At 42.1% G+C, this 136,397-nt stretch overlaps 3 protein-coding genes and 1 long non-coding RNA gene across 6 annotated transcripts; 2 read left to right on the plus strand and 2 right to left on the minus strand.

Annotated features, from left to right (window-relative positions):
- Positions 1 to 19,197: 19,197 nt before the first annotated feature.
- On the plus strand, positions 19,198 to 22,749 carry LOC110533834 (adrenodoxin). Its single transcript, XM_036990217.1, has 4 exons — positions 19,198 to 19,377; positions 19,740 to 19,867; positions 20,025 to 20,154; positions 20,395 to 22,749. Exons 1-4 carry the CDS (start codon positions 19,211 to 19,213, stop codon positions 20,498 to 20,500), a joined length of 531 nt encoding a protein of 176 aa, XP_036846112.1. The 5' UTR covers positions 19,198 to 19,210; the 3' UTR covers positions 20,501 to 22,749.
- A 2,492-nt stretch (positions 22,750 to 25,241) lies between these two features.
- Positions 25,242 to 72,252, minus strand: arhgap20b (Rho GTPase activating protein 20b). 2 transcript variants are annotated; one of them, XM_021618373.2, is made up of 15 exons: positions 71,862 to 72,252; positions 65,991 to 66,073; positions 48,894 to 49,058; positions 48,502 to 48,651; positions 48,363 to 48,404; positions 48,139 to 48,223; positions 47,870 to 47,944; positions 47,353 to 47,419; positions 45,862 to 46,047; positions 34,434 to 34,606; positions 34,088 to 34,249; positions 33,789 to 33,898; positions 30,003 to 30,192; positions 27,791 to 27,905; positions 25,242 to 27,685 (listed from the first exon to the last, which is right to left on the minus strand). In XM_021618373.2, exons 1-15 carry the CDS (start codon positions 71,934 to 71,936, stop codon positions 26,067 to 26,069), a joined length of 3,297 nt encoding a protein of 1,098 aa, XP_021474048.2. In that variant the 5' UTR covers positions 71,937 to 72,252; the 3' UTR covers positions 25,242 to 26,066. The 2 variants fall into 2 exon arrangements, with proteins under 2 accessions (XP_021474048.2, XP_021474049.2); XM_021618374.2 differs by lacking the exon at positions 65,991 to 66,073 and having other exon boundaries at positions 71,862 to 72,251.
- Positions 72,253 to 76,589: 4,337 nt separating this feature from the next.
- Positions 76,590 to 77,423, plus strand: LOC110533835. The gene is made up of 2 exons (XR_005053660.1): positions 76,590 to 76,986; positions 77,057 to 77,423. It is a non-coding gene; the product is annotated as an uncharacterized LOC110533835 (long non-coding RNA).
- A 9,438-nt stretch (positions 77,424 to 86,861) lies between these two features.
- Positions 86,862 to 95,167, minus strand: LOC110533836 (tumor necrosis factor receptor superfamily member 27). Of its 2 annotated transcripts, XM_021618377.2 has the most exons (10): positions 95,013 to 95,167; positions 94,357 to 94,453; positions 91,436 to 91,614; positions 91,170 to 91,258; positions 90,647 to 90,811; positions 90,341 to 90,442; positions 89,181 to 89,326; positions 88,731 to 89,018; positions 88,309 to 88,357; positions 86,862 to 87,586 (listed from the first exon to the last, which is right to left on the minus strand). In XM_021618377.2, the coding sequence occupies exons 2-10, from the start codon at positions 94,438 to 94,440 to the stop codon at positions 87,276 to 87,278; spliced, it is 1,413 nt and encodes a 470-aa protein (XP_021474052.2). In that variant the 5' UTR covers positions 94,441 to 94,453; positions 95,013 to 95,167; the 3' UTR covers positions 86,862 to 87,275. The 2 variants fall into 2 exon arrangements, with proteins under 2 accessions (XP_021474052.2, XP_021474051.2); XM_021618376.2 differs by having other exon boundaries at positions 88,731 to 89,326.
- Between the last annotated feature and the right edge of the window lie 41,230 nt (positions 95,168 to 136,397).

Below are 136,397 nucleotides of genomic sequence, written 5' to 3' on the forward strand. Positions count from 1 at the left end.
CCTTTTCTTTCTTTTTTTTTATGATCTCAGAAACAGGAATTTTGGGCAAATGCCGGATGGGCTGGTCCATCTTTAGCCAGGTGGGAATGTCCAAATATGTGTTTTTGTGCAGATGTATCATTATTTGGCTGATAATTGGGGCCTCAATGAAAAGAAAAATGGTTTGTATGTCAAATTTCGAGGTTGCTCCAAATGTCGAATTTCAACGTATTTTTGACACCGTGGGTTGACTCCTGCTCAGTATCATTCCATTTCTCCCCCCAAATTTTTTTTAGTTGCTCCAACCATCAAATTTAAAAGGTTATGGGTTAAGGTTTTGGATAGGGTAAAAAAAATAAAGTGTCAACCTGTGGGATAAAACACACAACCTTCAGATCCAGAGTCAAGCCTACTTGATGGTAATAGAGCTCACAGTTGCCCCTAGTGACCGGTTTTGAAGGTATTTCCCGAAGTCCTCGGGACATGGATAGACGTTCAATTTCAAAGTCACTCTTGCCTCTGCCTGCACTGAAACATTCAGTGAGTAGCAGCCATAGACTGTAAAAAGCAGGGCATATATGAGTACATCTGATGTAGATTAGGGGAGATGGGGGCTATACTGGGGATATAGACTACTGCATGGGCGGATTGGCTATCTGGCAAATCCAAGATGGACCATCTTTTTGTTTGGTGGGCAGGTCAAATAAAATAAAAAATGGACATAAAACAAAAAGGTATTTTTTTTAAATGATATTTGCTTGGTTTTCTCTGTCACAATATATATATATATATATATATATATATATATATTTTTTTTTTTTGAACATTTGCCTGGTCAGATGGGCCGGTTCGGTTTTCCTATTGGCTGAGCTGAGGATGCACAAAAAATTCACCTTCATAGTCAAACGTGCATCAGCTCAGATAATGGATCATGAAACACGGAAATGTGGTGCATTTTCTTGAGGCCGACGCTGCTAAATATGTGACATTTATATTTTCTAAAAGTTCTTATATTTTTTATTTAATCATTATTTAACTAGGCAAGTCAGTTAACAACTTCTTATTTACAACGATGTCCTACCAAAAAGCCCCCTGCGGGGACGGGGGATAAAAAATAAATAAAACTAGGACAAAACACACATCACGATAAGAGAGACACCACAACATTACATAAAGAGAGGCGTAAGACCACCTATGACCAGTTTGTGATGTGTCCTACAAGGAGCATTGGTGGCAAATCTGATGGCAGAATGGTAAAGAACATCTAGCCCTCGAGAGCATCCTTACCTGCCGATCTATAAATTACATCTCCGTAATCTAACATGGGTAGGATGGTCATCTGAATCAGGGTTAGTTTGGCAGCTGGGGTGAAAGAGGAGCGATTAAGATAGAGGAAACCAAGTCTAGATTTAACCTTTAGCCTGCAGCTTTGATATATATGCTGAGAGAATCTAGCCACATTCCCAAGTACTTGTATGAGGTGACTACCTCAATCTCTAAACCCTCAGAGGTTTTAATCACACTGGTTGGGAGAGGGGGATTATTCTTACCAAACCATATGATCTTTGTTTTGGAGGTGTTCAGAACAAGGTTAAGGGCAGAGAAAGCTTGTTGGACACTAAGAAAGATTTGCTGTAGAGCGTTAAACACAAAATCTGGGGAGGGGCCAGCTGAGTATAAGACTGTATCAACTGCATATAAATGGATTAGAGAGCTTCCTATTGCCTGAGCTGTTTTGTTGATGTAAATTGAGAAGAGTGTGGTGCCTAGGATCGAGTCTTCGGGTACTCCCTTGGTGCAGGCAGTGGCTGAGACAGTAGATGTTCTGACTTTATACACTGCACTCTTTGAGAGAGATTGTTAGCAATTCAGGCCAAAGACCCCTCAGAGACACCAATACTCGTTAGCCGGCCCACAAGAATGGAATGGTCTACCGTATCAAAAGATTCTGCTGGTCCAAGTGCTGTGACTGTGTCTGTGCTGAGAAATTATGCTAGGTAGGGAAAAAACAGAAAGACACACACTGACACAGATTAAGCCTACTGCTGCCAGTTGATATTTTTGCTGTATATTGTATGAAATAGTATGCTAATTAACACGTAGGCCTAATTAGGGAACGGGGGATTTGGGAGAACACATATGACAGACACTAACTTGCAATAGCGTAAAAAGTTGTTAGATATACTTTTATAACACATAAGCCAATAGCCATCTTTTATACATTATATACGGTGCTACTGCTTTTTATTAAATACAAGCAGTGGCAACCCATCATTCAGGACAGGGCCTGTTTTTTGTTGTTGCCTGTTTTGCATGTTATTTTGGCATTCATACATTTCACATATCAGTTTGCAAACAATGTTAAAAAAAAATGTTAATAAAGCCGAATACAAACATCGTCTCTTTTTTGCTTTCTTGAGTAAAGCAGCTCCGAAATGCAGGTGTTTCAGCCTAGCTCAGTGCTTTCTGTGGTGGTGGGGCAGTCCGTGGAAAATACGGAGCGTAAGGGTTGGTAATGTTCTCTAGTTGTGCCGTGATTAGGTCAGTGTTCTGTCACTCATGGGGACACTGCATTTACGGGGATAGGTAAAAAATTCTCCTCCCTTGGGTGCTGCCATAGATTTACATTAGAAATTCCCATACAAGAAGGCTCAAGGTCATTGGCCACAGATAAAATGACGTCAAATCACGTTACATCTACCGTAGCTTTGATTGGACTGATCATGTCAACATCATACTTTCAAAATCTTAGCTAGCAAGCTAGCAGTCATTATCATGAATCAAATTGACAATCTACTGTCAAATCCTTTTCAATCCTTGTCATATGACGAGAAATTACAGATAAAATGTATCAGTGCTCATTGGCCATTGGACATAAACATTACACAACAAGTTGGAAATCGCAAATTCAGCAATGAGTGGTTTGGAAGGAATCAGTGGCTAACTGCAAGCGGGGCAAAGCAATCACTAGCCTGCTATTCAGTGGAGTGGGTGTGTGGTCCAAGTCTGAGTTTCCAAGCTTAAAAGGATTAACATTCCCATGCAACGCCTTGGGTCAGAAAAAGTTGAATACATTGGGCATGCTGTCAATCCAGGATGACTTGTGCAGCGTTCAAAACAACTGAAAATTCGGAACTGCGAAATCTCTGACTTCAGTTAGCTCAAGACAACTGGGAAAATATATTTTGAACTGTCATCCAGCTTAGAATTCCAAGTCGTGAACTTGGGCCTCTTTCTAGAGCTCAGACCTGAAGATCACTGACGTCATGATTTGACCTTGTTTTTTCATAGTTCCCAGTTGTCTTGAAAGCACCATAAATCTTGAGAATGTCAGACTTTGAAGAAAAAGTTTGTGCACAAAGGACTGCCGCACCACCTTCCTATTCAAGTGAGCACAGCACAACAAGGTGAGTCCAAAAATATATTGTATTCTGCTGCATAAATTATGTAATATGCCAGGGAGATATGTATACATTAGCTAAGAAAGTAATACTAAGTGTATGTTGTGTAGTAAGCTGTTAGTAGCCCATGTGCTAATCATTTGTTCCCTTTCCCCCTCTTACCTTAGCCTACTGTTCTGACTTGGTGGTGCACATGTAGTCTATAGCCTGTTTCAGAGAAATGTAATCATTGGGAGCTTTTATTGTCTGCTTACATGACTCTTTTATTTATCCTACGGTTCTGACTTGGTGTAGATGGAGAATACTGTAAGAACAGCCCATGTTCTGAATTCTTTCGCTGTACATTTCAAAAGGGCTACACAAATAGTTATATTGCCTACGTCCTTCCTAGCTCGCTGATTAATGTCTTAATTGAAATTGCGGATAGCCTCTTATCCGCTCATAATTCCCTTATGCCATGGAAGTACAGTGCATTCGGAAAGTATTCAGACTCCTTGATTTTTCCACATTTTGTTACGTTACAGCATTATTCTAAAGTGTATTAAACCTTTTTTTTTCTCTCATCAATCTACACACAATGCTCCATAATGACAAAGCAAAATCAGCTTTTTAGGAATTTTAGCAAATGTATTAAAAATAAAAGACTGAAATATCACATTTACATAAGTATCAGACCCTTTTTTCAGTACTTTGTTGAAGCACCTTTGGCAACAATTACAGCCTCGAGTCTTCTTGGGTATGACGCTACAAGCTTGGCACACCTGTATTTAGGGAGTTTCTCCCATTTTTCTCTGCAGATCCTCTCAAGCTCTGTCAGGTTGGATGGGGAGCGTCACTGCACAGTTATTTTCAGGTCTCTCCAGTTGATGTTCGATTGGGTTCAAGTCCGGGCTCTGGCTGGCCACTCAAGTATATTTAGAGACTTGTCCCAAAGCCTCTCCTGTGTTGTCTTGGCTATGTGCTTTGGGTCGTTGTCCTGTTGGAAGGTGAACCCTCGCCCCAGTCTGAGGTCCTGAGCGCTCTGGTGCAGGTTTTCATCAAGGATCTCTCTGTACTTTGCTCCATTCATCTTTCCCTCGATCCTGTCTAGTCTCCCAGTCTCTGCCACTGAAAAACATTCCCACAGCATGATGCTGCCTCCCTCATGCATCACCGTAGGGATGGTGCCAGGTTTCCTCCAGACGTGACGCTTGGCATTCAGGTCAAATAGTTCATTCTTGGTTTCATCAGACCAGAGAATGTTGTTTCTCATGTTTCTCTTTTTTTTTTTTTTTTTTTTTTTTTTTTTTTTTTTTTTTTCCCCCAAGATGGCATAGCAGTTCAGACGTATTTTTGTCCTCGTCCTGTCGTGTATATAAATATATAGATATATTTACAACTTTTTTTTTCACATACATTTTTAAGGAGAACACTCTCCTGCAATCCGCTTCACCAATTTATATTTATATAAAAAAGTATTATTTACCTCAGATCTGTAATCCTCCGAGAGGCTAGCCAGAAATTAGCCAGAAGCTAGCCGGGAGCTAGCCAGAAGCTGGTCCAGAAGCTACTCTGAAGCTGGTTCAGAAGCTAGTTAGCTTATTTACTGGCTAATCGTTAGTACTCAGCTAACCACGGTTTGTGGTCATTGGCTGTCCTTTGGCTCGAGAATCTATCGCCAGTTTTGTACGGCGCGGTGCAGCGCAGCGCGGCTCGGAACGGAACATACCGGATTTCGGCCGCTGGCTCTGGACATCCATACCTGGATCTCACAGCTAGCTATCTGCTATCCGTGTGACTATCGGCTTTCGTCGATTCCGGAGCTAACATCAATTGTTCCGGAGCTAGCCAGCTGAAGAGTTCCATCAATCGCTCCTGGGCTGCAGTCACCTATCCGGACCCGTTTTGCTGCCTACGCGGAGCCCCACCGGGCCTTCACAGTTGCACTGCCGACGTTGTCTACCCGAGGGAATTGTCCGGCTGGCTCCTCCGGCGAAACGTTGCCTGGGCGCCCATCTGCGGCCTGCTAGCCGTTGGCTATCTTATCGGCTGCTATCTGAATAGACAATCGGACAATTTTTATTTTATTTTTTATTTATTTATTTATTTTCCTTCTTGGGCCTCTATAACTGTGTCTATTGTTTTTATTTTTGTTGTTGTGTGATTTGGATTAGTCCCCTCTACCACACGGAAACCCACTAATCTACTGATGGAACGCAAGAGTTGGCTAATAACAGACCTCCATTCTATGCTAGCTTGCTCCTATGCTAGCTTGCTACCGATTTAGCTGTCTAAATCGCCGTGACCCCCAACCAACCTCTCCACTCACTGGACCCTTTTGATCACTCGACTGAGCATGCCTCTCCTTAATGTCAATATGCCTTGTCCATTGCTGTTCTGGTTAGTGTTTATTGGCTTATTTCACTGTAGAGCCTCTAGTCCTGCTCATTATACCTTATCCAACCTATTAGTTCCACCACCCACACATGCAATGACATCTCCTGGTTTCAATGATGTTTCTAGAGACAATATCTCTCTCTTCATCACTCAATACCTAGGTTTACCTCCACTGTATTCACATCCTACCTTACCTTTGTCTGTACATTATACCTTGATGCTATTTTATCGCCCCCAGAAACCTCCTTTTACTCTCTGTTCCAGACGTTCTAAACGACCAATTCTTATTGCTTTTAGCCGCACCCTTATTCTACTCCGACTCTGTTCCTCTGGCGATGTAGAGGTGAATCCAGGCCCTGCAGTGCCTAGCTCCACTCCTATTTCCCAGGCGCTCTCTTTTGACGACTTCTGTAACCGTAATAGCCTTGGTTTCATGCATGTTAACATTAGAAGCCTCCTCCCTAAGTTTGTTCTATTCACTGCTTTAGCACACTCTGCCAATCCGGATGTTCTAGCTGTGTCTGAATCCTGGCTTAGGAAGACCACCAAAAATTCAGACATTTTAATTCCAAACTACAACATTTTCAGACAAGATAGAACTGCCAAAGGGGGCGGTGTTGCAATCTACTGCAAAGATAGCCTGCAGAGTTCTGTCCTACTATCCAGGTCTGTACCCAAACAATTTGAACTTCTACTTTTAAAAATCCACCTCTCTAAAAACAAGTCTCTCACCGTTGCCGCCTGCTATAGACCACCCTCTGCCCCCAGCTGTGCTCTGGACACCATATGTGAACTGATTGCCCCCCATCTATCTTCAGAGCTTGTGCTGCTAGGCGACCTAAACTGGAACATGCTTAACACCCCAGCCATCCTACAATCTAAACTGGATGCCCTCAACCTCACACAAATTATCAATGAACCTACCAGGTACCTCCCCAAAGCCTTAAACACGGGCACCCTCATAGATATCATCCTAACCAACTTGCCCTCTAAATACACCTCTGCTGTTTTCAACCAAGATCTCAGAGATCACTGCCTCATTGCCTGCATCCGTAATGGGTCAGCGGTCAAACGACCTCCACTCATCACTGTAAAACGCTCCCTGAAACACTTCAGCGAGCAGGCCTTTCTAATCGACCTGGCCGGGGTATCCTGGAAGGATATTGATCTCATCCCGTCAGTAGAGGATGCCTGGATATTTTTAAAAAATGCCTTCCTAACCATCTTAAATAAACATGCCCCATTCAAGAAATTTAGAACCAGGAACAGATATAGCCCTTGGTTCTCCCCAGACCTGACTGCCCTTAACCAACACAAAAACATCCTATGGCGTTCTGCATTAGCATCGAACAGCCCCCGTGATATGCAGCTGTTCAGGGAAGCTAGAAACCATTATACACAGGCAGTTAGAAAAGCCAAGGCTAGCTTTTTCAAGCAGAAATTTGCTTCCTGCAACACTAACTCAAAAAAGTTCTGGGACACGGTAAAGTCCATGGAGAATAAGAACACCTCCTCCCAGCTGCCCACTGCACTGAAGATAGGAAACACTGTCACCACTGATAAATCCACCATAATTGAGAATTTCAATAACCATTTTTCTACGGCTGGCCATGCTTTCCACCTGGCTACTCCTACCCCGGTCAACAGCACTGCACCCCCCACAACAACTCGCCCAAGCCTTCCCCATTTCTCCTTCTCCCAAATCTGCTCAGCTGATGTTCTGAATGAGCTGCAAAATCTGGACCTCTACAAATCAGCCGGGCTAGACAATCTGGACCCTTTCTTTCTAAAATTATCTGCCAAAATTGTTGCCACCCCTATTACTAGCCTGTTCAACCTCTCTTTCGTGTCGTCTGAGATTCCCAAAGATTGGAAAGCAGCTGCGGTCATCCCCCTCTTCAAAGGGGGTGACACTCTTGACCCAAACTGCTACAGACCTATATCTATCCTACCATGCCTTTCTAAGGTCTTCGAAAGCCAAGTCAACAAACAGATTACCGACCATTTCGAATCTCACCATACCTTCTCTGCTATGCAATCTGGTTTCAGAGCTGGTCATGGGTGCACCTCAGCCACGCTCAAGGTCCTAAATGATATCTTAACCGCCATCGATAAGAAACATTACTGTGCAGCCGTATTCATTGATCTGGCCAAGGCTTTCGACTCTGTCAATCACCACATCCTCATCGGCAGACTCGACAGCCTTGGTTTCTCAAATGATTGCCTCGCCTGGTTCACCAACTACTTCTCTGATAGAGTTCAGTGTGTCAAATCGGAGGGTCTGCTGTCCGGACCTCTGGCAGTCTCTATGGGGGTGCCACAGGGTTCAATTCTTGGACCGACTCTCTTCTCTGTATACATCAATGAGGTCGCTCTTGCTGCTGGTGAGTCTCTGATCCACCTCTACGCAGACGACACCATTCTGTATACTTCCGGCCCTTCTTTGGACACTGTTAACAACCCTCCAGGCAAGCTTCAATGCCATACAACTCTCCTTCCGTGGCCTCCAATTGCTCTTAAATACAAGTAAAACTAAATGCATGCTCTTCAACCGATCGCTACCTGTACCTACCCGCCTGTCCAACATTACTACTCTGGACGGCTCTGACTTAGAATACGTGGACAACTACAAATACTTAGGTGTCTGGTTAGACTGTAAACTCTCCTTCCAGACCCATATCAAACATCTCCAATCCAAAGTTAAATCTAGAATTGGCTTCCTATTTCGCAACAAAGCATCCTTCACTCATGCTGCCAAACATACCCTTGTAAAACTGACCATCCTACCAATCCTCGACTTTGGCGATGTCATTTACAAAATAGCCTCCAATACCCTACTCAACAAATTGGATGCAGTCTATCACAGTGCAATCCGTTTTGTCACCAAAGCCCCATATACTACCCACCATTGCGACCTGTACGCTCTCGTTGGCTGGCCCTCGCTTCATACTCGTCGCCAAACCCACTGGCTCCATGTCATCTACAAGACCCTGCTAGGTAAAGTCCCCCCTTATCTCAGCTCGCTGGTCACCATTGCATCTCCCACCTGTAGCACACGCTCCAGCAGGTATATCTCTCTAGTCACCCCCAAAACCAATTCTTTCTTTAGCCGCCTCTCCTTCCAGTTCTCTGCTGCCAATGACTGGAACGAACTACAAAAATCTCTGAAATTGGAAACACTTATCTCCCTCACTAGCTTTAAGCACCAACTGTCAGAGCAGCTCACAGATTACTGCACCTGTACATAGCCCACCTATAATTTAGCCCAAACAACTACCTCTTTCCCTACTGTATTTTATTTATTTATTTATTTTGCTCCTTTGCACCCCATTATTTTTTATTTCTACTTTGCACATTCTCCCATTGCAAATCTACCATTCCAGTGTTTTACTTGCTATATTGTATTTACTTTGCCACCATGGCCTTTTTGCCTTTACCTCCCTTATCTCACCTCATTTGCTCACATCGTATATAGACTTGTTTATACTGTATTATTGACTGTATGTTTGTTTTACTCCATGTGTAACTCTGTGTCGTTGTATGTGTCGAACTGCTTTGCTTTATCTTGGCCAGGTCGCAATTGTAAATGAGAACTTGTTCTCAACTTGCCTACCTGGTTAAATAAAGGTGAAATTTTTTTTTTTTTTTTTTAAATGGTCTGAGAGTCCTTTAGGTGCCTTTTGGAAAACTCCAAGTGGGCTGTCATGTGCCTTTTACTGAGGAGTGGCTTCTGTTTGGCCACTCTAGCATAAGGCCTGATAGGTGGAGTGCTGCAGAAATGGGTGTCCTTCTGGAAGGCTCTCCCATCTCCTCAGAAGAACTCCGGAGCTCTGTCAGAGTGACCATTGGGTTACTGGTCACCTCCCTGACTAAGGCCCTTGTCCTCCGATTCCTCAGTTTGGCCGGCGGCCAGCTCTAGGAAGAGTCTTGGTGGTTCCAAACTTCTTCCATTTAAGAATGATGGAGGCCACTGTGTTCTTGCGGACCTTCAATGTTGCAGATATTTTTTTAGGTACTCTTCCCAATCACAATCCTGTCTCGGAGCTCTACAAACAATTCCTTCGACCTCATGACTTGGTTTTTGCTCTGACATGCAGTGTCAACTGTGGGGCCTTATATAGACAGGTGTGTGCCTTTCCAAATCATGTCCAATCAATTGAACTTACCACAGGTGAACTGCAATTAAGTTGTAGAAACACCTCAAGGATGATTAATGGAAACAGGAGGCACCTGATCTCTATTTCGAGTCTCATAGCAAAGGGTCTGAATACTTACGTAAATAAGGTATTTCTGTTTTGTATTTTGAATAAATGTGTCAACATTTCTAAAAACCTGTTTCGCTTTGTCATTATGTTGTACTGTGTGGAGATTCATGATGGAAAACTGTAAGTGGCCGGTGATTTTAATATATTTTTTATTTATTAGGACCCTCATTAGCCGACTCCAATGGCGACAGCTAGTCTTACTGGGGTCCGACATAACGAAAAATACAATACAGACAAAATACTTTACAATTTACATACACTACTTGTTAATGTTTTTAAATGTATGTGTGTGCATCTATCAGTTACACATTCAGTACATACACACAACAAGTAATAATCTATTAGTCATTTATTCAGTGATTTTCTGCTTTCTTCTATGTGTTTATTCATTCACAACTAGGATGGGTAATAGTTTATATTAGGATTGGTAATATTTTATACTAGGATGGGTAATACTTTATTTTAAGGCTACGTTATAAACCATTCATAAGGCATTTATAAATTGTGTGTTCATCATTTATGAATTATTACTCCCACATTAATAAACCATTTACTAATGATTAGTAAAGTATTTTTGCAGTCCCTAATCTAAAGTGAGTGCTTTTTATATTTTATAAATGTTTTGATTGACCAGTGTAATTTCTCACAAAAAGATGGGCATGCCATTGGTAGCCATTCCTGCAGTACCTCGTAAAAGAATAAGCACACAACACATGCTGTTTAAGGAAAATACACACTGAGTATACAAAACATTAAGGACGCCTGCTCATTCCATGACAGACTGACCAGGTGAGTCCAGGTGAACGCTATGATCCCTTATTGATGATTTTTAAGCCTCGAGACAACTGAGACATGGATTGTGCATGTGCACCATTCAGAGGGTGAATGGACAAGACAAAAGATTTGAGTGCCTTTCAACTGGGTATGGTAGTAGGTGCCACCGGTTTGTGTCAAGAACTGCAACGTTGCTGGGTTTTTCACGATCAACAGTTTCCCGTGTGTATCAAGAACGGTCCACCACCAAATAAACATCTGGCCAACTTGACACAACTGGAGACATGGAGTGAAAACGGACCAGCATCCCTGTGGAATGCTTTCGACACCTTGTGGCCCCTGGTCTTCTGGCACCAGTTCTGTGGGAAAATATGTTAGGCTTAGCTCAGAGATGAGTGCAGTGTGGCCACACTCTTAGAAAGCAAGGTACTATCTAGAACCTAAAAGGGTTATTTGGCTGTCCCCATAGGATAACCCTTTGAAGAACCATTTTTGGTTCCAGGTAGAACTCTTTTGGGTTCCATGTAGAATATTTCCATGGAGGGTTCTATCTGGAACCAAAAAACGAGTTATCCTATGGGGACAACTGAATAACCTTTTTTAAACCCTTTTTTTCTAAGAGTGTAGGAAAAAACATAGACACAGATGTACTGCTAGTTCCTTAAAATGTTGGCTCTATATGTAATAGCAATGAACACTTAGGAGTGACAGACAGAGTGAGACAGACAGTATGACACAGTGCCAAAGAGTGACAACAGAAGAGCACAAGGAGAAGCACATAGAGACAGAGTGACTGCAGAGAAGATGCAGAGACAGACTACACTACAGGGAGGCAACAGAGACACAGTTATAGTTGTGAGTTGTATCTCTGTTGTATTTGTCTTAAAACAGGAGCTGGTCAAAAATAAGTGGTTAAAAAAGGAGGAGGACTATGTTTCACCGGTCCCTGGTACAGTAAAAGTTGATAAACGCTGTACTATAGTGTACTGCCTATGTTATGTGTCAGTAGCATTACTACTGTGTGTTTAAGTAGCATGGAATTGGGGTTTTGGTTGAATCAATGGCAATGTGAAACCAATACAATGTAACATATTATCAAACTCTAATTTGAATTATAGCTCTGAACTATGTGTGAAAATGCCCTTAGAAGTGTTTGGACCGATTTCTGGTCCCAGTCCGTTCCTATCTGCTTTCATTTTGGCCTGCATGTAAGAATGCCCTTGGAATAAACTGAACAAAAATATAAACTCAATGCAACAATTTCAAAGATTTTACTGAATTACTGTTCATATGAGGAAATCTGTCAATTTAAGTAAATTAATTAGGCCTTAATCTATGGATTTCACATGACTGGGAATACAGATGTGTATCTGATGGTCACAGATACCTTAAAAAAATGACCTCACAATGGGCCTCAGGATCTCATTGCGGTATTTTTGTGCATTAAAATTGCCATCGATAAAATGCAATTGTGTTCGTTGTCCGTAGCTTATGCCATACCATAACCCCACTGTCACCATGGGGCTCTCTGTTCACAACTTTGACATCAGCAAACCGCTCGTCCACACAACACCATACACGTGGTCTGCAGTTGTGAGGCTGGTTGGATGTATTGTCAAATTCTCGAAAACAAAATTAGAGACAGTTTATGGTAGAGAAATTAAATAATCTGGCAACAGCTCTGGTGGACATTGCTGCAGTCAGCATACCAATTTGCACGCTCCCTCAAAATTTGAGACATCTGTGGCATTGTTTTGTGTGACAAAACTGCACATTTAAGCGTGGCCTTTTATTTCCCCCAGCACAAGGTGCACCTGTGTAATGATCATACGGTTTAATCAGCTTCTTGATATGCCACACATGTCAGGTGGATGGATTATCTTGGCAAAGGAGAAATTTTCACTAACAAGGATGAAAACAAATTTGTACTCAACATTTGAGAGAAATAGCTTTTTGTGCTTATGGAACATTTATGACATCTTTTATTTCAGCTCATGAAACATGGGACCAACACTTTACATGTTCAATTTATATTTTTGTTCAGGGTAGATGCAATATACTTCAAGGAATGCAACATCCTGCAGGGACACTAGAGGTCCTTGGTTGACCAAGAATTGTATTCAAAACTTCAGAAAGTGTTTAATTCTCAGCACGCTGTGGAATCTCAGAAAAATCTTCTCTTGTTTGCATGTAAGCTACCAGAATATGTTAAACCCCTAAATCAAATCCTGTTTTAACACTTGGACAGATGACTTGTTGACTTATGGTTCAGCTCAATATATTGATTTGTATTACTTAAGTACGACCTCCTTTTCTTCCAGGAGTGGCCATATACATCATGCATCTAAAGTATTCTCACATCTAACCAAATAGGGCAACATATATTTAGGACACTATTTTCTGCAGCATAAAGAGATCTCACCAGGCAAAATCTTTACAAAATATAAAATCGGTAACACTTTATATGAAGGGGGAATATAGTACATAACACCTTTATGATACCAGTCATACCACTTTTATGAATGTTGCAGTATCAATCGTAACAACCATCACAACTCATTTATACATCATTCATATTTTTTTATGTTTAAGTTCCCTTGAATATAAATTGTATTAATCCTTTGTACAACACAAATGTGTATATTTCCTGTCACAGTACCCAACCTCCTAACACACTATTAACTCAACAGGCTGGGAGAAGCACAGGGTAGGCCTCATAGCATAACCTTGTAGGTGTGAAATGCCTTGCTCAAGGCCACAAGGGTGTTATGGAATGGCACCAGCCCTGGGTGTAGATCTTTTACACACATTAGCTAGCTGGGCTTGATTGAGCTTGCTTGGCACAATGGATCAATTGATAAGTCCCGAAAGTGCAAACCCCACCCGCCCATCTGGCAATCCAGGCAGGCTCAAGCAAACGCTAAAAGTATTTGAAAGATTTCAAGTACTATTTGAACCAAGGTCTGGGTGGCAACAGAGCAATTATTTGCCATTGTATTGTGGTAGTATACAACCTTAGCTGAGACCTGAAGACATACACTAGCTCCACAAACGAATGCCTAGCCCCTAGGTCAGCCGGCTAACACAGTCTTGTGGTACGCAGAAGACCTGAGCTTGAACCCACCTAGTCAGTAACCTAGCAACCATCTCCTGTACCACCATCAACCAGTTTTTTTGTTGTTGTACTATAATGAAAAGGGACTTTTATTTTAAAGACCGCTTATGAATTATGTTGAATATACAGTGCCTTGCGAAAGTATTCGGCCCCCTTGAACTTTGCGACCATTTGCCACATTTCAGGCTTCAAACATAAAGATATAAAACTGTATTTTTTTGTGAAGAATCAACAACAAGTGGGACACAATCATGAAGTGGAACGACATTTATTGGATATTTCAAACTTTTTTAACAAATCAAAAACTGAAAAATTGGGCGTGCAAAATTATTCAGCCCCCTTAAGTTAATACTTTGTAGCGCCACCTTTTGCTGCGATTACAGCTGTAAGTTGCTTGGGGTATGTCTCTATCAGTTTTGCACATCGAGAGACTGAAATTTTTTCCCATTCCTCCTTGCAAAACAGCTCAAGCTCAGTGAGGTTGGATGGAGAGCATTTGTGAACAGCAGTTTTCAGTTCTTTCCACAGATTCTCGATTGGATTCAGGTCTGGACTTTGACTTGGCCATTCTAACACCTGGATATGTTTATTTCTGAACCATTCCATTGTAGATTTTGCTTTATGTTTTGGATCATTGTCTTGTTGGAAGACAAATCTCCGTCCCAGTCTCAGGTCTTTTGCAGACTCCATCAGGTTTTCTTCCAGAATGGTCCTGTATTTGGCTCCATCCATCTTCCCATCAATTTTAACCATCTTCCCTGTCCCTGCTGAAGAAAAGCAGGCCCAAACCATGATGCTGCCACCACCATGTTTGACAGTGGGGATGGTGTGTTCAAGGTGATGAGCTGTGTTGCTTTTACGCCAAACATAACGTTTTGCATTGTTGCCAAAAAGTTCAATTTTGGTTTCATCTGACCAGAGCACCTTCTTCCACATGTTTGGTGTGTCTCCCAGGTGGCTTGTGGCAAATTTCAAACGACAATTTTTATGGATATCTTTAAGAAATGGCTTTCTTCTTGCCACTCTTCCATAAAGGCCAGATTTGTGCAATATACGACTGATTGTTGTCCTATGGACAGGGTCTCCCACCTCAGCTGTAGATCTCTGCAGTTCATCCAGAGTGATCATGGGCCTCTTGGCTGCATCTCTGATCAGTCTTCTCCTTGTATGAGCTGAAAGTTTAGAGGGACGGCCAGGTCTTGGTAGATTTGCAGTGGTCTGATACTCCTTCCATTTCAATATTATCGCTTGCACAGTGCTCCTTGGGATGTTTAAAGCTTGTATCCAAATCCGTCTTTAAACTTCTTCACAACAGTATCTCGGACCTGCCTGGTGTGTTCCTTGTTCTTCATGATGCTCTCTGCGCTTTTAACGGACCTCTGAGACTATCACAGTGCAGGTGCATTTATACGGAGACTTGATTACACACAGGTGGATTGTATTTATCATCATTAGTCATTTAGGTCAACATTGGATCATTCAGAGATCCTCACTGAACTTCTGGAGAGAGTTTGCTGCACTGAAAGTAAAGGGGCTGAATAATTTTGCACGCCCAATTTTTCAGTTTTTGATTTGTTAAAAAAGTTTGAAATATCCAATAAATGTCGTTCCACTTCATGATTGTGTCCCACTTGTTGTTGATTCTTCACAAAAAATACAGTTTTATATCTTTATGTTTGAAGCCTGAAATGTGGCAAAAGGTCGCAAAGTTCAAGGGGGCCTAATACTTTCGCAAGGCACTGTATGTGTTATGAATGTTGCATGAATGATACTGCAACATTCATAAAGGTATCATGACTGGTTTTATAAAAATGTTGTGAATAACTTATGGATACCCTTCATATAAAGTGTTATCATCAAAGCAACATAACAACACAAACTAACTAACTGTGTTATCTGATGTCTGTCTTTGAAGGTTATTGCATTCAATATCCTGCATCACAGCCTGTTCCCCCCCACAAATGTCATTGAGCATATATAGTAGCATGTGCATATTTCCACACGTCATTGTGCATCACATAGACACAGCTGTAATTTGTAAGTAAATTAGGTTTTGCTTATGCTGCCTCGTGTTGTTAACCTTTAGCAAAACCTGCTGTAATGAGTCTCCTATTTATGAGAGGTGAAAAACATAAACATACTTCTATTAAAGGTTCATGCTATGCCAATGTATTAAAATCACCGCCTACAGTCCCGCAAAGTCAAATATAAAGACTGTACTCAACTATAATTGCCTAATGAAGTGTAAAATCAATGTTTTGTTAGGATGTTGTTATCATTGAGCAAGTTTGTCAGGGATACTGAGAACTACAGAGACCTTGGTCATGAAGGACAGGGTTGCATGGTAACAAGGACACCAGTTGCCATCAATGATTTATGTACAGTACCAGTCAAAAGTTTGGACACACCTACACATTCAAGGGATTTTCCTTATTTTGACTATTTTCTACATTGTAGAATAATAGTGAAGACATCACAACTATGAAATAACACATATGGAATCATGTAGTAACCAAAAAAGTGTTAAACAAATTCAAATATATTACTTTTAGTAGCCACCCTTTGCCTTGATGACAGCTTCGCACACTCTTGACATTCTCTCAACCAGCTTCATGGGATAGATAAAAGACCAAGTCCATATCATGGCAAGAACAGCTCAAATAAGCAAAGAGAAATGACAGTCCATCATTACTTTAAGATATGAATGTCAGTCAATCTGGAACATTTCAAGAACTTTGAAAGTTTCTTCAAGAGCAGTCACAAAAACAAGCGCTATGATGAAACTGGCTCTCATGTGGACCACAACAGGAAAGGAAGACCCAGAGTTACCTCTGCAGCAGAGGATAAGTTCATTAGAGTTACCAGCCTCAGAAATTGCAGCCCAAATAAATGCGTTGAGTTCAAGTAACAGACACATCTCAACATCACCTGCATGATGGAGGAGACTGCATGAATCAGGCCTTCAAGGTCGAATTGATGAAGAGAAACCACGACTAAAGGACACCAATAATTTAAAAAAACTTGCTTGGGCCAAGAAATATAAGCAATGGACATTAGACCAGTGGAAATCTGTTGTTTGGTCTAATGAGTCCAAATTTGAGATTTTTGGTTCCACTGCAGTGTCTTTGTAGGTGAACAGAGGATCTCTACATGTGTGGTTCCCCCCGTGAAGCATGGAGGAGGAGGTGTGATGGTGTGGGGGTGCTTTGCTGGTGACACCCTCTGTGATTTATTTAGAATTCAAGACCCACTTAACCAGCATGACTACCTCAGCATTCTGCAGTGATACGTCATCCCATCTGGTTTGCGCTTAGTGGGAGTATCATTTGTTTTTCAACAGGACAATGACCCAAAACAGGGCTATTTGACCAATAAGGAGACCAAGAAGAAGAGTGATGGAGTGCTGCATCAGATGACCTGGCCTCCACAATCATCTGACCTCAACCCAATTGAGATGGTTTGGGATGAGTTGGACCGTAGAGGGAAGGAAAAGCAGCCAAGAAATGCTCAACATATGTGGGAACTCCTTCAAGACTGTTGGAAAATTATTCCAGGTGAAGCTAGTTGAGAGAATGCCAAGAGTGTGCAAAGCTGTCATCAAGACAAAGAGTGGCTACTTTGAAGAATCTCAAATCTCAAATATATTTTGATTTGTTTAACACATTTTTGGTTACTACATGAATCTATGTGTTATTTCATAGTTTTAATGTCATGACTATTATTCTACAATGTAGAAAATAGTAAAAATAAAGAAAAACCCTTGATTGAATAAATGTGTCCAAACTTTTGACTGGTACTGTATATACTAGATGACTGTTAGGGTTTAAGGTTTTGAAGCCACTGCACCTCCATCTTGGCACTCCCCCACTATTGTAAATAATATTATAGAAATTAATTTATTAATGGCTACATTTGTTTTTGACACGTTTATTCTATTACAGGCACCTTAATGCATACTTTAAAATGATATACTAAACATACCAATAAAAAATGTCATATATTTAAAAATATTTTCCTTAAAGTATGTTTTCAAAGTACTAATGTTACTGTCCCCGTGACAACAAAAAATACTTAAATATATGTAATTTTGTCCTGTAGAACTGTAGAATTCCATTCATTCCTATGGAGGACCGCTCCGGGGAGTACCAATATGGCCGACCGATGGTTTCAAAGCCTCTCCATGGCCAAAACATAACATCAGCAATTCAGGGTTTGTATACATCATTGGTTGCCATGCAAACCTGTCCTTAGACAAAATGTATTGATACAATACTGCTCTCACATTGAGCATGACATGTTCATCCATTCACAAAGCAGTTGGCTTAGTGGAATAACTTTGTTGTTAGATATGCATTTTCTAAAATTATGTGGTCAGATTTGCTGTGAGCTCGTAAAGGTCAGAGACACCCTCAGTATGAGGAACATAATAAAAATGTTCTTGACCTGGTAAGTTAAAGAATAATAAGGTAATTTGTTTAGTTGATTGAGATTCTAGTTGCCTGTCCTGCCACTGTGTCCTTGCTCAAGGCACTTAACCCCTAAACTCCTCCAGGGGTGCTGCACTGTGGTTGACCCTATGGCTGACCCTGCTCCAACCTTTGTGTGGATGTGTGTATATTGTCTAGCCTTAACAAACATTAAGAGCTAAACCTGACCATTGTACAACCTAATGTGCACATAATGTACTTGTATATACATACCTAGAGGATGATATGTGGGCCAGTTTTCTGTGAGCTCCTGTAAAAATGTGTTCCCCCCAGCAACAAGAGTAGATGTTACATTTTTGTAAGACATTCTAAAACTTAAAGCAGGTTTAAATGGCCACACATCATCATTCAGACAGTAGTTGAGACAGATGTTCAACATCTTGTAGGTAATACAGTCTTATAGGTTATCCATAAAGTCACATAACAGGTGGCTGCTCCAAATGCAATTAAATGAGTTTTATAACAAATTTTTCTGGACAGAGATTGCAGTATTTTTTCAATGAAAAACAACACCATATTCTTATGAGGAACAAATAGCTCTCATCAGAGGTCAAAATGGGCTAATTGTGTTTAAACAGTGTAGGAAGCCATTGAGGATGCATACTTGAAGATCTACGATGACCTTAGGGTTGATGAGATGTGTAATTCTTATAGATGTTAGCTAAATCATTCTCTGCCATCTGCAGAGCTGAGGTTAGGTTATCTATGCTAGGCCTTGGCCCTTCTTGTGGGCTGAGTTCTACTCAAGGCTGATGGTATTCACCAGAGGCCCCCTTTACCACTCAGTCCACAATCGACACGCCACAGGCCAACATGGCAAGGTGTTTGTATCTCGGCTCCTTCCTTTTCACTAAGATAGTCAATACACCCCGTATCTCAATGAGAGTCAAAACTTGCCTCATTAAAACCTGGACCCCACACAGCCAAGGCAAAGCCATCACCATCCACTCGGCCATACACTCCGACTCTGAAAATAACAGGTAGGTGATTTGAAATTGCTTGTAGGACCATAACATTATCTGCTAAGGTTAGTTTATAGGTCTCTTGAAACCATATATTTTATAATCTGCTGTACATTTTAATTATGTATTCATACTGTTCTTTCTCTGTTCTTACCCAGAGCCATATTATAGTGAGTACCTCTACAATGGGTGATAATATAATAACTGCTGATAAATGTTAATTCAGTTGGCTTAAGATTAAAATCTTTTAATAGGCTTTGATACAATACATCCAGAAAGACCGCTAAATGTTCGACCTTTTCAAACATATTGATTAAGATAAATGATATGTACTCTTCATCTGGAAAGTCATGGCTTTTAACAAGCTCTGATTTTTACAGCTTGTCGGAGGAAAAAGTCATAATACACTTTATTAACCAAGATGGCATCAGAACCACCACTGCTGTTACTGAAGGACAGACCCTGTTGGATGTTGTTGTAAACAAAAACTTGGACATAAGTGGTTTTGGTACGTAAACAGGAAACATAGACAAGTAAAATATGAATATCTTTAGCAAATATGTATCACTGTATGTTGCATTTACAGTATAAAATCCATCTACTATCCAGGTGTCTTTAAGGATTTTCACATATGCCCCTTTATTGTCTCCTCTGTTGTTCTTCAGGTGCATGTGAGGGGACATTAGCATGCTCCACCTGTCATCTCATTTTTGACAAGACATTTTATGAGAAGATGGAACCAACGGTGGATGAGGAGATGGATATGCTAGATCTAGCTTACGGGCTTACCAAGACGTGAGTTTCATTTTGAAATGATAAAGTGTCCCTCGCTGTCCTTTGCTTGTGGAAATGTTATGATTTACATACGCAATCACAGCTCAATCAAAACAGGCACACACAATAAATGTTGATTTAATCCGGTCAAAACAGAAACAAGTGGTAGGGCCTCACTGCTGAACTGACATAGACACAACAAAGTGCAGGAAATTCGGTAATTCATCATCTGTCTGCCTCTAATCTGCTTCTGATTGACAGGTCCCGTCTTGGTTGCCAGGTGACAGTGCAGAAGTGGATGGATGGTATGACTGTCCAAGTGCCCCAAGAGGTGAGGGATGCTGTGGGATCTAAAGGCAACCAGTGATCCTTCATGCAACCTGCTACACCTCTCACCTACTGTACCAAGTCTAATCATCATCATAATCAAACATCTCCAGAAACATATCACTCAGGACCACTCTGACATGTATTTACCCTTTGCCCTACCAATCAACTAGCTTCTGTTGGAGAATCGGTTGTAGCAATTACATATTACCTGTACTTAGCATACAAAATGACCTAAAGTGGCATGCATTATAAATAGTAAGTTATTAAATGTTACAAACATTGCCTGTAGTTCAATGACATGTCACCTAGCATGCTGGCTTTATAAAAGGAAACCATTGGAAATATGGAAGCACATTAAAGTGGACCATCTTTATTCAGCAGTTCTCTGCAAAGTGCCTTCAGAAAGTATTCACACTCCTTGACTTTTTCCTAAATGTGTTGTGTTACAGCCTGAATTTAAAATGGATTAAATTGAGATGTTATGTCACTGGCTTACACCCAATTCCCCAGAATGTCAAAGTGGCATTATGTTTTTTAAATTTAAATTTATACAAATTAATACATTTTTAAAAAGTGAAATGAGTCAATATGTTCTTCAAATCCTTTGTTATGTCAAGCCTAAATAAGTTCAGGAGTAAACATTTGCTTACCAAGTCACATAATAAGCAGCATGGACTCACTCTGTGTTCAATAATAGTGTTTAACATGATTTTTGAATCACTACCTCATCTTTGTACCCCACACATACAAAAAATCTATAAGGTCCCTCAGTCGAGCAGTGAATTTCAAACACAGATTCAACCAAAAAAAACAGGGAGGTTTTTGAATGCCTAGCATTCTATTAGTAGATGGGTAAAAAAAACAAAAAACAGACATTGAATATCCCTTTGAGTATGGTGAAGTTATTAATTACACTGGTGTATCAATACACCCGGTTGCTACAAAGAAACACACGTCATTCCTAACTCAGTTGCCGGAGAGGAAGGAAACTGCTCAGGGATTTCACCATGGGGTCAATTGTGACTTTAAAACAATTAGAGAGTTTAATGGCTGTGATAGGAGAAAACTGAGGATGGATGAATAACATTCTAGTTACTCAACAAAACTAACCTAATTGACAAACAGAAAGGAAGCTTGTACAGAATAAAAAATATCCAAAATATGCATTCTGTTTGCGACAAATTCTAAAGTAATACTGTAAAACATGTGGCAAAGCAATTAGGTAAATGTGATATTTCTGTACTTCATCGTCAATAAATGTTCAAAAATTAAAACATGCTTTCACTTTGTTATTATGGTGTATTGTGTGTAGATGGGTGAGAATTATTATTATTTTTAATTCCTTTTTAATTTAGGCTGTAACACAACAAAATGTGGACTAAGTCCAGGGGAATGAATACTTTCTGAAGGCACTTTCTAAACCACATAAAATTCCCTTTAAGTAATTAAATCAACTGTGTTTTCATCCAACTACATTGTGTGAAATTTGACCCACTAATCTTTGTGCAAAACAATAAGTTGTTGCAATTAATAACCCTGCATATTTTAAATAGGATGTCTAGAAAGTTGGGACTGAGAAGGCATGGAAAAACACATGCAGAGAGTTTTGAGGGCAAACATGATTTATTATAGGTGGTGCAACAAACATAGGCATATACAGGTTTGTAGCAACGGATAATGTAATAACTGCCAATAATGTAACAGCTGCCCATAATGTAATACATTTTGCATTCATAATGTAAAAAATTACCAATAACCTAATAACGTTATATATCTAAAAAGCTTTTGTTACATTATGCATTGATGAATACATTATGGAGTGGGTAAAAGCTTTTTCATTAATAGTGTAATAACTTTAACCAATAATGTAATAACAACTTTAAAAATAAATACTAAATCTATATTCACTCTTTTTCACGCATATCAAGTGTCATGTAATAGCTGACTACACACCAAACCACATTCCTGAGTCGTTATTTGATATTACTAAGGGAATGTAACCAGTGGGCTAATGTTGGAGAGCTCATATTCATGTTTCTCAACAGACATAAACAAACGGGCAGATTGTGGTATTTAAATCATGACACACTTAGATATTGCAGATAATACAGTCCCAAAATGATGTCATATCTACCAGAACATGTAAAATGAAGCTGTGAGAGTAACTTTGTATTAAAACATTTCTTGTACTGGTTGACCTGAAAAAGAAAAATGTGTAACACTTCCATATGTGGCTCATAAGGGGACTGTAAAGGTAAATACATTAAAGTAGTGCAAAAAAACACAGATTTTGGCCTTGGTCCAATGGGTTATGTGTGAGTGAGTGAGTGAGTCAGTGAGTGAGTGAGTGAGTGAGTGAGTGAGTGAATCAGTCAGTCAGTCAGCCAGTCAGTCAGTCAGTCTGTCTGTGAGTGAATCAGTGAGTTTGTCTGTCTGTCTGACATGAGTCTGGTTCCATCTCTACTCTGAAAGGCAAAGTAGCCTGGTCAATCCTGGGATAAGGAGGAGTGAAACTCCTGTTGAATAGTTTTGTGATCATTAGAATTTTGCTAATCACATGACTGCAAGGTTTGTCTTCAAATTGAGGAGTGTAGTTGTTTTTTCTCTCTGAAGACATTGGATGTTTATAAGGTCAGAATGGAAGTGCAATAGTTACACCCTCCCTTTTGTGGCAATGGATGCAAATACAAACAGTTCCTTAAGTGTGTGACACCGAATATGCATTCCGTTAAAATAAGAGAGTGATTTTAGGATGTTATTACAGTATTGTATTAAGTTATTACAATATAGATTTTTTTTTACACACTTTATATTGTAATAATCAATAATAATGATTACATTACGTGCAAAAACGTTATTACGTTATGCGTTCTGCATATTTATTAGTTTATTGGCAATTTATTACATTATCAGTTGCTACAAGATCTGAAAAGAGCAATTATTTCCCCCCCTGATTGTTACACAGTGATATGAAGGTTCTCGCCATGTTGGATTATTGTTAACAGTTGCTGTTCTTAGTGTTCTAGGATAAAACATGCATAAAAACAGACAATAATGAAAGTGGTGCAGTATACATGCAGTATACATGCGTGAGTGCAGTATACATGCGTTATACATGCGTTATAGATAAAGGTTAAAATCCAGGCATGTCACATGATTGCACAAAACACAGAGTCCTAGTTATTACTGTATGTGTTTAAGACTGTTATACAGTACATTCGTTAAATACTCAGACCCCTTGACTTTTTCCACATTTTGTGACGTTACAGCTGTATTCTAAAATTTATTAAATAATCCCCCCCCCCTCAATCTTTACACAATACCTCATAATGACTAAGCAAAAACATATTTTTAGAATTCTTTGCAAATGCATAACAGATAAAAAACTTAAATATCATATTTACATAAGTATTCCGACGCTTTACTCAGTACTTTGTTGAAGCACCTTTGGCAGCGATTACAGCCTTGAGTCTTCAGGGAAATGACGCCTCAAACTTGGCACCACTGTATTTGGAGAGTTTCTCCCATTCTTCTCTGCAGATCCTCTCAAGCTCTGGTAGGTTGGATGGGGAGTGTTGCTGTACAGCTGTTTTCAGGTCTCTCCAGAGATGTTAGACCGGGTTCAAGTCCGGGCCCTGGCTGGGCTACTCAAGGACATTGGCTGGGCGGCCAGCTCTAGGAAGAGTCTTGGTAGTTCCAAACTTATTCCATTTAAGAATGATTCAATGCTGAAGACATTTCTTGGTACCGTTCCCCAGATCTGTGTCTAGACACAATCCTGTTTCGGAGCCCTACGAACAATTCCTTCGACCTCATGTCTTGGTTTGGCTCTGACATGCACGGTCAACTGTTGCACCTTATATAGACAAAGGTCTACCTTTCCAAATCATGTCCAATCAATTGAATTTACCACAACCAAGTTTAAGAAACAGCTCAAAGATAATTAATGGAAACAGGATGCACCTGAGTTCAATTTCGCGTCTCATAGCAAAGGGTCTGAATACTTATGTAAATAAGGTGTTTCTGTTTTTATTTTTAATACATTTGCAAAAATGTCTAAACTATTTTTGCTTTGTCATTATGGGGTATTTTGTGTAGATTGATGAGAATAAAATACAAATTTAATCAATTTTAAAATAAGGCTGTAACATAACAATACGTGGAAAAGTCAAGTGTTCTGAATACTTTCCGAAAGCACTGTATCAATGCATCTATCTATCTATATATATGGAACACCTTATGTACACTGTGTGTGTGTGTGTATATATATATATGTCACGGTTGTCATATGGAGGAGGAGACCAAGGTGCAGCGTGGGAAGCGTACATACTTCTTTAATCAAAGAAAGAATACTGAAGAAACTATACAAAACAACAAAACGAACCGTGAAGCTAATATGGCTAGTGCAGACAGGCAACTAAACATAGAATAAGAACCCACAAAATACCCAAGGAATATGGCTACCTAAATATGGTCCCCAATCAGAGACAATGATAAACAGCTACCTCTGATTGAGAACCAATCTAGGCAACCATAGACATATAAACCCCTAGACTTACAAAAACCACTAGACATACAAAAAAAACCTAGACAATACAAAAACTAAACAAACCACCCTCGTCACACCCTGACCTAACCCAAATAATAAAGAAAACAAAGATAACTAAGGTCAGGGCTTGACAATATACACACACAGTGTACATAAGATGCTCCATTTGACACATGCAAAATGACACTGAACTTTTCAAAAACAACACCATTTTTTTTTTTTTTACTCATTGCGATTCATGTTGTAATTCTTCTTTAACGATAAAAGTTAGAATCAGGAAAATGTGAACACCATGCAATCGCTTGACAGTATTTGGAACTCAGTTTGGATAATATTCCATCTCATGTATTTACATTTTTTACAGCTATTTTGTGTGTTATCTGAACTATATTTGTATAAGTGTTTGCTCGTATACAAATTGTGCATGTTATACCTAATTTGCCTCACATTTTTATTTTTTCCCTGACATATTATCCCTATCATCTTCTTGAACATGTCACAGTCCCTCCAGTAAACACACACATGACATTGAAGGCAAGATGTCTGGTCCTTATTCATAGCTTCAGCCATTTGCTATACAAAAGCATTAAGCATCCCCATTCAGTTGGAGGAGGTGCTCTGTCTGAGTGGTTTGCATAAATACCATTCATTTCCTCTAAGCAACAACCCACAGGACATTGCACAGACTGTTGAAATTGTTTATCAAGCTGACTAGTTTGACAAAATGAACTGCAAGTACTAACCCATTTAGTCTTTACCATCTGACACGGTCTTACTTCCTTGCTTAACTTTCATTACACATTCATCATACATTTATCTGCATTCATCACTAATCCTAATTCCTGCATTTAATCTGCACCATTCTTAATATAGAATTTAGCAAGAAATACATAGATATTTACACACAGAGGGAGGTAAAGTAATCCTTGATTATCTACATTCTGATAACCCACTATAAAACACCAAGTGATGAGCATTTGTACAATCAGACAATTGATTCCTCACCATGTGATAGCTTTGTGGCATTTTCTGTTGGTTCAGCCATTTTACTTTGCTACTGGAGTTTACTTACACGTTTTTTTTCAATTGCTTTTGCATCCGAGTTGCCATTCTTGTTGTCACCTGAGCTGAAGTATTCTCTCACAGTGTTTCTGACAGTTGCTGGCAGTTTTATTCTTACAGTGTGGCTGATTGTGCTTGCAGTTTTGGCATTGGTTTTATATGATGTCTGGGAGAGATGGGTGCATCCTCCACCCAACTGTTCAGGGACCACCTCACCACAGTCAATCTCTGTTTTAGTCTTTGCTCCTTTCTCCTTGTTGTTGACAGATTGTCTGATTGACACAGACTGAAGGACCAGTGGAGTGTTTTGACCATAGAACACTGTCTGGGGTATGTGGACCTGCACACTCTGACCGAGAAGTTCCTTGTTTTCCTTATGTTCTCTCCCTGTGTCAGACACCAGAGAGACGCCACACTCTTCCACAGATTGATCAGACTGTTTCTTCACCAGCATTCTGTTAGAGGAGGTGTAAAATGTCATTTTTGTCCTCTTCACCTCTTCTTTGTTGACAGCCTGGTTGTTTGTTTTTCTCAGCTGTATGTGTGTAATGGATATTTCTTTGGTCTGGCCTTTTGACTCTGATGTCTCAAACACTTTATCCTTCTGGCTCTGATGCACCTGCTCCCCACTCCAATCAGAGATAAAATTCTCACTGTCATCTGGTTGAGAGACAGGGCTTTGACTATTCTCACCTTTTAAACTATAGAGGCTTTGCGTACGCAACTGGTAGTCTTCTCTATTCAGAATGCTATTAGAACGGTAATGCTCCTTGTCTTCTTCTCTCTCATCATACTTATTATACAAGTCCAAAACCTCGGGTGCCTGAGCCACTGCCACTGGGAATGTCATGCTCCAGTCTTTTGGGAATTTCTTCGGAGTGTCTGGGGTGAGAGGGCGTAACCGTGCCGACGTGCCGAACAGGAAGGGTAGGGAGCTGGGCTCGTTGGGAGAGGACACAGAGTCAGAGCAGAAGGAAAAGGCACTGTCTATGGAGCTCAGAGAGGAGGCAGACGGTGAGGTGGCTGCGGAGGACAGGCTGGAGAAACTGGATCTGTTGGACATGGCCAGCCTCTGGGCAGGGTGCCAGAACCTAGAAGCTACCTGAGGGGACCTCCAGAAGGCATACCTAGATCTGCTGCCACCTACCCTGGGGCTGCTGTTCCCCTTTAGTAGCCCCTTAGCGTGGGGTTTGTGTGTGTGTTGGGAGTGGTCTGCACAGCCACACATCACTGCCGCATCGCAGCTGGACTGACGGGCAACAGGAGTGTGGATCTGGCTTTGGGACCCTGACTGGGGAGAAGCCAGAGACACACTGGGTTCTGAGGAGCAGCGGGCTGACCGAAGACTCTGGGTCCCCATCAGGGAGCATATAGACCCACTGGACAGTGAAGACATAAAGTCTAGATTTCCACAGCTATAAGCACTTTCCTCACTCACATATTGCTTTTTCAAGGAGTCAACCTCATTCAGAAGGCCCAAAATCTCTTTCTCCTCTTTCAAGACCAGTTTCCCTGGAGACAGGAATAAAGGTTCCCTGTTAGGAGAGTGAAGTCCTCCTTGCTTCTCCCAGTCCCAATCATCAGACACATAGAGCTGCTGGTAAGACTCCACTGAAAGAAAAAACAGGAGAGGATCAAAGCGAGACCACATGGTTACCGTGAAAATGCAAAAAAAGAAAAGAAAATCAACCATATGTGATCTAACAAAGATCTCACCCATGACATCGTCTACAGTTCCTTGTTCACAATTTGTCTCAGTAAAAATGCACTCAACATCTTTACCAAAAATGGCCGGGGTGTTTTCAATGAGTAGTTGGATGAGAGCTGCAACCTGCAATGGAGACATGAAAACACATTGAGGCAGAAAGCGTTAACAAATAGGGGATACAGGAGATGAACATACACTATCTGCTCATGCTAACTACAACACCAGAGTCATTAATGGGGTCCAATGAAAATGACTTTCAATTGAGTGTATTATTCCAATTTACACAGAAAATGAACAACTTATACAGTGAGCTCCAAAAGTATTGGACAACAAATATTTGTTGTTGTTTTGGCTTCAGATTTGAAATGATTCAATGATTATGAGGTTAAAGTGCAGACTGTCAGCTTTAATTTGAGTGTATTTTAATCCATATTGGGTGAACCGTTTAGAAATTAGAGCACTTTTTGTAGATAGTCCCCCCATTTTAGTGGACCAAAAGTATTGGGACATATCTACATTATGTGCATTATTAAAGTAGTAAAATGTTACGTATTTGGTCCCATATTCATAGCACGCAATGACTACATCAACTTATGACTGTACAAATGTGTTGGATGCATTTGCTGTTTGATTTGGTTGTGTTTCATATTATTTTGTGCCCAATAGAAAAGAATGGTAAATAATGTATTGTGTCATTTTGGAGTCACTTTTCCATAAATAAGAATATAATGTTTCTCAACACTTCTACACTAATGTGGATGCTACCATGATTACGGATAATCCTGAATGAATGGTGAATGATGAGTGAGAAAAGTTGCTGAGGCATAAATATCATGTGATATTTGTGCATCTGTAACTTTCCCACTCATAATTGTTCACGATTCATTCAGGATTATCCGTAATCATGGTAGCATCCACATTAGTGTAGAAGTGTTGAGAAACATTATATTCTTATTTATGGAAAAGTGACTCCAAAATGACACAATACATTATTTACCATTCATTTCTATTGGGCACAAAATAGTATGAAACACAACCAAATCAAACAGCAAATGCATCCAACACGTTTGTACAGTCACAAGCTCAATGCTTAATGCAATCATTGCGTACTAGGAATATGGGACCAAATACTTAACTTTATACTACTTTAATATACACAAGTGAATTTCTCCCAATACTTTTGGTCCCCTAAAATGGGGGACTATGTACAAAAAGTTATGTAATTTCTAAACGGTTCACCCGATATGGATGAAAATTCAAGCTGACAGTCTGCACTTTAACCTCATAGTCCTCATATCCAAAGTGTTGGAGTACAGAGCCAAAACAACAACAAAATGGTCACTGTCCCAATACTTTTGGAGCTCACTGTAGCTTATAACTTACACTTTGATGTTTAAAGAACTCTTGAGAACTGTTTTTATCTTTGTGATGTTTCACAGCAACACAAACGTCAAACAGTCAATCAATGTTCTGATGTTTAATTGGCATAAGAATCGCATTGGCCAAATTGTGTCGCAAGACAAAAATGTACCAGTTAGAAATGTTTTGATCCTCTGCAAATTAAACTTAATTGATTTCTTAACCTTGACATCATGTTGCCTTTTAAAATGATTATTTTTGCAATAAGCTACTAAAGAGATGATGCCTATTCCAAAATGTGATGATGCCTTTTCCAAAAGCTGTACCGAATACGAAACCACTGGACACACACTGGTTGAATCAAAGTTGTTTTCATTTCATTTCAATAAAATGACATTGAACCAACATGGAATAAATGTTGAATTGATATCTGTGCCCAGTGGGAACTGACAATTTCAGCATATACTGTATACATTGAATTGTATATTTTGCACAATCATTATATTTTGCATTAATACATAAACTCAGCAATTCACTAGGGATTTATTACTGCATTTGTGTGTTTAATTGAAGCCTTAATAAAATATTATATATTTGACTATATTTATAAAATAGAATAATAGATAACATGCTCACTCTCATATTATTTTTCAGAAGTTGTCGGGTGCTAGATTCTCATAGTCCATAGCAATAGAGATGGTCTGCACACAATAAATAATCTTCAATAATTCATTTATTTATCTGTGTAAGAAATACAGAGAAATAATAGAATACATTTATTATTGAAGATTATTTATGGTGCTTATAAAATGTCAGTAGGGTACTATTGTTGTTGGGCAGGGGATCCCTAAGTAGATCTACCTTTTTAGTGGACTGACTCTCCTCCTCTGGCCCTTTGGGCACGGGCAGCCACAGCATGTTGGGAGCGATACAGAGAGCCAGGTTCAAAGCGTTCATCTGGTTCTCCTGCGAGCTCTCCTGGATGTGATAGAGAAGGGCGAACAGGTAGCGGAGCAAGGTAACATTATCCTCTGGAAGCTGGCTCAATAGCCTGAAGGGGACAGACAATGCAGTGTCATTAATACCCTAGTGGCTAATTGAGGCCAGTAATGTAGAGAGGAACGGGTGAGTGGCTGATGCAAACACCCTAGTGAATGTGTTCTGTCCTGTTCATATACCATTCTTTAGTCTGTCTCTGTCTTTAGTAAATTCCACTTCTGCACAGTACATACAGTAAATTTACTTGGGGAAGAACACATCAATAAATATATCTCTTCATGTTGTTGAAGTTGCTCTAATGTGCCGAATGTGTGTTGTTCAAAGATATTAAGATACAAAAACAGATATTGAATGACTTTGAAACAGGACATGAAGTGCTGAGAAGGCTATTGGAATTAAAAAACAAGCAATACAGTTCTGTGTGTTTTTCTAGATACACAAACGATTTAATGACTTTTAGCTGAATTGCAAACCACTGCTCTTCTATTCTATTGAGGGCATTTAACCTCTATTAAAGACTATTCTTTGATATGTCCTTTTTTTTCACTTTTCTGCCAGTCACAGGTTTCGAGATTTGAATTATTGTGTGCATTCTGTTGTACAATATTGTTCTGTTTCTGCTCACATCTATGGCTCAGCGTTACCCGAATGTTTCCTATCTATTTATTGGCAATTTATTACATTATCAGCATTATAAATGTAAAAATTATGAACCGCTATTACATTATTGGCAGTTATTTCATTATAAGTTGCTACATTATTGGCAGTTATTTCATTATCAGTTGCTACAAGATCTGAAAAGAGCAATTATTCCCCCCCCCCTGATTGTTACACAGTGATATGAAGGTTCACGCCATATTGGATTCTTGTTAACAGTTGCTGTTCTTAGTGTTCTAGGATAAAACATGCATAAAAACAGACAATGATTAAAGTGGTGCAGTATACATGCGTTATACATGCGTTATAAATAAAGTTTAAAATCCAGGCATGTCACATGATTGCACAAAACACAGGGTCCTAGTTATTACTGTATGTGTTTAAGACTGTTATACAGTGCATTCGGAAAGTACTCAGACCCCTTGACCTTTTCCACATTTTGTGACGTTACAGCTGTATTCTAAAATTGATTAAATAATTTCCCCCCCCCTCAATCTTTACACAATACACCATAATGACTAAGCAAAAACATATTTTTTGAATTCTTTGCAAATGCATAACAGATAAAAACTGAAATATTGTATTTACATAAGTATTCCGACGCTTTACTCAGTACTTTGTTGAAGCACCTTTGGCAGCGATTACAGCCTTGAGTCTTCAGGGAAATGACGCTACAAACTTGGCACCACTGTATTTGGAGAGTTTCTCCCATTCTTCTCTGCAGATCCTTTCAAGCTCTGTTAGGTTGGATGGGGAGTGTCGCTATACAGCTGTTTTCAACTCTCTGCAGAGATGTTAGATCGGGTTCAAGTCCGGGCCCTGGCTGGGCTACTCAAGGACATTGGCTGGGTGGCCAGCTCTAGGAAGAGTCTTGGTAGTTCCAAACTTATTCCATTTAAGAATGATTCAATGCTGAAGACATTTCTTGGTACCGTTCCCCAGATCTGTGCCTAGACACAATCCTGTTTCGGAGCCCTACGAACAATTCCTTCGACCTCATGTCTTGGTTTGGCTTTGATATGCACGGTCAACTGTTGCACCTTATATAGACAAAGGTCTACCTTTCCAAATCATGTCCAATCAATTGAATTTACCACAACCAAGTTGAAGAAACAGCTCAAAGATAATTAATGGAAACAGGATGCACCTGTGCTCAATTTCGAGTCTCATAGCAAAGGGTCTGAATACTTATGTAAATAAGGTGTTTCTGTTTTTATTTTTAATGCATTTGCAAAAATGTCTAAACTATTTTTGCTTTGTCATTATGGGGTATTTTGTGTAGATTGATGAGAATAAAATACAAATTTAATCCATTTTAAAATAAGGCTGTAACATAACAATACGTGGAAAAGTCAAGTGTTCTGAATACTTTCCGAAAGCACTGTATCAATGCATCTATCTATCTATATATATGGAACACCTTATGTACACTGTGTGTGTGTGTGTATATATATATATGTCACGGTCGTCATATGGAGGAGACCAAGGTGCAGCGTGGGAAGCGTACATACTTCTTTAATCAAAGAAAGAATACTGAAGAAACTATACAAAACAACAAAACGAACCGTGAAGCTAATATGGCTAGTGCAGACAGGCAACTAAACATAGAATAAGAACCCACAAAATACCCAAGGAATATGGCTACCTAAATATGGTCCCCAATCAGAGACAATGATAAACAGCTACCTCTGATTGAGAACCAATCTAGGCAACCATAGACATATAAACCCCTAGACTTACAAAAAACCCTAGACAATACAAAAACTAAACAAACCACCCTCGTCACACCCTGACCTAACCAAAATAATAAAGAAAACAAAGATAACTAAGGTCAGGGCTTGACAATATACACACACAGTGTACATAAGGTGCTCCATTTGACACATGCAAAATGGCACTGAACTTTTCAAAAACAACATAATATTTTTTCTTTAAACTCAATGCGATTTATGTTGTAATTCTTCTTTAACGATAAAAGTTAGAATCAGGAAAATGTGAACACCATGCAATCGCTTGACAGTATTTGGAACTCAGTTTGGATAATATTCCATCTCATGTATTTACATTTTTTACAGCTATTTTGTGTGTTATCTGAACTATATTTGTACAAGTGTTTGCTTGTATACAAATTGTGCATTTAGCCTCTATTTAAGACTATTCTTTGATATGTCCTTTTTTTCAGTTTTCTGCCAGTCACAGGTTTCAATATTTGAATTATTGTGTGCATTCTGTTGTACAATATTGTTCTGTTTCTGCTCACATCTATGGCTCAGCGTTACCCAAATGTTTTCTATCTATTTTTACATGTATTTTTTACCCTGTTTTCTTCCCAATTTCATGGTATCCAATTGGTAGTTACAGTCTTGTCTCATCGCTGCAACTCCTCTGGAGTTGCGAAGGTTGAGAGCCGTGCGTTCTCCGAACCACAACCAAGCCACACTGCTTCTTGATACAGTGCCCACTTAACCCGGAAGCCAGTCGGGTGTCGGAGGAAACACTGTGCACCTGGCGACCGTGTCAGCATGCACTGCGCCCGGCCCGCCACAGGAGTCTCTAGTGCGCGATGGGACCAGGACAACCCTGCTGGCCAAACCCTCCCCTAACCCGGACGACACTGGGCCAATTGTGCACCACCCCATGGATCTCCCGGTTGCAGCCGGCTGCGACAGAGCCTGGACTGGAACCCAGAATCTCTAGTGGCACAGCTGAATCTCTAGTGGCACTGCGATACAGTCCCTTAGACCACTGCGCCACTCAAGAGGCTCCAAATCTCATAGAATAGGTAGCTTCCGGACAATCATTCAAGCAAATCTTAATAAAACAATTGTAAGCAGATCCATTATATCAGAGGTGGGTGCAGAGGGTGGAGTCTTTTGTTTCATCCCTGCTCTAATACAATTGTCTCAGTTCATCAAGGACCATATGACAATTCCTTTATTTTAGCCACTAATCTATTGTTGGTAAACAAATAAACAGATGTATGAATCTCACCCTTTTATCAACTCAATCTTGTCTTCAATATCATCAGCCGCCATGACCTCCATCCACTTCTCATACAGACCAGTATTTAGCACACTGCCAGGGATGTTGCGCAGAAAGTCCTGTTCATTCAAATATAAGTCCTAGCAATCAAAATCTATACAGTACAGTATGAAAATAGTTTTAAAAAAAACTCTTGGTCCTCCATTTTAACATGTTACTGTTACTGCTGGCCATAATATTTCAGTTTAAAATCCAATGCAGTCTAGTAAATAATCTAAAACACAAGTGAGACTTCAGAAAGCAATTACAGTGATGACTGATGCAGCAACAAACACAGACTCCCCCTCCAGCTGAACACTGTTGCCAGAGTTCAGTCTTTCCTTAAGTTCCCGGCATGTCTTAGCATTGGCTGAGCGCCGGAAGATCCCTGTGGTGGTGGGGCCCTCATGATACAACAGATACAGCATGTCCTGTATGGAGAATAGACCAGACATGTAGTAGTTTGCAGGCGCAATTACAAGCTGTGAATAATTTGCCCACCATGACTGATATTATCCTAATTTTCCCATCATGATTGGAATTATCCTCACTGCTTTCCCAGCAGTAGAGATGAATAATTTATAATGTTTCATATTTGATGGGATCAGAACTCACCATGATGGGTCTGGGTAGATTTCCATGATGACAGATGGAGGACAATGAAAGACCAAAGAGCTTGTGAGGAGTTGTGGGGGATTCAGGATATCCACCTCCTTGGCTGCCATGTCCTCTTCTCAGAGCCCAGTCTAACAGAGACTTCTTTCTCTTTATGTGTTTCTGAAAGGAATCTGTTGGAAATTATGAACAGCGCATTCTTTAGAAACTCTCAGTGACAGATATGTGGTTGTCATTCAATCAGACCTGCTTTAAGCCAAACAAAAATATTAAAATGTAATTTTGAGTAACAAATCTGTCACGGCTTCAATAAGTAATGAGTGCAGGAGTCAGGCGCAGAGAGAAGGGTAGTGATGTGGATCTTAACTATTCAAAAAAAAACAGAGAGACGGTTACGCCACACACAAAAGGGCGCGTAAAGTCCCAGTCCAAACAAACAGGACAAAACTGATCGGAAAAAAGAAACCACAAGAATAATCAAACACCATAAACAGAAAAACAAGCCCGCACAAAAGCCGGCGGGCCTACTGGGTTTAAATAGCCCACAACCAAACCTAAACACGAAACAGGTGCAAATCAGACACAACTAAATGAAACAGAAAAGGGGATCGGTGGCAGCTAGTAGACCCTCCCAGTCCAAGAGGTACTGCAGGCCCCTCACCCGGCGTCTCGAGTCCAGAATAGCTCGTACAGTGTACGCCGGGGACCCCTCGATGTCCAGAGGGGGCGGAGGGACCTCCGGCACCTCACCTTCTTGTAGGGGACCAGCTACCACCGGCCTGAGGAGAGACACATGAAACAAGGGGTTAATGCAATAGTAAGAGGGAAGTTGCAATCTATAACACACCTCGTTTATCCTCCTCAGGACTTTAAATGGCCCCACACACTGCGGCCCCAGCTTCCGGCAGGGCAGGCGGAGGGGCAGGTTTCGGGTCGAGAGCCAGACCCTGTCCCCTGGTGCGAACACAGGGGCCTCACTGCGGTGGCGGTCAGCGCTCTTCTTCTGCCGTCCACCGGCCTGCTCAAGAGAGTCCTGGACTGCCCGCCAGGTCTCCCTAGAGCGCTGTACCCACTCCTCCACCACAGGAGCTTCGGTCTGACTTTGATGCCACGGAGCCAGGACCGACTGGTAGCCTAGCACGCATTGGAATGGCGACATGTTCGTGGAGGAGTGACAGAGTGAGTTATGGGCCAACTCCGCTCATGGGACGTACCTCGCCCATTCTCCTGGCCGGTTCTGGCAATACGACCGCAGAAACCTACCTACTTCCTGGTTCACTCTTTCCACCTGCCCATTACTCTCGGGGTGATAACCAGAGGTCAGGATGACCGAGACCCCCAGACACCATAAACGCCCTCCAAACACGGGACGTGAACTGGGGACCTCGATCAGATACGATGTCCTCTGGCACCCCGTAGTGCCAGAAGACGTGGGTAAATAGAGCCTCCGCAGTCTGTAGGGCCGTAGGGAGACCAGGCAATGGGAGGAGACGGCAGGACTTAGAGAACCGATCCACAACGACCAGAATGGTAGTGTTCCCCTGAGATGGGGGAAGATCAGTAAGAAAGTCCACCGATAGATGAGACCAGGGCCATTGTGGAACCAGGAGGGGCTGTAACTTCCCTCTAGGCAGGTGCCTAGGAGCCTTACTCTGAGCGCACACCGAACAGGAGGAGACATAGAGCCTCACGTCCTTGGCCAAGGTGGGCCATTTCCCCCAAAGACCCCAAACTGTCCTCGCAATCCCCGGATGACCTGAAGAAGGTAGTGTGTGAGCCCACCGAATCAATTGATCACGGACACCAAGCGGCACGTACCTGAGACCGGTCGGACACTGTGGAGGCGCAGGTTTCAACCGCAACGCCCGCTCGATGTCCGCGTCCACCCCCCATTCCCCCGGAGCCAGCAGCCTAGCAGCTGGAAGGATGGGAGTAGGAACGATGGACCAGTCCTCAGTGTCATAGAGACGGGACAGCGCATCGGCCTTAGTGTTGAGGGAACCTGGTCTATAAGAGATGGTAAATCTAAATTGGGTAAAGAACATGGCCCACCTAGCCTGAAGCGGATTCAGTCTCCTCGCCGCCCGAATATACTCCAGATTGCGGTGGTCAGTCCAGATGAGGAAAGGGTGTTTAGCCCTCTCAAGCCAGTGTCTCCACACCTTCAGGGCTTTTACCACAGCTAGCAACTCCCGGTCCCCCACATCATAGTTCCGCTCCGCCGGACCCAGCTTCTTAGAAAAGAAAGCGCAGGGGCGGAGCTTCGGTGGCGTGCCCGAGCGCTGTGACAGCACGGCTCCAACCCCAGCCTCGGACGCATCCACCTCAACTATGAATGCTAACGAAGGGTCCGGATGCACCAATACGGGCGCGTCAGTAAACAGCGCCTTCAACTGATTGAAAGCTCCATCTGCCTCGGCCGACCACCCTAAACGCACCGCCCCCCCCCCCTTCAGCAGTGAGGTAATAGGCGCCACCATTTAGCCAAAACCCCGGATAAATCTCCGGTAGTGGTTGGCAAACCCTAAAAACCGCTGCACCTCCTTTACAGTGGTTGGAGTTGGCCTATGACGCACGGCGTTAACGCGGTCACACTCCATCACCACCCCCGAGGTGGAAATGCGATAACCCAGGAAGGAAACGTCTCGTTTGGAGAACACACATTTCTCAGCCTTGATGTATAGGTCATGCTCCAGCAGTCGCCCAAGTACCTTGCGCACCAGGGAGACATGCGCGGCGCAGCGCGTGTGGCAGAATAGATCAAGATGTCATCAATGTATACCACCACACCCTGCCCGTGCAGGTCCCTGAGAATCTCATCTACAAAGGTTTGAAAGACGGCTGGAGCATTCTTTAACCCATACGGCATGACGAGGTACTCATAGTGGCCTGATGTGGTACTAAACACTGTTTTCCACTCGTCTCCCTCCCGAATACGCACCAGATTATACGCGCTCTTTCGTTAAAAAAAAAAGCTCCGTGGAATGATTCCACCGCTGTAGCGATGAGAGGTAGCGGATAACTAAATCCCATTGTGATCGAATTTAGACCTCGATAATCAATGCACAAACGCAGTCCTCCCTCCTTTTTCTTCACAAAAAATAAACTTGAGGAGACAGGTGACATGGAGGGCCGAATGTACCGCTGTCTCAGAGATTCCTTGACATATGTCTCCATAGCCAACGTCTCCTCCTGAGACAATGGGTACACGTGACTCCTGGGAAGTGCAGCGTCGATGGGGTGGTAATTTGTTCACCTTCTTTTTACAAAAACGATAGCCAAATCGGTATATTCTGGGGGAATGCGCACAGTGGAAACCTGGTCTGGACTCTCCACCGACGTGGCACTGATGGAAACTCCTATACACCTACCTGAACACTCCTCTGACCACCCCTGAAGAGCCCCCTGTCCCCAGGAAATGAGTGGATTGTGAATAGCTAGCCAGGGAACCCCCAACACCACTGGAAACGCAGGTGAATCAATAAGGTAGAAACTGATCCGCTCCCTATGATCCCCCTGCGTTACCATGTCCAGCGGAATCGTGGCCTCCCCGACCAGCCCTGACCCTAACGGTCGGCTAACTAAGGAGTGCACTGGAAAGGTGGGTCTATCTGCACCAACGGAATACCCAACTTAAGGGCGAGTCCGCAATTCATAAAACTCCCAGCTGCGCCTGAATCGACTAGCGCCTTATGCTGGAGAGAGGGAAAAAACGCAGGGGAAAAAATGCATAAAAACATGTGACCAACAGGGAGCTCTGGGTGAGTTTGGTGCCTACTTACCTGGGGTGGCCGAGAAGTGTTCCGCCTGCCATCTCGACTCCCCAACGCACTCCTCCAGCACCGAAGTGTGTCCTCTCCTGCCGCAGTAGGTGCAGGAGGAGCCTCCTCCTCCAGCCCCCCTACATGCAGCTCCTCCCAACTCCATCGGAGTTGGAGCGGGAGGGCTGGGTGGTGGAACTGACAAGTCCCCCTCTGAACGCCCGCGGGCAGCTAGCAGGTTGTCCAGTCGGATCGACATGTCTATAAGCTCGTCGAGGGAGAGTGTGGTGTCCCGACAAGCTAGCTCCCTGCGGACGTCCTCCCGGAGGCTGCATTGGTGGTGGTCCATCAGGGCCCTGTCATTCCACCCCGCACCAGCAGCCAAGGCGAAGTCCTGCACGCTCCTCGTCTCCTGTCTGACAGTCGTTCACCCACCGCTCGGCCCTCCGGAGGGTGGTCAAACACGGCCCGAAAACGGCGGGTGAACTCCGGGTAGTGGTCCCGAGCCGAGTCTAGGCCGTTCCAGACAGCGTTGGCCCATTCCAGGGCTCTACCCGTCAAACAGGAGACGAGGAGGCTCACACTCTCCTCACCCAAGGGAGTTGGACGAACGGTAGCCAGGTAGAGCTCAAGCTGGAGCAAAAACCCCTGGCGCCCAGCCGCCGCTCCATCGTACTCCCTCGGGGGCGCGAGACGCAACGTGCCAGAACCAGACGATGACATTGGAGGAGTGGGTTGTGTCATCTGTGGGGGAGCTGGGGTGGATGTCGGGAGACCACTCCTCTCCCATTGCTCCATCCTCTCCATCATCAGGTCCATCGCCGAACCGATCCGATGGAGGACGGCTGTGTGATGGAGGACGCGCTCCTCCATCGATGGAAAAGGGGTGGTTGCTGCTCCTGCTGACTCCATAGTGGTGCGGGCTTCTGTCACGGCTTCAATAAATAGTGAGTGCAGGAGTCAGGCGCAAAGAGCAGGGTAGTTCAAAAGATATGGATCTTTAATATTTAAAAAAAAACAGAGAGACGGTCACGCCACACACACAAGGGCGCGTAAAGTCCCAATCCAAACAAACAGGACGAAACTGATCGGAAAAAAGAAACCACAAGAATAATCAAACACCAAAAAACAGAAATACAACTGGGCCTACTGGGTTTAAATAGCCCACAACCAACCCTAAACACAAAACATTGCAACAAATCAGACACAACTAAATGAAACAGAAAAGGGGATCAGCTAGTAGGCCGGCGACGACGACCGTCGAGCGCCGCCCGAACAGGAAGAGGCACCATCTTCGGCGGGATTCGTGACAAAATCAGAGCAATTCCCAGAGGAGAACACACAAAAACAATTATATATAATGCCAAATAAGGGTTATTTGGCTCGTAACGATAGCGGAACTCTTTTTGGTGCTACAGTATATACTGTAGAACCCTTTTCAAAGATTCTGAAAAGAACCATGATCATAAGGTTCTATATTTAACCTTGTTTTGTGATGTAAAGAACTCTTTCCTAAGGTTCTATAAATAACCATTACCAAAAGTTTCTATACTGAACAAAAATATTAAGGTGTTGGTCCCATGTTCCACAAGCTGATATAAAACATCCCAGAAATGTTCCATATGCACCAAAACTTATTTCTCTCAAGTTTAACGCACAAATTAGTTAATAGATAATCCATCCACCTGACATGTGGCATATCAAGAAGCTGATTTAACAGCATGAACATTACGCAGGTGCACCTTGTGCTGGGGACAATAAAAGGCCACTCTAAAATATGCAGTTTTGTCACACAACACAACGCCACAGATGTCTAAAGTTTTGAGGGAGTGTGCAGTTGGCATGCTTACAGCATTAATCTCTAACAGAGCTTTTGCCAGAGAATTGAATGTTAATTTCTCTACCATAAGCCGCCTCCAACGTCGTGTTAGAGAATTTGATAGTACGTCCAACCGGCCTCACAACCACAGACCACGTGTAACCACGCCAGTCCAGGACCTCCACATCCGGCTTCTTCACCTGCGGGATCATCTGGGACCAGCCACCAGGACAGCTGATGAAACTGTGGGTGTGCACAACCAAAGAATTTCTGTACAAATTGTCAGAAACTGTCTCAGGGAAGCTCATCTGCGTGCTCGTCATCCTCACCAGGGTTTGGACCTGACTGCAGTTCAGCATCGTAACCAACATCAGTGGGCAAACGCCCACCTTCGATGGCCATTGGCATGCTGGAGAAGTGTGTTTTTCACAGATGAATCCCGGTTTCAACTGTACAGGGCAGATGGCAGAAAGCATGCATGATGTGGGCGAGCGGTTTGCTGACATCAACGTAGTGAACAGAGTGCCCCATGTGGCAGTGGGCTAAAGACAACGAATACAATAGCATTTTAACGACGGCAATTTGAATGCACAGGGATACCATGATGAGAATCCCATTGTCATGCCTTTCATCCGCTTCCATCACCTCATGTTTCAGAATGTTAATACACTGTCACAAGGACCTGAACACAATTCCTGGAAGCTAAATGTCCCAGTTCTTCCATGGCCTGCATACTTGCCAGACATGTCACCCATTGAGCATGTTTTTGATTGCCCTGGATCGACGTGTACGACAGCGAGTTCCAGTTCCCACCAATATCCAGCAACTTCCCACAGCCATTGAAGAGGAGTGGGACAACATTGTACAGACCACAATCAACAGCCTGATCAACTCCATGCAAAGGAGATGTGTCTCGCTGCATGAGGCAAATAGTGTTCACACCAGATACTGACTGGTTGTCTGATCCACGACCCTACCTTTTTTTTAAAGGTATTTGGGAGCAAGAGATTAATATCTGCATTCCCAGTTATGTGAAATTCATAGATTAGTGAGTAATATGTTTATATATTTCAATTGACTGATGTCCTTAAATTAACTGTAATTCAGTAAAATATTTTAAATTGTTGCATGTTGTGTTTATATTTTTGTTGTTCTGTTGTTACAACCCTATTCTGGTACTACAAAATGTATTTGTAATTTGCATGGTGTACACTTTCTTATTAAGGTTCTCTAAAGAACTATTCTCAATTTCAAAGGTTTCTGCCATATAATATTGTTTTGTGTTGAATAAAAAATCCATAGATGTTATTTTTGTGTTGGTTGACAAGTTGAATCAGGTGTGCTAGCACTGGAATAGATCAAATACATGGAATAGCAGGCTGTCGCTGAGGAGAGGTTTTGAAGAACTTTAATATCCTACAGTTTCTCTGAAACTTAGCTGAACAAGGACGTGGATAATAGCTTTTGTTCTGTGCATCGGCAGCACAGAACGGCAGCGTCGGGTATGCTCATGGGGGGTGGTATGTGTCTCTTTGTTAACATCATCTGGTACGCAATCTCTAATATTAAGGAAGACTTGATGTTCTGCTCGCCTGAGTTAGAATACCTCATGAGAAGCTGTACACCATACTAAGAGTTCTCATCTACATTGTTGGTAGCTGTCTAGTTACCAGCACAAAGCGATGCTGGCACTAAGATCGCATTGAACAAGCTGTATGAGGCCATAAGTCCACCCAGAGGTGGTGCTCCTAGTGGCCGGTCATTTTAATGCAGGAAAACTGAAATCCGTCTTACCAAATTTCTACCAGCGTGTCACCTGTGCAGCTAGAGGTGAAAAAACTCTAGATCACTTTTACTCTGCACTCCTTTTGGCAAATCTGACCATAACTCTATCCTCTTAATTAATGATTACAAGCAAAAACTCAAAACAGGGAGTACCAGTGACGAGCTCAATACGGAAATGGTCTAATGAAGTGGATGCCAAGCTAAAGGACTGAAAAATGTTCTCGGAACTCATCTGATGAGTTTGAGGAGTTTACCACATCAGTCACTGGCTTTGTTAATCAGTGCATCGACCACGTCACCCCCCAAGTTACCATATGTACATACATATCCCAACCATAAGCCATGGGTTACAGGCAACTGAGCTAAAGGCTAGAACTGCCTCTTTCAAGGAACGGGACACTAACCCGACGCTACAAGAAATCCCGCTACGCCCATCAAACAAGCAAAGCATCAGTACAGTGGCTTGCGAAAGTATTCACCCCCCGCCCCCCGGCATTTTTCCTATTTTGTTGCCTTACAACCTGGAATTAAAATAGAGTTTTTGGGGGGTTTGTATCATTTGATTTACACAACATGCCTACCACTTTGGAGATGCAAAATATTTTTAATTGTGAAACAAACAAAAAATAAGACAAAAAACTTGAAAACTTGAGCGTGCATAACTCTTCACCCCCCCCAAAGTCAACACTTTGTAGAGACACCTTTTGCAGCAATTACACCTGCAAGTCTCTAGGGGTATGTCTCTATAAGCTTGGCACATCTAGCCACTGGTATTTTTGCCCGTTCTTCAAGGCAAAACTGCTCCAGCTCCTTCAAGTTGGATGGGTTCCGCTGGTGTACAGCAATCATTAAGTCATACCACAGATTCTCAATTGGATTGAGGTCTGGTCTTTGACTAGGCCATTCCAAGACATTTAAATGTTTCTCCTTAAACCACTCAAGTGTTGCTTTAGCAGTATGCTTAGGGTCATTGTCCTGCTGGAAAGTGAACCTCTGTCCCAGTCTCGAATTTCTGGAAGACTGAAACAGGTCTCCCCTCAAGAATTTGAGAGGTGTTGGGTTTGGGTCAGACATAGCGTTTTCCTTGATGGCCATAAAGCAACATTTTAGTCTCATCTGACAAGAGTACCTTCTTCCATATGTTTGGGGAGTCTCCCACATGCCTTTTTAGCAAACACCAAACGTGTTTGCCAGCTTCCAGCTTCCTAAATCAAGTTTTACAGAGGGCAAGATACACAAACTAATAGTATAATAGAGAAAACATGTGGATTCATATTTAAAATCAGTGGAAAGCAGCATTGTTTTATATATATATATATATATACACACAACCATGAAGATGTCTTGCTCTCAGCATTCTGTGAATTCATGCATATGTTCATGCTACAGTATATACAGTATATACTGTAGCATGAACATTTGTATGAATTTACAGAATGCTGAGAGCAAGACATCATCATGCTTGTGTGACACTTGAATGTTGGTCAAAAGGGAAATAATTCGCTAGCAGGAATGACACCGATAAACAGCGTTCTTCGCTCTCTGCCTGCTGAACACCTGCTCTCACCCTCGTTAACAGAGCTGCTGGAAAACAGTGGGGTCGAAGGACGCTGTCTACCGGTCTCCCCGCTAGCATTGGAGGCAGTGGATCATCTGGACCAACTATTGAGGAATTGAACTAAACCATTCCAACGTTTCTGAAACTACCTCCCCTAACATGTAATGTTTGAAATGTTCTACCCTCTTGTGGCTTTGAGTCAGTGACTCTTATCACGGAGTTCGCTAGTTACCGACACCATGTGCAAACACTGTTTACTAGCACAGTGTTGCTCGAGCCTCCCGCCTGTTGTGTACCGGAGAAAACTGTGCCTGACAGGTAAGGGCAAATGACACTGTCTACCGGTCATCCCCACCTCTCGATAGCACAGCAGACGGAAGGCTAGGGCGACACGTGTACTAGCTAGCTTGATAGTTATTGACACAGTGTGCTAGCTAGCTTGATCGTTAGCAACACGGTGTGCTAGCTTGCTAGTTAGCCTCCCACCTACTGTGTACCATAGTCCTCCTTAGTACTAGCTAGCTAAGCAATCAGTGTGTCTGTCACTCCAGCCTGACAAACACCTGCCCTCGTCATTGTTAACAGAACTGTGGGAAAACAGTGCCCGATAGGCAGGGGAGAAGGACACTGTCAAATTAAGTGGATACTTCTGATGACGTATCATGACGTCTGATCAGTATACACTTGCAGGGCGGAAGGAATGATTTTAAAATGGAAATTGGATTTTAAAGTTTTTGCTGACTTTTCTTAGCGGATGTACAATCGTCGTGAATTTAATTATGGGGAGTTTCAGGCCCCACTCCGGGGCCTGAACATAGTTGTACACTAGCAAAGACGACTAAATACAAGGGCTGAGGGGCTTACGTTGCAAACTTCCCTTGCTTGGCTAATAATTTGGACCACCCTTCAAGATGGCGACGGGGATTCTTCCAAGGGCATAAGGCGAGGGTAAGTGGACGAGGGTGTGTATTTTAAATGTTTGGACAGCAACCACTGTCCACGGGTATATGGCTAGCTAGCTAACGTTGTCGCCCCCGCCCCTTCTTCCGTGGGGTTTATCGGCAACTGGAATCCAAAGTTATTGTGCATTATGCCACCTACTCTACTGGAGTGCCCCTGCCTATGTCTGTCCTAAATAAAACGTCTACCAATATAAGTATAAAGAGCAGTAATGCCCTGAATTTCCATTCACAATTGCACCCTTCTCTGGAGGAATTGTGTGCTACCTGCATGAGTGACAGAGGGTGGTGCTTGCTGTGTGTGGCCTAGGAGCATAAAGCAAGCGACGGCGGGAGACATCCTGTCTTGTTTGAGCAGTGTAGAGAAGAGTGTTTTTTTCCCACTGGTGCTCCCAAAATGAAACTCCAGGTCGCACAGCTAAATTACCACTTAAAGAGTCATTATGGTTGCACATAGAACCATCACCCTTACCAAATAACTCTTGAAGAATCTTGTTTTCTAAGTCCAGACACAGACAGGGAGAATACAGACACAAAGGCATACATGAAAAGACAGGGATGTGAGGAACTGATGTGTGGATACAGCCCTTAGACGTGGTATATTGGCCATATACCACAAACTCTTGAGGTGCCTTATTGCCATTATAAACTGATTACTAACGTAACTAGAGCAGTAAAAATACATGTTTTGCCATACCTGTGGTATACTGGAATGTTGGCCAATCAGCATTCAGGGCTTGAATCACCCAGTTTATAATCATGAATGAATGATGATGTGACCTGGATGGTCAAGTGGTTAGTGCTGCTGCTCCTGGTACACGTACATACTGCTGTCACAGTAGGACTGAATCCGGCATATACTGCTCTGTGACCATTATAATTTGATCTTTCCTGGGACGTGAGCACTGATGTATGGTGGAAAAAGTTAAATACATGTTTCTTGCCATAAATTGTTCAGTAGAAAATGTTGACATTACAAGACAGCTGCTGAAAACACCCTTAATAAGGCATCATGCAGAGAAATCGCCATGCATGGTTTTTCAGATATACTTTCCACATTTGTGCATAGAAATGACTTTGCAAAACAATTCAGTTGGCATTTGAGAATACATGATTCGTTATAAAGAGCAGCAAAAAGGTCAGCTATAAAATCATTTGTAATTTTTTTTTCTCACAATTTTATGCCATGAAAGAGAGACAGTATGCTATGACAGAGAGACAGTATGCTATGACAGAGACAGTATGCTATGCCTCCAACAAGCAATGGAACATTTAGAACACTGTAATTATTCTAATTACAGGAAGGATATTCTGATAACATCTGTAGAACTACATGTGCTAGCGTGACAGGAAGTTATTTACTATCTCCATTATGAATAAACCACTTCTGTAAAGAGGGCTAGATAATTGACTTGTAGAAACAAAATGCACTAAAGAAAATGACATTGTTTAGCCCTGTGGTGTATATCGGTGGAACTTAAAAATCAATACATGCCAGCATCTCTTTCTCTCTCTCTCTCTCTGTGAAAGTTAATGAATGATTCACCTGCTCGACCATGTCCTCCCCCCTCAGCCTTTAGCCTAAGGATGAAGCGAGGGCCGGAAGCGTCTTTAAGAAGGTGATCAAGGTAGAGGCTCCCATCTACAGTCAGAATGTTGTTGGTGACTGTCAAGGCTTGGCGGTCCATTTCCCTCAAGGAGTTCAGAATAATACTGAAGGGATGCTCATGACCTGTCAGACACGACACGTGTAGATCAGATCAGGTTTTTTTGTATAGAATTGGAAAATGCATTCACTCCCTGCTGCTACCATTTCTGTTTTAAGGAATAAGGCACAAAGGGATGTGGTAATGGCCAATATACCACAACTAAGGGTTGTTCTTATGCACGACGCAACGCAGAGTGCCTGGATACAGCCCATAGCCGTGGTATATTGGCCATATACCACAAACCCTCGAGGTGCCTTATTGCCATTATAAACTGGTTACTAACGTAATTAGAGCAGTAAAAATAAATGTCATACCTGTGGTACACGGGAATGTCAGCCAATCAGCATTCAGGGCTTGAATCACCCAGTTTATAATCATGAATGAATGATGATGTGACCTGGATAGTCAAGTGGTTAGTGCTGCTGCTCCTGGTACACGTACATACCGCTGTCACAGTAGGACTGAATCCGGCCTATACTGCTCTGTGACCCATTTTATCTTTCCTGGTAATCTATCATTAGCTTACTATCTGTTCAAATAAAACCAAAAAATCGAAAGGAGTCAAGAGGCAAGAAGACAAAAATCGAAAGGAGTGATTCAATTATATGGGAGATGCATGATGAATCACAACCCCCTTATAATTACATGGGCTTAAAGAAAAAGCAAATGTTATATAAAAATGCTTGTAGTACCAGTCCTTAGCTATTTTTTTTCAAACTGAGACCACCTCATCATTTCCCAGAGTCTATTTTGTTGCTACTGATTTAAATGTAGTCCAGTGTATCTCAGTTGGTAGAGCATGGTGCTTGCAACGCCAGGGTTTTGGGTTTGATTCCCACAGGGCACCAGTATGAAGTTGTATACACTCACTACTGTAAGTCACTCTGGATAAGAGTGTCTGCTATAATATACTAATGAGCATTGACTAAATTATATATTTTTCTACCAGCATTAACTTGAGAAAAATAGGTATCTGCCCTTTAGACAGAATAGCATTCGGTTGTATGAGACATTAATTCCAGACACACAAAGGCCCTCATGAATCCCTCTTCCGATCCCCAGGATTCCTAATATGCCTTGGCTTTGTGAGAGGCTCCTGTAGCCAGGTCGCAAAGATTACAGTTTCAAGTCACAAACACTCCATGTGAACACACTAAGATGAGTACAGACAGAACCTGCCTGACTGAAATATTGGTTTGGGTAATCCTTTGACGGGACAGAAACTATGGTCTACTATGGTCTAAAATCCAAGCCAAGTGTGCCTTCATCCTGACTGTTTTTGGAGGCGTGTTTCAGTGCATAGTGATAGTACTATCACATTTCCTCACCGATAAGAGGATATAGGGCTTCCTCTCTCCCCGAGACTACCCAGAGGCGGTAGTCAGTGGGTCTGCCCTATGGGAGTAGAAAAATTATGTTTAGGATGAAGAAAGGAACATCAGAGTAATCTATAAGCCTAGGCACGGTCAGAGACAGGAAATTACATTGTAAAGCATAAAATGTTGTCAATGATCCTTGTGTTCCTTTTCTGATGCTCTTTCTGTCTTTTCTAAAGATCTATGAGTAAACATGTAGGCTAGTAGTAGCAGAATTTGATCTAAATTCTAAAGAGTAAACCTTAAAAAAACAAAACAAATGATTTACAACAGTTGTAATATTGCAGAGCTTGGTAAAAGCAATAATAATAATGATATATTCTATATATATATATATATATATATATATTATATACTCTATAATTATAGTAAAATGTTTGTCCATACACATTCTAAACAGAACAGTTGGATTACTTCTAATAATAGAACAAATACATAATTAATACAGAAATTGGTGGCAACAACTCACAGTGAGTTTAAATTGTTGGGTGAGGATCCTGATGACTTTGTCAACATCACATGTATTGTCCACATTCACAGTCGTCTAGATTAAAACACAAATAATTCCTTCATAATCTTATAGAATTGGAAAATATTTTCTGAGGTTACTTGAATAAATGTTATGTTAACTAGAAATAGTCATACATGTAATCATATTTAATTTAGAATGTGAACATTTGGGGAAAATAATAAGCATCTGAGAAGTAGCAGTAGTTGTAGATGAGTGAATTCTCTTACCATTGCACTATTTCCAATGTCCACGAGAACAACCTTCATGGTGAGATTACTGAGATATTCCACTTCCTTGGATTTGGTGATGTGCCTGTGCCAAATTGCATATATTAGTGCTAATGTGCATGCATCAGATAGGCATCAGATAGGTACAGTACATAATCCTATACATTTAATATCAGAAGTCATTTTCTATATTGTACATCTGGGTTTTGTAAGTATTTCCTTACCATTGTAAAGTGGAAAACCACTTCTCCTTTGACTCTGATGAACTGATAGGGAAAACAAATGCCATCTTTATTTCCCCAAAATAGGAACTTAATTAAATGTCAAGTACTAAACAAAAATGATTAGATTGGTGTAGCCTACCTGAGAGTTACCACGTAATTGGTGGTAGGCCAGCCAATGACAAAGGAGTTCTTTGAGCACAGTTTTCTCTCTGCAACCTCTTCCATGCAGGAAGCCAACCATATCTCACACAGCCTCACTCTCACCTTCCGTTTGCGGCTTGTGGAAGACCTGCAAGACAACAACGATACAACGATATCAGCAATCTATCAGGACAAATGCAACAGTAATTGCAATCATCAATTCCACTTTATATTTTCATTTTGTTGAAGTGCCCCTCTCGTCCTAAGATACATCTGTACAATTTACATAATGGAGAAAATTATAACTTCTATTAAGTCATTGTTAGTTCTCATCTATTCTATTCATCTTGTTCAGTAATTGAACATTATTTTTATATGCTGAGGACTAACTTTGATTTAGCGATAATGAGTGTGTCACTGAAGAGGAACAAGTGTCTCTCCTGGGTCTGCAGTCCAGTGCTGAGCTGCACGTGCTCTTCCATCACAAACTCTGCACTCTGGGATGTTAGGTTCTGGATCAGCGCTGCTCTTGGTGATGGGACTGGGACGGCATCCCTAAAGACAAAAAACACTCTGTAAAGGCGGTATCTTGTCTCTGGCAATGAGACATGATACTGGACATTGTTTCCCATCAAACAGGCATTTACAATACGTTCATCACATCACACAAAAAATACACAGGGGTTACATACAGTGCCTTCAGAAAGTATTCATACCCCTTGACTTGCAGTGCATTCGGAAAGTATTCAGACCCCTTCCCATTTTCCACATTTTGTTGTGTTACAGTACAGCCTGAATTCAAAAGGGATGAAATATATTTTTTTTCTCACCCGTCGACACACAATACCCCATAATGACAAAGTGAAAACATAATTTTACAAATGTTTGAACATTTATTGAAAATGAAATACAGAAATATCTCATTTACATAAGTATTCACATCCCTGAGTCAATACATGTTAGAATCACCTTTGGCAGCGGTTACAGCTGTGAGTCTTTCTGGGTAAGCTTTGCACACATGGATTGTACAATACTTGCACAGTATTCTTAAAAAAATAATCTGTCATGTTGTTTGTCGATCATTGATAAGCAGACATTTTCAAGTCTTACCATAGATTTTCAAGTCCATTTAAGTCAAAATTGCAACTAGGCAACTCAGAAACATTCAATGTCGTCTTGGTAATCAACTTCAGTGTATATTTGGCCTTGTGTTTTAGGTTATTGTCCTGCTGAAAGGTGAATTTGTCTCCCAGTGTCGGTTGAAAATCGGACTAACTAGGTTTTCCTCCAAAATTTTGGCTGTGCTTAGCGCTATTCTCCATTAATTTATTTTTAAAAACTCCCTAGTCCTTGTCAATGACAAGCATACCCATAACATGATGTAGCCACCACAATGCTTGAAAATATGAAGTGGTACTCAATGATGTGTTGTGTTGGATTTGTATTCGGGACATAAAGGACACACATTTTTTGCAGTTTTACTTAAGTGCCTTATTGCACACAGGATGCAGGTTTTGGAATATTTTTGATTCTGTACAGGCTTCCTTCTTTTCACTCTGTCATTCTTTTCACTCTGTATTGGGGAGTATGCTGTTAATCCATCCTCAGTTTTCTCCTATCACAGCCATTCAACTATGTAACTGTTTTAAAGTCACCATTGACCTCATGGTGAAATCCTTGAGCGGTTTCCTTCCTCCCCGGCAAGTGAGTTAGTTATACTATCCAAAGTTTAATTAATAATTTTCACAATGCTCAAATGGATATTTAATGTCTGCATTTAAAAAAAAACAAAATCACAAAATCTCAATGTAATTTTAAATTCAGTCTGTAGCACAGCAACATTTTGAAAAAGTCAAGGGGTATGAATGCATTTTACTTTGTAGATGAGGGGAGTTCTTTACTGATTAGTGACCTTTTATCAATCAAGTACATGGAAGGAGCTAAAAACCTGCATGGAAAGAGTTTGTCACATGTGCACTACACTCAGGATCCCGAGTGGCGCAGCGGTCTAACATGCTGATTCAAACATTGCACCTACAATAAACAATAATTGTAATATTCGTAATGGTGACATTTGCGCGATCAGTTTTCTATCGCTCATTTGCACATCACGTCAATGATTTCATGTCACCGTGTGGGACTGTGGGTCAATTAACCTTGTCGGAGTGGGTACCCTGATTCTAGATTGTGAGCTAGGTAGGCTACTGTCTGGGAAGGTCTCCCACTCAGAAGTATGAGATGGGGCGGGGGGTGGGGGTAGGTTGACCTCAGGTCTCTCCACTGGAAGCCCGAGGAAGGCGGAGCGGGGGAATCTATCAAATAGCGCACCTCTAACTTTGTACACTACCAATGCAATTAGTTGTGCAATTTAGTTTGTGTGTTTCTGTGGAATAGTGGAATAATCAGGTTCTCTTCTTTATAAGTGCTTTATTCTATTTGTCTATTTGAGTGATATAGGATTTGTGCAATTTAGTTTTTTTTGTGTGTTTTTTGTTAGCAATAGGGTAATAGTTTAATAAGTTGATTATCTTTTTTATTTGTGTTTATATACTACAATTTGTTTCTATTTGTCTTTTATTTCTTATTTTTGATATTTATGAGTCTTATTTTTGTATTGATTTTTATATTTAAATCCTTTGCTTTTATTTGTGGCTTAGAACGCTCTGCAAGTAGCCTAGTGGTTAGAGCTTCCTCAGGTAGCAGGAAGCCTAGTGGTTAGAGCGTTGGGCCAGTAACCGGAATGTTGCCGAGCTGACAAGGTAAAAATCTGTCTTTCTGCCCCAGGAGCAAGGTAGTTAACCCACTGTTCCCCGGGTGCCAAAGACATGAATATTGATTAAGGCAAGCTAGCAACAGCAAGCTAGCTAAATAGGACAAATTAGCTTTTTAAAATATTAAATGTTTTTATTTTATTTTAATTTAACCTTTATTTTTATCAGGGAGTCATACTGAGACTAAGGTCTCTTTTACAGATGAGCCCTGAATTACATAAATTACTGTCACGCCGAAATCGGCTCCTCTCCTTGTTCGGGCGGCATTCGGCGATTGACGTCACAGGCTTCCTAGCCATCGCCGCTCCATTTCTCATATATCCATTTGCTTTGTCTTGTTCCATACACACCTGGTTTTCATTCCATAATCAATGCATGTATTTAGTCCTCTGTTCCCCTCCATGTCTTTGTGTGTAATTGTTTATTGTTATGTGGATATTGTCAGGCGCCATACTTTTGTTATGTTCCATGTTTTTAGCACGTTTGTTTTTATGTGCTGTCATTTTTGGACCAGAATTAAAGTGTGCCTGTTTACTACACTTTGCTCTCCTGCACCTGACTTCACCTCCCGTACACACTCCTAACAGAATCACACACCCAATCATGGAGTCAGCAGGAGGAGGTACCCCGGTTAGAGGAGTCAAGGAGCTCGTCCAGGAACATTCTGCTATGTTACATCATCTTGGAGCCATGATGGATCGCATTGTCCAGACTATGGACCTCTGGGAGAGACAGGAAGTCTCCGGGGGAACGACTTTTCCATTTGAGGCAGGGAACGAGGAGCGCCCAGGAATTCGCCCTGGAATTCTGGACCTTGACCACCGGAGCAGGCTGGAACAACAGGGCCCTCATCGACCACTATCAGTGCAGCCTGCGCGAGGACGTCCGACGTGAGCTGGCCTGCAGGGATGCGACCATCTCCTTTGACCAACTGGTGGATTTGTACATCCGGTTGGATAACCTGCTGGTCACCTGCGGATGTCCAGAGGGGGCTCTGTTGGTGCCATCTTCCAGCACCCCAGCTCCGGTGCCCATGGAGTTGGGAGGGGCTGCACATAGGGAGACTGGAGGAGGAGCCATCACGTGCACCATCTGCCGGTCAGTGCCATGTTGGTTCCTCTGGGAGTCGAGGCAAAAGGCAGGGCACTCTGGCGTCACCCCAGGTAAGTCTGCACCACACTCATCCAGAGTCCTCTGTTGACCGCCTGTTTGTTTCCCTGATTTTCCCCCGCATTCCCAGCACAAGGCGCTCGTCGATTCAGGCGCAGCTGGGAATTTTATCGACAGAGCGCTGGCCCTTAGTTTAGTTGGCCCTTAGTCCCCATTATTCCTGTAGTTAGACCTTTCCCAGTTCACGCTCTGGATAGTCGACCATTAGGGTCCGGGCTAATCAGGGAAGCCACCATCTCCCTGGCCATGGAGACACCGGGCGGTCACAAGCAGAACATCAGTCTCTTCCTCATTGACTGTCCTGCGTTTCCCATGGTACTAGGCCTTCGCTGGTTAGCTCATCATAACCCCACTATTTCCTGGCAACAGAGGGCTCTCACGGGGTGGTCACGAGAGTGCTCGGGGAGGTGTGTAGGGGTTTCCATTGGTGCTACCATGGTGGAAAGTCCAGACCAGGTCTCCACCATGCGCATCCCCCCAGAATATGCCGATTTGGCTCTCACCTTCTGTAAAAAGAAGACGACTCAATTACCACCTCATCGACGGGGGATTGTGCGATAAATCTCCTGGCAGACGTGACTCCTGGGAAGCGCAACGTGTATCCCCTGTCACAAACGGAGACGGCAGCTATGGAAACATTGAATCCCTGCGTCAGGGGTACATTCGGTCCTCCACTTCACCCGCCTCCTCGAGTTTATTTTTTGTGAAGAAGAAGGATGGAGGTCTACGCCCGTGCATTGACTATAGAGGTCTCAATCAAACCATGGTGCGGTACAGTTACCCCCTACCTCTTATCGCCATGGCAATTGAGTCAATGCATGGGGCGCACTTCTTCATGAAACTGGATCTCAGGAGTGCGTATAACCTGGTGCATATCTGGGAGGGAGATGAGTGGAAGACAGCGTTTAGTACCACCTCAGGGCATTATGAGTACTTAGTCATGCCGTACGGGTTGATGATTGCTACATCAGTTTTTCATCCTTTGTAGACAAGATTTTCAGGGACCTGCACGGGCAGGGTGTAGTGGTGTATATCGGCAGGGTGTAGTGGTGTATATCGATGATATTCTGATATACTCCACTACACGCACCGAGCATGCGTCCTTGGTACGCAAGGTACTTGGACGACTGTTGGAGCATGACCTGTACGTCAAGGGCGAGAAATGCCTATTCTTTCAGCAGGTCGTCTCCTTCCTAGGGTATCGCATTTCCACATCAGGGGTGGAGATATAGAGTGACCGCATTGCAGCCGTGCGTAATTGGCCGACTCCCACCATGGTAAAGGAGGTGCAGCGATTTTTAGGGTTTCCCAATTATTACCGGAGATTTATCTGGGGTTTTGGCCAGGTGGCTGCTCCCATTATCTCACTGCTGAAGGGGGGGTCCCGTATGGTTGCAGTGGTCGGTTGAGGCGGACAGGGCTTTACTTCGGCTCCCGTGCTGGCCCATCTGTATCCCTCTTTGGTGGACGTGGGGGTGGACGTGTCCGAGGCTGGGATAGGAGCCGTGCTCTCACAGCGCTCGGGTACGCCACCAAAACTCCGCCCCTGTGCTTTCTTCTCGAAGCTCAGCCCAGTGGAGCGTAACTATGATGTGGGGGACCGGGAGCTGTTGGCTGTGGTTAAAGCGTTGAAGGCATGGAGACATTGGCTTGAGGGGGATAAACACCCTTTCCTCATCTGGACTGACCACCGCAACCTGGAGTACTTCTGGGCAGCGAGGAGACTGAATCCTCGTCAGGCAAGGTGGGCCATGTTCTTTACCCATTTTGTGTTTACCCTGTCCTACAGACCAGGTTCCCAGAATACGAAGGCAGACGTACTGTCCCGGCTTTATGACACAGAGGAGCGACCCATGGATCAGACTCCCATACTCCTCATACTGGTAGCGCCGGTCATGTGGGAGCTGGACGCGTTCGGTCTGCTGTCCGTGACCAGTTGATCTATTGGTCCCACACGGGAGCTGTTGGCTGTGGTAAAAGCGTTGAAGGCATGGAGACATTGGCTTGAGGGGGCTAAACACCCTTTCCTCATCTGGACTGACCACCGCAACCTGGAGTACTTCCGGACAGCGAGGAGACTGAATCCTCGTCAGGCAAGGTGGGCCATGTTCTTTACCCGTTTTGTGTTTACCCTGTCCTCACCCTCCTCTGGTCATCCAGGGATCAGTCGGACGGTGCGCTGTCTGACTGGGAAGTACTGGTGGCCCACCTTGGCTAAGGACGTGACGGTTTATGCTTCCTCCTGCTCGGTGTGTGCCTAGTGTAAGGCTCCGAGACACCTGCCCAAAGGTAAGCTACACCCCTTACCCGTTCCACAACGACCTTGGTCACACCAGTCTGTTAATTTTTTTAACCAAACTACCTCTTTCACAGGGAAACACTACGATCCTGGTCGTTGTGGATCGTTTCTCTAAGTCCTGTCATCTCTTCCCTCTGCCCGGTCTTCCTACGGCCCTACAGACTGCGGAAGCCCTGTTTACTCACGTCTTCCGGCACCATGGGGTGCCTGAGGATATAGTGTCTGATTAAGGTCCCAGTTCACGTCGCGAGTCTGGAAGGCGTTCAGGGAACGTCTGGGGGTCTCGATCAGCCTTACCTCGGGTTTTTACCCCGATAGTAAAGGGCAGGTAGAGAGAGTCAACCAGGATGTGGGCAGGTTTCTGCGGTCCTATTGCCAGGACCGGCCATGGGAGTGGGCGGTGTTCGCGCCCTGGGCCGAGATGACACAGAACTCGCTTCGCCACTCCTCCACTAACCTCTCCCCTTTTCAGTGCGTATTAGGGTACCAGCCGGTCCTGGTGCTGTAGCATCAGAGCCAGATCGAGGCTCCTGTGGTGGACGACTGGTTCAGGCGTGTGGAGGAGACATGTGAGGCCGCCCATGTGCACCTCCAGCGAGCCGTGCTTCGCCAAAAGACAAGCGCGGACCGTCGCCACAGTGTGACCCCGGTGTTCGCACCGGGGGACCGGATCTGGCTCTCGACCCGAAACCTGCCCCTCCGCCTGCCCTGCCGGAAGCTGGGTTCGCGGTTTGTGGGGCCATTCAAAGTCCCGATGAGGGTGAACGAGGTGTATTACAGATTACAGTTCCCTCTGATTACCGTATTAACCCCTCGTTCCATGTGTCTCTCCTCAGGCCGGTGGTGGCTGGTCCGCTCCAGGAAGTTGAGGTGCGGGAGGTCCCTCCGCCCCCTCTGGACATCGAGGGGCCCCTGCGTACTCCGGGCAGGGGGCCTTTAGTAACTCGTGGAGTGGGATGCGTACGGTCCGGAGGAGAGGTGCTGGGTCCCGGTTGCAGATGTTTTGGACCCCGAACTGCTGCGGGAGTTTCACCATCACCGGCCGGATCGCCCTGCACCTCGCCCCCCTGGGTCGTCCCCGAGGCCGGTGTCGGTGCGCCGCTGGAGCCGCACGACAAGGGGGGGGGGGGGTACTACTCAGGTGCATCCTGTTTCCATGAATCATTCTTGAGATGTTTCTACAACTTGACTGGAGTCCACCTGTGGTAAATTCAATTGATTGGACATGATTTGGAAAGGCACAGATCTGTGTATATAAGGTCCCACAGTTGACAGGGCATGTCAGAGCAAAAGGAATTGTCAGTAGAGCTCCGAGACAAGATTGTGTCGAGGCACAGATCTGGGGAAGGGTACCAAAACATTTCTTCAGCATTGAAGGTCCCCAAGAACACAGTGGCCTCCATCATTCTTAAATGGAAGAAGTTTCGAACCACCAAGACTCTTCCTAGAGCTGGCTGCCTGGCTAAACTGAGCAATCGGGGGAGAAGAACCCAATGGTCATTCTGACAGAGCTCCAGAGTTCCCGATGGTCACTCTGGTCTGAGGAAACCAAGATTAAACTATTTTGCCTGAATGCCAAGCGTCACGTCTGGAGGTAACCTGGAACCATCCTTACCTTGAAGCATGGTGGTGGCAGCATCATGCTGTGGGGATGTTTTTCAGCGGCAGAGACTCAAATACTAGTCAGGATCGAGGGAAAGATGAACGGAGCAAAGTACAGAGAGATCCTTGATGAAAATCTGCTCCAGAGCACTCAGGACTTCAGATTGGGCAGAGGGCGCCAAGTTGCCCTGCATCACGCACCAAGTTGCCCTGCATCACGCACTCTTATCATCCATTACGCACACCTGCCTTCCCTCGTCACGCGCATCAGTGATATTGGACTCACCTGGACTCACTCATCACCTATTATTACCTCCCCTATATTTGTCAATTCCCCAGCTCTGCATTGATTGTCTTTTGTTTGTGTTACTTGTTTGCTGACGCTGTTCCTGTCTCGTTCCATGTCCGTTATTTATTAAATGTTTGACTCCCCGTGCCCGCTTCGTCTCTCCAGCGTCATTCCATGTGACAGAATGCAGAAGCCAACACACAAAGCATCGGAGAGTACTGACGTTCCGGTTGGTATGGTGTCATCGGCTCTGGGTCGCCACCGATGGAACCGGGGATGCCTAGCTAGCTCGCCGGGCTTCCACGCCCTAGCTGGCTCGAGAGGTTTCCTTTCCCCGGTTGGCTCGGATGGCGCCCATCCCACGTTGGGCCTCAGCCGGATAGTCAGTACTTGTTCGTCCAGCCGGTCCAGGAGTTTTTTTTGTTTGTTGGTGACGTCGGGGTGGATTCCGCTGCCAATGGAACCAGGGGTGCCTAAGCCTGCCCGTCGAGCTTTCACGCCCCGGCTGTCTCGAGAGATCTCTTTACCTCAGTTGGCTTGGCGGCTTCCCATCCCACGTCACACTCCACCGGATCTTCGGGCTCCCTCTGCAGCGGGATCGACAGGCGTCTTGCCTCAGACGGTTCGTTGGGCTCCCATGCCCCAACTGGCTTGCTCAGCGCCCAGGTCTCAGTCGGTTCGCCCAGGTGGGACTCCTGGTTGCGCCCCAAGAGGGGGGGGGGGATTACTGTCACATCTGCTCCCACATTCCCCCCCCCCATCAGCTGTTATTACCTCCCCTATATTTGTCAGTTCCCCAGCTCTGTTCCCCGCTTCTGCATTGATTGTCTTTTGTTTGTGTTACTTGTTCGCTGATGCTGTTCCTGTCTCGTTCCATGTCCGTTATTTATTAAATGTTTGACTACCCGTACCTGCTTCGTCTCTCCAGCATCATTCCATGTGACAATAACTAAGGATGCAACAGAGATAGGGATATTGGGGCTCTCTCATGCCGTCCCTGGAGGGGGTGCGTCACCTGAGTGGGTTGATTCACTGATGTGGTCATCCTGTCTGGGTTGGCGCCCCCCCCCCCTTGGGTTGTGCCGTGGCGGAGGTCTTTGTGGGCTATACTCAGCCTTGTCTCAGGATGGTAAGTTGGTGGTTGAAGATATCCCTCTAGTGGTGTGGGGGCTGTGCTTTGGCAAAGTGGATGGGGTTATATCCTTCCTGTTTGGCCCTGTCCTGGGGTGTCCTCGGATGGGGCCACAGTGTCTCCTGACCCCTCCTGTCTCAGCCTCCAGTATTTATACTGCAGTAGTTTGTGTCGGGGGGCTGGGGTCAGTTTGTTATATCTGGAGTACTTCTCCTGTCCTATTCGGTGTTCTGTGTGAATCTAAGTGTGCATTCTCTAATTCTCTCCTTCTCTCTTTCTTTCTCTCCCTCGGAGGACCTGAGCCCTAGGACCATGCCCCAGGACTACCTGACATGATGAATCCTTGCTGTCCCCAGTCCACCTGGCCGTGCTGCTGCTCCAGTTTCAACTGACCTGAGCCCTAGGACCATGCCCCAGGACTACCTGACATGATGACTCCTTGCTGTCCCCAGTCCACCTGACCGTGCTGTTGCTCCAGTTTCAACTGTTCTGCCTTATTATTATTCGACCATACTGGTCATTTATGAACATTTGAACATCTTGGCCATGTTCTGTTATAATCTCCACCCGGCACAGCCAGAAGAGGACTGGCCACCCCACATAGCCTGGTTCCTCTCTAGGTTTCTTCCTAGGTTTTGGCCTTTCTAGGGAGTTTTTTTTTTGTTCCATGGCAAGAAGCCTCCAGTGAGGATCCATGGCACGAAGCCTCCAGCGACGGTCTCCAGTCCGGAGCCCCCAGCGACGGTCTCCAGTCCGGAGCCCCCAGCGACGGCCTCCAGTCCGGAGCCCCCAGCGACGGCCTCCAGTCCGGGGCCCCCAGCGACGGCCTCCAGTCCGGGGCCCGCAGTGAGGGCGCCCAGTCCGGGGCCCGCAGCGACGGCCTCCAGTCCGGGGCCCCCAGCGACGGCCTCCAGTCCGGGGCCCGCAGTGAGGGCGCCCAGTCCGGGGCCCGCAGCGACGGCCTCCAGTCCGGGGCCCCCAGCGACGGCCTCCAGTCCGGGGCCCGCAGCGAGGGCGCCCAGTCCAGGGCCGCAGCGAGGGCGCCCAGTCCGGGGCCCGCAGCGAGGGCGCCCAGTCCGGGGCCCGCAGCGAGGGCGCCCAGTCCGGGGCCCGCAGCGAGGGCGCCAGTCCGGGGCCTGCAGCGAGGGCGCCCAGTCTGGGGTCGGCGACGAGGGTCCCCGCACCAGAGGTGCCACCAAAGTGGGGTGAGACAGCGGTGGAGCGGGGTCTGCGTCCCGCACCTGAGCCGCCACCGCCGATAGATGCCCACCCAGACCCTCCCCTATAGGTTCAGGTTTTGTGTCTCCCCAGCCTGGTGCGTCCTGTGACTGCTCCCAGAGCCAGGCCCCTGGTTCTCAATCAGGGACAGCTGTTAATCGTTGTCTCTGATTGGGAACCATACTTAGGCAGCCCTTTTTCCCACCTGTGTTTGTGGGTAGTTAACTTTGTTTGAGGCATTGTGCCCTGTAAGCTTCGCGGTTGTTTTCGTTTGTTGTTTTGTTGGCGTCCTTTTTATAATAAAAGGAAAATGTACGCTCACCACGCTGCACCTTCGTCCGCTTCTTTCGAATTCACAAACCTTTTCTTTGTGAATGGGGAGTACAGGGCCACCTTCCAAACCTTGGCGATAGTACCAGATATAATCGTCAGGTTAAAAATATGGGTTAATGATTCAGCAATAAGGGAGGCAGAGAGCTACAGAACAAATGGGTCAAGCATATCAGCTCCCACATCTAGCATATCACAGATAGTAAATTGTTGAAATAAAAACAGAGATTCGCTATAAGTTGACAGGTTAACCATCGAGTCAGCTAGAGGCTGGCAGAGGGAAGAGCAGTCGATTGATTGACAAAATAAAAAGCCTGCCGAGATAAAACAATGATTAAAAGCAACACTTATCCCATTCTTCTCAGTTATGATGCCAGAGTCAGACAGAACTTGCTTAGGCAGGGAAGAAGAAGAATTTGGACATTAAAGTACATTTACTGTTTTCCCAAATTTTTAACATCTGTTTAGAGTGTTGGGCCTGTAACCGAAAGGTTGCTGGATCGAATCCCAGAGCTGACAAGGTAAAAATCAGCCGTTCTGCCCCTGAGCAAGGCAGTTAAACTACTGTTCCACGGGCGCCGAAGACGTGGATGTCGATTCAGGCGGAAGACGCATTTCAGTTGAAGGCATTCAGTTGTACAACTGACTAGGTATTCCCCTTTCCCTTTCTCAATTGTCTGAAAGATTGCCAGTCCACTACAGTCAGTTTCTCTTGCTATGGCCCAGGTTCTCCTTTGAATGAGCTCAGATAGATAGAACCCTTGGTTTTCTTCTGAATTATCTTTGACTCTGTATTGTTCAAAGGGGCGTGTTTATCTGCCAGATGAATAAATAAAATAAATATACATTTTATAAAGCCAACTCAGGGTCAGGAATACAGGAAATAGTGGCTAAATCAGTTCAACAAACTTTTTAATTTATACAATGCCTTGCGAAAGTATTCGGCCCCCTTGAACTTTACGACCTTTTGCCACATTTCAGGCTTCAAACATAAAGATATAAAACTGTATTTTTTTGTGAAGAATCAACAACAAGTGGGACACAATCATGAAGTGGAACGACATTTATTGGATATTTCAAACTTTTTTAACAAATCAAAAACTGAAAAATTGGGCGTGCAAAATTATTCAGCCCCCTTAAGTTAATACTTTGTAGCGCCACCTTTTGCTGCGATTACAGCTGTAAGTCGCTTGGGGTATGTCTCTATCAGTTTTGCACATTGAGAGACTGACATTTTTTCCCATTCCTCCTTGCAAAACAGCTTGAGCTCAGTGAGGTTGGATGGAGAGCATTTGTGAACAGCAGTTTTCAGTTCTTTCCACAGATTCTCGATTGGATTCAGGTCTGGACTTTGACTTGGCCATTCTAACACCTGGATATGTTTATTTTTGAACCATTCCATTGTAGATTTTGCTTTATGTTTTGGATTATTGTCTTGTTGGAAGACAAATCTCCGTCCCAGTCTCAGGTCTTTTGCAGACTCCATCAGGTTTTCTTCCAGAATGGTCCTGTATTTGGCTCCATCCATCTTCCCATCAATTTTAACCATCTTCCCTGTCCGTGCTGAAGAAAAGCAGGTCCAAACCATGATGCTGCCACCACCATGTTTGACAGTGGGGATGGTGTGTTCAGCTGTGTTGCTTTTACGCCAAACATAACGTTTTGCATTGTTGCCAAAAAGTTCAATTTTGGTTTCATCTGACCAGAGCACCTTCTTCCACATGTTTGGTGTGTCTCCCAGGTGGCTTGTGGCAAACTTTAAATGACACTTTTTATGGATATCTTTAAGAAATGGCTTTCTTCTTGCCACTCTTCCATAAAGGCCAGATTTGTGCAATATACGACTGATTGTTGTCCTATGGACAGAGTCTCCCACCTCAGCTGTAGATCTCTGCAGTTCATCCAGAGTGATCATGGGCCTCTTGGCTGCATCTCTGATCAGTCTTCTCCTTGTATGAGCTGAAAGTTTAGAGGGACGGCCAGGTCTTGGTAGATTTGCAGTGGTCTGATACTCCTTCCATTTCAATATTATCGCTTGCACAGTGCTCCTTGTGATGTTTAAAGCTTGGGAAATCTTTTTGTATCCAAATCCGGCTTTAAACTTATTCACAACAGTATCTCGGACCTGCCAGGTGTGTTCCTTGTTCTTCATGATGCTCTCTGCGCTTTTAACGGACCTCTGAGACTATCACAGTGCAGGTGCATTTATACGGAGACTTGATTACACACAGGTGGATTGTATTTATCATCATTAGTCATTTAGGTCAACATTGGATCATTCAGAGATCCTCACTGAACTTCTGGAGAGAGTTTGCTGCACTGAAAGTAAAGGGGCTGAATAATTTTGCACGCCCAATTATTCAGTTTTTGATTTGTTAAAAAAGTTTGAAATATCCAATAAATGTCGTTCCACTTCATGATTGTGTCCCACTTGTTGTCGATTCTTCACAAAAAAATACAGTTTTATATCTTTATGTTTGAAGCCTGAAATGTGGCAAAAGGTCGCAAAGTTCAAGGGGGCCGAATACTTTCGCAAGGCACTGTATCTTCTTAATTAAATGATGATTAGTATTTGGCTGTTTTGTATCTCTAATACATACAATGGGACAATGATCACTGAGATCATATGCAAATAGTCCACGAGACACATATTTATGGGGGTTATTAGTAAGAATTCAATCAATCAATGAAGAGTTAACAGGATTTTTCACATTTAGCGATGTGGGTTTTGATATCAATTGAGTCAGATAAAAATCAATGCATATACTGGTAAATTATTAATACACTGCTCAAAAAAATAAAGGGAACACTTACACAACACAATGTAACTCCAAGTCAATCACACTTCTGTGAAATCAAACTGTCCACTTAGGAAGCAACACTGATTGACAATACATTTCACATGCTGTTGTGCAAATGGAATAGACAACAGGTGGAAATTATAGGCAATTAGCAAGACACCCCCAATAAAGGAGTGGTTCTGCAGGTGGGGACCACAGACCACTTCTCAGCTCCTATGCTTCCTGGCTGATGTTTTGGTCACTTTTGTATGCTGGCGGTGCTTTCACTCTAGTGGTAGCATGAGACGGAGTCTACAACCCACACAAGTGGCTCAGGTAGTGCAGCTCATCCAGGATGGCACATCAATGCGAGCTGTGGCAAGAAGGTTTGCTGTGTCTGTCAGCGTAGTGTCCAGAGCATGGAGGCACTACCAGAAGACAGGCCAGTACATCAGGAGACGTGGAGGAGGCCGTAGGAGGGCAACAACCCAGCAGCAGGACCGCTACCTCCGCCTTTGTGCAAGGAGGAGCAGGAGGAGCACTGCCAGAGCCCTGCAAAATGACCTCCAGCAGGCCACAAATGTGCATGTGTCTGCTCAAACGGTCAGAAACAGACTCCATGAGGGTGGTATGAGGGCCCAACGTCCATAGGTGGGGGTTGTGCTTACAGCCCAACACCGTGCAGGACGTTTGGCATTTGCCAGAGAACACCAAGATTGGCAAATTCCCCACTGGCGCCCTGTGCTCTTCACAGATGAAAGCAGGTTCACACTGAGCACATGTGACAGACGTGACAGTCTGGAGACGCCGTGGAGAACGTTCTGCTGCCTGCAACATCCTCCAGCATGACCGGTTTGGCAGTGGGTCAGTCATGGTGTGGGGTGGCATTTCTTTGGGGGGCCGCACAACCCTCCATGTGCTCGCCAGAGGTAGCCTGACTGCCATTAGGTACCAAGATGAGATCCTCAGACCCCTTGTGAGACCATATGCTGGTGCGGTTGGCCCTGGGTTCCTCCTAATGCAAGACAATGCTAGACCTCATGTGGCTGGAGTGTGTCAGCAGTTCCTGCAAGAGGAAGGCATTGATGCTATGGACTGGCCCGCCCGTTCCCCAGACCTGAATCCAATTGAGCACATCTGGGACATCATGTCTCGCTCCATCCACCAACTCCACGTTGCACCACAGACTGTCCAGGAGTTGGCGGATGCTTTAGTCCAGGTCTGGGAGGAGATCCCTCAGGAGACCATCCGCCACTTCATCAGGAGCATGCCCAGGCATTGTAGGGAGGTCATACAGGCACGTGGAGGCCACACACACTACTGAGCCTCATTTTGACTTGTTTTAAGGACATTACATCAAAGTTGGATCAGCCTGTAGTGTGGTTTTCCACTTTAATTTTGAGTGTGACTCCAAATCCAGACCTCCATGGGTTGATAAATTGTCTTTAAAGTCACAGAGGGCTATTGAAAGAAAAAACACTTTAACACTTTTTTGAAGAGTTTGAAATGTGGATCCTTTGCTCCGGACAAGGGTAATTCCAAGCATAAAGCTGACAAGGAAATGAATAATCTTGAAAGAATTTTGAAAATTCCCAAAACAAATCTTTTCCCTATAAAATATTAAGCTCAAATAATGCAACAAAATATTTTTTCAATTCTACAAATAACGTTATCCTGCTGGACAAGGATTGTCCAGACTTTAAAGAATCCCTAAGCTAATTTCCTGTCATTCTAAACATTCTTTCATGGTTTATGACGTGTTCATATGCTATCTGGGCCCCCTAAAGCTTGTGCCGGGTGTGTCCTATGCCAGTGACTACAACGGAGCTACCAGTACCACCTGGGACTACCAGCACTCACAAAGGTGTCAAATGACAATGATTGAGTTAGTATCAATGTTGAAATCTCTATGATCGTTGCTGCAAATACAGAAGCATGTACTACAGTGTTCATTACTATGAGACAAAAAAGGGCACAGTGAGGGAGGGAATCTAAATGTACAGAATTCTACAGAATTAAGTGTCGATTAATAGTGATCTTTTGTAAACAAAGCCAACCAAAAGGTAGATGGAGACTAAATTATCTTCATTTCTTTTGTAGGAGCTAATCCGAGATGGCAAGAGCCCCACAGGCCGTATTTCACAGGGGTTGTTTTTGTTACTCCTCTCTATTTAGCTGCTGTTACCATGATAGAGAAGCTCTGAGACCAAATAAAGGCAGGAATTCTTTGCAGATGGCAGCGCTAAAGACCTTGGGACTGTGGAGTGCTGTGTGAGTTCTGCGTCACTGAGACAGTGAGCTAGAGCAGGGCTTGGAGAAGAGAGGTTCAAACATGGAAACAAAATGCTATCCCTTCCACAGCTCAAGAGCAGTACAAACGTCATTGGAAAAACTAAATAGATTAAAATGAGAGAATAGTAAACCACATCCATAGGCTATCCATAGGTCGTATAGCTGCAGGAAAGAGTTGTGTGGGGGGGGGGGGGGGGGGGGGATTAAATTTTTTTTGCCGGTGCTACAGACATTTATATCAGTCCACTCATACAGGACTAGTAAAGGCCCAGTGCACTCCAAATTGCATGTTTTAGGGGGTACTGCAGCACTCTCAGCACCCCTACTTCCCGTGGCTATGGTCATATGGAGCATATGTATTCTTATGCTGTACACTAACAAAATATACTGTACCATATCATATCCAGTATGGCATAATGTCGTTCAATAACTCATGACAACATAAGCCTGTCACCAGTCTGCTTCTAGTTTGCTTTCTTGGTAAATGCAGCGACAGGGCCTGTGCAAAGCTGCCAGTAATACAAATATTGTATCACTGAACAATTACAATGGCTGGAAAAATTTACATTTTCCTGTCAGATGAGACAGTTATTATGGCTGAACCATGAGTAAACACAATCAGTCACTGACATGAGAAAAAATGGAGCTATCAAAACAAATACATAATATATACAAAAGTATGTGGACACCCCTTCAAATTAGTGGATTCGGCTATTTCAGCCACACCCGCTGACAGGTGTATAAAATCGAGCACACAGAAATGCAATCTCAATAGACAAATATTGGCAGTAAAATGTAATGTCAGCAAAATAACTGTTCATCGGGAGGTTCATGAAATGGGTTTCCATGGCCGAGCAGCCTCACAAAAACCTAAGATCCCCATGCACAATGCCAAGTGTCAGCTGGAGTGGTGTAAAGCTCACCGCCACTGGACTCTGGAGTGATGAACCAACGATTCACCATCTGGCAGTCTGATGGATGAATCTGTGTTTGGCGGATGCCAGGAGAATGCTACCTGCCCCAAATGGTCTGGGGGTGTTTTCATGGTTCAGGCTAGGCCCGTTAGTTCCAGTGAAGGGACATTTTAACGCTACAGCATACAACGACGATTCTATGCTTCCAATTTTGTGGTAACTGTTTGGGGAAGGCCCTTTCCTGTTTCAGTATGACAACGCCCCCGTGCACAAAGCGAGGTCCATACAGAAATGGTTTGTCGAGATCGGTGTGGAAGAACTTGACTGGCCTGCACAAAGCCCTCACCTCTACCCCATCGAACAACTTTGGGATGAATTGTAACGCCGACTGCGAGCCAGGCCTAATCGCCCAACATCAGTGCCTTACCTCCCTAATGCTCTTGTGGCTGAATGGAAGCAAGTCCCTGCAGCAATGTTCCAACATCTAGTAGTAAGCCTTCCCAGAAGAGAGGAGGCTGTTATGGCAGCAAAGGGGGGACCAACTCCAGATTAATGCCCATGATTTTGGAATGAGATGTTCAACAAGCAGGTGTCCACATACGTTTGGTCATGTAGTGTAGCATGAGTAAAAAGGGAAAACAAGTGTGCAGACAGACAAACATATGGTTTGGCATTATTCATATGGCTGACCTCCTGTGGCCCTTTGGTTTGCTGAATGCCTTTGTGATGGCTGATTGGCCAGAATGTCTTCGCTGAAGTGATGTCCTCATTTTCTGTGAGAAAAACATAGATTTTCCAATCAGGGATGAAATAAACAGATCATTCATTCATGGAGCCAAAAGTGGCTTGGTAAAGGGGTAGTTCCTCCAAATTAACAACAACAGATGATTCCCTACCGTGAACGTAGTCTATGGAGAGACTGTTTACATTTACAATTTAGTCATTTAGCAGATGCTCTTATCCAGAGCGATTTACAGTTAGTGCATTTTGTTATTATTTCATTACACATGACCAACCTTCAAAGCATTGGATTGTGTTTCATAATGACTTGGTTTGCAATGACCTTCATCTATCTAATTTTACCAAGGAGAGCCTTGATTTGACCATGTACTGTAATTTATAACAACGCAGCAGGAAAATAAGTTTGCAGTCAGTGGCGGAGAAGTAAAGAAATATGATCTGCAGACTACATTCTCTCCTGGCCATAATTGAGAAAATCTATGCATGAGACATCGTACTGATGGAATTTGTAGTGAAGTCCAGCAGTCATGGTAAGCCTGATGTCTTTTCAACCAATTTTGCCCACTGGGTTGAGCTCTTGTAAAATAGTTAGTACCAGGAATTGATATCTGTAGGCCTACTCGGTACATGGTTAGTCATATATTTTTCTCATCATCCATGTAGGCTACTGCATCTCATAAAATACAATACAATATAATTGCAGCACTGCATAAATAAAAAAATTAACATGTTTTTTACATAAGTGATGGAAAGCAGAATGTGGTATAGTTGCATCTGTTTCCTGCCTCTGCTAAGCAGCTGTGGGGTGAAGGAAGCCCTCTCCACCATATCAGTATTATTAGCCTTTGGGGTAGAGCTACACAATGCTGCAGGGAGGTTCTAAACTCCTCAATATTGAATCTGTGTGGTTGAGATATTGTGTTAAGTGCTGTGCAAGTATTTTCTATGGTATTGCAAATCTATTTACATTTGATTTATTCACCTTCATTTTCTTTTTCTATTCTTAAATGAAAGTGGAAGTCCAATATTTCCTCTGTTGGTTCATCCATCTGCATGATTACCATGTGCAATTTAAACCTTTCCTACTTTACAATCCAGCTATTATGCAGTATAAGTGCACATGGATTGTTACATAGAAGAATTCATTGGGTAAGTTTGTGTAGGGTTTTCATAGTTTCTTCTCCAACCTTTTATATATACAGTGCATTCGGGAAAGTATTCAGACCACTTTACTTTTTCCACATTTTGTTACATTACAGCCTAATTCTAAAATTGATCAAATATATTTGTTTTCTCATCAGTCTACACACAATACCTCATAATGACAAAGCAAAAAAAGGTTTTTATAATTTATTGCAAATGTATAAAAAATAAAAAAAACATTTAAATATTTAATTTACATAGGTATTCAGACCCTTTACTGTGTACTTTGTTAACACACCTTTGGCAGCGATTACAGTCTTGAGTCTTCTTGGGTATGACGCTACAAGCTTGGCACCTGTGTATTTGGGGAGTTTCTCCCATTCTTCTCTGCAGATCCTCTCAACTTCTGTCAGTTTGGATGGAGAGTGCACAGCTGTTTTCAGGTCTCTCCAGAGATGTTAGAACGGGTTCAAGTCCGGGCTCTGGCTGGGCCACTCAAGAACATTCAGAAACTTGTCCCGAAGCCACTCCTGCGTTGTCTTGGCTGTGTGCTTAGGGTCATTGCCCCTGTCTGAGGTCCCGAGCACTCTAGGGCAGGTTTTCATCAATGATCTCTCTGTAGTTTGCTCCGTTCATCTTTCCCTCAATTCTGATTAGTCTCCCAGTCCCTGACGATGAAAAGCATCCCCAAAGCATGATGCTTCCACCACCATGCTTTACAGTAGGTATGGTGCCAGGTTTCCTCCAGACGTGATGCTTGGCATTCAGGGCAAAGAGTTGAATCTTGGTTTCATCAGACCAGAGAATATTGTTTCTCATGGTCTGAGAGTCCTTTAGGTGCCTTTTGGCAAACTCCAAGCGGGCCTTTTACTGAGGAGTGGCTTCCGTCTGGCCACTCTACCATAAAGGAATGATTGGTGGAGTGCTGCAGAGATGGTTATCATTCTGAAAGGTTCTCCCATCTCCACAGAGGAACTCTGGAGCTGTCAGAGTGACCATCGGATTCTTGGTCACCTCCCTGACCAAGGCCCTTCTCCCCTGATTGCTCAGTTTGGTCGAGCGGCCAGCTCTAGTAAGACTCCAAACTTCTTACATTTAAGAATGATGAAGGAACCTTCAATGCTGCAGAAATGTTTTGGTACCCTTCCCCAGATCTGTGACACAATACTGTCGTCTCGGTGCTCTACGGACAATTACTTTGACCTCATGTCTTGGTTTAGCTCTGACATGCATTGTCAACTGTGGGACCTTTATATAGACAGGTTGGTGCCTTTCCAAGTCATGACCAATCAATTGAATATACCACAGGTGGACTCCAATCAAGTTGTAGATACATCTCAAGGATGATCAATGGAAACAGTATGCACCTGAGCTCAATTTCGAGTCGCATAATAAAGCGTCTGAATACCTGTGTAAATGTGAGAAAAATATATATTAATATTTTCTGAATGGTGTTTTCCTATTTTGTTGCATTACAACCTGTAATTTAAATGGATTTGTTCTTGGATTTCAATGTAATGGACATACACAAAAGTCCAAATTGGTGAAGTGAATTGCAAAAAATAGCTTGTTTCAAAAAGATTATACATAATAAAAAACGGAAAAGTGGTGCGTGCGTATGTATTCGCCCCCTTTGAACATGAATAAGATCTGGTGCAACCAATAACCTTCAGAAGTCACAAAATGAGTTCAATAAAGTCCACCTGTGTGCAATCTAAGTATCACATGATCTCCAGTATATGTACACTTGTTCTGAAAGGCCCCAGAGTCTGCAACACCAGTAAGGGGCACCACCAAGCAAACGGCACCATGAAGACCAAGGAGCTTTCCGAACAGGCCAGGGACAAAGTTGTGGAGAAGTACAGATCAGGGTTGGGTTATAAAAAAAATATCAGAAACTTTGAACATCCCACAGAACACCATTAAATCTGTTATTAAAAAATGGAAAGAATATGGCACCACAACAAACCTGCCAAGAGAGGGCCGACCACCAAAACCCACGGTCCAGGCAAGGAGGGCATTAATCAGAGAGGCAACAAAGAGACCAAAGATAACTCTGAAGGAGCTGCGAAGCTCCACAGCGGAGATTGGAGTATCCGTCCATAGGACCACTTTAAGCCATAAACTCCACAGAGCTGGGCTTTACGGAAGAGTGGACAGAAAAAAGCCATTGCTTAAAGATAAAATAAGCAAACACGTTTGGTGTTCGCCAAAAGGCATATGGGAGACTCCCCAAACATATGGAAGCAGGTACTCTGGTCAGATGAGACTAAAATGTAGCTTTTTGGCCATCAAGGAAAACGCTATGTCTGGCCCAAACCCAACACCTCTCATCATCCCGAGCACACCATCCCCATAGTGAAGCATGGTGGTGGCAGTATCATGCTATGGGGATGTTTTTCAACGGCAGAGACTGGGAAACTGGTCAGAATTGAAGGTATGATGAGGGAAACCTGTTTCAATCTTCCAGAAATTTTAGAATGGGACGGAGGTTCATGTTCCAGCAGGACAATGACCCTAAGCATACTGTTAAAGCAACACTTGAGTGGTTTAAGGGGAAACATTGAAATGTCTTGGAATGGCCTAGTCAAACCCCATACCTCAATCCAACTGAGAATCTGTGGTATGACTTAAAGATTGCTGTACACCAGCAGAACCCATCCAACTTGAAGGAGCTGGAGCAGTTTCGCCTTGAAGAATGGGCAAAAATCCCAGTGGCTAGATGTGCCAAGCTTATAGAGACATACCCCAAGAGACTTGCAGTTGTAATTGCTGCAAAAGGTGTCTCTACAAAGTATTGACTTTGGGGGTGGTGAAGAGTTATGCACGCTCAAGTTCTGTTTTTTTAAAAAGAATATTTATTGTTTGTTTCACAATTAAAAATCTTACCACATACAAATCCATTAACATGTTAAATAAGTGAGGATAATACATTGAGACTGCCATTGTTGATATGGTTCTTTCAGGAAGTGTTCATACCCCTTGACTTATTCCACATTTTGTTGTGTTACAGCCTGAATTCAAAATGGATTAAATTGATATTTCTCACCCATCTACACACAATACCCCATAATGAGAACGTGATTTTTTTGTTGTTGATGAAATTTTAGCAAATTTATGGAAATATAAATACAGAATATCTGATTTACATAAGTATTCACACCCGTGAGTCAATACATGTTTGCATCACCTTTGGCAGTGATTGCAGCTGTGAGTATTTATGGGTAAGTCTCTGAGCTTTGCACACCTGGATTGTAAAATATTTGCCCATTATTCTTTGAAAAATTCTTCAAGCTCTGTCAAGTTGGTTGTTGATCATTGCTAGACAGCCATTTTCAAGTCTTGCCATAGATTTTCAAGCTGATTTAAGTCTGTAACTAGGCCACTCAGGAACATTCAATGTCATCTTGGTAACCAACTCCAGTGTATATCTGGCCTTGTGTTTTAGGTTATTGTCCTGCTGAAAGGTAACTTTGTCTCCCAGTGTCTGGTGGAAAGCAGACTGAACCAGGTTTTCTTCTAGGAGTTTGCCTGTTCTTAGTTCTTTTCAGTTGATTTTTATCCTAAAAAAACACTCCCTAGTTCTTGCCGATGACATGCATACCCATAACATGATGCAGACACCACCATGCTTGAAAATATGAAGAGTGGTACTTAGTGATGTTGTGTTGGATTTTCCCCAAACATAACGCTTTGTATTCAGGACATAAATTAATTTCTTTGCCACATTTTTTGTAGTTTTACTTTAATGCCTTATTGCAAACAGGATGCGTGTTCTGGAATATTTAAAAAAAAATTTAGTTTAGTATTGCGGAGTAACTACAATGTTGTTGATCCATCTTCCGTTTTTCTCCTATCACAGCCATTAAACTCTTTCATGGTGAAGTCCCTGAGAGGTTTCCTTCTTCTCCGGCAACTGAGTTAGGAAGGACACCTCTATCTTTGTAGTGACTAGGTGTAGAGGTACACCATCCAAAGTGGAATAGTCAATGTCAGCTTTTATTTTTTTTACCCATCTACCAATAGCTGACTTTCTTTGCGTAGCATTGGAAAACCTCCCTGGTCTTTGTGGTTGAATCTGTGTTTGAAATTCACTGCTCAACTGAGGGACCTTACAATTATTTGTATGTGTGGAGTACAGAAATTAGTTAAACACTGTCATTGCACACGGAGTGAGTCCATGCTACTTATTATGTGACTTGTTAAGCTGATTTTTACACCTGAACTTAGACTTGCCATAACAAAGGGCTTGAATACTCATTGACTCAAGACATTTCAGCTTTACATTTTTAATTCATTTGTAAACATTTCTAAAAATATAATTCCACTTTCACATTTTGGGGTATTGTGTGTAGGCCAGTGACACAAAATCTCAATTGAATACATTTTAAATTCAGGCTGTAATAACACAAAATGTGTAAAAAGTCAAGGGGTGTGAAGGCACTGTACATCTACATTGTAGGACATGTTATATAAAAGCCTGATACAGCTTTCAGCTTGGTTTACAGAAATTAATACAAAACATTCTTCTACATTCTAAACATGAATCAACTCTTTGACAAATAACTTTGACGATGTACGTGCATCCTAACACACATACACACACACAAACAATGATTTGAGATTGCACAGTACCTAATGTAGAACGTGAAAGAAAATTAAGTAAGAAGAACTTACCTTCTCCTTCTCTGGAATCCTTGACTCATTGCAGTTTACTTTGGAGTGGGAGCCAATGCTTTGTTGAGGGGTCATCTTTTTAAGCCCAGCAGGTCACAAACGCAGTCAGTGTAATGTCCCGGTGCACTTCGATGCTGCCGTTCACTACAGAGGAACGTTTTTAAAGGTAGCAAAAAATCATAGTCACACTTTGTTTGACAAAATAATTTGCTTGTACTGAGAGCCCTTTAGAGTGGTACCGTAAGAGGCACCCTTTTCCTGCCCTTTCCCAAATCTCACTGCTTTCTGAGCTGGGCCTCCCTCTTTCCACCTCACTGACTAAATAAGGATATCCCATCCCAGTCTCCTCACACAGTAGCCAGTGTGCAGCACACTGAGGATGGGGCAGACAGTCGGTCAGGAGGACCTTCTCGGGTTACACTTTATTATCCAGCCTTCACCCAGGGGGCACTAAGGAGGGAGTTGTGGTGAGTTGAGGCTGCACAGTGCTCTCAACCTCTTCCTGTGGTCTGACTGAGGTTGGAAAGGATTCAAGTTCCTAATGCAACAGGTACAGCTTATGGTGTTACACTAGTACAGTCCATTAAGGTTGGTTGGCACATAAACGACGTGTGATTGTACTAACGTTAGGCCTACATTTGACCTTCATCAATGCATCAATTGAAATATAGAAAATGTATTGTAGCTTGGTATCCCTGACAGAAAAACCAAATTTCACATGAAATTTCACGTGTTACAGCTGATGAGAATCAGTTAGTGAATTTGCTGAAATACAATTCTGTGTTCTGTGTACTAATGAGAGAGGGTATATTGATATTGCCTGATGACTCAAACTGAATTCTTCCACTGCTCTATGTTCTTTATATATTTCAGTCTCAGACTGCCATTGTTGAAGTTGCTTGTGGTGGTGACGTCAAAACAAAGTAATCCGTGACTTTATCATCTCTAACCAATAAGAGATTCATTTTCAAAACACATCTTTATTATGTATTATTGACTGTATGTTTTGTTTATTCCATGTGTAACTCTTTGTTATTGTATGTGTCGAATTGCTACGCTTTATCTTGGCCAGGTCGCAGTTGCAAATGAGAACTTGTTCTCAACTAGCCTACCTGGTTAAATAAAGGTGAAATAAATAAATAAAATAAATCAAAAAAGTACACGTCCTGGTAATCTGTCTGGCCCAGCGGCCTTGTGACTGTTGACCTTTTTAAAGGTCTTACTCACATCGGCTGTGGAGAGCGTGATCACACAGTCGTCCGGAACAGCTGATGCTCTCATTCTTGTTTCAGTGTTATTTGCCTTGAAGCGAGCATAGAAGTCATTTAGCTCATCTGGTAGGCTCGTCACTGGGCAGCTCTCGGCTGTGCTTCCCTTTTGTAGTCTATAATAGTTTGCAAGCCCTGCCATATCCGACGAGTGTCGGAGCCGGTGTAGTACGATTCGATCTTAGTCCTGTATTGATGCATTGCCTGTTTGATGATTTGTCAAAGGGCATAATTAAATTTCTTATAAGCTTCCGGGTTAGAGTCCCGCTCCTTGAAAGCGGTAGCTCTACCCTTTAGCTCAGTGCGAATGTTGTCTGTAATCCATGGCTTCTGGTTGGGGTATTTATGTACAGTCACAGTGGGGGGGACGTCCTCGATGCACTTATTGATAAAGCCAGTGACTGATGTGGTGTACTCCGAAAATGCCATCGGAAGAATCCAGTAAGATATTCCAGTCTGTGCTAGCAAAATAGTCCTGTAGTAGCCTGTTTAATTGGCTTTGGTGCTCACGTTAGCATTGCTAGCTAGCTAAACCTGCTGCATCTGAAATAAAGTGTTTTCATGATACCAGACAAATACAGCCTTAGCGACTGTCCAAGCAACCATCCAACAACATTGAAGGCCTATTGGAACTAATAAAAAGCATGATATTTGCAAGTAATTCAATATGACAATATAGGCTATTTGGGAAAGGACACAATTGCTGCCGGAGCTGCAACCCTGGTGGGAGTGGTTTTGCCGAATGGAGTCATGGTAGTTTGAGCCTTGAACAACAGAAAAATATTGGAGCAAGCTGACTATAAATATCATGGGTTTAAAAATATTTACAGATGTTATTAGACAAAGACAACCAGAGAAACATATAGCAGGGAGTTGATCAGAAAACTACAGACGGGTTATATAGTTAGCTGTAAATGACTGTCCAAATTTCTTGCTAGTCATCTCAGGGATTCTATTTGAAAATGTCACAGAGAAGTAATTTCTGGTTTTGCTCATCACTAAGCAGTCAATAGACATGAAATCCAAAAATTACACTAAAATGGTGTAGGACATCGCTAAATACTTTATAACAACCCAAATGTTAAAAGTGGAGGCGTTGTCCTTTAAGTATTTACTTCAACCAAACAGTGTTTTAAGAGAGGGAAGTGAATGTTCTGAGGAAGTGTTTTTTCTTTTAGATGTTAACTGACTGTTCGCACTCACACACCCTGTGAAATGAAGCTGTGAGTTTATTTATGTGTCTCTGACACATTAAAACCTACAAATGTTCAGTTGTCATGGATGAAGCTGCTTAAAACATTGGCCATTCATTTTTGCCATTTCGTAGTATCGCCTCAAATTAGGGAATTATATAAGTTAAAAATCAGGCAACTGAAAGATGAACACAGTGGAAGCTGCTAACCTGTACCTGACTACACATTCAATTTGACAGTTGTATGATTGTGGTATCATTGATTTAAAAAATCACCAGGATAATAAGCAGGGTAATTCTATAGCTATTTTGACCTTCTATGGTTCAATATACAGTGCATTCGGAAAGTAATTTTCACATTTTGTTACATTACACCTTTATTCTAAAATGGATTTAGAAAATACACACAATAACCCATAATTACAAAGCACAAACAGGTTTTTAGACTTTTTTTGCAAATGTATTAAAAATAAAATCTGAAATATTACATGTACATAAGTATTCAGGGGGCTCCCGAGTGGCGCAGCAGTCTAAGGCACTGCATCGCAGTGCTAGAGGTGCGACTGCAGACACCTTGGTTTGAATCCAGGCTGTATCACAACCGGCTGTGATTGGGAGTCCCATAGGACGGCGCACAATTGGCCCAGCATCGTCCGGATTTGGCAGGTGTTGGCCGTCATTGTCAATAAAAATGTGTTCTTAATTGACTTGCCTAGTTAAATAAAGGTTAAATATAAAATTCAGACCCTTTAGTCAATGGTGGTCACACCAGTTACGGACTGGTTTTCTGAACCACGCCCCTAAAGGTATCTGTGAACAACAGATGCATATCTGTATTCCCAGTCATGTGAAATCCATAGATTAGAGCCTATTGAATGTATTTCAATTGACTGACTTCCTTATATGAACTGTAACTCAATCAAATCTTTTAAAATGTTGCATGTTGTGCTTATATTTTTGTTCAGTGTATATTATATTACTTGCATGAATGTCATGGTGCGGCCAGTTCCTTATGTACACCACCCCATTCACTCCTACAGACAGCGAGTCATGTGGCCATGGCTTGCTATACGGTATACTGAACACAAATAATATAAAACGAAACATGCAACAACTGTGATGATTTTTTCCCATGACTGGGCAGGGGCGCAGACATGGTTGAGCTTTGGAGGGCAGGCTCACCCACTTTGGAGCCAGGCCCAGCCGATCAGAATCTGTTTTTCCGTGCAAAAGGCCTTATTACAGAGAAATACTCCTCAGTTTCATCAGCTGTCTGGGTGGCTTGCCTCAGATGATCCCACAGGTGAATAAGCCACACGTGGAGGTCCTGGGCTGCCGTGGTTACATGTGGCCTGCGGATGTGAGGCCGGTTGGACGTACTGCCAAATTCTCTAAAAACACGTTGGGGGCAGCTTATGGTAGAGAAATTAACATTCCTGCAGTTAGCATGCCAATTGCACGCTCCCTCAAGACATCTGTGGCATTGTGTTGTGTGGCAAAACTCATTTTAGAGTGGCCTTTTATTTTCCCCAGCACAAGGTGCACCTGTGTAATGATCACACTGTTCAATCAACTTCTTGATATGCCAGGTCAGGTGGAGGGATTATCTTGGCAAAGGAGAAATGCTCACTAACGGGGATGTAAACACATTTTTGTACACAATTTGAGAGAAATAAGCTTCTTGAATGTATGGAGCACTTCTGGGATCTTTAATTTCAGCTCATGAAACATGGGACCAACACCTTACGTGTTGTGTTCATTTTTGTGTTTAGTATAATTAAGTACCAAGAAAATTACTTGTGTTGTGTTGAATCTGACATATTGATTGACACAAACACGACCCACACTATCACCAGGGTATTGAGTCCCTGTAATGTTATTGCATTGCACTGACAAATAGTACTTCAATGACTGCAAACAAATAAGCAATCTATTGTTTGTCACAATAGCTGTGGACTGAACAGTGAACACAGGAGAATGAAAAACATAAACCGTGTGCTTTTACTTTCATCAAGAGATAATTTGCTTTCCACACTATATGCATGGATCTCTGAAACTGAATTGACAAAGTGACTGAAATAATGGAATACTTTGTCAAACTATGCAATTGGCCTTAACTAAATTTCAAACTGCCAACTGAAGCATTTCACAACCATGACATGTTGTCACTTTGGTTTCAGATATTTCCTGCTAGCTAGCCTTGCCGCTATCTTCCTCATTTTAGCTTCCTCTTTGTGTCAAGGCTTAGTTATTAACGATCAGACTTGCTGTCAGATGCACAGTATCATCAGCGTCTCTGTCCCTGTTTGGTCAAAGGAGAGAACTCGACGAAGAAATCATTGGGGCATGCACTAAACATCCACCTTTTCAACTAGAGGTCCGGTCACAAAGGTATGACATGATATTGTTTCATGGTTTTTGTTTCATTCAATTGACATAACAAATATGTACAACTTTGGAATACATTATATAGTATAATGTATTGATATTTCCAAATGTAATGGCTCTTTGGTTATTGTTTCTATTGGATTTGTGGTTTCACAAAAAATGTTATCTACCCTAAACAAACATTTGATAGTGGGAGGTCCTGGATACTCCACTGGTTACAGTCAAGTACACCAAAACTAAAAAGGACAAAACATCACCTGGAGCCTGGAGCCTGGAGGTAAATGTTTGGTCAGGGAGTATTTGAATGTTTAAACATTACACAAATGTCCATTATTTCCTTACTACAGGCTCGTCGTCTGCAACTGTGAGAGAAGGCCCCCCACTTAGTGTATTTGACAAGCTGAGTTGGACACTCAGTATGACAGGGTGTCAGTTTGTCAAATACCCCAAGTGAGGGGTCACTTGTCTGCTGAGCATCTCCCACCAGACTGACTTCAAAGAAGATCACTTCATAAACCTTCAAGTGACTTTCACTGTTACCCCGTTAGACTTTCTCAGGCAAAACATTTGATTGTGTGAAAATGTACTGTGATAGTGTACATGATCCTGCACTGTCACTAATGTCTCATGTATTTGTGTAAGTTTGTATGATGACACTTGGTACACTGTGTAACAAATGTGTGTGTCCCTGTATTAAATACTGTACTGGGTAAACTTTAGGTCCCTAGCATATGTAAAGACGATGTGTATAGACAAATACATAGAAATGGAATAGAGATTGCATTTCTATAGGTAACTTTTCATCAGGTTTCTAAGCACTTTTGGTAGGCCTAAATTAAGTACATAAGGGTGACTGACCCACTACCGATGTCAAGTAATCACTGGGTGACAGACTGGTATGGTGAGCGATGACACATTGTTCTACAATGCTCAGCACAAATTGGTTATCATGGAAGAAGTTAAAGGAGAGTTTCTTCTAATATTGAACAAAATGTTGCTTTAAATTAAGGGAGATATAGAGCAGTTGGAGATATATAACTTATTTATAGGGCGGCAGGTTTCCTAGCGATTTGAGCCTTAGACCTGAGCCAACGAGGTGAAAAATCTGTCGACGTGCCCTTGAGCAAGGCACTTAACCCTAAATGCTCCAGGGTTGCTTTTGATAATGGCAGACCTTGGCTGTGACAACACTCTGAGGGTGTTTCAGGGAGAGATGGTATATGCACATTTACAATTCACACATGCTTATTAACGTGTGAAATAGGACAAATATAAGCACGCACCAAATTATTATTTATCTTGCAATCTATGCTTTTACAAGGCCTATTATTATGTTCAATAACCTGCCTTTGGATATTTCTGTAAAATACCACCCTTTATCTGTCAGAGCCACATGCCTTCCTGTGCTCACAAAGCCACATGCGCTTGAGTAAGAGCGGATGTCTGTACTATCTTGTGATTAGATAGCAGTGTTTGACTTACATACTGCATAGCAACGGCAGTCAATAAATATGGATCGATTGACTGATTTATTTTGAAAAAAGATGCAACCCAGGGGATAACACATTAAAGCAAAATTAACTTGTTTCCAACGTGGTCCCAGATGGAATATACAAAATGCAGATAACACATAAAAAATAGTAATCCCTACAGTACATGGAGCTATCTATCATCCATCATTATCATTTGTCATCAACACTGAATATCATTGTAATCTACCGACATGGTACCAAAACAACCCAGTATCACTACACTGTACACTGGGTGTACAAAACATTATGCAAGTGAATCCAGGTGAATGCTATGATCCCCTATTGATGTGAATTTTTACATCCACTTCAATCAGTGTAGATGAAGGGGAGGAAACAGGTTGACAAAGGATTTTTAAGCCTTGAGACAATTGAGACTTGGATTGTGTATGTGTGCCATTCATAGGGTGAATGGGCAAGACAAATGTAAGTGTCTTTGAGCAGGGTATGGTAGTAGATTCCAGGCTCACCGGATTATGTCAAGAACTGTAATGTTGCTGGGTTTTTCACACCCAACAGTTTCCCATCTGTATCAAGAATGGTCCACCACCCAAAGGACATCATGCCAACTTGTGGAACGCTTTCAACACCTTGTAAAGTCCATTCCCCGACTAATTGAGGCTGTTCTGAGGACTCCTATGTGAACTAGGGCTTTACTACTGCTGTATGAGAGGACAAAACATGTAACAAAAACAAATATGGGACTGAGTCACAAAATTCAACAACCAAGACTTTACTCATTATAGCTTATTCAGTCATTGTCATCATTTCACTTTAATGGGAATAGTGTTGCTTGCCACATTGTGATAAAGAAGCAGATGCATTCTGTCACATGTTTGTTTATTATTAATTTGTCAGTTGCTGATTTAATGATTACTCTACTCAACACTCCTTTTATTCTGGTAAATTACCTCAGCTAAATAGAAAATGTCACATATGGGCTATACCTGTTTATGACTGTTAGTTGTTTTTAAGTGCATAATTTCTGTGCAGTCTTTAAAGCCACAGTCTGTATTTTTCTGTAATTATAAATAATGAAATATATTTAGATTTTGTAGAGTAGGCTTTGACTTATAAAGACCTTAAGATTAAGACCATTAAGATTAGTAACCTACAACTGTCTTACCCTACCAAAATACCAAGGACCTAGAATCTCAACTTGTTCATATGTTCCTATCTGGGCGGCAGGGTAGCCTGCCGCCTGGTTAGAGCGTTGGAGTAGTAACCGGAAGGTTGCAAGTTCAAACCCCCTGAGCTGACAAGGTACAAATCTGTCATTCTGCCCCTGAACAGGCAGTTAACGCACTGTTCCTAGGCTGTCATTGAAAATAAGAATTTGTTCTTAACTGACTTGCCTAGTTAAAATAAAAATATTTTTGTTGTCACCGTAGAATTCCTTCACACATATAGCATCAAGAAGTCCCTGTTACAGCTCTCAATTTGAGTCCCTGTTACAGCTCTTACTCTCTACTGTTACACTGGTGACAGAGTTGGGATTTGTCCTGTCTTTCTCAGGCATCAGGGAAGTGTTCTCCGGTTCAAAGGCAGGGTTTTGTGCTTGAGGACTTTTGTGCTTGAGAGAGGGGGAATACTGTAACAGGTGTACAGTATTTGAATGTTGTACTGCCTCCCAGAGTTCCAGGTTTTTGTGGACTGTTAGGCACTCATCACTGCACCGTAGGGGATACAGTTCAGTCCCCCTTACAGCTTTCACTCTCTCCTGTTAAACTCTATCACCTCTTGTATCTTTCTCATAGAGGTGATGAATTAGTCTTTGATTAAATGCAAATCAACTGCATAATGATCAGCATGACATCTGTGCCCTGGGGGTGTACGGCTACTGTGGCCAGATTATCTAATTGACTTATTATTAAAATACAGTGGGGAGAACAAGTATTTGAGACACTGCCGATTTTGCAGGTTTCCTACTTACAAAGCATGTAGAGGTCTGTAATTTTTATCATAGGTACACTTCAACTGCGAGAGATGGAATCTAAAACAAAAATCCAGAAAATCACATTGTATGATTTGTAAGTAATTAATTAGCATTTTATTGCATGACATAAGTATTTGATACATCAGAAAAGCAAAATGTAATATTTGGTACAGAAACCTTTGTTTGCAATTACAGAGATCATACGTTTCCTGTAGTTCTTGACCAGGTTTGCACACACTGCAGCAGGGATTTTGGCCCACTCCTCCATATAGACCTTCTCCAGATCCTTCAGGTTTCGGGGCTGTCGCTGGGCAACACGGACTTTCAGCTCCTTCCAAAGATTTTATATTGGGTTCTGGTCTGGAGACTGGCTACTCCAGGACCTTGAGATGCTTCTTACGGAGCCACTCCTTAGTTGCCCTGGCTGTGTGTTTCGGGTCGTTGTCATGCTGGAAGACCCAGCCACGACCCATCTTCAATGCTCTTACTGAGGGAAGGAGGTTGTTGGCCAAGATCTCGCGATACATGGCCCCATCCATCCTCCCCTCAATACGGTGCAGTCGTCCTGTCCCCTTTGCAGAAAAGCATCCCCAAAGAATGATGTTTCCACCTCCATGCTTCACAGTTGTGATGGTGTTCTAGGGGTTGTACTCATCCTTCTTCTTCCTCCAAACATGGTCTCATCAGACCACATGACCTTCTCCCATTCCTCCTCTGGATCATCCAGATGGTCATTGGCAAACTTCAGACGGGCCTGGACATGCGCTGGCTTGAGCAGGGGGACCTTGCGTGCGCTGCAGGATTTTAATCCATGACGGCGTAGTGTGTTACTAATGGTTTTCTTTGAGACTGGTCCCAGCTCTCCTCAGGTCATTGACCAGGTCCTGCCGTGTAGTTCTGGGCTGATCCCTCACCTTCCTCATGATCATTGATGCCCCATGAGGTGAGATCTTGCATGGAGCCCCAGACCGAGGGTGATTGAACGTAATTTTGAACTTCTCCCATTTTCTAATAATTGTGCCAACAGATGTTGCCTTCTCACCAAGCTGCTTGCCTATTGTCCTGTAGCCCATCCCAGCCTTGTGCAGGTCTACAATTTTATCCCTGATGTCCTTACACAGCTCTCTGGTCTTGGCCATTGTGGAGAGGTTGGAGTCTGTTTGATTGAGTGTGTGGACAGGTGTCTTTTGTACAGGTAACGAGTTCAAACAGGTGCAGTTAATACAGGTAATGAGTGGAGAACCGGAGGCTTCTTAAAGAAAAACTAACAGGTCTGTGAGAGCCGGAATTCTTACTGGTTGGTAGGTGATCAAATACATATGTCATGCAATAAAATGCAAATAAATTACTTAAAAATCATACAATGAGATTTTCTGGATTTTTGTTTTAGATTCCGTCTCTCACAGTGGAAGTGTACCTGTGATAAAAATTACAGACCTCTACATGCTTTGTAAGTAGGAAAACCTGCAAAATCGGCAGTGTATCAAATACTTGTTCTCCCCACTGTATGTCTGTGCACTGTTGATTATGCAAGTTTGAACAATTCTTTCATCGGATGATCATCCAAATTGGCATAATTGTAAGTGTTGGCTACCACTTGTTTTATATATTTATAAGGAAGTCTTTACTTTATGAAAACTCAGATTGTTTTATATTACTGTAACATATGTTCTGTTTTTCAGGCCAGATTTGTGAAAAGCACATGGGACTTTGGGAAGACCATATGTCATGTCAGCCGATTCATGCAGTACTGCTCTGTTCATTTGTCAGTGCTGTCCCTAGTGTCATTTGCCCTAGACAGACATCAAGTAACTAACTTACTGTAACATACTTACTTTCTTCTTTAGAAAAGAGCCACATGATTTTCACATGGAAAATCACTACCATGTCGGTAGATTACAATGATATTCAGTGTTGATGACAAATGATAATGATGGGTGATAGCTCCATGTACTGTAGGGATTACAATGTGTTTTTGGAACACTTCGCGTGATAATATTTCACATGTGGATTTTGTGATCACAAACTTTCCCATGTAAATTCAAATTTTCACGTGAATATTTTTCTCGAGATTTCACAGGTGATGCCCTGTAAACAAAAATTTGACATTAGGATACACACTGTTTTTTCAACTTGCATATTGGATACACATTGTGTATGTTTATTTATACAGTAATTATTATTCAGCATGTCCTCACCTACCAAAATCAACTATTGTGTACTTTAGCAGGGCTTCCCTTCCTCCTGGGATTTGAACTCACAACGGCATTCCTATCTTCCTGCTTCGCCATCATGTCTTTTTCGATGACTGATTTCACGTGTATTAATACACTATGGACTTCAAAGTAGATTTCAGCTTTGTTAAAAACACACTCAAAACAAACTATTATATCATACTGATTCAGAAGTACCGTTAAACCAAAATAATAGGCCCAATCAACATTAGGCAACTATACCGAAAACTCTAACATTTCTGAAATAACTAAATGATATCCATGATAGAATAATCATAATAACTGAAATAAATAAAAAAATCAAAATAATAGTCAGTATCTGGTGTGGCCACCAGCTGCGTTAAGTACTGCAGTGCATCGCCTCCTCATGGACTGCACCAGATTTGCCAGTTCTTGCTGTGAGATGTTACCCCACTCTTCCACCAAGGCACCTACTAGTTCATTTCTGGGGGGAATGGCCCTAGCCCTCACCCTCCGATCCAACAGGTCCCAGATGTGCTCAAAAGCAATTGAGTTCCCGGATCTTGGCTGGCCATGGCAGAACACTGACATTCCTGTCTTGCAGGAAAATGAGCAGTATGGTTGGTGGCAATGTCATGCTGGAGGGTCATGTCAGGATGAGCCTGCAGGAAGGGTACCACATGAGGGAGGGAACACCTCCCTCTGCAACTGGATACTGGACTTCCTGATAAGCTGCCCACAGGTGGTAAGAGTAGGCAACAACACGTCGCCACACTGATCCTTAAGACTGGGGCCCCTCAGGAGTGTGTACTTAGTCCCCTCCTGTACTCCCTGTTCACCCACAACTGCATGGCCTAACAAGACTCAAACACCATCATTAAGTTTGCTGACGACACACACAGTGTCGATGAGACGGCCTTTAGGGAGGAGGTCAGAGAACTGGCAGTGTGGTGCCAGGACAATAACCTCTCCCTCAATGTGAGCAAGACAAAGGAGCTGATTGTGGACTACAGGAAAACGCAGGCCGAACACACCCCCATTCTCATCAACGGGGCTGTAGTGGAGAGGGTCAAGAGTTTCAAGTTGGGCCTCCCGGGTGGCACAGTGGTTAAGGGTGCTGTCCTGCAGCGCCAGCTGTGCCACCAGAGACTCTGGGTTCGCGCCCAGGCTATGTCGTAACCGGCTGCGACCGGGAGGTCCGTGGGGTGACGCACAATTGGCCTAGCGTCGTCCGGGTTAGGGAGGGTTTGGCCGGTAGGGATATCCTTGTCTCATCGCGCACCAGCGACTCCCGTGGTGGGCCGGGCGCAGTGCGCGCTAACCAAGGTTGCCAGGTTCCGGGTTGGATGCCCGCTGTGTTAAGAAGCAGTGCGGCTTGGTTGGGTTGTGTATCGGAGGACGCATGTACCAAAAGGCTCCTCAACAGCTTCTACCCCCAAGCCATTAGACTGCTGAACAATTCATAAATATCACCACCGGACAATTTACATTGACACCCCCCACACCCCTGTACACTGGTGCTACTCGCTGTTTGTTTGTTACCTATGCATAGTTACTTCGCCCCCACCTACATGTACAGATTACCTCAACTGGCCTGTACCCCTGCACACTGACTCAGTACCGGTGTGTCCTGTATATAGCCTTGTTATTGTTATTCTCATTGTGTTACTTTTTATTATTACTTTTTATTTTAGCCAACTTGGTAAATATTTTCTTCTTCTTGAACTGCACTGTTGGTTAAGGGCTTGTAAGTAAACATTTCACATTAAAGTCGACACTTGTATTCGGCGCATGTGACAAAGAAAGTTTGATTTGATTGATCAATTTTGAGAAGTTTGATCAAGTGATAGTTAACTGTATTGTTAAAAAATGACAATCATATCAAAAGTGCAATGACTATTGCATTTTGAAAAGAAGCTACTTAGCTTGAATATGTATTCAACAAGTGACTTTATGAATTTGTTTGTTCACGCTTAGAAAAAAGGGTTCTTCGACTGGAACCCAAAAAGGTTCTACCTGGAACTAAAAGGGTTTGACATGGAACCAGAAAGGGTTCTTCAAAGGGACATCCGAATAACCATTTTACCTCCGAATAACCCTAGATAGAAAAAAGTGCTAAGAGTGTTGTACTCAATTGAAAATGTGCTTAGAGTTTTGAAACATGAGACATATTGATGACTTTTGTGCTTAGATTTGTGAAAATGTACCACATACTTGGCACCAAATGGCACCAAATTGACTGAGAAAAAAAACTGTAATATCTTTTCACCTCACATGTCAATTGTCGATAATTGATAAATACTTGCTGTGCATTTGCGATTCTCTATGGTCTGTGGTTCATTCTTTTTAACATCATCACAAACCACATCATGTCTCAACGTACACAATTACTACATTGTAGGCGTACGTTGTTTTTCTGATTGGTGATGAAAGGTCTAGGCCTATATGCACAAACCTACCTGACCAGCCTATGTAGGCTACAATACAGTAATAGTGTACATTTTATGAAGTGGTTTGTAATGATGGTAAAAGGAATGAATCCTGACAAAAAAGTGCTTATTTCCCATGTTATTTGATCAAGAAAAATATTTTCTTTGATGTGGATAGTAATTACTATTTGGATAGTTATCAAGTGAATGCAAAGAATCTGATTTTATGGATTTTTTAGAGGGCAGAATGTGAATGTATTTGCAGTTTTGAGGGTATCATATAGTTTTGCTGATAGTATTTGCTGTTTTGAAAAGGCAACTACATTTAGAAAATGGATTTACTGTTTGCATTACACTGTTTAAAACATATACATTGTTCAAATAAATGTTTTCAAGCAGCTGAGATAAACTTATCTTACTCATGCCACCTGGTGCATAATATTGTGAACTACCTCACATTTGAATTGATCATATTTTCACCATGGTTGGGACCTTAAGTCCTACTCCAGTCTCCTTTCACCTCATTTATTTACTTAACAAAAGGCACATCTCAATAGATGGTGTAGGTATGACATGACACAAGTGTGGGGGGTGGACCTTTGCTCTTTTTTCCTCTTTTGTTCCCGCAAGTAAGGGCCAAGGCCCATTTATTTTGATTTAACTAGGCAAGCCAGTTAAGAACAAATTCTTATTTACAATGACAGCCTACCCCAGCCAAACCCTAACCCAGACAATAATGGGCCAATTGTGCACCGCCCTATGGGACTCCCAATCACAGTCGGTTGTGATACAGCCTGGAATCAAATCAGGGTCTGCAGTGACACCTCTATCACTGAGATGCAGTGCCTTAGACCACTGCGCCACTGGAGAGCCAATAGCATTTGACCAACTCTTTTAATGGCACTATCCTTGACATGTGCAGTTGCCTAAAAAACAACATTTTGCTTCCATTTTTTACCCTTAAATGTGTGTACATTACTGTATTTATACTTGAGATATTGGTTTTCAACAGCAAAAAGTTTCAACTTCAAAAATAGCTGGAGTGTGTTTTTCGGACCTCTTGGCGTAACGGTTAAGGTGTTAGCTTGACAGTCAGTGGAACCCCCCCAAAAAAGCTTGGGGCACATTCTCCCAAACGAAGAGTAGTGACCTTAAAGCAACCTCCTCAAGAGGTTCTGACCTCTTGGTGTAATGGTTAAGGTGTTGTCTTGACAGTCGGGTTAGCCCCAAAATTTGCTACAATATTATGAGTTAAAGAGACAGAATTCATTTTAATATTTTCATTGGAGCACCAACTAGAAATGTCATATCACAAATTAAGACAGCCTTATTTTTTATCATATAGCATGTTTCTCAATCTCAAATGAGATGGTCTTACTTGGAAGTCAGCATTGTAGTAGTTTACAATTTGTACTGTAACAAAAAACACAAGATACTGAATATAAGCCATTAATATTAGCATGGTAAACAAATAATAATTTTGGTTGCAAATACAAATTGGTTGTTTCATTGACGTGTCTGAAAACATGATATTTAATGTAATGCAAATCGAGAACATCAGAGAGCTGCATCAGCTTGTTTATGACCATAATATTTGACCAGACAGGAAATGCATAGTAACTGTCATAAACATAATTTCAATTTAAAATAAATCAATATCCCGTCTCCTTCAGATGTACAATTATTGTACTTTTTCTTATTTTTGACTGTGGATTGTGATGTCTTCCGATCAATTTCTTGTAATTTGTATGCTATACTTGTTTTGAAAGTAAATTAACATTGCTGGGAAAAAACAATGTTTCATTTCATAACAAAAATATTTGATAGTTACACAATGTAGATACCTTGCTAAAATGAAGCTTAGTAGAAATGTCAGTAGTGCGGCATTAGTCCTGCTTTTCAATTTTGCCTTGCAGAAATACAGTAACTGGCCCTGTTTTTTGTTGAAATGTGTCTATGACCATATTCTTTATTATGTACAGTAAATGTGATTACTTACTGAAATCATCTGCTCCTGACAAACTACACCATAACAAAATAACCATGAATCTGAATGTCATTTGTATTTTGTTTATAAAAGTCCAAGACATGTATAAAAAGTAACACTAATATAACTTGATTCATTCAGTAGACAAATACAGTACTGTACAAACACTATTTGTACAGTACTTATGCATTTAAAATGTATCTTCTGACAAACTTTTCAAATATGAATGCATCATTCTCCTGCATAGCATTTGCTGCATGACAAAATAATTGTAACATAGAGTGGCTTATATCACATTAACATTCACACACACTACATGTGAAACCAGGTAAAAAATAAAATATAATCCATTCGGAATTAAAAACAAATATTTACACATCCCCACCCGAGAGTTTGAGCAATTTCGTTGTCCCAGGTAGGTTCTAGTTCAGTAGTACGCATGCTGATTATGTCAGCCCTCTGGGCTGTATTGGCAGAAGCGTTGTCAGTATTAACAGTAAAATGTGCATCCTGTGACCTGGCTCTGAGTCTGGCTCTGCATGGCGTATTCACACAGCAGGAGCAGAGTGTCGAGCCGCTGCAGCAGGTAGAACGTGTGGAGCAGGTCAGGTACTGTTAGTAGAGTGCAGGAGGAAAGGTACCGAAAGACGTGATCAAACCCGCACAGGCCTTTGAGCAACTCGTGAGGTACGCCCATCTTCAGCGCCACCTGCTGGTAGTTCTGTACTCCTGGGAATGTTGGGTCCAGCTTCAAAGCCAGAGTATCCACCAAGGCCTGTGGCAGCCTGCCTAGATGGACACCTGGCCAGAAGATACAATGGGGAAATTATGGCATTAAAAAAGCAGAGCTATGACACAGTACAGATCCCACTACCTACAACTGTTTAACCTCCCACCAGAGGTGAACTATTCTATTATGCCGTTTCTACATTCAAGATTTGAGAATGTCTCGTGGACAGTGACAGTGTGCAAATGTATTCTACTATTCTAACTTGCAACAGTAGTTGAGACTCCAACTGAGTTCCAAAATAATTAATTCAAAGGTATCTGAGAGCCTTCAAAAGGGGTCAATCCCTGCTGTAAAGGGAAAAATGTTATCTTCTTGAAAACTTTACCAGTGGTGCCAAGTATGCAGCTAAGTGTCTTTGTACAATGATTGTCTATTTTTCCATGTGGCCTGTAGAACAGTAAGACAATGTATATTGGACTATACCTCTTGACCAAGACAAATAAATGTTTTTTTTTTAAACTAGCAAGACTTAATGAAAAACAACTTTTAAAAACTACTCCTGTTAGAAATGGCTACATTAACTTTAAAATCCGGAACCATCCAGAACAAAATTGTGGTTCTGTGAATATGTATCTCTACTGAATCCTTAGCCACAACAACAACAACAGAACTTCACCTAATACAAATATGTGTATTGTGGTCTTTTGACAATCCCCAATGTTTCATTTTGTTTCTGTTGGATGTGCTCCAGCATTAAAATAGGCTTTAGATAGTCAACTGAAGAATATCCCACCTTGCATGATTCGGATACACTTCTTCAGCAGGCTCAGTGTTTCTTCCATCTACAAATAGAAATATTATGAATACATTGTTGCTTTGTTCAGGGAAACATTCTCTACTAAATGAGTGAAGCTGTAAACTTAATTTGGCACATCTAGCTAATTATGTGTGAAATGACAAGTGTGAAAAATATCTTTAAAGGCATCCAGTATCTTGCCTATACTAAGAGGATATCACAACTCATATTTTATGAGATCTGTGTGCGTGTGCGTGCCACACCTTAAAGAGTCAAATCAAAGGTGACATTTGCTTTTAACATTTTCTGTATGAGCATAAAAGACAGCTAGGTCTAGTGACTCTCTACTGCTGAATAAAAGGTCCTCTGTGTGAGAGGAACAGGTGAGACACAGCCCTGTCTTTCCTACGGGTAATTACCGCATTACTGCTGTAGCAGGGTTGATGATGGCTGCTCCAACAGCTGTCAGTTTGCTCCTCTGGGCAGGCAGGCGGACTCCTCAGTTGTCTTCCTCCTGACCCGTCTCCAGAAGGGCCATCCTTAATCTTGGATATCGCAGTAATCCCCAGGCTCACAGAGCTACAATCTGGGTCTGTGGCACTGTGGAGGGCTGCAGTGCTGTGGAAGTCTAGCTCAGTGCATTCCACTGGTACATGCTGATAGGGAGGGCTATCCTGCAGCTCAGAAGCATCGTAACCGTCACTGCTCTGCAGGGGCAGGAAAAAGGACCCTGCCTCAGACTCCCCACTGTTTACTGGACCCACAGGGGTCTCCATTGTAAGTGAGACATCACTGCTGATTGAGGAGGGCTCAGAGGATATCTGAGAGACAAACCCAGAGGAGCAGTTACTGCAGGTGGAGTTACGCACCAGTGGCTGGGTTTCCAGCAGGTTGATTTGGTCCTGAGTTTTAAGGTCAGGGTTTAGTAGAATGAACCCCAGAGGGACAGTCATGTCCACATTGGACTGCAGTCTGGCCAACATGTCTGCAGTGGTGGTAGAGTTATCACATGCACCTGTAAGAAGACACGTCATCAGATGGTTACATTAGTATCCTAACAAACCCCTAATGAACCATGCATTTGCAAATTTACTATAATATGAGTCAATTAGGGAATGTTTAAGGTCATGCGTGCATACATTTTACATATGGGTGGTCCCCAGAATCAGTGGTGTAAAGTACTTAAGTAAAAATAAAACGTTTTTTTTTAGGTATTTGTGTTTTACTTTACTAATTGGGTACTTTTTCCACCACTGCCCGGAATCAAACCCACTACCTTGGCATTACAAGCACCATGCTCTACCAACTGAGCTACAAGGGACCCATAGAGGCAAATTGAAATGATTTGAACAGAAGAACCCACACAGCGCTGTGAAGCGGAGAACCTGAGCTCTGACGTCATGTATAGCATGTTACTGTACAGCCACTGCATTCCAATTTAGGCGCTTATCAATGACAAAATCTGCCATATTCAACACATATACGGGATGACAGGGGCTGTGAGTGGAAAGGGTTAAAGCCCTTATTCATCATGTGTTATGTCTGTTGTAGTAATATATACACGATATACACAAAATATTAAGAACATCTGCTCTTTACATGACATACAATAGACTGACCAGGTGAAAGCTATGATCCCTTATTGATGTCACTTGTTAAATCTACTTTAACCAATGTAGCTGAAGGGGAGGAGACAAGTTGAAGAAGGATTTTTAAGCCTTGAGACAATTGGAACATGGATTGTTTATGTGTGCCATTCAAAGGGCTCCTGGGCAAGACAAAATATTGAAGTGCGATCGAACGGGGTATGGTAGTAGGTGCCAGGCGCACCGGTTTTGGTCAAGAACTGCTATGCTGCTGGGTTTTGTCTGCTCAACAGTTTCCCATGTGTATCACGAATGGTCCACTACCCAAAGGACATCCAGCCAACTTGACACAACTGAAGGTATTCCTAATGTTTGGTATACTCAGTGTAAATAATGTGCTGTTCAATACATCATGGTGGGTGCTGTTCTACTCTTATAGTTACCCGAGTCCTGGCTTTGCTGCTCCAGATTCAGCGTGACCACTTTCACTGGGGATGCTGCACACTCCATGTCACTCTGACTTGTGCTTTGAGGAGCCAGGCATCCTTTCAGAGAGAGAATATCATTCATGAGCTAGACGAGGCACAGTTTGAGGAGGATTACCTGTACCCTGCATGTTACTATAAAAGCGATTCTAACAAACACATTGACAGAACCCACATTATTGCAGTTTCATCAGTAGTTGTGTGAACATCTCATGCAACAAACACTTCATTAAAGGAGATATTTGTGTGCAGATCATGAGATACCTTTAAATATTTTCTTTAGTAAGGTACGTCTGAAGTATATAAACAAGGCAGCGGAGAGGAAGATTGTCATGGTAACCAGGGCGAAAGAAATGGTGGTGATGACAGCAGCATTTTGGGCTGGGCCTTCTGGGCTCCAGACTTTTCCCACATCAACTCTTCTGCTTCCTGCAAAATAGAAGGTTTGAGGTCGGTGCTGCCTAAGGCTGAGCACATGCTTACACACACAGCATTTATTTTATGTTTTACAATTCTGACTTTGATCCATTGGCAAATAATGACAGTAACACTATTCTATTAATAGAATATTACAACAGTGTTGTAATTCTTGAATATCTCATAACCCAAACAATGCATTCTCTAAGGCAACAAATCTCAAAATAAAAACATGGGTAAATATGTTTCCAGTACATGGAGGAAATGTTCAAATATAACAGTAGGCTAGACAACTGACTCATACAATAATGAGCGGTTCTGAAGTGTTTTTTTCTTTCTCAGTCCTGGGCCAAGCTTTTCTGAGACTTACGGCTGCACTGCTGCTCAGTGGTGGAGGAGGGACCACACGGCATGCACTCCAATTCCTGCAAGCCATCCATCCGTGTCTTACTGTAGAATCTGCAATTAGATCAAATTAAAGCAGGGAAAAAAGTTGGAAATAGTTGTATTTCAAGTAAACAAGTCCACATGTTCTGGATGGAGAGCTTTTATGACTTAAAAGCACAGCTACGTCTTAAGTAAAGATCTGTAGATACTATACGTGAGAATGCAATTAGATCATGTACAGGTACAAACCCTGGCAAGCACTCCCCACAGATAGCATTGCTCTTAGAGGTGCACAGTGACTTCTGGTGCCTGTTTATGCGTTTACACGACTGACAGAATTTGCAGTTGTGGTAACCCCAGCCCTCTTTATAAGTCTTGACACTACAGGGGATGCAAGAAGCCGACCATCCACTTCCATAACCACAGTCCTGGCGGGAAATAAGAATCAAAATATACAGTGCACATTAGACCTGTTTACAGCTAAGGATTTCACTGAAGTAAATTTGTTAAGAAGACAGTTGCAAAACAGAAATATAAATTAATATGATGATTAGAGGTCTAGATTACAAAGTACATGACAGTTTCCCCTTCCAATGACCACATGGGGTTATTTTAGGTCATGGGTAAACCTCCATTGGCAAGATATTCCCAGCTAGCAAATTTGGTTCCTTGGAAGTTGTGGGAACGTATGTTTTCAGTTTCACATTGGTTGAGGTAAAATTAAATGTTTTTAAACGCCCTGAGAACAGAAGTGAACATGTAGCCTGTTCTGGGAATGTTTATTTTGACGTTTTGAGAGTGTTTTACTCTGGTTCCTTGAACATTTTATTAATGCTCTGAGAACAGAAATTCTAGGTTATTTTGAGTTTAAAAAAAAATGATCCTTAACTTTCACTGAATGTTTCAATAAAACTTTTAATAACACTGCCATCTTATTTTGGGTACACTTTTTTAAAATTGTAAGCACAGATGGGACACATGCAAATGTATTTCTTTAGGCATTAATCATGCAAATACATTTATTTTTTATTATGACAAGGCATCAGTGTGATTCAAACCTATAATCTTCTGTTCTCTATCCATGGAATTAGTCTTAAGCAACACCAGGATGGAGATAGCAAGCCATGTTTTTTTACCCTTACAAAGCTGTTAATTTGAGTCTATTCAAACAGACCCCATTTCTGAGGAAACAAGAACTCATTAAGATCAGGTGTGGCCAATTTGTGGGCGCGGCCAACACACCTTTACAATCTTAAAATAGAGGATAGAGAGAGTTTTGTTGATGCTGAGAACGGAATGTAAATTTTTTTAAATAACATTCTTAGAATGTTCTCTGAACAGTCTGTAATACCTATATGTTTCAAGCAGACCACCATAGTCCCTGTGCCCAAGAACACCAAGGTAAACTGTCTAAATTACTATTGCCCTGTAGCACTCACATCTGTAGCCATGAAATGCTTTGAAAGGCTGGTCATGGCTAACATTAACACTATTATCCCAGACACACTAGACCCACTCAAATTCGCATAACGCCCCAACAGATCCACAAATGACGTAACCTCTATTTCACTCCACACTACCCTTTCCCACCTAGACAAAAATAACACCTATGTGAGAATGCTCTTCTTTGACTAGAGCTCAGCGTTCAACGCCATAGCGCCCTCAAAGCTCATCAATAAACTAAGGACCCTGGGACTAAACACCTCCCTCTGCAACTAGATCCTGGTCTTCCAGGTGGGCCACCCCCAGGTGGGGAGGGTAGGCAACAATACATCTGCCACGCTGACCCTCAACACAGGGGCCCCTCAGTGTTGTGTGCTTAGTCCCCTCGTGTACTCTCTGTTCACCCACGACTGTGTGACCGCGCATGACTCCAACACCATCATTAAGCTTGCCGACGACACAACGGTGGTAGGCCTTATCACCTACGATGATCAGACAGCCTATAGGAAGGAGGTCAGACACACACTGCCAGGACAAAAACTTCTCCCTCAACGTCACCAAGACAAAGGAGCTAATCGTGGACTACCAAAAACGGAGGGCTGTGCACGCCCTAATTCACATCAACAGAGCTGAAGTGTAGCAGGTCGAGCGCTTCAAGTTCCTCGGTGTCTACATCACTAAGGATCTATCATGGTCCAAACACAACAACATAGCCGCGAAGAGGGCACGACAACACCTCTTCCCCCTCAGGAGGCTGAAAAGATTACTCCTTGTATATAGCCTCATTTTTGTTGTTTTATTGTGTTACTGTTTTTTGCATTACTGTTTTTTGTATTATTTTTGCTAATCTTTTATTTCTTTTTAACTCTGCATTATTGAGAAAGGGCTCGTAAGTAAGCATTTCGCGGTAAAGTCTACACCTGTTGTATTCGGTGCATGTGACAAATAAAATACAATTTGAACATTGCTAAACTTTTTCTTGTGGTTTTTATAGAACGTTTTCTTAACGTTCTTGAAACAATTTGAGAACATGACTTTAAATGGAACCGTGCAGAAATCTGTAAGAAATGTTAGCTAAAGTACTGCAATTCCCACAGAAGAACATTGTTTCGTAACTTTCTCTGAACTATGAGAACATTCCCAATGTCAAACCTATTGGAGAACGTTCCTAGAAAATTAGCAAAATTTAAATGAAATGTAACCATGTTTGAACTTTTAGGAAACGTTCTGTTAAAGTAATGAAATACCAAGTAAATATAGTTTTGTTGTCAAATTTCTTAATGTGCTGAGAATGTTCCAAAGCCAAGCAACTATCCTACACCATTTCCAGAAAGTTGTGGGAAGGTTGTATACAAAAAAAAAACATAGGAGAACCACTCTCTCACCAAGCTCTAAGAAACATATGGTTCTCAGAACGTTATCTTGTAGCTGGGTTAGCAGGCCTGCCAAGTGGACTTGTAAACTTGGAACAAAGTTCTCTCTGCCAGTGGGATTCTTTTAGAGTGAGAGATTGCCACAGACAAACCAAACTCTTTGTGGTTTCATAGTAACGTTAATTACAAATCCCAGTTCTGCAGTAATTTATGTGGGTGCTCAGATGGCTGCAGTGGAAAGGAGGAGATGAATCAGTGTCTGTGTAGCCAGCACCAGGCCTATCTACATTCTGACCTTTGTAAAAATCCAGTAATTTCTCTTTCAATATTCCTGTATAGTTTTATAATACCCACCTCTGACAGCTCTTGTCCTGGTCCACATTGCAGACAAGGGTGGCAGTCCCCACTCAAGTAGTACTGGGTTTGAGAACAATCCATGACAGCAATGTAACTAAAATAAAAAATATGTATAATAGTTTATAGCTCAGTAATTAGCCCATTTTTAAATCTTTATAATGAAGTGATTAAAATGGAAACAAAATGCATAGAGTGCTGTTTCTTAGCCACTGCATTGAATATTGAATCAAATATATTGCTTGATGTCACTAAAGAACACAAAACATGTAGACAACAAAACACAACAAGATGATATACTGTGACAGGCAGAGGATTTCTAAATCTTAAATCAGATAGAGATGATGGATGGAGCCTATGTGTTGTGTTGAGGGGTAAAAACCGAAATAATAATATTGAGGAAAAATACATGCAGAGGTTGTAGCATAACTTGTTCTCTACTTAAACTTACAATACTGCTACTAATATTGACGAAGAATTACTCAACTATTTTATGAAATACCACAAAGCGGAAAAAAACACTACGGTTGGACAACTCATACATTAGCAACTGGAAAGATGATTCATGACCAGCTGTGCGCACCGCATTACGAGCCAATAATCATTTCCCACCCTGAGTATCACATCAAATGATTCAAAGTAAAAAAATGTTTTACCTCGATCCATTAAGGTTGGCGAAGATACTTAAGGGCACCTTTTTCTATCGTTTTCACGAGTCTATACTAGTGCACGCTATCGATAGTCTATGCAGTGCCACTTCATCCGATCTGGACATGCCCTGACATGCCTCACGGGCTGCGCTTCTGGTGGCCAAAACCAGCATCAGTGCGCACTAATTAGGTAACTTCTGAAATTGTGCTTGCAATTATCGGATAGGGAATATGGCCCTGTACTTTTGTTATAGTGGTCCTGGATATTGGCTAATTACAGAGAATAAACACATGGCAGTAGACTGATTGTTTGTCTGCCTACAGTAGCCTATCTTTCTGTGTAGCCTGCATGTCTATGCCTGCCTGTTATGCCTGTCTGTGTAATAGCAATGTAATAAAGTGCAATCTAGTAGGCCTATACTAATATGTGTAATAGATTTGGATTGTGTAGGCTAGTAGTTTAATAGGCTGTCTCTGTGTAATCACTTATTTTACGCCTGCTACTTTAGTTTACGTGATTTTAAATATCAAAAATAATTAAATTAAATTGTTTTTTGTGACAACAATTAATACATTTCCATTGTATCTCTATTCGAGAATTATGGCCATTTTAACAATTTGATTTAGATCTCGATGACACAGTATGAAATCTAAACCTACAATTTTTAAGATGTACTTTCAGTAGGATCAAAACTGTTGTGACATAATACCCTTTCCTCATACATTTACAACAAAACACACCAGCATGTAGGCCAATTTGGGACAAAGTGTTTTACCTTCATCCAGAGTAGCCTAAACCTCTGTCAATGTTTGATACTTCTCTCAGTAGTGTACTTTCAATTTGTGCCATCTCCATTGTTTACTACTACATTCTTCCATGCTGTGCCAGGCTGACCTGATTACTGCTTGTAACATATTATCTTTTTCCAAGCAAAGCACTGTTCAGTCTACATACTTATCATCACAAAGGACAGGGAGTAATCAAACATTAGAGTGTGGGTTGATTCATATTACATCAGCTTTCACACAGTTTTCATAAATCCCTCAAACTAACCTTTGGGCTACAGAGAATATATCAATATCCTCCTATTGTAAGAGAAAATCAAAATGCTCAACCCTCTCATTTTACCTGTAGACTAAATCCTTTATTTTAAAGGTGACAGAAAATGTTGAAGTGACTCACATCACATACTGTAGCCCAGTTGATGTTTATCAATTGTGTAGGGCAATGTGGAGAGGAGCAGAGCAGGTCAGAGTGGTAATGGAGGTGAACTGTGTTGGTATAATGAGTAATCTTTACCTTAGACCTGAAGAATCCCGTAATCTCCTTAGAGCAGCAACTAGACAGAGCAGTCAGCTAACACAACATTATGTAAGTCAAGTAGATAACCTTTTTTAAATATCGGGTCAGTTACACCACAGCTGCTATAGGGTTTGGGTTCAATAGACATGACAAAATGTTTGTCTGAAATGCCTACAAATTCCATTGTTTGACATGGATGACATAGACATGTCTGATTGTTGAATATGCCTTGCATAATCTTTAGTTGTTAGACATATCTGTTCAAGAAAGTTATGGGAAGCAAAGTTTTGTTTGTTGCCAATATGTATGTTTTAGCTGTTGGACAGGTGTTGTTATGTTTTGTGAGAGCTAGAGAATTCCATTGGACGAGGAAACAGAAGTCATGCACAGACAGTCCACCTCAAACTTAGATGTCATTGTTACAGTTGGATCAGCCTTCTCTATTCTAATAGACAGCAAGATAGTGAATTCACTCACATTCATAATCTCAACAATTTGCAGTGAATGTTGTGATGTTGATATTACACTTTCGTGCGCATTGCAACATCATTTTCCTACCATAACATTTAGTCTTTAAGAATGCAAAACACAAATTATGATACATTTTCCTCATATGCTGATTGCAATTTAGTGTGTGAATGTATGCAACTAGTTTGATTATGTAAGTGATGTTACTTTCTACCACTGTATCCTACTATGGACACAGAGTGTCTGCAATGTCTCCCTTTAACCCAGCCGGGAGACTGGCTCATTCACTGTGCTACTCTTACTCTGAAGAAGCATTCAGACCAGCTAATAAATGGAGTGGCAGACTTTGTATAGTGTGGAATGTTATTTTGTAGCTAATTAGTTTATTTTGGTTTTCAAATATTGCTGTTGTTAATAATAATAAGCAGTTGTCTTCCCAACTTCGACAATGTTTTAAATAATTTGACTCAAGAGTTTAGTGGGGAAAACATTTTTAAACACACAATTTTCTTTTGGTGTCAGGAAATAATTTAAGACATTATTTCTACAACCCAGACTGTCACCCAGTGCTCACCAACAGGTTTATGTGTTAAGAATGGATTATTTTACTTTGTTTCCCGCCAAAGGACAGGCATTATGTTTGAATATATAAGTAAGTCGATTTCAAAGGATCATTCAAACATGTAGCCATATTTTTCCAAGTCAAGGCTTCTCTATCCAACCATAAACATAAGCAATCAATCAATTGTGGCCATTTTAACGATGCATCATGAAGTTGTCTTAGCCACTTGGGAAGGAATCTCGAGTGCTGACAGAAAGCAGCCAGTGGTCTTTCACCTAGTGCTGTGTACTTTAAGAACTGTTTTTTGTTCCAGTGGGAGCTGGCCCTCCGAAGGCCATGAATGACTGCCAAACACAGACAGGCAGACACAGAAATGTGTAAGATAAGAACCCTGACTGAAACATTTAACATCTGCAGCCAAAGGGGAAAAAGCTATGTTTTTTTTAAGTACATTTTGTTGCTTGCCCAAGTAACCTCACCGGCTCCCCAGGTGACAGACTATCACCGGTTTATTCTCAGCTCCTCATCACCACAGGAACATCAGCCAATCAGATGGTATATGGGACATGAAATGGGATTTTTCCAGTGTCCTGATAGTATTTTAACCTGCTAACATGTTTTGTCTTAAGTGGTTTCAAGGGTGTAAACAGATCATTACAGTAATCATCCCATATATTCCGAAGCCTAAACATCTTTCAGAAAATTACCCACAAAATGATTGCAGTTTATACAAGTAAGATAGGATGTGCTATAGTCTGATATACAGTATCAGTCAAAAGTTTGGACACACCTACTCATTCAAGGGTTTTTCTTTATTTTACTATTTTCTACATAGTAGAATAATGGTGAAGACTTCAAAACTACGAAATAACACATATGGAATCATGTAGTAACCAAAAAAGTGTGAAACAAATCAAAATATATTTGATATTCTTCAAAGTAGCCAGTCTGTCACAGTCGTCATAATGAGGAGATCAAGGCGCAGCGTGATAAGCGTACATTCTATTTTATTAAACGAATGCAACACTGAACAAAACTATACAAAATAACAAAACGAACTGTGACGCAATATGACTAGTACAAACAGGCAACTAAACATAGAATAATAACCCACAAAACCAAATTGGAAAATGGCAACCTAAATAGGATCCCCAATCAGAGACAACGTTAAACAGCTGCTTCTGATTGGGAACCAATTCAGGCCACCATAGACCTACATATACCTAGAAATACTAAAACCCTAGACAGGACTAAAACACCTAGACGATACAAAAACTAAACCAACCACCCTTGTCACACCCTGACCTAACCAAAATAATAAAGAAAACAAAGGTCAGGGCGTGACACAGTCAGTTAAGAACAAATTTTTATTTACAATGACGGCGTACACAGGCCAAACCCGGGCGACGCTGGGCCAATTATGCGCCGCCCTATGGGACTCCCAATCACGGCCGGTTGTGATGCAGCCTGGAATCGAACCAGGTTGTCTGTAGTGACACCTCAAGCACTGAGATGCAGTGCCTTAGACCGCTGTGGCACTCGGGAGCTTCATGAAGTAGTCACCTGGAATGCATTTCAATTAACAGCTGTGCCTTGTTAAAAGTTAATTTGTGGAATTTCTTTCCTGCTTAATAAGTCTGAGACAATCAATTGTGTTGTGACAAGATAAGAGTGGTATACAGAAGATAGCCCTATTTGATAAAAGACCAAGTCCATATTATAACAAGAACAGCTCAAATAAGCAAAGAGAAAAGACAGTCCATCATTACTTTATGACATGGAGGTCAGTCAATGCAGAAAATGTCAAGAACTTTGAAAGTTTCTTCAGGTGCAGTCGCAAAATCCATCAAACGCAATGATGAAACTGCCTCTCATAAGGACCGCCACAAGAAAGGAAGACCCAGAGTTACCTCTGCTGCAGAGGATAAGTTCATTAGAGTTATCAGGCCTTCATGGTCGAATTGCTGCAAAGAAACCACAACTAAAGGACACCAATAATAAGAAGAGACTTGCTTGGGCCAAGAAACACAAGCAATGGACACTAGACCAGTGGAAATCTGTCCTTTGGTCTGACGAGTCAAAATGTGAGATTTTTGCTTCCAAACGCCGTGTCTATGTGAGAGTAGGTGAACAGATGATCTCCGCATGTGTGGTTCCCACCATGAAGCATGGAGGAGGAGGTGTGATGGTTTTGGGGTGTTTTGCTGGTGAAACTGTTGATGTATTTAGAATTCAAGGCACAGTTAACCAGTATGACTACCACAGCATTCTGCAGCGATACGCCATCCCATCTGGTTTGCGCTTAGTGGGTCTATCATTTGTTTTTCAACAGGACAATGACCCAATACACCTCCAGGCTGTGTAAGGGCTATTTGATCAAGAAGGAAAGTGATGGAGTGCTGCATCAGATGACCTTGCCTCCACAATCACCCGACCTCAACCTAATTGAGATGGTTTGGGATGAGGTCGACCGCGGAGTGAAGGAAAAGCAGCCAACAAGTGCTCAGCATATGTGCGAACTCCTTCAAGACTGTTGCAAATGCATTCCAGATGAAGCTGGTTGAGAGAATGCCAAGTGTGCAAAGCTGTCATCAAGGCAAATAGTGGCTACTTTGAAGAATCTAAAATATACACTACTCAAAAAAATAAAGGGAACACTAAAATAACACATCCTAGATCTGAATGAATGAAATATTCTTATTAAATACTTTTTTCTTTACATAGTTGAATGTGCTGACAACAAAATCACACAACAATTATCAATGGAAATCAAATTTAGGTCTGGATTGAAGTCACACTCAAAATTAAAGTTGAAAACCACACTACAGGCTGATCCAACTTTGATGTAATGTCCTTAAAACAAGTCAAAATGAGGCTCAGTAGTGTGTGTGGCCTCCACGTGCCTGCATGACCTCCCTACAATGCCTGGGCATGCTCCTGATGAGGTGGCGGATGGTCTCCTGAGGGATCTCCTCCCAGACCTGGACAAAAGCATCCGCCAACTCCTGGACAGTCTGTGGTGCAACGTGGCTTTGGTGGATGGAGCGAGACATGATGACCCAGATGTGCTCAATTGGATTCAGGTCTGGGGAACGGGCGGGCCAGTCCATAGCATCAATGCCTTCCTCTTGCAGGAACTGCTGACACACTCCAGCCACATGAGGTCTAGCATTGTCTTGCATTAGGAGGAACCCAGGGCCAACCGCACCAGCATATGGTCTCACAAGGGGTCTGAGGATCTCATCTCGGTACCTAATGGCAGTCAGGCTACCTCTGGCGAGCACATGAAATGCCCAAAGAAATGCCACCCCACACCATGACTGACCCACCGCCAAACCGGTCATGCTGGAGGATGTTGCAGGCAGCAGAACGTTCTCCACGGCGTCTTCAGACTCTCTGTCACGTCTGTCACGTGCTCAGTGTGAACCTACTTTCATCTGTGAAGAGCACAGGGCGCCAGTGGCGAATTTGCCAATCTTGGTGTTCTCTGGCAAATGCCAAACGTCCTGCACGGTGTTGGACTGTAAGCACAATCCCCACCTGTGGACGTCGGGCCCTCATACCACCCTCATGGAGTCTGTTTCTGACCGTTTGAACAGACACATGCACATTTGTGGCCTGCTGGAGGTCATTTTGCAGGGCTCTGGCAGTGCTCCTCCTGCTCCTCCTTGCACAAAGGCGGAGGTAGCGGTCCTGCTGCTGGGTTGTTGCCCTCCTACGGCCTCCTCCACGTCTCCTGATGTACTGGCCTGTCTTCTGGTAGTGCCTCCATGCTCTGGACACTACGCTGACAGACACAGCAAACCTTCTTGCCACAGCTCGCATTGATGTGCCATCCTGGATGAGCTGCACTACCTGAGCCACTTGTGTGGGTTGTAGACTCCGTCTCATGCTACCACTAGAGTGAAAGCACCGCCAGCATTCAAAAGTTACCAAAACATCAGCCAGGAAGCATAGGAGCTGCAGAACCACTCCTTGCTAATTGCCTATAATTTCCACCTGTTGTCTATTCCATTTGCACAACAGCATGTGAAATGTATTGTCAATCAGTGTTGCTTCCTAAGTGGACAGTTTGATTTCACAGAAGTGTGATTGACTTGGAGTTACATTGTGTTGTTTAAGTGTTCCCTTTGTTTTTTTGAGCAGTGTATTTTGATTTGTTTAACACTTTCTTGGTTACTACATGATTCCATATGTTTTATTTCATAGTTTGGTGACTTCAATATTATTCTACAATGTAAACAAAATCCCTTGAATGAGTAGGTATGTCCAAACTTTTGACCAGTACTGTACTTGTCCATCCTTATTACTTTAATTAACAAAGAAAAGATGCCTATGTTGTCTTTGTTATGGTCAAATGAAGGTCCTTTTAGTGTCTGGACTGTCAGCAGACAGGGCACCAATGTCTTTGAAATGTACTATAACAAGACATACAGGAATTTAACGTTACCCCTGGGTGGATTTATACTCCTTTGTTGCAGCATAACTGTCACTACAGAGTTAGTGGTTAATGTTGTACAAATCCATTAAAAATATTGTCTACTTCATGTCTACCACATCAAATCTCTGAGATACTGTATGTGACTGACTGTAGATCATCCACTGGCACAGTGAACACTGACCAGAAGCTGTTGATCAATTCTAGTGTTCCATCTGACTGCATCTCCTTTATTTTCATAGGCCTATTGCAGACAATGATTGGCACAAGTGTATTTACACAAAAGGTCCACAGTTCTTACAAACCAGACATGTTTGATGTGACTTGGCAGGAATAGTCAAAAGTTCAGTAGAATATCAGACTTCTTCTCTTTTGAAAGGAGTGGATGGCTACTGTACTGATGATGTTAATATTTAATCTGGGGGTAGCCTCAGAGTATGGCACAACACATCCACAGATTGACACCAGAAAATGCAGGGTGCCCCACTTGGAAAAATTATATTCCCTAGTTAATGTTGTGTGTTCATATTCAGTCAAGTTTAGGTCCTGCAGGCTGTCTTGACACATAATAATGTCATGAAAGCACATTCTAATAGTGTAAGAGGTCCTTAGTTGACACTAAAAGGTTGTATTCTATACCCATTTGAAGATTTAAAAAAGTTATTGATTTGTTTGATGAAATTACAGATTTTCTCAGGTGTCCCCATTTCAATTTCAAGCGACCCCATGTTTGGAAACCACTGCTTACAGGAAGGGTGGCAGTAAGCCACTAGTTACTAATAGCTCAATGCACTGCCCTTTAACATTTCACAAACACAAGTTACCTCTGTTGCTTGCGCTGGTGACCTGCAATACCAGAACCAAACTGAAGAGTTCTCAGTAGCCTCCATCATGGGTTGGTGGAGTATATTTTGTCTAAAACAATGGAATTACACTGTACCTGCTTATAACAGGCTGAACTGAGCAAAATCGTTGACGTTCAGCAGAATCCTGCTTATCTTGTAAGAAGTTTATGAAGCAAAGCTTTTAATGATATCAGACAACAAATCCCTTATGGTTCAAGAGTCCTAAAACAAGACGTCCCTTTGCCAAAATCTACCTGCCAGGTGTTATGCAACATACAATCACAAACCTTTATGAGAGCAGTCACCAGAAATGTGCACTTGTTTATGAAAAGAAACAACAGAAATTGAGTAGGAAATGAGTAATGGAAAGTAAAGTGAATAGTTATGGGGGAAAAAAAGAGTAAGGTATCTCAATATCATCAGCTAATAAAGTGTAAATACTTGGTAATCTCTAACTAAAAATAGATTGATTAAAATGTTTATCCATATTCAAACATACCAGTGGCTTGTTGACGTTTTGCAAATATGTACAAAGCAGCATCACAGACAGATGTTGGCTTGGAAATTCTACCACATAGTTGGAAAATCCCAAACTGGGTGGAGCTTATTAAAAAGGAGTAGAGTATGGAAGCCTCATATTCTTAATTTTCACGAACATTAGAATAGAAACAGGGGAAGAAAATACATTTAACGTGAGCTTTCTTCTGTCCACTTTTTCAATGGTTATGTCTAAATAGCTTACAGGCATTAGGCCAACATCCTCTGTGGATCAAGTTGGGTAATGTGGAATGCTGTACATGTATTACAGTATAACTCCAGTTAACTCTGAATATCTAGCTGTCACTTACTGAAGCCTGTTTGTTTTATCTTTGATATTTCATAATAAGTGAAGCCCTGATATTTTCCAGTAAACCTATTTCAGTGGTACGACTGTATGGAAAAACAATGTATTACTCTGTTCTCTGTTTGTAACCTTGAATTTTGAAAATAAAAAAAAGAGCGTAATGCTTTAGCCTTGGCATTTCTCCTCTTGGAAACCTTGCCTTTTTCCTCTCTCCCGCTCCCACACATTCACTCCTTTCCCTTCACCCCGTTTCAGCTGGCCAGCCTTACAGTGGAGAACAAAAATCACTGACTTACATGAGCAAATACATTACTTTTTCCTGTCAGATACATCATACTGAGCTAAGTTGAAAGAAGTGAGATGAATCCATAAATACATTTAAAGGGTACAGAGAGAAGGCATTTCCGTTGACACACTGTTTTTGATTAAATGTGTGAATAACAATGTCTTTATAGCCTATTACCGTAGGGATCCACAGAAATCTAGATACTTCCCTGGAGCTGACATTCTAACCAGTGTATAAGAATGCCAGCGGAGCAAGACAAAGTGCAATTTAAATTCACTTTTTTACTACAGACAGTAACATATTTTGGATTGGGGAATAGAAAAGCGGTCAGTCTCAATGAGCATTTTTAGAAAGGAGGAAACCAGAGTGCTGTCACCTTATCTTCAACGTGTGAATTGTGCTCCATAGTTCCCATGTTCCACTTGGATAGTTTCAAATATAAAACAACCACTGAAGCGGTGTTTCTAGAAATTTATTTTGCCAATGAGAAAATGGTCTCATGAGGTAAAAAGCACCAGCGATTTCTTTATGGCAATTACCACATTCAGGTCCCTAAATACTATGATGTCAGAATTACCACATTCATGTCCCTAAATACTATGATGTCAGAATTACCACATTTAGGTCCCTAAATACTATGATGTCAGAATTACCACATTCAGGTCCCCCACCCCCCTCACACACACACAAACACTTTCAAACTCACCACATACGGTGCTACTAACTATTATCTATCCTGTTAACTAGTCACTTTACCACTACCTATACAGTATGTACTGTACATACTGTACAGTGCCTTTAGAAAGTATTCTTACCCTTTGACTTATTCCACATTTTGTTGTGTCACAGCCTGAATTCAAATATGTAATTTACGTACACTACCGTTCAAAATAAACTCTGTTTCTCAAACTAGACACTCTAATGTACTTGTCCTCTTGCTCAGTTATGCACTGGGGCCTCCCACTCGTTCTATTCTGGTTAGAGCCAGTTTGCACTGTTCTGTGAAGGAAGTAGTACACAGCGTTGCACGAAATCTTCAGTTTCTTGGCAATTTCTCACATGGAATAGCCTTCCTTAGCCTTCAACAAGAATAGACTGACAAGTTTCAGAAGAAAGTTATTTGTTTCTGGACATTTTGAGCCTGTAATTGAACACACAAATGCTGATGCTCCAGATACTCAACTAGTCTAAAGAAGGCCAGTTATATTGCTTCTTTAATCAGGACAACAGTTTTCAACTGTGCTAGCATAATTGCAAAAGGGTTTTCTAAGGATCAATTAGCCTTTTAAAATGATAAACTTGGATTAGCTAACACAACGTGCTATTGGAACACAGGAGTGATGGTTGCTGATAATGGGCCTCTATACGTTTATGTAGATATTCCATAAAATATTAGCCGTTTCCAGCTACAATAGTAATTTACAACATTAATGATGTCTACACTGTATTTCTGATCAATTTGATGTTATTTTAATGGACAAAATGTACTTTTCTTTCAAAAACTAGGACATTTCTAAGTGACCGCAAACTTTTGAACGGTCGTGTAAGTATTCACACCCCTGAGTCAATTATTTGTAGAAGCACCTTTGACAGTGTCTTTCTGGGTAATTGTCTAAGAGACTTCCATACCAGGATTGTGCAACATTTTCCAAAAACTCTGTCAAATTGGTTGTTGATTATTGCTAGACAACCATTTTCAGTTTTTGTCATAGATTTTCAAGTAGGTTTTAAGTCAGAACTGTAATCGGACACTCAGGAACATTAACTGTCTTCCTGGTAAACAAAGCCAGTGTAGATTTGGCCTTGTGTTTTAGTTTATTGTCCTGCTGAAAGGTGAATTAATCTCCCAGTGTCTGGTGGAAAGCAGACTGAACAAGGGTTTCCTCTAGGATTTTTCCTGTGCTTAGCTCTATTCCGTTTATTTTTTATCTTGAAAAACTCTACAGCCCTTAACAATGACAAAATACCCATAACATGATGCAGACACCACTATTCTTGAAAATATGGAGAGTGGTACTTAGTAATGTGTTGTATTGGATTTGCCCCAAACACAACACTTTGTATTCAGGACAAAACATAACTGCTTTGCCAAATCTTTTGCAGTATTACTTTAGTGCCTTGTTGCAAACAGGATGCATGCTTTGGAATATTTGTATTCTGTCCAAGCTTCCTTCTTTTCACGCTGTCAGTTAAGTTAGTATTGTGGAGTACCTACAATATTGTTGAGCCATCTTCAGCTTTCTTCTATCACAGCCATTATACTCTATAACTGTTTTAAAGTCACCATTGGCTTTATGGGGAAATCCCTGTATTGACTGGGTGTATTGATACACCATCCAAAGTGTAATTGATAACTTCAACAATGCTCAAAGGGATATTCAATGTCTACCAATATGTGCCCTTCTTTGCAAGGCATTGGAAAACCTCATTGGAAAACCTCCTATCTTTGTGGTTGAATCTGTTTCAAATTCACTGCTCGACTGAGGGACCTTACAGATATTTTTATGTGTGGGATGCATAGATGCGGAAGTCATAAAATCATGTTAAACACTATTATTGTTCACAGAGTGAGTCCATGCAACTTATTATGTGACTTGTTAAGCTAATTTTGACTCCTGAACTTTTTTAGGCTTGCCATAAAATAACGGGTTGAATACTTACTGACTCAAGACATTTCAGCTTTTCATTTTGAATTCATTTGTAAACATTTTGAAAAACATTATTCCACTTTGACATCATGGGGTATTGTGTGTAGGCCAGTGACAAAACAGTCTAAATGTAATCCAGGCTGTAACATAACAAAATGTAGAAAAAGTCCAGTCACTGTAGCTTCCTAAATTACCTCGTACCCCATGCATACCGACTCGGTGCGCCTGTATATAACCATGTTATTTTTACTTGTTGTCCGTTATTCACTGTGTATTTATTCCTCGTGTAACTATTTATAGTTTTTTTAGTCATCTTTATCTTTAACTCTGCATTGTTGGAAAATGACCATAAAGTAAGCATTTCATTGTTAGTCTACACCTGTTATTTATGAAGCATGTGACAAATAACATTTTATTTGATATTAACTTAACTTCAATGGTCTGTTTCATCTGGGTACTTAAGGGTGAGTATGTGTGGCAAAGTAGCCTATTATAAGTGAATCAAGAAATGGATGAACACCTTTGTCTCCCGTTAAGAGCAATAAATAACAGTTCCCTCCAGAAAAAGGCATCCATAGGTGTTAGAGTGACTGAATATTTAGGAAAATAAAAGGTGTTCATTAGTAAGTCAAAATGAAAAGTAAAATTTAAGTGAATGTGGGTGTCAAAACAGTTTCAAGTAGGTAGCTAGTGGGCCATTCCACCAAGATAGTGCCTTTTGGGTAGTGTAATTTCGTTAAAAATAAATTCATATTTATTTCACTTAATTTTTACATTTTGTCATAAAGAGCACATTCAACTTCATAAATAACACCTTTTCCTATTTCAAAAGGTTAAATGGAAGCTTGTTGAGTATAACAGTGAGGGGCGATTGAATGCAAGCTTCACAAAATGTTTTAATTGTTAAAACGTTTCTGACCTATCTATCTATTGGTAACAAGATTAACGTGTTATGCTTGACCCGTTTAGTTTTCCACCACAAAACACCAGACAATGGCCAAATATATTAGAAGTAGCTCACCTGCTTTTACCCTATAATTTGACTATTAGATGTTGAATGTTCCTTTTGAAAAAAATATGTAAAAAGGAATAGTTTCACCATATTAAAACGAGACTTCAGTTCATGTAACAGGGTAGACAAATGTAAATGAATCACTAATCCTCAGAAATGACTTTGCAAAGCAACAAAGTAACTAGGGCTTTACAATGATGGTGAAAACTTGAGGAAGTTGTTGGGTTAATGTTTAAAATCTTCCTACAAGTCGGAAAACACTCCCTAACACTTTATCGAGTCTTAATTCATATTAAACATCAGCTGTATTGACTTTTCCATGTGGTCTATATTAAAGGGTACTTCCTTTAATATAATAGGCTTTTAAAATGAGATATTTAGTGCACAATTTCAACTTAACATTTTAAAGGGACACAAAAGACACTCTATTCGTGGAACAGCCCTGGTGTAAATCTGGGCATTTTGTTCCCTATTCTAAATTGGTAAACACGAATGTACTAATGCTCTAAGTGTGTACTAAGTATAAATATAAATAGCTTGATTAGCAACAGAACTTGTGGCTCTGGTGCTGCAATGATAGAATTACAGATATATCAAACCAATGTCTTGCCACCTGCTTCTTGATTGTACATCTTAGCCATTCACTCTTCAGCTGTGTGGTACAAGAGGAAGAAGGTTGTTGCCTCCAGAGGGATCCCTTTTAAAAACAGAATTAAAAGTAAACCTAATTATTATCCAGCAAGCTACTGGCAGCCGAATGAGCACAGACCACAGTCACACATATTTGCTAGGAAACTGGACTGTCCCCATAGAGATGTAGTCAGAGAGGTGGTCCAAAATAGGGGAGGGTTGTGTAAAATAGGGGAGGGTTGTCAAACTACCTCACAAAAACATTCAAAGCTGCGTACATTTTTTATATGAATTGACAAGAACAAATAGGAATTGCTGATAGGCATTAGAGGGGACAGGAGCATCATTGCTCGTAAATAAGAACAGTTGTTTAGAGACAATACAATTATCCTACATAGACTAGCCTACAACACCACAATGCAATGAATAATTGCATTATTGTTTTCAAATGAGTACAACATTCTACTCTAGGCTGCTGTGAAAACAGCGGCAAAAGCCCAGTGATTTGAATGTTTCATTCGATTTGGATCAGTTGTGTGTCTACTCTCGACAGTTTATAAGACCTAGGAAGGCACAGTAGCCTCTGATACTGAATACGCTGTCTGTTGCAGATCATCATTCTCCCAAGTCATGGTATAATAATGTAGCCACATGCTCCTGACAGGCCCAGTTATTCAGGAAAGATTAACACATGCTCTGCCTCCTCTCCAATCCTAACGGCGATTCCTCGGGCACCTAGAATCGAACGCTTCAATATAGCCTAAATATGTATCATTTATCTAATTAATTACTATTTATATGTGGCATAAACACAGTCACAATATTTTAATCTGATTAGGCCACTTCAGTGCTTTACCTGGACTGATACAGGTTTTGGTACTCATTTTGGGTGCCAGTACAGTTTATATTTAGGGACAGGAGCGCCGCAATACCTTTGAGCTAATATTCTATAAGAGGAACAAGAGCTCAAGCAGTAGAAGATTTGAGGTGCAGGTACTCAGCTCCAGTGATCTCCTGCCTAAGTCAAGCACTGGGCTACTTCAAAAGTCTCCTGTAGTAATGCGCAATATTCTTCCAAAAATATAATTCCAGCATCCTCAAATTGGCTTGACATTAACCAGGTTTCCCCTCCAACCTTTGTAAAGTAGAGTAAAGTAGCCTACATGTCTGATAAAAAATGTCACCACATCATGGGAAAGCATGCAGTTTATTCAGCTACAGATGAAATAAGTTGTGCACAGTGATGAGGTTGATGCTCCTTTCAAACAATATCGAGGGTCTAATTCTGGTGACACGATGATCGATGCTAGGCTGCCATTTGACAAATAAAAATACTCCTGCAGTTTTGTCCAAAATAATCTTGTCATGTAGTATCTGCAAGATGTTGGCTAGAGAGCACGTGGCAATACCAGAGTGGGCATATTCGCTATACCTATGCAAATAAAAAATAATGTGACAAAACCATTAGTAGGTCTAGAGTTGAAAATGTGATGGAAACGCATTTAATTTGTTTATTTTATTCATTACATGGGAATGACCTCAAGTTAGTTTTATGTGTACAATGTATTTATGCACAGACTTTTATCTGCTACAAGTCAATTTGATGTAAACGACTCTGATGGGAAAACGTGCCATGGTTGCCCCTAGCTGGTAATTGCCGGGTATTTGGCAGATATCTTTTTTAAAGCAGTGAAATTAAATTGTAGAGGGCCAAATTGTCCAGGAAAGGCTGTCTATCATAGCCCACACCCCACATTTGCACTTCAGAACCATTCTCTCAAGTCTTGCATGCAGGTGTGCCTTGCATGCAAGTGTGCCTGCTTAGAAGAGCAACAGAGGAGCCTTGGCCAAGGTTACCGTTGATTGCGATGATGGAGGCATTTTTCATTAAAGAAAAACAAAAGTTAGAGAAAAAGAGTATGCCTATAGTGAAAAGCCTGCAAGGGGAATTTAATATACATTTTAATATTGTAGTGGACTAAAATGAGAAGAATGCAGGCTACCTTATTTAGTTTAAGATACTGTAGGTTACAAGTAGGTCTGTCAAAAAATAAACAACATTAGCCTATTTCTGTCATTTGTTGGGTATGGTAGGCCTTTGTGGTAATTGCTGCAATATAGCCTGTACAAAACTTTTGTGAAAGTTTAAACCAGTTCATAACTGCTTTGTTTCATTCTGTTGAGCCATTTTCTTTGGCCAAATTAAGTTCCTGTGAGGACAGACGCTAGGAGATGAGAAACAAGTACAGGGAGTGAATATTTAATAAATAAACAACATGAAACAAAACAAGGACAGCGTCTGGACAGGGGGAACAAAATGACATTAAATGCTAACACCGGGATCAAACTGAGGAATGGACAGATAGAGGCAATTAATTAAGTGATGGAGTCCAGGTGAGTCCAATGAAGCGCTGATGCGCGTAACGACGGTGACAAGTGTGCGTAATGATGGGCAGCCTGGCACCATCGAGCGCCAGAGAGGGGGAGCGGGAGCAGGCGTGACAGTTCCAACTGTAATACTGTGTTTGCCTCATATTTTCCCTATAAACAATGGTTTGACATACTTTTGGTATTACCCTAATAACGTTTAGAAGGTTTGGCGTGGCTATTGTTACTCCTATAATCTAACAATATAAAGCTAATCTTGACACAAAATATTCTGACACAAAATGTACGAGTTGGCCTCCAGTACATCTATATTAATGTAGCAGACGCAATAGCCATCTGACAAAGAAATGCATGTTGTGTCATAGCATGCTGCCAGCATATCTCACTCTCTCTCTACCTCTCTGGGGCTAGGCCTAAGCTTCTCTTCTTTTGTATAGGCTATATATTTTTTTAAATATTAAAATCATACAGTAGACACGTAAGCTTATAGGCCTATGCATGATTTTCCCTGATGCATTTAGAGCTCAAATCTCAGACAGCGTAAGGTAGACAATTATTGTTTTAGGAAAGTAGCCTAAAAACCAATAAAATAAAAAGACTATAAAGTGGCCACCAGATGCATTAAGTACTGCAGTGCATCTCCTCCTCATGGACTGCACCAGATTTGCCAGTACTTGCTGTGAGATGTTACTTCACTCTTCCACAAAGGCATCTGCAAGATCCCGGACATTTCTGGGGGGAATGGCCCTAGCCCTGACCCTCCGATCCAACAGGTCCCAGACGTGCTCAATGGGATTGAGATCAGGTCTCTTCGCTGGCCATGGCAGAACACTGACATTCCTGTCTTGCAGGAAATCACGCACAGAACGAGCAGTATGGCTGGTGGCATTGTCATGCTGGAGGGTCATGTCAGGATGAGCCTGCAGGAAGGGTACCACATGAGAGAGGAGGATGTCTTCCCTGTAACGCACAGCGTTGAGATTGCCTGCAATGACAACAAGCTCAGTCCGATGATGCTGTGACACACTGCCCCAGACCATGACGTACCCTCCACCTCCAAATCGATCCCGCTCCAGAGTACAGGCCTCGGTGTAACGCTCATTCCTTCAATGATGAACACGATTTCAACCATCCCCCTGGTGAGACAAAACCGTGACTCGTCAGTGAAGAGCACTTTTTGCCAGTCCTGTCTGGACCAGCGATGGTGGGTTTGTGCCCATAGGCGACGTTGTTGCCGGTAGTGTCTGGTGTAGATCTGCCATACAGCAGGTCTACAAGCCCTCAGTCTAGCCTCTCTCAGCCTATTGCAGATAGTCTGAACACTGATGGAAGGATTGTGTGTTCCTGGTGTAATTTGGGCAGTTGTTGTTACCATTCTCTACCTGTCCCGCAGGTGTGATGTTCAGATGTACCGATCCTGTGCCGGTGTTGCTACGTGGTCTGCCACTGCGAGGACGATCAGCTGTCCGTCCTGTCTCCCTGTAGCGCAGTCTTAGGCATCTCACAGTATGGACATTGCAATTTATTGCCCTGGCCAAATCTGCAGTCTTCATGCCTCCTTGCAGCATGCCTAAGGCACATTCACGCAGATGTGCAGGGACCCTGGGCATCTTCTTTTGGTGTTTTTCAGAGTCAGTAGAAAAGCCTCTTTAGTGTCCTAAGTTTTCATAACTGTGACCTTAATTGCCTGCCGTCTGTAAGCTGTTAGTGTTGTAATGACCGTTCCATAGGTGCATGTTCATTAATTGTTTATGGTTCATTGAACAAGCACAGGAAACAGTGTTTAAACCCTTTACAATGAAGACTTGTGAAGTTATTTTGATTTTCACAAATTCTCTTTGAAAGACAGTGTTGTATAGCACACTGTATTACCTATACAACTAATATAAGGACAGGACATGAGGAGGGAGTAGAAATTAACGTGGGCATTGTTTCATGCGTTTCACAGGAAGAACATTCCAAGCATTTCAACGTAGGTTAGCAAGGGGGGGAGGGGGGGGGGGGTTACAGGACAAAACTAGAATATCAATACACAACATATTCCTCCCCCTTTACCTTTGATGACTCATAAGGGAAAAGTAAATATTCACTGTTTTGCCTACTGTTTTCTTTTTAACATAAGTTCTCTTAATGTAAATAAATGAACTTTTCAGAATAACCTTTTCTAAACTAGGGAAAGAGGGTAGACTGCCTCAGTTCCCAGACTTAACCCTGGGGTGTGTTCTGCCCCAATGTCGGAGGTTAGTCTGAACTAAATAGCCAACCTGTCAGGGGGTCGTCTTTCTCTTGCAGAGTCTACATTCACATTATCTCTGAGTCTGAGTGGTGATGGTGTATGCCCAGACTGGGGTGCATCAGTCTGGAGCACTTTCCACATTTGTAGGTTGCTGCAGTGGATGTTCAGGTGATGGCTCATAGTCATGGTAGGTCTCCAGTAGCTGATCTTGGTTTGTCACTTGACATAAGTCATCTCTGAGGTTGGTTCCTGGCAACAGTTGATCCACGTGTCTCTTCCAGATTATGTTTTCCGGTGTGTGAACTCTGTAGGACACAGGCCCTGTTTGTGCAACCACTGTGGCTGGTATCCACTTTGGACATTTGCAGTAGTTCCGAGCAAGAACTCTCTCTCCAGCCATGAAGCTTCTGTCTTTTGCTTTGCTCCGTCTCTCCACCTGTGCTCGCTGTTGTGTCTGTACAATCTGTTTCGTCTTTGGAGGTCTCAGGAGGTTGAGTCGCGTGCAAAGCTGTCTTTTCATCATGGCTGACGCGGGTGCCACTTTGGTTGTAGCGTGGGGAGTGTTTCTGTTGGTTAACAGGAAGGTGTTTAGTTAGACGCCTATTGAGGGAGCCGTTCCCTTGTGATGATTTTAAAGCTTGCTTCATCGTTTGGACATACCTTTCAACGAGTCCGTTCGTTGCAGGGTGATACGGTGCTGACTTGATGTGCTGAATTCCATTTGCTTCCATGAATGACCGGAACTCTTCAGACACCAGTTGGGGGCCATTATCACCAATGAGTTGCGTTGGCAAGCCGAAGCAACTGAAGATTGACCGTAGCTCTTCGATGGTTCTCTCCGCTGAGGTGCTCTTCATCACTGTGACCTCAGGCCATTTGCTGTGTGCGTCAATTACGACTAAGAACATACGATCCTCCAGTGGGCCTGCATAGTCTATGTGGACTCGCTGCCAAGGCTCCTCTGGTAAGTCCCATGGGTGTAGTGGCGCTAGCTGAGGCATGTTCCTCGTCTTTTGACATGCAGAACATGACTTGACCTTGTCTTCGATAGCTGCTTCCAGACCTGGCCACCAAAAGTAGCTGCGTGCAATCTCCTTCATTCGCACCATGCCACAGTGCCCTGAATGGAGTTCTTCAAGCACCTGCCTTCTCAGTGGCGGCGGTATGGACTCAAAAACCCCATAGCAAGCATCCAAACTGAACTGTGAGCTCATTTCTCCTCACTAGTTAAGGTTGTAGGCTGAGGTCTTAAGGTCTGTGATGCGAAAGCCATTGGCCTTTCTTCACCTGATGGCATGATGTGTGAGACAACTGCACCAACGCCATAAGGCAATGCATCACATGCCAACTGTAATGGCAAGTTGGGGTTGAAGTGGGTTAGGGCCTCTGACTGAGCTAAGGCTGTTTCCACTTTCTTGAAGGCCTCCTTACATCTGTCTGTCCACTTCCACTGTTTGGTTTTGTTAAAAAGTTCATGCAGTGCCTTTAACATGTTAGCTAGATTTGGCACAAACTTTACATAGTATGTCAGTAGTCCTAAGAATGATCTCAGCTGACTCACGTTCTGTGGGGATGGAGCTTCCGCAACAGCCTTCACCTTCGATGGCGCCTTGTGGAGCCCCGAACTGTCGATGACGTGGCCCAGGTACTCAACAGAGGGCCGGAAAAACTTGCATTTGTCCTTCCGGACCCTCAGACCGTACTCCTCCAATCTCTGTAGCGTTCAGGTTTCTCAGGTGCTCCTGCACGTCTTTGCCGGTGATGAGTAGATCATCAAGGTAACATTGGACCCCAGTGAGCCGGCTCAGTATCTGGTCCATAGCTCTCTGAAACAAGGCCGGAGCTGAGGTGATTCCAAAAGGAAGCATCCGGTACCTGTACAGTCCTTTGTGAGTCACTATGGTTAACAGTTCTTGTGACTCTTGGTCCACATGCATCTGTAGATAGGCCTGACATCAGTCTATCTTACTGAATGTTTGTACTCCAGCTAAACCAGAAAAAAGGTTGGCAATGAGGGGTAGTGGATATTTTTCAGCAGTCAAGACTGGGTTAATGGTGACTTTGAAATCACCACAGAGTCTGAGTACATCAGATACATCTTTTTTTATGACTGGAACAATGGGTGTAGCCCATTCTCTAACATTCACTGGATCCAATACTCCATTCTCGACTAGTCTGTTTAGCTACATTTCAACTTTTGGTTTTATGGCGTTTTATGGTCTAGCTTTGAAGCATTTTGGCTTGCGGTTTCATGGTCAGTTTAACTGTTCTGTTTAACTGTTATGTCCTTCATACTGCCAAGTTCTCCTTTGAACACATCCGCGTGTTTCCTCAATATCCCTTGTAGGTTTGTGTCATCTTTTGCAACCATGTGAAATTCCTGCCATTTTAGTTTGATATTTTCCAGCCATGTGCGTCTTAGCAATGCTGGATGGTTGCCTTTCACAATGTAGAGTGGTAGCTTTACCTTCTGTTTGAGCTCCACCTTAACATTCAAGCTTCCTCTCACTGGACAAACTCACCGGTGTATGTTTTCAGCGTCATCTTTGTGGGCTGTAGTGTGAGGTGATGTAGTTTCTCCTTGTATACAGCCTCAGAAAATATATGGCTGCTCCAGTGTCCACTTGCACCTGTACTGCGTTTCCATCCAGTAGCGGTGTCACCCAGTAGCCATATCCATGGTCTGAAATGGACATAACATGCAAAGATTCTTCCCCTTCAGACAGGGTATCACTTTGTTCATCCTATGTGTGCTCCATTTTATGCACTTTCTTTTTTCTTTTCCTTTGTTCAGTACTTTTGTTTGATTGTGTCTTTTTGTTTTTACATGCACGTTCGATGTGACCCTTTTTCCCACATCTTCTGCAGTCTAAGTCTTTGCACCAACACTCCTCTGCTTGGTGACCTGGTTTCCCACAGCGATAGCATGGCTTGCCACCTCCTGCCTTGTTTTTTAACCACGTAGACAGACACCTTATGCACTTTGGTCGATGCACTTAGCTGTTGTGCGTCTTTATTTGCCATTTCCATTGATGTACTCACTTCTATTGCTCTCTGCAATGTTAAGTTACTCTCAGTCAAAAGGCGTTTCTGAATTGCCTCGCTGCGCATGCCACACACTAACCTATCACGTATAGTGTCACTCATTGATCGCCCAAATTCACAGTGTTCAGATAACTGTTTCAATACAGCCACAAACTGTGAGATTGATTCCCACTCCTCTTGATTTCTCTTATAAAACTGGAATCTCTCTGCGATTATCAGTGATTTGGGAGAATAATGTCCATTTAAGGTAGCCACAATTTCATCATATGATTTATCACCAGGTTTTTCAGGCGTTACTAGGCTGCGCAGTAGATTGAATGTTTTTCCTCCCATAACAGTCAAAAATGTTGGCACAACGACTTCTGCTTTAATTCCATTTGCCGACACAAAGTACTCAAAACGTTCTGTGTAAGAACTCCAATGTTCCACAGATTCATCAAATGTTCCTATATTTCCAATCAATGCAAACATTTTCGGTTTATTTTTCTTTCTCACACTTTTCAGACGGTCCCTTACTTCCAGAACCTTTTTTTCTTTCTTTTAGCCCACGCTGACTTCCCTTTCTCCCGCAGCGAAACTCTTCCTATCCCTCGAGGCACTCGTTGCCGTGACATCAAAGGCTAGCTAGCATCACTCGACTGGCTAGCACCACGTTTTGTTTGCGTCTTTCAAAGGCGAAAAAAAATAACGAATTTAACTCAGACTTTCTGCCAAAGATGATGAGCACAAACGTGAGAACGTTTCTTCCTCGTCACCAGTTTTGTTGTATAGCACACTGTATTACTTATACAACTAATTTAAGGACAGGACATGAGACGGGAGTAGAAATTAACGTGGGCATTGTTTCATGCGTTTCACAGGAAGACCATTCCAAGCATTTCAACGTAGGATAGAAAGGGGGGGGGTTACAGGTGCACTAAAGGGACAAAACTAGAATATCAATACACAACAGACAGGGTACTGAAAAGGGACGTTTTTTTAAAAACAAACTATAGTTTTGGCAAGTCGGTTAGGACATCTACTTTGTGCATGACACAAGTAATTTTTCCAATTGTTTACATACAGATTATTTCACTTATAATTCACTGTATCACACTGTATCCAGTGGGTCAGAAGTTTACATACACTAAGTTGACTGCCTTAAAAAAGCTTAAAAAATACCAGAAATTGTCTTGGCTCTAGAAGCTTCTGATAGGCTAATTAACATAATTTGAGTCAGTTGGAGGTGTACCTGTGGAAGTATTTCAAGGCCTATCTTCAAACTCAGGAAGGAAAATCAAAATAAATAAGCCAAGACATCAGAAAAACATTTGTAGACCTCCACATGTCCGGTTTATCCTTGGGAACAATTTCCAAACGCCTGAATGTAATGCGTTCATCTGTACAAACAATAGTACGCAAGTATAACTAGTCCTATATCGACAAAACCTGAAAGGCCACTCGGCAAAGAAGAAGCCACTGCTCAAAAACCGCCATAAAAAAGACAGACTACGGTTTGCAACTGCACATGGGGACAAATATTGTACTTTTTGGAGAAATGTCCTCTGGTCTGATGAAACAAAAATAGAAATGTTTGACCATAATGAGCATTATGTTTTGAGGAAAAAAGGGGGAGGCTTGCAAGCCGAAGAACACCATCCCAACCGTGAAGCACGGAGGTGGCAGCATCATGTTGTGGGGGTGCTTTGCTGCAGGAGGGACTGGTGCACATCACAAAATAGATGCCATTATAAGGTAGCGAAATTATGTGGATATATTGAAGCAACATCTCAAGACATCAGTCAGGAAGTTAAAGCTTGGTCGCAAATGGGTCTTCAAAATGGACAATGACCCCAAGCATACTTCCAAAGTTGTGGCAAAATGGCTTAAGGACAACAAAGTCAAGGTATTGGATTGGCCATCACAAAGCCCTGACCTCAATCCTATGGAAAATGTGTGGGCAGAACTGAAAATTTGTGTGCGAGCAAGGAGGCCTACAAACCTGGCTGTTACACCAACTCTGTCAGGAGGAATGGGCCAAAATGCACCCACCTTATTGAGGGAAGCTTGTGGAAGGCTACCCTAAATGTTTGATCCAAGTTCAACAATTTAAAGGCAATGCTACCAAATACTAATTGAGTGTATGTAAACTTCTGACCCACTGGGAATGTGATGAAAAAAAAAATAGCTGAAATACATCATTATCTCTACTATTATTCCGACATTTTACATTCTTAAAATAAAGTGGTGATCCTAACTAACCTAAGACAATGAATTTTTACTAGGATTAAATGTCAGGAATTGTGAAAAACTGAGTTTAAATGTATTTGGCTAAGGCGTATGTAAACTTCGGACTTCAAATGTATATACACAATACCAGTCAAAAGTTTGGAAATACCTACTCATTCAAGGGTTTTTCTTTATTTTTACTATTTTATACTTTGTAGAATAATAGTGAAGACGTCAAAACTACGAAATAACACATACAGTGCCTTGCGAAAGTATTCGGCCCCCTTGAACTTTGCGACCTTTTGCCACATTTCAGGCTTCAAACATAAAGATATAAAACTGTATTTTTTTGTGAAGAATCAACAACAAGTGGGACACAATCATGAAGTGGAACGACATTTATTGGATATTTCAAACTTTTTTAACAAATCAAAAACTGAATAATTGGGCGTGCAAAATTATTCAGCCCCTTTACTTTCAGTGCAGCAAACTCTCTCCAGAAGTTCAGTGAGGATCTCTGAATGATCCAATGTTGACCTAAATGACTAATGATGATAAATACAATCCACCTGTGTGTAATCAAGTCTCCGTATAAATGCACCTGCACTGTGATAGTCTCAGAGGTCCGTTAAAAGCGCAGAGAGCATCATGAAGAACAAGGAACACACCAGGCAGGTCCGAGATACTGTTGTGAAGAAGTTTAAAGCCGGATTTGGATACAAAAAGATTTCCCAAGCTTTAAACATCCCAAGGAGCACTGTGCAAGCGATAATATTGAAATGGAAGGAGTATCAGACCACTGCAAATCTACCAAGACCTGGCCGTCCCTCTAAACTTTCAGCTCATACAAGGAGAAGACTGATCAGAGATGCAGCCAAGAGGCCCATGATCACTCTGGATGAACTGCAGAGATCTACAGCTGAGGTGGGAGACTCTGTCCATAGGACAACAATCAGTCGTATATTGCACAAATCTGGCCTTTATGGAAGAGTGGCAAGAAGAAAGCCATTTCTTAAAGATATCCATAAAAAGTGTTGTTTAAAGAATACTTTCGCAAGGCACTGTATGTAACACACACATGTAGTATCCAAAAAGTATTAAACAAGTCAAAACATAACGACAAAGCAAAAACATATTTTTGGAAATTTTTGCAAATGTATTCAAAATAAAAAACAGAAATACCTTATTTATATTCAGACCCTTTGCTATGAGACTCGAAATTGAGCTCAGGTGTATCCCATTTCCATTGACCATACTTGAGGTGTTTCTACAACTTGATTGGAATCCACCTGAGGTAAATTAAATTGATTGTCAGTGCATTTCAAAGCAAAAACCAAGCCATGAGGTCAAAGGAACTGTCCGTAGAGCTCTGAGACAGAATTTTGTTGAGGCACAGATCTGAGGAAGGGTACCAAAAAATGTCTACAGCATTGAAGGTTCCCAAAAAAACACAGTGACCTCCATTATTCTTAAATGGAATAAGTTTGGAACCACCAAAATCTCTAAGTTTGTAGCGTCATAACCAAGAAGACTCGTGGCTGTAATCCTTGCCAAAGGTGCGTCAACAAAGTACTGAGTAAATGGTCTGTACTATTTCCAGGGTTATTTATATACATTTGCAATTTCTTAAAACCTGTTTTTGTTTTGTCATTTTGGGGTATTGTGTGTAGATTGATAAGGGGGAAAAAACATTTTAATACATTTTTGAATAAGGTTGTAATGTAACAACATGTGGGAAAAGTCAAGTGGTCTGAATACTTTCCGAATGCACTGTATATATAACCTGTACGAAAACAGTTAAAGTGACACATTTGAAGTTCTGGGTCAATTTGACTTACATTTTGAATGTAACAGAAAGGAAACAATGCTTTAACTATGATGGTCAGAGTGATGTAAGAAGAGTTTCCCAATGATGCTCACTCTATGTGCAGAACTAATCTGAAGTTGAGCAGAAAATATATAATGACTTGCGATGTGAGATCACAGACAATCTGATATATTTATGACTTTAAGGGCATCAAACATTTGGCATTCGAACAGTTGGGGTTATCCATCTAGGGGAAAAGCACCTGAAAAAGTACATCTTCAGTCCTTTAAAAAAGAAATGTAGGGGATAGAGCAGCTTTGAAATGAATGTGCAGATATGTAGAATTGTAATTATATCAGATAGCATTGCTTGCATCATTTGTTGCTTGCAACACAAATATAAATGCAACTTGTAAAGTGTGGGTCCCATGTTTCATGAGCTAAAATAAAAGATCCCAGAAATGCAAGCTTATTTTGCTCAAATGTTGTGCACAAATGTGTTTACACCCCCTCCTTTGCCAAAGATAATCCATCCACCTGACAGGTGTAGCATATCAAGAAGCTGATGAAGCATTATCAGTACACAGGTGCACCTTGTGCTGGGGACAATAAAAGGCCACTCTAAAAAGTGCAGATAAGTCACACAACATAATGCCAGATATGTCTCAAGTTTTGAGGGAGCATGCAATTGGCATGCTGACTGCAGGAATGTCCACCAGAGCTGGCAGAGAGTTGAATGTTAATTTCTCTACCAATATCGTCTTAGAGAATTTGGCAGTACGTCCAACCAGCCTCACAACCAACAATCACGTGTAACCACGCAAGCCCAGGACCTCCACATCTGTCTTCTTCATCTGGTCTGAGACCAGCCACTCAAACATCTGATAAAACAGTGGGTTTGCTCAACTGAAGAATTTCTGCACAAACTGTCAGAAACCGTCTCAGGGAAGCGCATCTGTGTGCTTGTCATTCTCACCAGGGTTTTGACCTGACGGCAGATCGGCATCGCAACCGACTTCAGTGGGCAAATGTTCACCTTTGATGGCTACTGGCAAGCTGGAGAAATGTGATTTTCACAGATTAATCGTGGTTTCAACTGTACTGGGCAGATGGCAGTTTGCTGATGTCAACATTGTGAACAGAGTGCCCCATGGTGGTTGTGGGTTATGGTATTGGTAGGCAGAAGGTAAGGTCAACAATTACAATTGCATTTTATCGATGGCAATTTGAATGACAGAGATACTGTGACGAGATCTTGAGGACCGTTGTCATGTCATTCATCCGCCACCATCACCTCGTGTTTCAGCATGATAATGCACAGCCCCATGTCGCAAGTATCTGTACACAATTCCTGAAAATGACCCAGTTCTTCCATGGCCTGGATACTCACCAGACATGTCACCCATTGAGCAAGTTTGGGAAGCTCTGAATCGACGTGTACAAAAGTGTTCCAGTTCCTGCCAATATCCAGCAACTTCCCACAGCCATTGAAGAGGAGTGGGACACATTTCCACAGGCAACAATCAACAGCCTGATTAACTTTATGCGAAGGAGATGTCTCTCTGCATGAGGCAAATGGTGGTCAAATGGTGGACTGGTTTTCTGATCCACACCCCTACCTTTTTAAAAAGGTATCGGTGACCAAGTCATGTGAAATTGATAGAAATTAATTTATTTTAATAGACTGATTTCCTTAAATTAACTGTAACTCAGAAAAATCTTAGAAATTATTGCATGTTGTGTTTATATTTTTGTTCAGAGTACATGATGCCACCATTACACTTATAGGGTAGGTATGGGTATGAAGGCTGTAAAATGAAGCTGTTTCTTTTACTAGGTAAATACCAAATACTTTCAAGTTTATTGCAGTGCAATATAATAATCTACTTTTCTTAAAGTGGAAACATTTCACAATTAAGGCAGAGAGAAGTGAATTGAATGAAAATCAACCAGAGGTAAGTAAAAACATATTTGTATTAATGCACACTCATAATCATACAAGCTAGCACAACTGCATTCATTTTATTTGGAAACTCAACTTCCTGGCTAAACACCATTAATTTGAATGGATGGCTAATCCAATCATAAATAATGATCTTCTAATTCTAGTAAAAGTAAAAATGTTGACTAAATGACAACATGTAAATGTTCATATCATGATAATCAATGTGTACTCACAAAAGACGCTATAAAGAGAAGGATGTCTATGGATTGTGGTGAGCTTGTACATCTTCAGCGAGTGCATAATCCGCCTCTACCATCATTCAAATGAGCAAACGTGCAATCATTGGATAATAAAATGGAGGAGCTCTGATCAAGACTATCCTACCAACGGGACGTTAAAAACGGTAATATCTTAAGTTTCACGGAGTCGTGGCTGAACGACAACATGGATAACATACAGCTGCCTCCGCTAAAACAAGGGGTGGCAGTCTGGGTCTATTTGTAAATAACAACTGGTGCATGAAATCTAATATTAAGGACGTCTCAAGGTTTTGCTCGCCTGAGGTAGAGTATCTCATGATAAGCGGTAGACCACACGATTTACCAAAAGAGTTTATCTATAATTTTTGTAGCTGTCTACATTCCACCAGAAACCATTGCTGGCACTAAGACCGCACACACTCAATGAGTTGTATACTGCCAGAAGCAAACAAGAAAAGTCCCCTAGTGGCCGGGGACTTTAATGCAGGGAAACTTAAATCCGTTTTACCTCATTTCTACCAGCATGTTATATGTGCAACCAGAAGAAGAAAAACTCTAGACCACCTTTACTCCACAAACCGAGATGAGTACAAAGCTTTCCCTCACCCTCCATTTGGCAAATCTGACCACAACTCTATCCTCCTGATTCCTGCTTACAAACAAAAACTAAAGCAGGAAGTACCAGTGACTCGCTCAATACAGAAGTGGTCAGATGACGCAGATGCTAAGCTACAGAACTGTTTTGCTAGCACAGACTGAAATACACAGACTGAAATTCTCCCGATGGCATTGATGAGTACACCACAGTCACAGGCTTCAACAATAAGTGCATCGATGACGTCGTCCCCACAGTGACTGTATGTACATACCCCAATCAGAAGCCATGGATTACAGGCAACATCCACACTGAGCTAAAGAGTAGAGCTACCGCTTTCAAGGAGCGGGATTCTAACCAATTTATATTTTAAAAATCTAAATGTCATGCTAGAGACACTTTTTTTTGCAATTTCACTTGGTTTTGAGACATTTACCCCACTCGTGATACACTTCGACATTGCTCGTTCTGCAGTATGGGGGCTACAGATGAAGGACAGCCACGAGCTGCCCAGTGACTCAAGCCTACCAGACTAGCTAAATTACTTCTATGCTCCCTTCGAGGCAAACAACACTAAAGCATGCATGAGAACATCATCTGTTCCTGGACGACTGTGAGGTCCCGCTCTCCGTAGCCGATGTGAGCAAGACCTTTAAACAGGTCAACATTCACAAGGTCGCAGTGCCAGACGGATGGACATGTACTCCGAGCATGCGATGACCAACTGGCAAGTGTCTTTAATGACATTTTCAACCTGTCCCTGACCCATGATGCCAACATGTTTCAAGCAGACCACCATAGTCCCTGTGCCCAAGAACACTAAGGTAACCTGCCTAAATGACTACCGACCCGAAGCACTCACGTCTGTTGCCATGAAGTGCAATGAAAGGCTAGTCATGGCTCAAATCAACACCATTATCCCAGAAACCCTAGACCCACTCCAATTTGCATACTGCCCCAACAGATCCACAGATGATGCAATCTCTATTGCACTCAACACTGCCCTTTCCCACATGGACAAAAGGAACACCTATGTGAGAATGCTATTCATTGACTACAGCTCAGCGTTCAACACCATAGTGCCCACAAAGCTCATCACTAAGCTAAGGACCCTGGGACTAAACACCTCCTACTGCAACTGGATCCTGGACTTCCTGACGGGCCGCCCCCAGGTGGTAAGGGTAGGCAACAACACATTTGCCACGCTGATCCTCAACACTGGGGCCCCTCAGGGGTGCATGCTTAGTCTCCTCCTGTACTCCCTGTTCACCCATGACTGCGTGGCCAAGCATGACTCCAACACCATCCTTAAGTTTATCGACGACACAACACCGACAACGATGAGACAGCCTATAGGGACGAGGTCAGAGACCTGGCCGTGTGGTGCCAGAATAGCAACCTCTCCCTCAACATGATGATGAAGACAAAGGAGATGATTGTGGACTCCAGGAAAAGGAGGACCGAGCACGACCCCATTCTGATCGATGGGCGGTAGTGAAGCAGGTTGAGAGCTTCAAGTTCCTTGATGTCCACATCACCAACAAACTATCATAGTCCAAATACACCAAGACAGTTGTGAAGAGGGCATGACAATGCCTATTCCCCCTCAGGAGACTGAAAATATTTGGCATAGGTCCTAAAATCCTCAAGTTCTACAGTTCTACAGCTACACCATCGAGAGCATCCTGACGCACTACCATCCTTTTGACCGCATGACACTACAGAGGGTAGTATGTTCGGCCCTGTACATCACTGGGCCAAGCTTCTTGCCATTCAGGAACTCAATACCAGGCGGTGTCAAAGGAAGGCCCTAAAAATTGCCAAAGTCTCCAGCCACCCTAGTCATAGACTGCAAGCGGTACCGGAGCTCCAAGTCTAGGTCCAAAAGGGTTCTTAACCTTCTAATCCCAAAACCAAAATACCAGTATTCACGCTAACCTGTTCCAACTGGACAGGATTTAGAAGAGCGGGTGCCAACTAGACCGCAGTTAGGCAGACACACACACAGAGTCAGAGAGAGAGCGAAAGATTGAGAGAGAGAGAGAGAGTGTGTGTGTGAGAGAGAGAGAGAGAGCGTGAGAGAGAGAGAGAGAGTGTGTGTGAGAGAGAGAGAGAGCGAGAGAGAGAGCGTGAGAGAGAGGGTGCGAGAAAGAGAGAGAGAGAGTGCGAGAGAGATACTGAGCCAATAAACTAACTGGCTAGTGTCTCCCATCAAACTAGGTAATCTTCCAAAAACACTCCAAAAAGGCCAGTAACCGGAAACAGAGAAGGTTTTGTTTTCATAGATTCCAGCCACCCTAGTCATAGACTGCAAGCGGTACCGGAGCTCCAAGTCTAGGTCCAAAAGGGTTCTTAACAGCTTCTACTCCCAAAACCAAAAGACCAGTATTCACGCTAACCTGTTCCAACTGGACAGGATTTAGAAGAGCTATTGCCAACTAGACCGCAGTTAGGCAGACACACACACAGAGTCAGAGAGAGAGCGAAAGAGAAAGAGAGAGAGAGTGCGAGAGAAAGAGAGTGCGAGAGAAAGAGAGAGTGCGAGAGAAAGAGCGAGTGCGAGAGAGTGCGAGAGAGCGAGCGAGAGAGAGAGGGAGCCACCCTAGACATAAGGGTTCTTAACAGCTTCTACTCCCAAGCCATAAGACTCCTGAAGAGCTAATCAAATGGCTACCCGGACTATTTGCACCCCCCACTTTTACGCTGCTGCTACTCTGTTATTATCTATGCATTGTCACTTTACCTCAACCTACATAAAACATATTACCTCCACTAACCTCTGTATATCTGTATATAGCCTCACTACTGTTATTTTATTGTTGCTCTTTAATGATTTGTTATTTTTCTGTTTACATTTGTCATTTTAATTTTTTTCAGTTTATTTTAGTAAGTACTTAACCAACAATGCCGTTTTTAGAAAAATAAGTGTTAAGGGCTTGTAAGTAAGCATTTCACTGTAAGGTGAAATTGTGACAAATTCCATGTCCTTGTTGGATAACAAGTAAACAAATCCCCTATTACAACATGATCAACATAAATGCGTCTCTACCCCAATAAAAACATGGTGTTTATTGGCTGTCTACCATACAAGTCCAAACAGCCACTTCTTTTCTATTTTTCTTTGTCATAGAATTTAAAAAATATATATATATTTTATAATTTAGAAAATAAAGTAGCCACCTAAAAATCTGCATTTTTGAAAACAGAGGGGAAATCTCTTACATCCCAATATGGCAAAACGTGCAGTCAAAACAAAATGTGCGCCAGGTCTACACACTGGTGAAACACAGAACACAGATATCTTATTGACTGCCCACTCTTGAAAGACAGTCCACCACCAATGTGAAATTAATGTAGGCGAATAGAACACATTAGATCTGGTAAAAGATGACACAAACAAAAAAGCGTTTTCTCAAAACGGATGTTTGCATCATTTTTGATATGCAAGAGCAAGGCCAGACATTGATGTAGGATTCTAGGTGCAATTTAGAGGTTGTCCACAAGATGGTGGCAGTGTGTGCAAAGTTTCAGACTGATCCAGTGAAGAATTACATCACTACACAATATTTTGTATCAAATCTGCCCGGAGTTTGGTCAAATGTGCCGAATTGGTCAATTTATACATTTTCAAGTACATAACTATAAAGAACATACAAAAATGCTATGGTAATAAAACATTAAAGTTTACACTCTCCCAGGAATGTCATACATGATAGATCATTAGTAAGTACATTATTTACCTTCAGATGTGAATATATCAAACCAGTTGCCGTGATGTTTTGTTTTTGTGCACTATCCTCAAACAATAGCATGGTATTTTTTCGCTGTAATAGCTACTGTAAATTAGACACTGCAGTTAGATCAACAATAAGTTAAGCTTTCTGCCCATATAAGACATGTCTATGTCCCGGAAAATTGGCTGTTTACAACGTCATTCTAGTCACATTATCACATATTGAGCAACAACTGTCCTGGGCATCTGTCCAATGTCATCTGTGTACTGTACAAAGAGAACGGACAATGGAAATTGATGCACCGGTGAGGAGACTAAGAGTCTTTGTCTTCTGCCTCTTGAAAGTCAGGGCTACAAAGGAAATAATTTTGGGACTGGTCAAATATGTAAGCAGGGCAACAACCTGGGCAAAGTTTTTGCAAAATGCCTAGTAGGGTGAATTGCCTTTGGAGGCCATCCAAAAGAATCGGTGCAGCTCCTGGCAAGAAGTTGGCACAAGAAGGTTATTGATGGCCTCCACTTTTGCCCGGACCGGTCTGACTTTTCCTTGCCCCCGCACTTTCCGGAGATGCTTCAATGTTGCTTGGCCGATTTCACTAATTGACAGGTTAACTGTCATGTTGGAAGATGCAAATAGTTCAAACAGATTCCTAATGTTCTGAAGATGTCCTTGCCAAGTGGAGCTAAATACCACCACATCATCCAAATACGCGTGTAGACCATGTAGTATGATGTGCATGAGCTTTTGAAATGTGGATCTGGCATTTCGTAAACCGAACAGAAGACGAAGGTAGGAATACAAACTGTCAGGACTGACAAAAGCAGACAGCTCTTTGGCGTGCTCAGAGGGACCTGCCAATATCCCTTCAGCAGATCGAACTCGCTAATGTATTTAGCAGCACCAACATATCAGCACCAACATGGCTCACACAATCGTCGACCCTGGGCAAAGGGTACAAGTTTGACTTAGTAACGGCATCAAGTGTGCGAAAATCAGAACAAAATGCAAATACCCATCTGGCATAGTTACTAATATACGGGGCAAACTCCACGGACTGTTGCCTTGTTGTGTAATGCCATCCTCAAGCATGAACTCGCAAAGTTTGCCCGATAGGCATGCTGCTCCCATGCGAATTCAAGATGGCTTTATGATTCTTTCACAATTTGTGGAACTGTTGTCTGTATCCCTCTGGGCCCAAACCCAAAGGATAGCAGCTTTAACAGTGTCATAATCTGAATTCTGATCATGAGACAAAGCAGAATACACTTTCTGAGCTTTTCCCACAAGAACACTTTGGAGGAAAAGTGACCAGATATTTTGCGGCAATTTTAGGGTCGTGGCTATCCGCTCAAACAGAGCAAAATACATGTCCACCTCCTTTTCATTGAAAGGCAGTACAAGCCGGCTTTTCGAAAAAGGTCAAACTTTGTTGAGGGTGCATCATGGCCGGAGTGCTTCCAGTTCTAGTGCTGCTTTGGTGCCTCTGATTTTTTCTGTTTTAAATTAAACTAATGGCCAGATCAAGCTCTAATTTCCGTTGCTCCAATCTGTCCCCACACTCTTTCCTTATGTTTGAGTTGTAATTTCTGTTATCATTTTGCATTTAGTTTTCCCTCCCACATTTGCAGGTCTACAGGACTCACCCCACTGCCCGTAGCAACCTTTTCATCAGCCTCACTCTGACAGGATTCCCTTCTCCAACAAAACAGCTATTGCTTTTGACTGGGAAGGTGCTATACTGATGTCAAAATGCTTAGCAATGTGGATGCCTTGGTACATCGGTCTAGTACTTCCCAATTGGGTTTTTCTTTAAATGCTTTCACTTCAAAGTCCATGGCTTTATTTACTTTCACTGCTTCAAAGTGACTTGAGCGACTAGCAAATGAGCCACTGACAACCAAATCAAAACAGCTGGGGTTTTAAATGGGTTATTAAAGGCATCCAAGGAGGGGTTCTACTGAGTGCTGGCCAAGCAACTCCAGTTGGGTCTTAAAAGATCCACACCATGGATACCCACTGAATTTGCCTGATATCAGACAACATAAAAAAAGCACACCAATTTAGGATAGGGAGTGAAAACAAAATTGGAGAAATCTCAAACAAGGGAAAACACAAATGCAAAGGCTCTGTTTAACAACCTAAAACGGAAAAGCTAAACAGGTGTACCTCTTTTAACATCTCTTTTTCCAACAGAAGCACAAGGCCACAAGGCCACAAGGCTTAAATCAGCTGTGCCAGCACATTTGAAATAGCTTCTGACTAACGAGGACAACGGGAGCAACACCTCCTGATCAACAAGGGTAATTCCAATCAATATGCCACACCCAAAGAGAACCAACCTTGAAATCAAAAATGAATAACTTTTTAATTTCTATGAGCAATACATTTGACCCATATGTGAGCATCAATACATTGAAGGCTTTTTAAGAAATTGCGCTTTGTACTGTCCCTCAGCTCCTGCTTCACATTCTTAAAATAACTGCCATAAGACAGGGAATTTTTACTCTGATTAATGCCAGGAATTGTGAAAAACTGTGTTTTAATGTATGGTGTATGTAAACTTCCGACTTCAACTGTACATACATCACTAATTTATTTTAAGAATGGGAAATGTCAGAATAATAGTAGAGAATTATTTATTTCAGCTTTTATTTCTTTCATCGCATTCCCAGTGGGTCAGAAGTTTACATACACTCAATTAGTATTTGGTAGCATTGCCTTTAAATTCTTTAACTTGGGTCAAACGTTATGGGTAGCCTTCCACAAGCTTTCCACAATAAGTTGGGTGAATTTTGGCCCATTCCTCCTGACAGAGCTGGTGTAACTGAGTCAGGTTTGTAGGCCTCCTTGCTCGCACACACTTTTTCAGTTCTGCCCACAAAACTGAGGTCAGGGCTTTGTGATGGCCACTCCAATACCTTGACTTTGTTGTCCTTAAGCCATTTTTGCTACAACTTTGGAAGTATGCTTGGGGTCATTGTCCATATGGAAGACCCATTTGCGACCGAGCTTTAACTCCTTTAATTTCCCTACCTCAAGATGCCATCTATTTTGTGAAGTGCACCAGTCCCTCCTGCAGCAAAGCACCCCCAAAACATGATGCTGCCACCCCCGTGCTTCACGGTTGGGATGGTGTTCTTCAGCTTGCAAGCCTCCCCCTTTTCCTCCAAACATAACGATGGTCATTATGGCTGTTTTGGAGCAGTGGCTTCTTCCTTGCTGAGCGGTTATGTCAGTTATGTCAATATGTGACTAGTTTTAATGTGGATATAGATACTTTTGTACCTGTTTCCTCCAGAATCTTCACAAGGTCCTTTGCTGTTGTTCTGGGATTGATTTGCACTTTTCGCACCAAAGTACGTTCCTCTTTAGGAGACAGAACAAGTCTCCTTTCTGAGCGGTATGATGGCTGAGTGGTCCCATGGTGTTTATACTTGCGTACTATTGTTTGTACAGAGGAACGTGGTACCATCAGGCATTTGGAAATTGCTCACAAGGATGAACCAGACTTGTTGAGGTCTCCAATTTTTTTTTCTGAGGTCTTGTTCCTTAACAGGAAATTTGTGGAGTGGTTGAAAAACAAGTTTTTCGAGGGCCAACCAACGAGAGCGCACACGTCGCAATGGTGGGTAGAGTATGGGGCTTTGGTGACAAAACGAATGGCACTGTGATAGACTGCATCCAGTTTGTTGAGGAGAGTGTTGGAGGCAATTTTATAGATGACATCACCGAAGTCAAGGATCGGAAGGATGGTCAGTTTTACGAGGGTATGTTTGGCAGCATGAGTAAAGGATGCTTTGTTGCGATATAGGAAGACAATTCTAGATTTAATTTGGGATTGGGGATGCCTAATGTGAGTCTGGAAGGAGAGTTTACAGTCTAACCAGACACCTAGGTATTTGTATTTGTCCAGAGTAGTGATGCTGGACAGGCGAACTGGTTGAAAATCATGCATTTCGTTTTACTTGCATTTAAGAGCAGTTGGAGGCCACGGAAGGAGAGTACTATGGCATTGAAGCTTGTCTGGAGGTTAGGTAAGACAGTGTCCAAAGAGGGGCCAGAAGTATACAGAATGGTGTCGTCTGCGTCGAGGTGTATCAGAGAATCACCAGCAGCAAGAGCAACATCATTGATGTATATAGAGAAGAGAGTCGGCCTGATGATTGAACCCTGTGGCACCCCCATAGAGACTGCCAGAGGTCCGGACAACAGGCCCTCCGATTTGACACACTGAACTCTATCAGAGAAGTAGTTGGTAAACCAGGCGAGGCAATCATTTGAGAAACCAAGGCTGTCGAGTCAATGAATACGGCTGCACAGTAATGTCTCTTATTGATGGCGGTTATGATATAGTTTAGGCTGAGGTGGCTGAGGTGCACACATGACCAGCTCTGAAACCAGATTGCATAGCGGAGAAGGTACGGTGGGATTCGAAATGGTCAGTAATCTGTTTGATAACCTGGCTTTCAAAAACCTTAGAAAGACAGGGTAGGATAGACATAGGTCTGTAGCAGTTTGGGTCTAGAGTGTCTCCGCCTTAGAAGAGGGGGATGACCGCGGCAGCTTTCCAATCTTTGGGAATCTCAGACGATACGAAAGATAGGTTGAACAGGCTAGTAATAGGGGTTGCAACAATTTTGGCAGATAATTTTAGAAAGAGAGGGTCCAGATTGTCTAGCCCAGCTGATTTTTGTAGGGGTCCAGAGTTTGCAGCTCTTTCGGAACATAGTATCTGGATTTGGGTGAAGGAGAAATGGTGGGGGCTTTGATGGGTTGCTGTGGAGGGTGTCGGGCAGTTGACCGGGGTAGGGGTAGCCAGTTGGAAAGCATTGCCAGCCGTAGAGAAATGCTTATTGAAATTCTCAATTATAGTGGATTTATCAGTGGTGACAGTGTTTCCTAGCCTCAGAGCAGTGAGCAGCTGGGAGGACTTTACAGTGTCCCAGAACTTGTGTCCCAGAGCTTATTCTCCATGGACTTTACAGTGTCCCAGAATTTTTTTGAGTTAGTAGAAAAAGCTAGCCTTAGCATTCCTAACTGTCTGTGCATATTGATTCCTAACTTCCCTGAAAAGTTGCATATCACGGGGGCTGTTTGATGCTAATGCAGAACGCCACAGGATGTTTTTGTGCTGGTCAAAGGCAGACAGGTCTGGAGTGAACCAAGGACTATATATATTCCTAGTTCTACATTTTTTGAATGGGGCATGCTTATTTAAGATGGTGAGGAAGGCACTTTTAAAGAATAGCCAGGCATCATCTACTGATGGGATGAGGTCAATGTCATTCCAGGATACCCCAGCCAGGTCGATTAGAAAGGCCTGCTCGCAGAAATGTTTTAGGGAGCGTTTGACAGTGATGAGGGGTGGTCGTTTGGTCGCAGACCCATTACGGATGCAGGAAATGAGGCAGTGATCGCTGAGATCTTGATTGAAAACAGCAGAGGTCTATTTGGAGGGCGAGTTAGTTAGGATTACATCTGTGAGGGTGCCCGTGTTTATGGATTTGGAGTTGTACTTGGTAGGTTCATTGATAATTTGTGTGAGATTGAGGGCATCAAGCTTGGATTGTAGGATGGCCGGGGTGTTAAGCATGTCCCAGTTTAGGTTACCTAGTAGCACGAGCTCAGAAGATAGATGGGGGGCAATCAATTCACATATGGTATCGAGGGCACAGCTGGGGGCAGAGGGTGGTCTATAGCAAGCGGCAACAGTGAGAGACTTGTTTCTGGAAAGTAGAAGCTCAAATTGTTTGGGTACAGACTTAGATAGCCTGCAGAGTTCTGTATTACTATCTTTGCAGTAGATTGCAACACATGCCCCCTTTGGCAGTTCTATATTGGCGGAAAATGTTATAGTTAGCGATGGAGATTTCAGGGTTTTTGGTGGTTTTCCTAAGCCAGGATTCAGACACGGCTAAGACATCCGGGTTAGCAGAGTGTGCTAAAGCAGTGAGTAAAACAAACTTAGGGAGTAGGCTTCTAATGTTAACATTCATGAAACCAAGGCTTTTACGGTTACAGAAGTCAACAAATGAGAGCACCTGGAGAGTGGGAGTGGAGCTAGGCACTGCAGGACCTGGATTAACCTCTACTTCACCAGAGGAACAGAGAGTAAAAGGAGCAGGTTTCTGGGCACGATAGCATAGATTCAAGGCATAGTGTACAGGTAGGATGTGAGTACATTGGAGGTAAACCTAGAAATTGAGTAATGATAGCAGGCCTAGCAGGTTAGTAGAATGGACCTTCAGCGGGCGTCGCGCCTGAGGGGACGATTGGAATCCTCGGGCAGATTATGTCGGTATTCCAGTCATAGAGGATCGGTGGGGTTCCGTGCCCGTACCGGCAGTAGAAGGGGTCCGGATATTGTAGCCCAGGAGTGAACCGGGAGATGGGTCTAGCATGGGCTAGCCCCAGGCTAGTTGGTGCTAGCTCCGGGATGGAAATGTTAGCCAGGAGTAGTCAAACCGGGTTGCGGTTAGCTAGCTGTGATGATCCAGATGAAAAGGTTCAGATTTTGTGGTAGGAATTCAGGGATATGGAGAGAAAAATAGCTCCGGTATGCTCTGTTTTGAAGTGCGTTGACTGAACTGACGAAAGCTTTCCGAGCTAAAGGTTAGCCGATGACCGCTAGCAGTGGTTAGCTGATTGATAACTGGTAGCTAGTTAGCTAGCTAGCTTCAGTTGAGGTATTCCAGTTCGGAGGTAAATATAAATAATTTACGGGGAAAAAAACAGATCCATACCACATTGGGTGAGGCGGGTTGCAGGAGAGTATTTTGAAGTTGAGGTTTAGGGAAAATATTAAAAAGAATGCGAAGAAGAACATATATACACATAGGACGAGACAAGACAAAGACAAAGACGTCTGACTGCTACGCCATCTTGGATACCACAATCTTCCTTAAGGATATATTTTAATTGATTGCACCTCAATATCTAAATTGATTTTGATTAGGATGATGACACCATTTTAATTTCTTAACATTTTAAATGTATTTCCATCTCACTCTTTTTCCCTGGACACTTCGTCCTAACAAAATGAATGACTTTCCTATAGACAATAAATATGGTAATATTTCTCCTTTAGCCTTTGCTCTTCTTTTCATATTATCAGCCGAACCGTTTGAATTATAGCTAGCTATACTCTATTCACCAATTACCATGATGCGCTATATTTTGAGATGCCTTCCACTATCAAATACCATTTTTTTTTATTTTTATTATCCATATTTACCAATACTTACCAGAATCAATACCATAATCCATGTGTACTTACTGGGTTAAATTGACAAAGAACATCAACCATGTATATAGCCTTTTAGAACATAATACATGGAATGATACAGGAGCTAGTATACTATGCGTGGGATGGTATTTATCAATGACTTGTGTGAGAATACCACAGTTGATTTGAATTATTCACAGTATTTTGTGAAAAGAGGACTTTTAAATAGAAAATATTGTGCATGTACCGGCACAAAATTCAGAACATCTCATTAAACAAATTATACATATGGTGTCGGGACAAAGCTGTGGACATCATACAGCAGAAATTATGAAATATAGTTATTTGAAGTCAATCACATTATTAATTACAAATTATAGTGCATTCATTGTAGCTGATTATATTGTGTATGTTTCAGGGTGGTCTGGATTGTCCATGGACTCAGCTGGAGAAACAAAACATGATTATTTTAATAGTTTTTCAATCATATAATTGTAATTCATAGATGAAAGCTCTTCTTTATTCACTGATTTAATCAGTACTCCCTGTTGGGTTATTGCCTGAATGTTTTATATTTTGCACATAATAGAACTCCCTGTTCTTACCTCTCAGGCAAGAAATGGTGGAGGACCATACATATTTGAACAGTCAGTTTAGGTATAAACTGGAGCAATATTATCTAATGACAGTTATTCTTTCAATCACGTTTGCAAAATGTTCAGATGTAAATGATATATTTTCTAAAATCTAAGTCCAAAACTCTAAACTGATAACACATGCAATGTCCATGTTCAGAATCTTTTGATTGTGCATTCAAACATCTTTCACCCCAGAGTCATTCAGGCAAAATCCACATTTTCCTTGAAACACCATAAGAACATTTAGTTTAGCTCCCAATATTCATGATAGGCTCATCATTTAGGCATTTAAACTTCCATTTAATCCAATAGCAAAAACTACAAGATACACATTTCAAAATGGTTATTTTTGAATTGCTGAAAAGAAAGAATTGTAGATAATAAATATAATTGTCCATAGAGTATTTGTCTAACTTGACATGCCATTTTTTTTAAATATAATTTGAATCCAATGGCAGGTTGTGAGTATGTTGAGAAATATGTTAGTTTAAGGTTTCATTAACCTTATACAGTACATACATAGGACAAATAATCAGAAAGATCATTAGAGATTTTGACCTAGCCTAGAATAGATGGGTGCATAGCTGCAGGAAGTAGGGGTGCTGAGGGTTCTGCAACACCCTCTGAAAAATCAGAAAATAAATAACAAATATTAATAAAAAAAACAAAAAAGATAATACTGGGCCTTTAATAGTCCTGTATTAGTGAACCGATATAGCCATCTGCAGCGAAGCATGGGAAAAAAGATTTGTCCACCCCTCCCCCTACCCCAAAATTGCTTCCCGCTTCTATGGATGGGTGGGGTTGTGATGTTGTATAGAAAGTTAATGGAGTTGATAAATATGATGTTACATATTTTAGTACTTGTGTAAATATTCAGAATTTAGACAATTAACTCAGTTTGCTCCGTTTGCTGGTAAATGTAGTGCACTAACCAGAGGGCTAAATTTCACATACTTGTCCGCTTTTCTCAAGCTAAGGCTATTTGATAAGTTAAGAACTTCATAATGCAAGACATTAAGGTATGAAACAACTGGAATGGTAATGACATCTATGGGCCCACCTTGGGGTGTCAAAGGTGCATGCATTTTGGGATATATTGCGCCATTGTGGGCAGTATTGGGATGTGCTCTATTATCACATGGTACCCTGTTAAATACACCAAATTTTACAGAACAAGGAGACCCATTTGGGAGACCCTAGAACTTTTAGCTATATAGAGTCGTCATAGATTTAGTCAATAATCAGTCCCAACAGCCTATTTTCAAGCCACCATTCATTTCAATGGGAAGGAACTGCATTGATTTTGCATGTCCATAACTGAATAAATAATAAGTGTGTAATAAGGGTGTAATAAGACCGATAATGGCTTAAAATGTGTGTTGCAACAAGGAAACCCAACCCAAAATGATGGCCTAAGCATGTCAGTTATACAATTAAAGTTGGAGGTTAACATACACCTTAGCCAAATGCATTTAAACTCAGTTTTTCACAATTAATGACATCTAACCCTGTAAAAATTCCATGTCTGTCACGTTCTGACCATCGTTCGTGTGTGTTTTCCTTGTTTTAGTGTTGGTCAGGACGTGAGCTGGGTGGGCATTCTATGTTGGATGTCTTGTTTGTCTATTTCTATGTCTGGCCTGATATGGTTCTCAATCAGAGGCATGTGTTAGTCATTGTCTCTGATTGGGAACCATATTTAGGTAGCCTGGGTTTCACTGTGTGTTTGTGGGTGATTGTTCCTGTCTCTGTGATTTCACCAGATAGGGCTGTTTAGGTTTTTGTTACGTTAATTGCGTTCTTTGTTTTGTAGTGTTTGTATCGATTCGTGTTTTACGTTTGTTTATTAAACATGGATCGCAATCTACACGCCGCATTTTGGTCCGACTCTCCTTCACATACAGAAAACCGTGACAATGTCTTAGGTCAGTTAGGATCACCACTTTATTTTAAGAATGTGAAATGTCAGACTAATAGTAGAGAGAATGATTTATTTCAGCTTTTATTTCTTTCATCACATTCCCAGTAGGTAAGAAGTTTGCATACACTCAATTAGTATTTGGTAGCATTGCCTTTAAATTCTTTAACTTGGGTCAAACGTCCAACAATAAGTTGGGGGAATTTTGTCCCATTCCTCCTGACAGAGCTAGTGTAACTGAGTCAGGTTTGTAGGCCTCCTTGCTCGCACACGCCTTTTCAGTTATGCCCAAAAATGTTCTATATGATTGAGGTCTTTGTGATGGCCACTCCAATACCTTGACTTTGTTGTCCT

The sequence above is a fragment of the Oncorhynchus mykiss genome, chromosome 10 (genome assembly GCF_013265735.2).
Source record: "Oncorhynchus mykiss isolate Arlee chromosome 10, USDA_OmykA_1.1, whole genome shotgun sequence".
Taxonomy (NCBI): domain Eukaryota; kingdom Metazoa; phylum Chordata; class Actinopteri; order Salmoniformes; family Salmonidae; genus Oncorhynchus; species Oncorhynchus mykiss.

Coding starts and splice junctions, on each gene's coding strand:
- LOC110533834 (XM_036990217.1), top strand. CDS start 19,211: ATGGCAAGGTGTTTGTATCTCGGCTCCTTCCTTTTCACTAAGATAGTC. Junction 19,378..19,739: donor TCCGACTCTGAAAATAACAG/GTAGGTGATTTG, acceptor TGATTTTTACAG/CTTGTCGGAGGAAAAAGTCA. Junction 19,868..20,024: donor CTTGGACATAAGTGGTTTTG/GTACGTAAACAG, acceptor GTTGTTCTTCAG/GTGCATGTGAGGGGACATTA.
- LOC110533836 (XM_021618376.2), bottom strand. CDS start 94,440: ATGGATTGTTCTCAAACCCAGTACTACTTGAGTGGGGACTGCCACCCT. Junction 91,259..91,435: donor TGTGGGGAGTGCTTGCCAGG/GTTTGTACCTGT, acceptor ATCTAATTGCAG/ATTCTACAGTAAGACACGGA. Junction 90,443..90,646: donor ACTAAAGAAAATATTTAAAG/GTATCTCATGAT, acceptor TCTCTCTGAAAG/GATGCCTGGCTCCTCAAAGC.
- arhgap20b (XM_021618373.2), bottom strand. CDS start 71,936: ATGACCCCTCAACAAAGCATTGGCTCCCACTCCAAAGTAAACTGCAAT. Junction 66,074..71,861: donor GGATTCCAGAGAAGGAGAAG/GTAAGTTCTTCT, acceptor TTTTTCTCACAG/AAAATGAGGACATCACTTCA. Junction 48,224..48,362: donor TGGTTTTCCACTTTACAATG/GTAAGGAAATAC, acceptor AATTTGGCACAG/GCACATCACCAAATCCAAGG.